Below are 144,179 nucleotides of genomic sequence, written 5' to 3'. Positions count from 1 at the left end.
GGAACCAAAGTTGGCTCGGTCTCTAGAGGCCAAGTCCAACTTATAATGAGAAATGAAGGTATGGGGAGAAGCCCAAGTAGCTGCAGAACAAATCGAATCAATAGGCAGCCTATCTTGGAAAGCTATAGAAGTGGCTAAAGCTCTAGTTGAATGAGCCCTGGGTTTGGATGGCAATTGTTGATGTCTGATCTCATACACAAGGGTAATCAATGAAGTAAGCCATCTAGAGAGAGATACTTTAGAAATTGGAAGGCCCATTCTACCTTCTGCATAAGAAACAAACAGTTGATCAGACTTCCTGAATTGTTTGGTCCTGTCTAAATAGTACCTAAGTTGGCGATGAACATCTAAAAAGTGTAACTTTTGTTCTGACCTACTGGAATAATTAGGGAAGAACACAGGAAGTTCAATGGTTTGATTCAAATTTGCCAGTGAAGCTACCTTGGGCAAAAAGGACGGGTTAGTACGTAAGGGCACCCTATCCTTATGAAACACAAGATAAGGGGGACGACTACACAGAGCATGGAGTTCAGAGACTCTTCTAGCTGAAGTGATAGCTACTAAAAAGAGTGTTTTCCAAGATAGTAACTTTATTGAACATGAAGCCGCAGGTTCAAAGGGGGGGAAGAATTAAGGACGCCAGAGCCAAGTTGAGATCCCATTGAGGAGGAGGATCCCTGATTGGTGGTTTGAGGAGAAAAACTCCCTTTAAAAAGGCTTTGCAGAGTTTGTGAGACATAATGGAGGACTCTGAAACTCCAACATGAAAGTTCGATATTGCTGCCAACTGAACTTTGATGGTAGACGGGGACGAACCTGAGTGGAAAAGTTCGGCTAGAAAGTCTAGAACTGATTGAATGGAAGCAGTGAAAGGATCTATATTCTTTGACTGCGCCCAATAGGAAAAACGTTTCCACTTGCTATGATAAATCTTCAGAGTGGAAGATTTATGAGAGACTATCAAAATATCTCTAACTGAGCGAGATATCAGAGGAAGCCTGGCTAGAGTTGGAATTGGAGGAACCACGCTGCGAGGTTCAGAGAAGGGAGGGAGTGGTGCAACTGACCCGACTGATGGGTCAAGAGGTCTGGAACTGGGTCCAGATGCCAAGGTTGCTCCAACAGATAACGGTGAAGAAACGGGAACCAAACCTGTCGAGGCCAGTAAGGGGCAATAAGGATCATGGATGCTTTCTGAGCGATGGCTTTCTGTATTAGCTGAGATATCAGTGGGAAGGGAGGAAAGGCATACAGAAGTCCCCGGGGCCAATCGTGTACTAGAGCGTCTCTGCTGGGGTGGCCTGGTTGGGGAAAGAGGGTGAAGAAATCGTCGCACTTGCTGTTTTGGGGGGTAGCGAAAAGGTCGCAGCAAGGCCGACCCCACTTTCAAAAAACTTTCTCCAACACTGAATTCTTAAGAAATGTATGGTGGCGTAATAGATCGCTGTACGCCAATGAATCAGGAAGACAAACTGCAACACCGCTGAAAATAAAATGCTGAAAAAACTGTAACCACGGACTCCAGAACCAGTTAATATGACGTTTTAATCCACAAAATGATCAGGGTTAAGCGCTTTCACACACAAATCGTGTGCTTCATCAGATGAAGCACACGATTTGTGTGTGAAAGCGCTTAACCCAGTTTTTTCAGCATTTTATTTTCAGCGGTGTTGCAGTTTGTCTTCCTGATTCATTGGCGTACAGTGATCTATTACGCCACCATACATTTCTTTAGTATTTTCCGCTAACACTGAATTCTTCAGAGACCACTCGTGAGGCATGAGAATAGCTCTGCTCAATTTGTCTGCAATCACATTGGACTTCCCGGGAATGTGCGTTGCTAACAGAAACCGCTGAGAAGAAATCGCCCATTGCCACAGTCTGAGTGCCTCTCGACATAGGGGGTAAGATCTGGTTCTGCCTTGTTTGTTGATGTACCACACTACAGACATATTGTCTGTCTGAATTGCTATAGTTCCCATGGGAAGAGAGTCTTGTAAGGCTTGCAATGCTAGAAGCACTGCTCTCATCTCTAGGACATTTATGTGCAAGTGGCACTCGAAAGGTTGCCACATGCCTTGGACCATCCTGCCCTGGTAATGCCCCCTCCACCCGATCAGGGAGGCATCCGTTGTCACTGTAGCAACCGGAGGGGAAGGGACGAAAGGTCTCCCTAGGTGGAGCTGGGGAGATGTGATCCACCAAGAGAGATGATTCTTGCACGATTGAGTTATCCGAATAGGATGGGACATTGGAAGTCGTTGGAAAGACCATTGTGTGAAGAGCATCCATTGTAAAATTCTCATATGGAAGCGAGCTAATGGTAGAAGAGGGATGGCCGCCGCCATAATCCCTAAAACCTTCAGGATCAATCTGGCTTTGACTTTGTTGCTCTGCAAGACAAGAGAGACCTGTCTGTGTATGTCTGCTATTCTCTGCTCTATGAGTCTGGCTGACATGTTGACTGTGTCTAGATTTGCGCCTATAAAGGTAATAATACGACAAGGCGACAAGACAGACTTTTCGTAATTTATTGAAATGCCTAGTGTCTGACATGTGTGAAAGGTGTAGTCTCTGGCAAGAAGCAAAAGATGCTTGGTGGGGGCTGTAAGGAGCCAGTCGTCTAAATAAGGAAACACCTGGAATCCTTGTCGTCTCAGATGAGAGGCGACCACTGCCATGCATTTGGTAAACACTCGGGGGGCTGTAGTGAGACCAAAGGGCAGGGCTCTGAATTGGAAATGACTGGTTCCCAGCCTGAAGCGGAGGAATCTCCTGGAGCATCGACTCATTCTGATGTGATAGTACGCATCCTGGAGATCTATCGAGCACATCTAGTTGTCCCGCCCCAAAAGGGGTAGAATGGACTGCAGCGTGACCATCCATAACTTTGTTTTCTTGACAAACTTGTTCAAGTTGCTGAGATCCAAAATGGGTCTCCAGTCCCCTGTTTTCTTTGGAACCAAAAATAATTTGGAGTAGATTCCGGATCCTGTTTGGTCTGCTGGAACTGGTTGAATGGCTCTTTTTGCGAGCAGCTTTGAAATTTCTAATGCTGCTTGCTCCCTTTGACTAGGTGGAACGTCTGGAAGGGATTTTTTGGATTGCTTCGGAATGAAAAGGAATGGGATTCTGTAGCCTTCGAAATGATAAACTGTACCCACTTGTCTTGAGTTAGGGATAGCCAGGCTTCTGGGTACAGCGACAATCTTCCCCCGACTGCCTCCGAAAGTGGACAGTCGGGCAACACCTCAGGGATGCTGAAAGGGCTCGTCGGAAAAGGATTCTCGACTGCCCTGATTCTGCGGGCCCCCTCTGCCTCTAGGACGGCGTCTACCATTATTGTTCCCCCCTCTTCCTCTGGAGGGGAATCGACTCTGTGCGTCAGGCAAATCTCCCTGAGATTGTTTGTGGAACCACATCTTTCCCCCTTTCTGGCCTTTGGGATAAGGCCTAGAAGGAGCAGAAAAACGGACTCCGACGACAGAGAGAGTTTTGCCATCAGTCTCGCACCTAGTCAGGGTTTCCTTCACTTGAGGACCAAAAAGGGATGATCCGTCAAAGGGGGAATTAGTGAAGGACGCCTTGAAAGGGTCCGCAAAGTTACATAGCCGCATCCAGGCGTGCCGACGCAAGGCTACACCTGTGCCTGCTGCTCTACTTGCTCCATCCGCCGCATATGAAAGGAGGCGCATGGAGGAGTTAGTTATAGAATTAAGGGTTGCCAGCTGAGAGTTCATCCTATCCTGAAAACCCACAGCTGTTGGGTCCTTTAACATTTCACTCGCTTCCTTGAGTAAATCCCTCTGAAGACGAGTGAAATGACACAGGTAATTCAGCGAGCGCATAGTAAAGGTCGCTGACGAGAACATCCGCTTCCCGTACCTGTCCATCGACCTAGACTCCTTGTTAGGAGGATGAACAGGCACCGAAGGATCAGCTAACTCCTTCTTGGTGGCCGCAGCCACCACCATAGCATCAACAGAGACGCCTTTGGTTAAAAATTCCTTGTCCTTGGGGGCAGTGATAAATTTTGATGGTCTCCTGGGGGTGGGTTCCACTGAGTCAGGAGCCGCCCAGGCCTTCTTTGCCACCACTTGCATAAGGGGGTCAAAGGGAGGGGACACCCAGGAGGTGGAAGGGCGAGAGCCAAACGCCTCAAGATACACCGATTCATCCTCTGAAGGGTTGAGGGCTGGCCAATTCCCCCTCTGTTTTAAGATTTCGAGGATGTCTGCAAAGGAGACATCTTCAGAGGGGGAACGAGGGGAACCTTCAGAATCCTCTAAATCAGTGTCAGAGGTGACAGACTCAGGGGAGTCAATGTGCTTCCTCTTGCACTGCCTCTTCCTAGGGGGCTCTCCTGCCGGGACAGGAGAGGCCTCGGAAGAGGAGGAGATCCCCACTGGGGAAACGTGAGGAGCTGGCTCTCTACGGTCGGGGATGAGAGTGTGAGTAGAAATCACCAAAGGCACCGTGGAGGGAGGGACGGAAGGAGCCGACTGTGGAGTTGAACCTGGTTCTAACACGCTCCTCATGACCTCGAAGGCACCCCTGTCAGGCAGAGCCGGAGGTCTCCACTCTGAAAAGCTGAAGACCTCCCCCGGCACCGACAGTGATGGCTCCGAGGCCGATGTCGGAGCCGAACTCACCAGTGCCGAAGCACCGAGAGGGAGAGCGGGGTCAGACAAGGGTCCAATGCCACTCGCCCCCTCGGAGCCGACGAGGGAAGTCCGGCGCCGAGATTCTTCCAAGGAAGACATCGGAGCAGAAGACGGCACTGAAGACAAGGGTATCGGTTCCAACGCCACCACAGTCTCGGGTCCGAGCCGCCCCGGCTCCAAACTCAGAAGAGTCAGAGGAGGAACATTTTGAGTAATGGGAATAGTTCTCGACTGTTGAGTCGGACTTTGAAGCATCTGGGCCAGTGCCTCTGACTTAAGAAGTCGACTCACTACTCTCTGAAGGTCATGATCCGATAGTCTGGAAGACCTAGAGGAGTGAGATCTATGGCTCCATTCAGACAGCAAAGGTGATGCTGGAGCCGAATGAATGGAGCCGATAGATGGAGATCGGGACCTCTTTCGTGATGTCGGTTCCGACAATTTGATCGGAGCCGACTCAGTTATGTCTTCCTCGGCTCCGGCCGGAGCCGAGGAAATAGTAGGGGCATGCGTTCGAGATTCATCGGCTCCGGCCGGAGCCGATGTTCGAACAGCCTTTGGACCCCCAGAGGACAGCTTGGAGACTGGAGCCGAAGGTCTGGAAGGCTTAGAGGGTTTCCCCGAGGATTGAGTCGAGGGACCCTCAGGCTTCAATAAACCCCTTAAAATGAGTTTATTTTTGCGCTCCTGCAGGACTCTAGGGCTGAAGCCATGGCAAACAGCACATGAGTCCTGCAGGTGCAAAGGCCCCAGGCAGTATACACAAGAAGTGTGACCGTCTGTCAGAGACATCTTCTGACAGCACGAGTCACACTTCTTGAAGCCTGAGACCTTCGATTCTTTGGACATGTCAAAAAACAAAGTCAAAGTGTAACCACAAACACACACACACACACACACACACACACACACACACACACACACACACACACACACACACACACACACACACACACCGATTACACTTGTAATATTTTTAAATTACAAATTAGTAATTAACTTAAAAATTAAAACCCTACAAAACACAAACACTCCAACTACTAAGGTAGGGAGGGAATGGGCCTAAGGCCCAAGGGAATAAATTTAGCAAATTTAGGAAAAAACTGGGGAAACTTGACTATAAAGGGGAGTAAACTACTTAACTTTGGAAACTATGAGGAAAGCTAACTTAAAAAGGGGGTCTATCTAAGATATTACTCAATATTTCAACTAACCTGATGAGCCGGTTGAAAAAGCACCTCGATCGCTGTAGCGGCAAACGAGATCTGAGGAGTTACCGCCTAGCATTGTGGGATATAGGGGAGCCTTGAGCCGGTGGAACTAGCTCTCAAGCTTTTAGAGTGGCCGAGTCTCGGCTCCGAACCCATCCAGCAAGAATGAAGGCGAGATTGACAACTTAACATCCTGTACAATTCAATTGAAAAACAAACAAATCCGTTAGGGGAAAAATATAAAAAATAAAAAATGTACAATATGCTGGTTGCAAAGTGTGCACACCCTTAAACTAATACTTTGTTGTATGTGCACACCTTTAAATTAATACTTTGCTGAAGCATCTTTTGATTTAATTACAGCATTCAGTCTTCTTGGGTACACAACTGCCATCAATTAAAGAGACTCTTATTAACCCCAAATAAAGTTTAGCTGTCCTAGTAGGATTTTCTTGACATTTACCCAGTTGCCTGCTACAGCAAAAGCCATGGTTCACAGAGACCTTACAAAGCATCAAAGGGATCTCATTGTTGAACGGTATCAGTCAGGAGAAGGGTACTAAAAAATGTCCACAGCATTGGATATACCATGGAACACAGTGAAGACAGTCATGAAAATATGGGGCAATAGTGACGTTGCAAAGAATGGATATCCCACCAAAATTTATGAAAAGACAAGATGAAAACTGGTCAGGGAGGCTGCCAAGAGACCTAGGAATTTCTGGCAAGTACTGCTTGTGTAATATATGTGAAAACAATCTTCCATATTCTCCATATGTCTGGACTGTGGGGTAGGGTTGCAAGATGGTGGCCTTTTCTTACACAGAAAAAAATTCCAGGCCCAGCTAAAATTTGCAAAACAATACATCAAGTCTCCTAAACGCATGTGGGAAAATGTGTTATGGTTTGAGGAGACCAAGGCTGAACTTTATGGGCACAATTCCAAAAGGTACGTTTGGTACAAAAATAACACTTTGCATCACCAAAAGAACACCATCCCCATGGCGAAGCATGGTGGTGGCAGTATCAAGCTTTGGGGTTGCTTTTCTTCAGCTGGAATTGGGGCTTTAGTCAAGGTGGAGGCATCTGCTAGAAAGCTGAAGATGAAGAGGAATTTTACCTTTCAACATGACAATGACACCGAGCATACATCCAAATCAACAAAAAAATGGCTTCACGAGAAGAAAATTAAAATTTTAGAATGGCCCAGCCAGAGCCCAGACCTAAATCCAATAGAAAATCTGTGGGGTGATCTGAAGAGGGCTGTACACAAGAGATGCCCTCACAATCTGACAGATTTGGAGTACTTTCGCAAGGAATAGTGGGCAAATATTGCTAAGTCAAGATGTGCCATACTGATAGACTCCTACCCAAGAACACTGAATGCTGCAATTAAATCAAAAGATGCTTCAACAAAGTATTAGTTTAAGGGTGTGCACACTTAACCAGCATATTGTATGTTTTTTTATTTTTTATATTTTTTCCCCTAACAGATTTGTTTGTTTTTCTATAGGTCACATTAAAGGGGAGAAAAGTTTTGAAATGATTTATTGTGGTCTCAGTCTTTCATATCACAAAAACGTGGCATTTTAACAGGGGTGTGTACACTTTTTATATCCACTGTACTTCTGTTTTTTCATTACCACACTACTTATTTTCTTTTTCCATATTCTGCTGTAACTCCAGGGCTGTGGCTGAAATGGGTACACAATGGATCATTCCACTAACATGCATACCAAACATTGCATACAGAAAGAAAGAAAACAAGTCCACTATCACAGTGCTTCATAACAAACCGTAGATATTCTGGCTGATGTTCCAGTCTTGTGAATCCTGAATCCACAGAAACTTTCAGTGTGCACTGCAGAAACCTTACAAGCAGACAAATCTTTGCAAGGGTCATCAACAGGTCAAAAGAAACTGCACTGCAGTACTTAAAAGAATATCATTCTGGTGTTGATTCACATACTTTTTTCTTTTTAACACAAATGTCAACTTTTCTCCATGGTTTGCAACTGTGAAGTTGATATATAAAGTAAGGGGTGGGGGCTTTGAGGCACCACCCTCCATTTAGGGTGCAGAGGTGTTTAACTCTGCAAGAAACAAACACTTTTAAAATATGTCAGCAAGTTGAATGTTCCACCAGTTGTTTTTGTCCACCTGACCCTTTTGGCATTTGTAACTTGACATGATATAGGTGAAGAGTATCTTAATATTGATATGAAGGGGTGCTTACTGAAGTCTCAAGAAACACATGCAGTCTTCCCTGATGAGGAGGGACATGAAGGTGAATAACATGACCACGAAGAACTGTACCTTGGGGATGAACTGGCACAATTATTTAAAATACAACACTGATTTCAGGTACAACCATCTTAGTGACCAAAAAGACCTGGATGAATGACAGGTTTCCCACACATTTTTGGGAACAGAATGGATAGCTCACTTTTTATTAACTTACTTGTATTTGTTTCCTGGGTTAGAGCACCGATCTCCATGGGTCTTTTTCAGATTCAGCCTGTGAGAGTTGTCTAGTTAAATGACTTGCTCAGAGTCACAAAGTTAGGCAAAGGAGGTTGAAGGAATCAAACCTTGCACCACTGGATCACAGGAAACAAACAGCTTCTCAACAGTTCCTTAATCCACTAAGTCAACTGACAAGACAACAGTTTTGGAGGAAGCTGTACACTTCTCACCAGACAGATTCTTTCTGCAAGGGTACAGTGTCTGATAAGGATACATTAGGATGAGAAAGAAAAGGAAAACAGAAAAGACACATCCCTCAGTTATGGCTTCTACTACCAGTACAATGGTGACAATGGCAACCCATTCAATGAGGAGGAAGAAGAGCATCCTCTGACCTCCAACCATTACGGAAGGGAGACGAGTAAAGAATCACAATTTTTGAGGACAGTCCTAAAAACACACATCCGCTCTGTTGGGCACCACAAAGGACCAGATATTAAAACTAATGGCCTTAGCCTTGAGAGTTACTGGCACTTGAGCTGCTGCTTGGTCTATTGTTGCAGCTACAAGTGTGACCAGGATTGCCACCATCTACTGTGAATGTGAAAACGGTCCCTTGAGATGGGTAGATGGAAACCTCCACAGCAGGTAAGAGCTGTCTGTTCTTTCACATAACCTTCAGATGGTCACCGGTTTCAAGCCCAAATAACAATGCTCCCACAAAGGAGGGACATCCACAAAAAATGGCATGAATATTCTCTGCAAACAAGGCAATGATGGACTCTACTTTACCGTTAACTATAATGGCAGTGTTAAATGCAGCTCACACCATTAAACAGCAAATAGTGGAAGCAGTTTTGATGCGTTTCTTCTCACTCTCAAGTATGGGGGGGGGGGGTGTCTCCCTGGTCCTGAGTAGTAAGGTTACACTTCAGTGCTACTGTTACCAAAGCAGGGCAAGGGAGCTATTCCCATATAACATACATCTCTATTCTCCATTTCTCTCATGACACAAAGGATTTTTCTAAGTTTGGGATCCACAGCAGCTTTTATTTCATTACCTTGCATTTTTTATCTTAGTTGTTATTGTTGCATAACCTGAAATAATGATTGGATGTGTGTCAAAGCTTTCAAATAAATGCACATGTTCATGTGAAATATAACTTCTGCCTAGCCCAGCCCAGTTAATGTACCTTTGGGAATAATATGCAATTTCTCTCAGAGTTCCTACTACTGAATTCATGTTTTCCATAACAAATATTTTCATAAATTTCTTCAGAAATCTACCTTCTTTTGTTATATTTTCCCTTCTAGGTCCCCCAGATACATCCTCATTTTTGCAAATCAAGTTCCAGTCCACATGTACAAGTAATGTTGATTATTGCTTCCAAAATGTTCTTAAGCCCCATAACAACAGTTTTAGGTGGAATATAAATACATGCCAATGTAACCCCCCCCCCTTGCCAATACGCATTACTACCAGAAATGTACCATTATCTTTTTTTTCACCTTTTCTACCACTACTGGAGCTCTTCTAGCAATTAATAATAATTACTTCCAGTTTCCTTTGATCCCGATATCCTGCTGAATACCCATCCCAAAATCCTTTCTTTACCAAATTCATATATTAATTTCTTTCCAAATGTGTCTCCTATAGCATTGCTATTTCCACTCTGCAAGGCTTTATTTTTTTTTTTTTGACCATACAGATGTAAAGCTAGCAAACTCTTCTTCACTAAATGGTCATGTTCAATGAAGATCAAATTCTAGAGATATACAAGGAGATATACAGTCTGGTTTTAGAACAGAAATCTAAGATTGCATGCAGAAATGTTCATCTATGAAAATAAAAACATCTGATTTGGCAGTTCTGCGAAAGGACGCTTTTGTCATCTAGGGTTCACAACCATGGAGTAAAAAAGGAAACTTGGTTTATCTGTGCAAACCAAGTCCTCACCTTTTCTTTATGTTTGTAGGACCATGGAGTATTTAAATTTAATTTTGAAAATGAAGGGCAAATTCTCTCTCAGTGCTCAGGGATTGATTTTAATATTAAAGTACTTAGTTTAATTTAATTTCAGCAAATACATTTCACAACATTATAATGTTTTGTTTCTTCAAGTCTAGTCACCCTGTGGTGTGAACACTGGTTCTAGGTGATGGTCACTGCTGATGTGACACCCAAACATAATCTACAAAATGGGAAGAAGGGTGTTGATGCTGATGCAAATTTATTTCCAATCAAATACACACGAAATGGATGGTCTGGTAACAAGCAATACAAACAATGCAAATGTTTATCTACAAATGGGATCTGCACTCCAGAAGAGCACTTTATTTGAAGTCAGGGTGACAGTAAAGGTGAGAAATTAAAAGAAATGCAAAGCTATTGGTAAGTTAATAATAAAAAATAATATATCTTATTTCATATTAAATGCCAGATATGAGGAAAAGAGCAATAAAAAGATGTACTGGAATAAAGTTGTATATTTTCTGCATATATTATTGGAATCAAACAAACTAGATTCTTGCTTTTATGTATATATTCTGTATAGGCTACTGTACTTACTATCTGTAACACTGTTGCTACTTCTGCACCAATTAATGTTTATATTTTTTCTGTTATGTATGTTCTTGTTGGAGCTTTTCTCCCCAGGCCTCCACTGAAAGTGGGCTCTTTTAGGCCCAGTGGACTTTACCGGTAAACAAATGCAATAAATAATAATAAATAAAACAAAAGTTAGAGTGGTTTTACTGTCTGGAGGAAACCCAACTCTTTTGCAACCAGCGCATCTCAACATAAGATCAGATGTGTACTACCAAATCAAATAATATGCAACATAGGCTGAGGCCAGCTGAGATCTCTAACTCAGCACATTTCTGGGACCTTTCTTCTCCAAGCTTAAGGAGATTGTGCTTCTAGCTGATACTCATTCTAATGTGACATGATGGACTGTAAGGATGCACCCAGGTTCTGTACTCCCCACTGCAGCCCTTTGCAAAGAACGAAGAAAAAAAAAAGAAAAACATAAAAGACAAGAATAGAGAAGTATATACATGCCCAACTTAAAGGAAAAAACATCTACAAAAGTTACCCAAACACTAGGTGAACAGGAAAGGGCTAGGTTACAGGGGAGCAACTTTCTTTTCTTTTAATTGTTTACCAGACAATTCCATCTGTGTGCTGTCCACAGTGGAGAGTATAGGCTATTGCAGTTTTCTGGGATAGCCAGATGGCCATTTTACAGAAGTGATAAGGTGAGTATACATCTGTTATACCCATTTCTGAGGCTTTTTGTAATGGACAACTGCCAATATGAATTCCAGGCAGTATCAGTTATACATTCACGGAAGTCAAAGGAAAAAAATGCCAGGGTGCAAAATGCAGAGAGTCAAGGGAGGATCAACTCCAGGAATCACAGTCCAAGTAGCTGGCAAAGGTATACAGTAAGTCAGAAGGCATGCCATAAATATCCAAAACAAAGGTTTTAAGCAAGCACTAGAAGCAACCATATCCCTGGTGAAGGTCCTTAGCAGCAGTATTTCACCTAAGTGGGGGTAGCCACATGATGGCAAAACAAAATGCATTTATCAACTGGAAAAAGCTTGCTTAGCCGTGTCAAGTCCCTCCTTATCCAAAGCAGAGGCAGCAAATAACTGGTGTGTCTTCCTAAACTCGCGCACCTTCTTCAAGTTAAACATGAGCTGATGGCGCAAATTTAAGGTACCAGTGGCTCTTCTTCCCTCAGATTCAACCTCTGGAAAAAAAATAATTTTGATCTTTTTACAATCGACCATTATTAGGAAGTCTGTAGCTTTATTACTGACTGTTCATGGATATTTCTAGTGCCTGTGTACAAAAAGACAGCATCTCCAAAATGGCTAAAGCTATTCCTGTGAAATTTTCTGGGCATGACACAAGAACAAATTCTCAAAACACATCCCCAGGCTGTGTTTCTAGCTGCAGAGGCAAAGAAGTTGCTGCATCTTGAATTTTAATGAAAAACTTTGGCATGATTTTAATAGAATTTTATCCCACATTTAAAATGAAAAGTTCACTTTTGTACTGCAATATGTAGTCTGCCTGAATCACAGCAGCTCTACAAATGTTTTTGATCAAATTTCTCTGTGTTATTCTGAAATCAACTAAAAGCAACACTTTTTAAACTAAATGTTTTGTAAATACTGTAGTCTGTCAAAATGTAGTGCCCATTCTCAGCTTAATATGACACCACATATAATATCTCCAGAATGTTTCACTTGATTTCTTATAAAACAATAAGGACAAATATCATCACTGATGCTGTTCGACTGAAAACTTAGCCTTAAGCAGCACAATGCATGAGCTAAACGCACTAAAGGTAAGGCAACAGAAGCATCTCATATGTGAACATATAAGCCAGACTTGTAAAAACTGCCCCCGAGATTCAGAAAGCCTACCACACTGTGCAATCCCATTCACAGCAGGACTCACAGTCAGACAATCTCAAGCAATTCAGAGGCTGCTGTACCACTACAGTAATACAAAGACCCTATCCTGTAGAGCAGACAGTGGTCTCACCTGCAAATCCAGCAGTCTAGGGGTGTCAGCCAAGTGTCTTCTCCAGAAATATTACTGACATCTGTATGGCTTAAGACAGAGATTCAAAGAATACGTCTATCTCATTATTTGGAGTATGGAGTGGAAAAAATATATAATCTTTTGTCAACGTACATCCAGTCACTTCAATGAAAGGACAACAGTTGGTAGCACCACAGGAGGAAAGTACTGCAAAGCAGTATGTGTGTATCTGAAGGTGAATTCACAATTGTACTGCATAGACTAGCACAGAGGACACTAAAATGGTTAGGTCTAACAGTGCATTGTTCGATTGAGAGACATGATAGTAAGCCACTAATGAGATATTGCTTACTGTCACTTTATCATGTCAACCACAGAATACCTGCTTAAGTGCTATTGAGCACTACGGTATCACTAAAGTAGTACTGTGATAATATTTTCTGAATCCTGACCTGTGTTTTCTGTTATCACACCAAAATGGAGAAATATCACTTTCTTCAAAAAAATATTATTTCTAATACTGACGTTATAAAACACACCAAATACATGACTCTGATTTTAGCGAGTTTGTCAGAAAAAAAGAAACACCTAGATGTCTACTGAGAATTGAATATGAAATAATCATTTGTGCATGCTGAATACTAGCTTGCAATGAAAACGAAGAGCAGCAATTGTGGCAATTAAAGTGTGGTTAATAAAATGAAACAGTATGAGACAGTTGACATGCAGAACTGAAGATATTGTATTCAAAATTTTGTTACTCAATATTTTATAAGTGGCAAAGTAATATACCTTCGCTGTTGAGCAAAACAGGAAAAGATACTTAGGGAAAGAAAAGTTGGGAGATGTTAGGAAGTGATCTTGTATCTGGATTTTTTTTTTCTTCAACAGGCTCCATGATCTATGAAACACAATGACTGTTTGTTTCTTTCGGCTTTTCCCGGTTAGGGGTCGCCACAGCAGAACACCGGTCCGCTAATGATTGGCAGTAGATTTTGATGTGCTGGCTTGCCGGGCCTAACGCACAACCTTCAACGAAGGAACGCCCATTCACGCATGTCGCCACACAGAAGACGCTCTAACTGAGAATCGAACGGGCAATGTCTAACTGTGAGGCGACAACGCTACCGCAGCACTGCCACAATGTGTAATCCCATTCACATCAGGACTCGCAGTGTGTTAGTCTCAAGTGATTCAGAGGCCACTGTACCACTATAGTGATACAAAGACACCAGCCTTTACTGCAGACAGTAGCCACACTTGCAAATGCAGCAGTACAGGGGTGTGGATAATGTTAAATAGCCAAGTGTCTTCCCCAGCGATATCACTGACATCTGATTTTCTGACTAATTTGATGTTAACAGTAAAGCTGTTTGTACAGCTAACTTATTGTAAGTTACTAATTTACCACAAAATTGTCTGAATGTATCTATTTGTGGAAGCACCCATTAAAACAGAAACAAACTAGAAAGATCTTACAGTATTTTGAGTAGATGGCTGCATGTTAGACATCAATAGTTTAGCAAAGCATTGTGAGTTTGCTAAAGGCAGTGAATCTGGAGACAATGGAAGAAGTGATTAGAGAAGAAGTAAGAGAAGACAAAATAGACAATGATTGTGGCTCAGCCTAAAAGTCAAGACAGAGACAAAATTGACTATGAAACTTTGTAAGTGGTTGGGACTGCACTAGAAGTGATAGTAAAACACTTAACTCATTCCCTCCGGTACAACTCTTTTGAGTGTGTGCCTTTAACTCCCAGTGAGTGTGGCTTAAGCCTTTGAAAAATGAAGTTATCACCTTACAGTTCTTGAAAATACTCATTGAGAGAGGTTAAATATCTATATAGTAGTATTTGTCATCACATATGCTTCAAGACAAAATATCCTGGTACTGTGTAAGTAACATGGTTTTGGAATTATTAATGCAAATATGAACAATCAATATTTGATGCCTAGAGGAGCAGTAGGAGTTAACTGCAGAAAACGCCTGGAGGAGCACTCGGCTGTAATGAGTTAAGACATCAATGTTGTTTGCCTGTTATGCAAGCAGAGTGGTTTATTGAAAAAAGTGATACAATTTCATGGTGCCATTAAAAAATTCTGATGAAGTTCAAGATAAGTGGAAATATACAGTCAAAAAGTATGTATGGAACACAACGTGGTTTCACTGGAAGATAAGGAAAGTTGAAAGAATTTGAGACTGAGTGGTATTCTAGAATGTGAGGAGGTTGTAGATTGTCTGAAATTATTTAAACAAAGGTAGCACTTTGGACAAAATTTAGCAAGATGTCCCTGGGTACAATGAAAATGTACAGGTTGCCTCGATCCAACTTTAAGCAGCAACATGGCAAACAAAGGACAATACTAGCTTAGTTTACATCTAGGTATGAAAAAGGGCAACTGTGTAACTAGGAAAGATGATTACAGGAATGTAGAAGGTGAAAAATCAGATATAAACTTTCTTTTCCATCAATTTTAAAGATTTTTCCTGTCAAGTACGGAACTATTTACCACTGCAATATGTGCAACTGATAGATTACAAAAAAAATGCTGAAATTGCAAGATCATGTTTTTGACTACACAGAGGCAATCAATCATAGTCAAATTGAAGAAATTTCAAAATAGGAGAACTCAGAAGATGAATGAGATAAGTCAAATCAAAGTAACGCAAGAAAAGCATTTTGGTGTTCCTTGACTAATGAATGGTGCACAGGTTCATAGGGTCATAGGACATTACTAGGGTAATGGCTTAAGAGCTCTTAAAACCCTAGCCATTATTATCTGAATTTTATGCAATTTTCGATCCCTAAAGGCTAGAGGAAGGCTTATGTTTCTGGCTATGCTTTTGAGTATTTTACAGGCTGCCCCTGTCCATAAGGGACATGGGCGCCACCCCTGGAGTGAATTTATGATTCCCCATCCATTGATCCAAACTGCATTTGAAGAGGGACAGGGACTTCTCTGAAGAAGTCTACGGACGAAAGCAGCAATAAAGAGAGTATTACGCTATTTCCTGGTTTTTCTTATCATTGCCTCCAAGAACAGCTGCATTTGTCTATTTTTGTTTTTTATTCGTTACTGTTTGGTATTTTGGTTTAAGGGCTTTGCTTTACATGAATGCAAAGTCTGTTCCAGAGAAAGGATAATCTCTGAGACACATATCTGTCTCCCCAGCGTGTATGGCTCATGTCACACACCAGCTTTAGATCCCTAATTCGAGTAACCCTCTCACAGTTTGCCTTGCAAATGAGTGACTGTTCTACAAGGCTATATTTGTTAGTGCCTTGTAGGTTAGGCATAAATCACCCCTTAAAAGTCTGTAGGAAACAGACTAAAGTGACAGGGCTTTTAGTCTATCTGCAGAGGACATGTTGTTTACACCTTTTTCTTTTTTGTAACGAACCTCTGAGGCTACTCCAGCTATTTCAAGTGCCTGTCAAGTACATGCCAAAAGGTGGATTGCACTAGTTTATTGTTCTGATGAAGGCAGAGTACAGTGGGACTATAAACTTCCTTGGATCTGGATGCCATGTCTTTACTTATAATTTGTGCCACATAAAAGCACTTCTTTGTCCTCCATGTGTCCACAGTGGTAAAGTTCAAGCTACTACCTATTTGTGTACCTAGATCTCTCACCTTTCAGTTCACTCTTAGAGGTGTGCTATACATTTTGTAATATGCAGGAGTATTGGATTTTCCAAAGGGAATGATTATGCATTTTTTGTGTTTAGTCTTAGATCATAGCTCTGGCACCAATCTCAGTCAGATTCTTCTGAAGGATATCTACATCACTGGAGGAGTCAATGATTACCCCCAGCTTACAGTCCTCTGTAAACTTAGTAAAAAAAAAAAAAAAAAAAAAAAAAAAGGGCCTTCTCCATTAGCTTTAACTTCAGAGAAGTATATTCCAAACAGGAGTTGTCCCAGCACTGAGCTCAGTGGCACTCCACTAGTAACTGCCTTCTTGCTGGATCTGGATTCACCCACTCTAACAACGTGTCCTGTCCATGAGCCATTTGGCTATCCATCTGGTGATGTAGGATTTGTGAGTTTATCTATAATACCCAATTGAAAAATTGGGTCAAATGCTTTAGCCAGGTGAAGGTAGGCAGTATGCACTGTTTTAACCTCATCCATGGCCCTATTCACTTTCTCAAAGAAGTCCACCAGACTGAGCAGGCATGACTTGTCCTTGGCAAAGCCAAACTGGGTTCAGAAAGACTTCATGTATGTAACTGATAGGAATTTGAGGTTTTGTACTGTCTACAATACAGCATGACATGGTTCAGTGCTCAATTTCTCTTAATGCATTAGCTAGGGATACAAAGATGGTCAAAAACAGAAAATAAAATATGTTTTTCCCAATATTTTGGCTAGTCCCTGAGCTAAGTAAAATAGCATGGTTGAAGTAAAACTCACACTAAGACTGTGATTCCGTTCTTAATCTACAAATGCCCAGAATGAAATAGCAACGGGCACGCAGTTTATACTGTGCTATAAATGGCTGTGTGTGTTATAGTGTTCGATTGCTTACACACATTAAACAAGATCATTACAAGAAAATATTCTTGCAAGCTCAATATGCTAAAAAAAGGAGTTATGTTATTTTAAGGAACTGCTTTTACATATCTGAATGGGTAGCTTTGTATACTTCAAGGAACTGCTTTTACATATCTGAATGGGTAGCTTTGTATACTTCAAGGAACTGCTTTTACATATCTGAATGGGTAGCTTTGTATACTTCATTCCAAATAATGCATTAAGAGACTAATAAGGTGCTATGTCTATACCACAAAAAGACTATCAGCCAGATTCAATAAAGCCTACAAGATCCTTTTGCACCATGTGCGCATTGCAGTGGCACACCATTTTGGACTCAATAAGCAGCTCTACACAGTGTATAGAGCCACACACTGCCATGCAAACAAGGTAAACACCACGGCATGCAAACTACAGCATAAACAGCTGAATTGTATGCTAATCAACCATTCCAAGATGGAGGAGCTATTCAACAAGCTATAAAGCAACCGTGTAGTCAGTGCTGGTTTTCCCTGCGAATTCCAACACCTAGTGGAATACAGCCATGGAAAGGAGTCTACACAAAAAATAGTGTTATGAGATGCTGTTGCTTTTTTTCATGTGTATGTGCAACATGCTAAGTCCCTACTGCTGCTGCTCCTAACAGACCAAGGCCACGGAGGAGAATTCTCAGACCCTGGGTAACATATCACAACCTACATGATGCAGAAATTGTAGAGCGCTACAGAGTGGCTAGAGACACACTACTAGAACTCTGCAACCTCTGTCATCCTAAAGTCAGAGGCAGGGCAATCTGAGGGAACCCATCCCAGTGGAGACAAAGGTATGTGCAGCACTTAGAATCTTAGCTACAGGTACCTTTCAGAGACCAAAATGGGGACATGGTGTGGGTATTGCAGGCATCAGCATCCGGACATTATATCAGTTCTTGAATGCTATGCTCCAACATGCCAGTGACCACATATATTTTCCCTGTACTCCTGAGGATAGGGCCAGAAATATGCAGGAGTTGTACTCTGTAGCACACTACCCTGAAGTACTGGGTGTCACAGACTGCTCACATATAGAAATTAAGGCACCACCCGTGGAACAGGGAATACTCTACATAAATAGAAAGGGCTTCCACTATAATTAACCCCAAGTTGTGTGTAATGCCAAGGGAATCATCCTGAACATGTGTGCTGGCAACCCTAGCAGTTACCATGACTCACATATCTGACACACCACCCAAACCACCCAACTGTGTCAGATGTTTGGTAGGGGGGATATCCCCCAGGGTCATTTACTGGGGGATGCAGGTTATGCACTGGAACTGTGGCTGATGACACCCATCAGAAATGCACACACACCTACTGAAGAACACCACAATGAGGCACACGCTCAAACCAGAAATATCATAGTGGGTGTGTTTGTGCTGCTGAAGTCATGGTTCTGGTACACAGACACATCTGGGAGAGCCCTACAGTACAATCCACAGACATGTACTGAAATATTAACAGTATGTGCCACGCTATACAACAGCATCCTGAGAAAACAGCTTCAACAGGCTCAGCAAGGGGAAGGATCACACATCCCACCACCAATGCCAAGGTCACCATAGCCACGTGCAGATGAACAGTCAGCGGGGGGGAACCAGCAGCAGCTGCTGCAGATGTAGGCAGACATACATGTGCTCAATATGCCCCACCTAAGGGCCTAAAACCTTCCTCCTATACACATACATGTAGTGACACTGATGCCAGGCAACTCTCAACTTTTACCTCTCCATGTATTGGCTGTACTGCTTGCATCAGAGTCATCCCTGAACTAAAACTGATGCAACTACTGGATTTACAAGGTAAGTGTAGAACCTGGAGTGCATTGTGTAATAATTTGAATTACTGGCATATCCTTGCATTTTGTTACTTAGTAGTGTAAGCAAGTAAAAGATGGGAGATTTGTATAGAAAACCTTAACATGTGACAGCAGAGACTTACTTGACTTGTCTGTGCCCATTATTAAGTAGTAGGCCTCAGGCATCAAAAATTCACACAGTCATACATCTCAAAAGTAGTGATGGTCACTGCATGCTCTCAGTTTAGCAACCAACACTGTACTGGAAAAGCATTAAACAGAGAAGTTAGAAACTAATGATACACATTTCAGTTTTAGACTTCACAACCCTCAAGATCTTTCACAATAAAGTTGGAAAATTTTGATGCTATCAATTGTCTAACTTTCCAAGACCAATATAAGTCAAAGGACTATTACCAGTTCAACATCACAAATGCAGACATACTGAGCACTAAGCCAGCTACGCACCCTGAGCGTCAGACACAAAGCTTATGGTATCCCTGAATCCAAAAGATGCAAAACAGGGATATGGCACAGTTAGCACTTGCACAAGGTGTTGTGGGGGGGGGGGAGAGCCTAGGCTGACACAAATGGTCGGTGAGTGTTTGTGAGTAAGAAACAGAAGCAGGCAGACATCTGTATAATCCAACAGATGACCAGTAAGACAAAATGAGTTTTAAGCTGCATGACTGAACAATGAAACTGTTGTGTGCGTCTGTAGGGGTCCTCCAGGTGAAATTGGTGTGTGAGTGTCTGCATGAACACAGCCAAGCTCTGTGCTAGCTCTATGTCTTGGTATGTCAGACAGGTGTGTGCCATGTATGGTAGAGGTGGCAGTTCATCACTGTTGTCCTTGACCATGAGAACTGGCTCTGCCAAGAGTTGCACTGGCACATAAACGGCCACGGTCAGATACACTGCTGCTACCTGAACGTGACTGATGTCTGCTGGATGAGCTCTCCTAACAAGGACGCCTAGGACCATGACCTCATGGACTGCCACATCTGGTGTGGACAGCTCACCCACTGATGGAGCAGTGGAGGTACTGCCACTATGGGAGCATGATCGGGCACGGCCACATTGACTAGCAGCAGATGATGTAGCTGACCTATGCCCATGAGGATGCTGCCCCCCCCCCTCCTAGCAGATGTTCCATCACAGACACTGCTCGTTCCAACATCATTCATCCGAGCCACTGAATCCGCAACATGGTGGACATAGACACGCATGTCAGCCTGTGCCACATCAACAACCCTAACCATTTCTCTGGAGCATGTAAGGGAACATGCCTGTGCTTCCATGACAGGCCTAAACATACGCAGAGTGTCATGGGAAGAGAAAGCTGGATCAGGTGGAGGACGGACAGCAGGCCTCCTCCGAGCACCCCTAACAATCCTTCTGCATGGCACCTCGCCCACACTTTGGCTACAGCCAGAGTCAACAGGCACTGAAACCACAGTAACCCACTTCCCTTGATCAATTGCCTCACCCTCCACCTGTCCAATATATGCGGGCTCACTAGAACGGGTAGACATAGGCCTACTGGCTGTGTCTAGTGGAATTACAGGGGATGGCTGTATGTTAACCTCAGTGTCAGATTCAACCTCTGGACCCCACTGATGGTGCTTCTGCTTCACCACAGTCATCATCAGAGCCTACTGATACTCTGACATTAGGTGGTAGAAGTCCCACACTTCCACTGTCAGGATCACCCGTGATAATATATGCTAACAAAATAAAAATGCTGCCATTATTAGTCAGTACAGCAATACATACAACAGTTCTGACATCAACATCACACACTAACATATTTCTTTGCATTGCTCATCAGTACTGACATAAAATTGTTTGGCTTACCATCTGCTGATGAAGGTATCCTCTCTGCATGCCAGACGGTACTGGAAGAAGTTAAGCAAAAAGTAAGGACAACAACATTGCAATTAACAGTAACACAGGGTAATACTTTAACCCCTTTATATGTCTATTAACTATACTTTCAACAAGAACTTGGATGACAACTCCACCCTAAGCCAATCAATCAGAATGCGTTGTTAACTGTAGCAATCTTCACCACCCCCTAACCAATAAAAAAAATTCTTGTGAAACCGAAGTAACGTATTGATTTAAATTGTTTTACTATACAACAGTATTTAACAAATGAGATACAAAAGCCTACCTGGAAGCTCTTCCTGGGACAAGCTTGCTGTCCCTGAAACAGTAGCACCAATGCAAAGGACATGTTTTTTGCACCCCTCCAGTACCCATCTGATCACGGCCCACTTCAGCTGCTCTCCTCTGTGGAGATGAGATCATGCCGCACCTGCTCATATGTCCTGCCATGGCCACCCACAGCATTAACATTGTCGACAATCTAGTGCTAAATCTGCATTCGGTGCGACATATCAACTCCATCCCCTTTCAAGCACAAAGGCACCATGTTGCTTAAAAGCATCAACAATAACCTGATTTTCAGCATTAGTGAAGGGTGGTCTCAGAGGATTGAGATACCTAGGTGGCATAGTCCTAGACCACCTAAAGGACAACAGGAGGATAATACACATAAGTATCACAAAACTACAAAATAACTGCTCCCAGATAAAACAAAAAAGGTAGCATCTCAGTATTACCCACTGCAGAAACATAAAACAGTCCATAGGTTTGACATATGAACAGGCTGGATGCAAACAAGAAGAGTAAAAATAACATATCCTTGTTTGTGCCATAACAGAATGCAACTTTGCCCCTCCAACAAAAACAGGTAAATAAACACATTTTGCTAACAAACCATCTTTGAAATGCTAAAAGTGCTATCAAATGAAATGTATCTGAAACATATCTACAGATTTAGCACAGAACATTCCACTTTAAGGTATTGCCAATCATCTAAAGACATGCATCTGGAGAATTTCTGCCCAGGCCTCCGCTGAAAATGGGCTCTGTTCCAGTCAGACTTTCCTGGTAAAGAAATGTTAAAAATAAATAAATAAATAAATAAAAATAAATAAAAATGTATACCCGTGAAATGCCTTGATAAACATGCCAATGGCATCAGTACACTTCTAACTAATGCATACAGGTACAAGTGTAAAAGCCTTTGCTTCAGATTTTTCTTAATTGCATTCGAGCATATGCAGTATGTAGCTGACAAAATTCAAACATGCCTTCTCAAATTCAGTAATCCTCTGTGCAGATATAACCCAAAGTAATAGCCTCTTTTCTGTGCTCTCCACATAAACAAGTCTCCTCGTCTTGTTTTCCTGGCTACAAGGTTGCCTTTTTATGGTACAGATTCAAGGCTGTTAGCATGCTGAAGACGCAAATCAAGTGTGAACTCATTAGAATTGCTGAATCCCAATGCCTGGCTTCATGTAACAGATGTAAACACAGAGCAGGCCACTTCCTCAGTGTTTGTTTTTAATGGATTACAACTGTGAATGATTACTGGTTGGGAGAAGGAAAACACAACAACAATGCAAGCTGCCCTACATCCAGTGCATGCGTCATGTTAGACTTGTAAAGCTTTAGATGTAAGATTGGAAATATAAATAAGCAGCACACAATTCACAGGTTCTGTTCATTAACATCCAAACTTCCCTTCATTTGTTGGTAACGGCATATATTATTGCCATTTAATATCCTCACTCATTTTAAGGCCAATGCTATAGAATGGCTTACAGACTGCATGTCTCAGATTACTGATCAGATAAGAGAAGCATGACCAACAGAGAGGTAAAGTAGAACTGTATATTTGCAAGCAATAGTCATAACTGGTTGTGTGATCACATAGTGCACCACATCCAAAAATAATAAATGTACAAATAACAGATGTATGGTTTCATATTACTGTAGATGATGTTGCAGTTGGCTGTATGCAGAATGACTTCAGCTTTTTGCTGCAAGGCTGTTTGTGTGGTAAAGAGGGATAAGGCATCCTTCCTGTGTCCTGAAGGTTAACTGGAGTGAGAGTTCAAATCCAGACCTATGTAGAAATATATTATGTGTACCAACATATTCTAGTGTGCATGTCATAGATTGCTTTTCCTCATTTTAATTATTATTATTATTTTTTTGTTTCCTTTCTTTCGTGTTTTTTTTGGGGGGGGGGTGCTGCTTAGTGCAATCACTGGAAATGGAGGAAAATGAATGTCAGGTTTGGCTGTGCTTATCTCGTTTACACAAAGCATGGCAGTGTGCAAACTGGACAACTGGCCCATCCAGGAAGCAGTCAGAACACCTGCAGACAGGACTCGGACAGCCAATAATTGAAACAGGATATATTCAATTAATTCTGCTGGGCACTGTGCAGACCTAAAAAATTATTAGTAAATTAACAAATGTTATATAACTAGTCGTGTGGCAGCAGGTGTATGAGTAGAGCTGGAGTACAGATGGTCCTAGGTTCTAATACAGGGTGTGCAATATTTTTCGTTACTGTTGTGACAGTGCAGTTTATAGCAATGAACTGGAAAATAGACAAGTGTTATTTCAACATTCTTGTGGTGACAGGTGTAAGTATAGGATTTCCATATATTCCATACACTTTTCCTGTTGTTCCACTTCCTATTACATTCACTCTTGCGTAGAACACTTTAGATATTGGAGCTGATACGAGGTATATGTATGCAAGATGAGACACCACTACTGTGTTTTCAAATGTATGATTGAGGGTACACTGTGTACTGCATTTCAGTAAGTATAATTCTGGTATCTGGACTTGCACAGCCTTCATAATTACCTACGACACATACACAATTGGATCTATATCCAATAACCTTGTCAGATCACACACATACATGTGTAACAGCTCAAACTGTCACCTGCATTTATGTATGATTCCTGACTATGTCAACAGCACTTCTTCTATGGCAAAGCAATGTTAGAAAATGTTTTGTCCCTTATGTCTAGGTTTGAATCCCACAGTGTAAAAATCAATTTTTGTCTGTGTATAATGGTAAAAACAAATGTGTCAGGTTATTACATTTATGCCCCCAGTGCATGTTTGCAAACCTAACTCACCTAATAGTTACCTTCCAATTTCCAGGCTACATCAGCAGACACCCCTCAAACTAAGGCCAAGTGTCAGACTGACCTTCAAATTTCAATTATTTAATTCCTCCCTGCTTGGCACTGCTGCTCTCCTCATAAAATCACGCAAATGTGGTTGACATCATTGCTTGGGTTTGCGCACTATCAGTAAACGTGATAACTGGAATTGGTGGGAAAGCATCAGTTTCCATTGCACTAGTTCTGCTGGTAGACATGGCTGGCATTAGAGGGGAAGTTGCCAAGTTTAGGGCACAGAGATGGGGTGTCCAGGAGTTCAAGATATGTACTGGACTCCTGGTAAAGCACCACAACCAAAGGCTTCTGCAGAGAGAGAGAGAGAGAGAGAGAGAGAGAGAGACTATTCTGGCTCCCAGTACAAATCTGAGGCATGTAACAGTTTGGCCCAAGCTGTATCTAGTGTCACTGGTATCCCACACACCTGAGAGCAATGTAGGCATCGTTTTAATGACCTACAGATGAGAAAATAGGATACTCTCAATCGTTAGTTGGAAGAATTGGAGACTGCGAACCTCCCACAGCTGTGTTAGTTTGACATTAAGAGAGTACTTGTAAGACTTAGAAAGCTAAAGATAGTATAGGCAAGGCTTGTATGCACAATGCTCTTCTGTTCTTTTCCCAGCTGCTACTGAGCACGAGTTCAATCGGCAAACTCATGATGTTCTGTTGGAGAGACTGAGGGAAGCAAGTGGTATGAATGCAGCAGAAGAGAAGAACTGTTGTAGTATTAAAAGTTGAAAATACCTTTTTCTGTCTTTTACAGAGTTGTATCAAATTGAGCATGCATATCCCAACTGTAAAAGCAAGTATGCATGCATTTGTCTGTAGCACAAACCAACAGTCCAATATTATACCATAGTCAGAGGTTGTGGGTTGAGATACCACAATTCACAACTACACAATACTGCTATTTTTTTCAATAATATTTACATTAAATTAAAAACTCTCTATCAGTGACACAAATGCCCTGCTGTAAACTATAATCTGTATAACTGGAATACTCATATGTGCAATGTAGTATAGTGAGCATCTTTTAGAACGCATACTTAGATGTAATACTTCAGATAAAAGAGTTATATAATTGTATTAATACATTGTATGTCAGATATGATGGTTTTAATTTGATCACTTTTTTCTGTCACCCCAACCCATATCTCTCTCTTTATTTTCAATTATGTGTCATCAAAATGTCTCCATGTCATCCATGTGTACCATATAACTAAATGCTACACAGCATGGCGAGGAAGGCCCGCTCCAGTGGATAAAGCCTGCCCCCATCATACCAGCTCCAGTGCCAATGCCCATCACGTCTGGGAGCCAACCTTGCAGCACTGCCCCTGCACTATCTATGCCCTCAGGTAGTACTGCCCTGGAAGCTGGTGCAATTGTACCCTCTGGGAGCAGTGGCAGAGGTGGAGATTTCATCATCTGCAGCAAGGTGCCAGGGATGGTGCATAGTGTTGTGCGCCGCAACACTGGTGTACACCTACGCCGGATGGAGAGGCTGCTCTCCCTCATGGTCCATAGGAGGAGGAGATGTCAAGCACTCTAGCCACCAGCGAAGTAAGGGGACAAGTGATGACAATCCAGTGGGCGAGGGCTCAATTCTCACTGTCTCTCCAAGCTTGATGTCCATGAGCCTGAGTTGTCCTGTCCCACACCCTAATCATGGTGTCCCCCAACCTTTTGTTTCCACTGTCCCTGTGTCTTGTCTTGTATGTTTGCATTTGCTTCCTCACCTACTCAACTTACCTGACCCAGACATACCTACATCTCTTACCCAGCAGTCCTCTTACTGAATTAAAAAAAAAAAGGGCTCCTGCCCCCCTTCACACACATCATCTTTACACACTTGACTCGGTCCAATTGGCTATACAACATGACTGCATTGTTGTCATCCCTCTTTGTGATGGTGACAGTACAAATTCAGTTAATGTTCTACACATATTTTCAGTTTACACTGTTAAAGAAATGGATAGCTATGGTTCTTCCCTCCTGCATATTCCTGTACTGTTTTCCCTTTGTTCTTCTCCCTGCTTGCTCCCCATTTCACCACTTTCCTATCTACCCCATTTTAACACCTTTAATCTGATCAAAAAATAGAATCACACACAACAAATATAAGTGGCAGAAGAAGCAATGGAACCCTTCACGTTTTGGGATGTAAAACATCCCAGGCTGCGTTTTACATGAACTTCAGAACGAACTGGCTCCCCACTTAAGCACAATGTTCAATAATAGCCTTGCATCAGGCTTTGTGCCCACTGAATGGCGCACAGCAACAGTTATCCCACTCCACAAAGGGGAAGCCACCACTGATCCCGGGAACTATCAATCTATTAGCCTGACAAGCCTGGTCTGCAAGGCCATGGAATGTATCATCAGGAACTCATAAACAAAGACACTGGTAACCTCCAAACTCTGGATCCCACCCTGTTCGGGTTTGTAATAGGCATATCATGCCTCCTGAACCTGCTCGCCTTCTTTGACCAAAGCCATAGATGAGGGTAAGGTGGTTCACACAGCCTATCTTGACCTCACCAAGGCTTTCAACACCATCCCCCATTTTGGAATTATAGCTAAACTCACTAAACTAGGTATACATCCTTATGTCACAAGATGGGTTGCCAACTGGCTCACTGACAGAACCCACACTGTAAAAGTTGCAGACTCCAAATCTGACCTCAAAGCAGTGACAAGTGGGGTACCACACGTTTCCGTCCTGGGACCTCTCCTGTTTGGTATCTACTTCTCTGAAGTACAGGCTAACACAGAAGACCTCTGGCTAATGAAGTCTGCAGATGACTGCAAACTAGGAGCCATAGTCAAGTCCCCAAATGATGAGGACATCCTACAGAATGGCCTCGCTGAGACAGATGTCTGGTGTCAGAGCCATGGCCTCAAGCTCAATGCCAAAAAGTGCAAAGTCATCCCCTTTGGCAAAAACTCTGTACCCATGAACTACCACATAGGCAGCAATCTAATTAACACTGAATGTGTGATAAGAGACCTTGGGACCCAGGTGGACAGTAGTCTCTCCTTTGATAGTCACATTGCCACAGTAGTCAGAAAGTCCTTCTACGTGGCACACCTCATCATAAAAGGGTTCTCATCCAGGAAAACAGAGGTCGTTGTTCCCCTCTACTCGACACTCATTAGGACCCATTATAGAGTACAACACTTTTGGAATGTATCTCAAGACATCTGCAGCAGCTGGAAAAGCCACAGAAGTACCTCACAAAGAGGATTACTGGCCTCAAACAAATGCCCTACACTGACCGTCTCAAAAAACTCCAACTTTACTCCGTAGCATATCACCTACTCCGAAGTGATCTCTACCTAACATATAAAGCTATGTCAAACCCAGAGGTGTTGGACATGCTACACCTAAAGAAATCCCAATCCCTTAGAGTTACACGCTCTAGGGACCTAAACCTTGTCACCACAATAAACAGGACATGCTGGAGGGATAGATTCCTGTCCCAGAGACTTCCCATACTCTGGAACAGGCTACCCATCTATGTCAAGCGAAGTTCTTAATTAGCACTCTTCAAGAAAAATCTTGATGAGTGGATGGGAAATAGGAAATACACCCCGGGGGTCACTTCTATGTCTCTGCTCGACAGTGGCACAGGAAAATAACTTTCTTGGGTGGCTTAATTTATTTATATATATTAACATTATTTTACCAGGATAAATCCAAATGGAAACAAAAAGTGTCAGTTTTCAGTAGAGTCCTGGGGAGAAAAGCTCCAAGGATGTTAAACAGAGTACATACATGGTTTAGATAACAATAAAAAAAAAACTGGTATACAAGGCAAGAGGAAACAAAGAACAATTTTGTAAAACAATAAGATACTCAAACAATAAGATACTCAGGAGTAGAACCCTTATTTGCAATATTTACAAAAATGTACATATCAGGTGAGTATATCACGTGAGAATATAGTGTATGCAATGGAGGCATACAGCGGGTCACTTACATGGAGTAGTGGGTCTTCAAGGGGGGTCTTTGCAGCTGCAGAGAGGGTTAGCATTTAGGTGTGAATTAAGAAGTTCCTTGAAGGTGCTTGCGTGATTTTTGTAGCCTGATTTCAGGTGGGAGGTTGTTCCATACTTTTGCAACATCATAAGAGAATTTGGCCCTCCCTAGCGCTGTTACTGCATGGGTTGATTTCAATCAGATTTTTGTTACATGAACGCAGTTCCCTTTTGGGGTTGTGAAAGTTTAGTATGTCAGCTAGGGCAGGGCTCTTCCCCGGATGAAAAAGAATTTGATGGGCTATGATCAGTTGGTGGTAGTGTAGGATGTTTGGAAATTCTAACCAGTGCAGTTTAATTAGGGATTGGCAGTGGTGGGAATGTGATCTATTATTGGCAGCGAACTTAGCTATTTTATTGTAGCATGTGGAGAGCTTAAGCTAGGGAATCCTGTTGGCTAGGCTTACGTAGGCCCTTGGGCCGATAGCCTAGTACCTACCTATGTATGTGTGGAGGTGCGCATCGTGCACCAATGCCAAGTGACGATGAATGACAGTACAATGCTGCAGTCACCTCCATGTAATGCCGATTAACCCCGCTATGCCTACACACAGCAACACATGTACTATAAAAAAAATTCATGTCTCTGCATTACCAAAAGTCTTTAAAAGTATCGGATACCTGGATTTGAACCCATTATTGTCTAGGCTCAAAAACAGACGTGTCGATGCATTTACACCTGCTGCCACACAGTCAGTTAAGGTGTGTTCCATAAACTCAATAAACAAACAAAGTTAGAACAGAAGGCACCAAAGCAGTAAATCCACAGTGAGAGGAACCAGTCCATAGGATGAAGCATAAAATAACTTTTAATCGTATCAAACTTTAAAAACAGCACCAGGTCTTCTTTTCACCAGAAATAACTTTGAATTACATCAAAAAACAATTAAAATCAAGCGCTTTCGCTTGGTTCAAATACCAAGCTTTATCAAGATGGATTGCATACTAGAAGGGAGCCATTAATATAGGACTCTCCTCCAACCATGTGACTATAAACCATAATTAAGTCTTAAAGCTATAATTAATTTAAAAATGTTGCAAGATTTTTTGAAATACAGAACCATGAATTGTTATTCATATTTAATCTGCCATACTGGCCTGGCTACACCTATTAATTCATTTTGACATACTCCATAACTATTTACAAAAAATAATAAATAATGGATAATAAATAAAAACTTAAGTTAAAAAATCCTGTACTGAAAAATCATTCTACAGAACGTACATTGCTCTGGTTCTTATTTATATATCCCAACTTCTTGTTAATAAAATTTTACACACAAAAAATATATATGAATGAATGTTTTTTTAAGATGCTGATATAAAATGTATATGAATAAATGTAAATATATTCAAATAAACAATAACATAATTGTAGATCAAAACAAATTTTATAAACAGCTTCTAAATGCAATTCATCTACTATTCATATCTTGTTCACAATCTAGCCATTCTTAATTTCAAGACACTTCTTATATTAATATTGTCGTTCAGGCCAGGACTACTGGCAGCATCTAATTTAAGCTGCCAGAGAAGTTCCTTGTATTCTAATCTTGTCCATAAACTCAATACTAACTCTCAGACTTTTTGCAGTGCGGCTCATGCTTGCACACTGCTTAACTATGTGCAAATATCAAAAGTATTAAAAATATGTATGTTAAAAATGTGTATGTTGGAACTGCGGTGGTGGTGCTGTGGTAGCGTTATCGCCTCATAGCAAGATGTTGTCCCGTTCGATTCTCAGCCAGAGCGTCTTCTGTGTGGAGGCATACGTGAATGGGGCGTGCCTTCGTTGAAGGTTGTGCGTCAGGGCTGGTAACCCAGTACGTAAAAATCCACTACCAATCATTAGCGGACTCGAGTTCCGCTGTGGCGACCCCTAATCGGGAAAAGCCGAAAGACACAAACATTAAAAATGTGTATGTTGCATGTGCAAATATTTTGCCAACTGCTGCACAAACCTACTGCATGCCGCTCTATGGAAAAGTAAACATTATTATGTATTACTGCAGTTTACTGTCCATTTCCAGTCTATGACATGAAATTAACATGTGGAAACATACTGAAGACCCTATCTAACAATATGTCACATATTTACAATACAGCCATGTGTTGGATCTCTCCAAGCACTGCAACCCTGGTGTCCCAGTGCTTTTTCAAGACATATATCACCTGCACTACAGAAATTAATATCAAATGCTGTGTGATATGCAATGCATATCAATCTGGTAACATGCAGAACTAGAACTATTGATCCAAAAGCCTAAAAAGCCTCATCTACACAGCTAGGTAAGGAATCAGCATGGACCTTATGCACAGGGACATAGGTTACCTTCAACACACTTGACCCAACCCATTTTGGTTTTGTCAGGGGTAGATCTTGTTTATTAAACCCAGTGGACTTATTTAATACTGACCCCAAAGTCCTGTAAGGGATAACAGGATATACTGCCTATGAGGAGTTATCCAAGCCCTTTGACACTATCCCCCATTCAGGTATTAAAGAGAAAATTCTCCCATCTGCAAATTAACCCATACATTATTAGATGGATAGCCAACTGGCTCACCGACAGAATACACACTTTCAAAGTTGAAGACTGCACCTCAATCACTAGACCACTTACCAGTGGAATACCACAAGGATCTCTGCTGGGCCCTAAACTGTTTGGAAACTACTTCTTTGAAGTCCGGGCAATGGTAGATGGCCTATGGCTTACCAAGTTTGCAGGTGACTGCCAAGTGGATAGGTTATATAGAGTCCCCCAAAAATGTGAACCTATTACAGAAGTGGCCAACACAGACAAATGATTGGGGCCAAACACATGGACTAAACCTTAAAGCAAAAAAATGCCCCATTGTCCCCTTTGGCAATGCAGTACCCTGCTAATTATGATATACATAGCACCCCTCTAAGCTCAAACACAGTGTTGCGACACTTGGGAACACATGTTGATAGCAATCTGCACCTCAATCACTGTGTGTTCATAGTGGTGAGACACACATTCTACATTATGCACCTCATAAATAAAGCCATCACATCCAAGACCAGAATATCATAGCTCTGCTGTACTCTACCCTTATCAGATCACCAACTGAGTACAATGCTCCCTTCTGTCTGTACATCACCAGACACCTGCAGCAACTGGAGAAAACACAGAGGCTTGTGACCAGGAGAATTCAGGGCCTCTAAAACATGACATGCATGGAAAGACTGAAAGACCTATCACTATACTCAGTATCATACAGCCTGCTGAGAGTTGACCTATGCCTGGCCTACAGAGTGGTCTCAGACCCTGCCCTACTGGAAATCTGCAAATCAAATGGGACAAGAATAACTTGCTCCAGACATCTCAACCTAGCCTGCAACATAAACAGAACATGCTGGGGAGACAGATACATCTCCCAGCAATTGCCATTCCTCTGTAATGGGCTCCCACTGCATGTGAAGCAGTGCTCCTCCAAGACCCTACTGAAGCCCAACCTTGACAACTGGATGGGTGATTGTAAATTCACCCCTGGGGTGGCACCTATGTCCCTCACGGACAGGGCCAGTTGGTGCTGATCACAAAATAACTCTGCTAACAATGAATCTAACTATGCTCAATAAGGGTACTTGTGTTTTTACATAGCTAGGCTTGTAAATGCCCTAGGACCATGAGGCTAATAACCTCCTACGAACCTATGAAGCTATGAACCTATGCAGGCCTCCCAACATCTTCTCTCCAAGATGCCCTGCTGTAAAAGTCAGTCTTAACAATAAGACAACATATGGACATGAGTATAGGGAAAAGCATTCTGTCACTGACTGTAGGACAAAGCTTCAGAAGGTCCAGTGCTGTCAACTGAGAGCCCTAGAACAGTGACAATCTGGCAGGGGTCAGATGGAGGGAATATTGAGGAGGAAGAAAGAAGACAACATAGATCTAGTGTTATGATAAGTACATAACCTTTGTATCCCATGCAGTTTCCTCCGTCCGTCCTCAGCTGACTGAACAGAGTCTCCAGCTGCCAAAAAACCTAGGAGGTCTCATGGAAGGATATTCCTGAGGATGGTGGAGCCAAAAGAAGCCCAAGACCTGGACTGCAAATCCAATTTCTAATGGGATATGAACATGTGTACAATGGACCAAGTGGCTGCAGTACAAATATCTATATGAACTCTAGAAAAGAAAGCTGTAGAAGTTGCAACCACTCCTGTAGAATGAGATTTGGACTGTAAGGCAATAAGAACCCTTTTGCTGTAATAACAAAGGCGATATAATCAGATAATCAGCTGGAAAGGGTGACATTAGAAACACCAATTCCAAACTTGACAAAAGAGAAGGAGATAAAGTGTTGGTCTGTTTTCATAACATTTTAAGTGAGATGTAGGTAGAATCTTAACTGATGAACATCCAAGAAACGCAAGGTATGCTCTCCCTTGCTGGAAAAATTAGGAAAGAATACTGGTAGGTTAATGGACTGATTCAAAATCAAATCTGAGGCCACATTAAAAAGGATTAGTCCGAAGAGACACCCTAACATGGTGAAATATTAAATAAGGAGGATTGCAAAAAAGAGTCTGGAGCTCTGAAATCCTTCTGGCAGAGGTGACTGCTACACAGAAAAAGCATTTTCCAAGAAAGAAATTTCAGCTCTGCTGTAGCAGGTTTTGGTCAATGCCTGGAGTAAGAAAGTGATATCCAAAAGTGGAGCAAAGTCTCACAGAGGACAACAAAGGAGAAACGTACCCCTCAAAAAGGCTTTTGATAACTTCGGCAACTCAATAGGACTATGGCACTTTCCCACATGAAGATTAGAGATGGAAGCCATTTAAACTTTGATGGTAGAATAACTAGTACCTTCCGGAAACAGACTAGCTAGAAAATCCAAAACAGAAGGGAGTGGGGCTAAAAAAGGATTCATGCCCTGCAGGAAGCCCAAACAGAAAACCTCTTCCACTTACTCCTGTAAACCTTTCTAGTATAAGGCTTCCCAGAGGATATGAAGAACATTCTGGTCATCACTGGAATTGGAGAAACTATGTGGTTAGTTTCAGGGTTTCTATTTCTGTGGAGGCATGGCAGGATGGATGAGAGATGAGGTCTGAAAGATGTTCCAGTATCCATACAAAAAGTGCATTATGTAAGGCCAGAAAGAGGGCACCATACTTGAAGAAATCAAAAGTGGGCAATGAGGGTCATGGTCACCTTGCACCACATGGCTTTCTGAAGAAGCTTTGGTATGGAAGAAGTGGAAGAAAAAGTATATAGGAGACCTGGAGTCCAGGTGTGGACCAGAGTGTTCCCTGGTGACTCTCCTTCCTCAGGAATCAGGGCAAAGCAGCTGCTGCATTTGGTGCTAGACGGGGTTGCAAACAGACTGCAGCATGACTGACCTCTGTAAAGATCTGGGCACCCACCTCTCAACTAAGTGACCACTTGTGAGGCAGTAGAATGGACCTGCTAAGCCTAAGACATTGTTTTTCCCTGGAAAGTGCATTGCAACCAGAAAGCACTGGGTAGACATCGTCCACTGACAAACCCTCATGACTTCTAGACATAATTGGTAAAAACATGTTCCCCCTTTCTTGCTAATGTACCAGACCACTGACATGTCTGTCTGAATCAAAATAACACCCCTGAGGAAGGAGTCCTGAAAAACTGCAAAGCAAGAATGACAGTGATCGTGTCCAGGACAATGATGTGTAGACCGACCTCTAAGGAAGTCCATGTGCCTTGGACCGTCTTTCCCTCAAAATACACCCTCCCAAAATCACACACACACACACACACACACACACACACACAGACACACAGACACACAGACACACAGACACACAGACACACAGACACACAGACACACACACACACACACACACACACACACACACACACACACACACACAAGAAAGGAATTGTGCCCAGCTGGGGCAGAAGGATAAAGGGGCAACCTAGAGAGATTAGAGGACAGTCCAACCACCACTGAACACATTGCAAGTTATATATCTTTGTGAGACTGACAGGAAGATACAAGGGTTTGAACAACAAAGTCTATTTAAATGTGACAATCCACTGTAACACTCTCATGTAATACCTGGCAGAGTGACAAGAGTTACAGAGGCTGCCATGGACCTTATTAGATGGAGAATGTATCTGGCTGAGGTTTCCAATGGGAAAGAACTACTTACTTTTGTTGCTGCAGAGTAATGATTCATGACTCAAGAAGTCTTGGCATTGTAAGGTCGTATTCAGATGACATCCTACGAATTCAACTGTCTGAACAGACTTTAGTTTGGACTTTCCCATGCTGATCAAGATCCCTAGTTGGTTGCACAGCTGGATCAAGGTGCCCCTGGCCTGAACTACCAGATCCCTGGTGGCAGCAGTTATGAGCTAGTTGCCTAAATATCAGAATGACCGCCAAGTCTTGCAGTCTGAGATGAGATGCAACCACTGTCATGCAATTGGTGAACACCTGGGTTGCTGTGGTGAAACCAAAGGGTAGTGCCCTGAACTGAAAATTGATCCCAGCAGAAAGCTGAACAACAATGTGGACCACCTGGCTATTTTTATGCGATAGTAGGTCTCCTGAAGGTCCAATAAGCACATTCATTCAGTCATCCTTCCACAGAAGAAGCAAGATGGACTTAACTGTGACCATCTGGAATTTTATCTGTTTCATAAGCTGGTTCAAGTGGCTGAGGCCCCCCCCCCCCTTTTTTTTTTGAACAAAAAGACTCTTGAATAGACTCCTGATTACTGATGTTCTGCTGGAAACTCCTGTATCACTCACTTGTACAGCTACTTTATGATTTCTTGGGCTGCGGCCTATCTCTGTGGGGGTGGAATGTAGTGAAGTCTGTCTGTGTTCGGGGGTAGGGAAAGAAAAGGAATGATACAACCTCTGGTTATTATTTCTGCATCCACATAACTTTGATGATGGCTGTCAAGACTATAGGGTGTACAGAGTAGTACCTCCCCCCCACACCCTGACTGCCTTTAGAGTGCAGCAGTCAGGCAACCCTTCAGGAGCACTGGGACAGTTTTTTGGTACAGGGGTCTTGATTGGTACAGGGTTGGTTCTGTAGACCACCTCTGTCATGAGGACGATATTCACTGTTATTTCTCGCCTCTGCCTCAGAACTGTAGTGTATAAAACAATGTGATTTATGTAACCAAAGCCTTCTAACACTTTTGTTCCAAGAAAAAGTCATCTGGGGGATGCCAAATAGGGTCTGAGCACCTTTGAAAAACGCTTCTTTCACCTTGGGTCCAAACAGAATGGACGCATCATAAGGGGACATCTTAAAGTGCTCCACAAAATCACAGACACATATCCAGGCATGGTGGCAAACCGAAATGCTGGTGCCCATTACTCTAGAAGAACACTAAAAAGCCTAAACTGGTTAGAACTATCCCATCAACTAACATATACAAAGCTTCTCACCATCTATAAAATTATTCAGCATCTATCTGTTTGTCCAGCACCGGATACCATTCGATAAAATTATGCTCTCACTCAGTCTTTATGATCCTATGACCAAAACCTCCTCTATGTCCACAAACCTATCAAATCTGCTGGCCACAGTCTGTACTCGTATGTTTGCTAAGGCTTGGAACTCCTTACCTGCATCCATCAGGTCAATACAAGCCTTCCAGTCCTTTAAAGCCATTCTGAAAGATTTCCTAGCCAAAGTCTGGCTCTGTTCTTGCTCAACCCCAAGATAAGCTATATCCCTAAATATAAGTACCTATTCTTACCTTACACCTCCTTACTCCCTTTCCTCACTCACTCACTTCAATTACTCTCCTCTGACTCCCTATCTAAATATGTCATAACCTTGTTTTTGTTTCTCCCACTTCATATTGTAATTCCCATTTGTATTATACCAATTTACCTTTAATTTCTCTAAATTGACTAAAATTTCTCTAAATATTAAATCATTGTCATATGGCTTGTAGCTATTCTTAACAAATGTTTCACATTCTGACTAATTTGCTTTAATTGTTTAAACTACATATTTTCTTACTGTTTTTATTGCATTACTTTGGAAAACTGCAAAATTATTGTTCTTAAAATGTTTTTGTAATACTTTGTAGCTTTTCTCTCTGGGCTTCCACTGTTTTTCCCAGCAATCAAATGTCAATAAATACACCGCTTTTACACAATTTGAGCTTTTTTAGCCCCTTTCTTTTGTTTGTTCATTCTCTGTCTTTGGGATTTTTAGTCACAAGTTTTGTACTAAAGCTCAAAGAAGTTGAGCCAGAGGGCGAATTTGAGGTGAAAACCCAATTGGAAGCAGTCACAAAATTTTCTATACACTATAATAATATCGGCTTTAGTTATTCTTTTTGTAAACAGAGAAAGATTCAGAGATCTCAAAATCCTTCTTAAGGTGTTTTACTTCCAAGCGCAGAAACAAAAAAACAAAGCAAAACACACACAAAAACACGAAAATGTAGGTCTTGGAAGTGGAATTTTGTGTTAAAACTTCACTTTTTGAAAAGCTCTGCCCTCCATAAATAACAACAAACAAAGTTAGAACTCCATATACTGCATGAGCAGAGAACAAAACCAACGCCAAGTGTAATTAGTGACAGCATAAAAATGCAAACTAACTAATCACAAGAAAAACTGACAGAAAATGCATTTTTTAAGTAGTCGGGGGGGAGGGGGGGGGCAAGGGTTTATTCGAACCACTAAGTAAGCAAATATAAAGTAGAACTCTTAGTGAAGTATGATGGCAAGACACCCAAGATCGTAAAGGGGGAAATTAAGTCAGACAGCCTTGACAATACACAAAAATGATATGTACAGACCTGAAAGCCAATAAAAATACAAAAAAAGATCAAAGACTAAACCAATGCCAAATGGAAGGGAGGAAACTGAAAGCGTTAGCAGACCGCATTTAATTAGTGGCTTGTTTTATTTTGTTAAAATTGTTGCGGCCCTGCTGCATTTAATATTGTGACTTCACGTTTCATAGTTGAAACATTCCTTGCGTGCTCAAGAAATAAGTACTGTGATAAACTCAAACTTGAAGATGAAATTAAGGTTGCAGACTCATAGTCAGCAGTCGAGTGTAGCACACTCTGACCACACAAAATGTAATTAAATGTGCATCTAGATGAGTAGTTGTACAATGAAGGCAAGTTTTCTGCTGAAGTGGCATGCTAAAAAAAAAAAAAAAAAAAAAAAAAAAAAATTAATAATGATAAAAAACAGATGTGTCCAGACGGGTCTACTTCTAATGACCGAAACGCCGATTCGCCGACAGTGAAATCACCGACACGAAACGACCGACAACGCAGTTGACCGACACGCTCGAATCCCGACAGACGGAAGACCGACAAGGGGAATGTGTAAGCGCGACCTGGTAAGTATGCGATGGTGAGGGATTTAGGAGTAGGGAGCGGACAGGTAAGTGTGCAATACTCAGGGATGTAGGGTTAGGGTGTGTGATAGGTGAGTGTGCGGTAGTGTCGGAGCTTGGGGTTCGGGGTGTGTAAGTGAGTTAGGGTTAGTGTGCAGGTAGGGAGAGTGTACGGTAGTGTCGGAGCTTGGGGTTCGGGGTGTGTAAGTGAGTTAGGGTTAGGGTGCAGGTAGGGAGAGTGTGCGGTAGTGTCGGAGCTTGGGGTTCGGGGTGTGTAAGTGAGTTAGGGTTAGGGTGCAGTTAGGGAGAGTGTGCGGTAGTGTCGGAGCTTGGGGTTCGGGGTGTGTAAGTGAGTTAGGGTTAGGGTGCAGGTAGGGAGAGTGTGCGGTAGTGTCGGACCTTAGGGTTAGGGTTTGGGTTAGGGCTAGTGGATATGTGTTGTAGTGTACTGTGTTGTTTACGTGTAGTGTGTTGGTGTTATGGTGTTCGGTGTTTCGCGTTGTCGGGTTTGTGTGTTGTCGGTTTTCTGGCGTCGGTGATTTCACTGTCGGCGAATCTGCGTTTCGGTCATTAGAAGTAGACCCGTCCAGACTACCGTCAGCATTGCATTTAACTTGAAAGTCTACAAAAGCATTGTGGTACAAACATTTTTTATAAGACATAAAAAAGAAGTGCTATTAGCAATTAATTCAATAACTATATCTAATAGTTCAGTATTCACCACAGAATAAAAACGCCATCCAGAAAACAGTTAGAAAACAATACAGATGCTTGAAAAAAATTGTATGGCCCACAAACATACTGAGTTTCCCATTTAGATAAAATAATAAAGCAATGACTGATGATGTGGTGTGGTATATTGAAGATTTACCCACGGCTGGTGTGGTTTAATCACGAGGGCGAAGCCCGAGTGATTAAATACAGCCAGCTGTGCGTAAATTTCAATATACCACAACCACAGAGTCTGTTATTGCTAATATACAATGACATTATTTAAGAAAAAAAATCCTTTCTTTTCTTAAATAATGTTATTGCTAATATACAATGACATTATTTAAGAAAAAAATACTTTCTTTTCTTAAATAATGACTTTGTATAACGGCGCATTACTGTTCTTCCGCTGGTTGTGGTACACTGCTTCCTTGTTTTGATGTACTAAGCATGTGTATGGGACTTGTGTCCCACACATACCCAGTACATCAATGGTTACAAACGGAAGCAACAGAGAAAAGAAAGTCTCCGTTGCTCCGTTTTTTCTTTCTTTCTTTGTTTTTTTTTTTTTAATTTGTTTAAAAATATATTTTGAGGACTTTATACCCATGGAAAAAATTCCTGGTGACCAGACCTTTTTTCCATTGGTATACTGTGGGATTTACAACGGGCACGCTGGCCAATCAGCATGCACGTTTTGGAATATTAATGGGGGGGGGGGTCACTGTATAATACGGCATATGTATTAGCAGTTGAGATTCTCCTAGCAACACCAGCAAATTGTTTTGTAAATCACAATATGAAACACAAACATATTAACACAAACACCATCAATGTACAGGTTAAAAAATACTAGAAATCAAGCTGTGAAAATGTTAACATACTCAATAGCTTTCATTCAGAATCATTAGGAACAGCAAGTGTAACTAGAGTGACAAGCAGTTCTACAACATCATTACTGTTTATTATTAAAACTAACAGCTTTTCAAAAAAGAAAAATTGTAATAAACTTTCAAGACAGCAGAACATAGGCTCACTAGCCCATCCCCTCCTCAAAACTGTAGGTTGCACATGTGGATTATAAAGGTCTTTAAGTATCATACCAATAAAAGCTTTTCTGAAGGATGATACAAGGCATACGAATAACCACAACTTATTTCTAGTATTTAATTTGGTATTGTGTGTACATTACTCGAGCTTGTGGTCGAAAAGTGTTCTTACGTCTGACTATGGGATTTACAAACAAGTTCCTGGAACTGTTATCAGCACTTCTGTTGCTAATACATGCAAACATTTTATAAGAATGGGAAGATCAGTGCAAAATCTTTCAATCATATGTGTTGTCTAATAAATGTTTTGTGAATGAAATTTTTACTTTGTGGTTTGAGAACTTGTAAACAGTCAGATACATTTACTGAATTTACTGCTAATAGTAGCTCTGTTTCAGACCGTGAAATGGATGTTTTTACTATTACTATGGTGGAGTAGAGGGATAAAGCCCTGACTATGGTCCAGCCGACCCAGGTTCAATTAGTGGCTAAGACAACGGATAGAGAGGCAGGGAGGGTTGGGAGTGCCTTTCCTGGATGGGAAGGCATTCATTGATGATGTTTCATAAGAGGAGGCATGTTCCATAGAGGAGAACTGCTCTCCGATATAGTCACCAAGTGAGGGGTGGGGATGAGGTAAGAAGTGGGTAGGGCGTATAAAGAAAAAAAAAAACATGGATAATATGGTAGAATCCCCAGGATGTCCACTGGATCCACAACTGGCTCCAGCAATACCGAAACAAGTCCAAAGGGGTAAATGTCTAGCTAGTAGATCGGATGTGGAACACTGGGGAGCTGTGCCAGCAGAATGATGTACACGGTGACTAAAAAAAAGAGAAGAATGTTTTTACTAACAGTATTGCTTTTGACTGACCCTGTGCAACAATGGGATAAAGCCCTTATTGTGCCCTCATGACTTTTGTTTGATCAGCGGCATGGCTGCAGGAGGGGCCAAAGGGAAGGATGGAAGTGAGAAAATGACAGTGGCTCACCTATCCTGGGGAGAGGGAGGCAGTCAAAAAACTCACTGTAATATATAGCATATGGGCCTGCCAGCTCAACTCAACTTAGCCAAGAGGTTGCTTATGAGTGGAAGCACGCTTGGACCTCCTGAGGACAGAGATCACAGAGTTACAATGGCTGTCCTGAGGGAATGGGAGTAAGACAAACTCCCAGGTATGCACCATAATGCTGCATCAGCATCCTTGCTTTCCTCACCAGTCCTGAACTATGGTCAGATTAAGCCAGGGAGGGGGGAACTAAGGTGGGTTTGGAAGACTCTAGTGAAAAAGAGAAGCTAGCTAGTGGCAGCACATGATTAGCTACTTGGAAGGAAAAAAGTGAGATTGCTTTCTTAAAGCAATCAAGTGAAATGGAATGGGACAGTTTGGACACCTCTATTTTTAGGAAGCCAGTTAAGCAAACCACTTGCTACATAATCTTTGCAATGTAGCAAGACTACACATTTAATAAAAAAATATACAGGGGAAGTATCATGTTACTCAAACAGCTTGGTTCTCAAACCTCTTCAGTCTATATCTTGAAGTTAACTTTTTGTGTTGTTTTTTTTTTTTTTGTGCGATTATACAAAATTACCTGAAAATAATTAGTAAAATTATTAAATGTAAAGGTCTTTTCACTTAAATGCTTGAGGAAAAAAATGGAAACTTTAGATAAGTAATTCACTGCAGAAAAAGAACTGTGCAATGACAAAAATCGAGAAGAGTAGCTTCCACAGCAAATGCCCCACAGACGATACAAAAACATTGACTTGACTGAATATTACAAGAACTAACATTTATAATAGATAAAATTACATTTCTGACACTTATCAGGACTGTTGGATGGATATAATGAAACTACAAATAGTCAATGTTGATAATCTCCAATTTTTACAAGCTCATCGGGTCAACATGATGCCCAAGCAAAAGGTAGCTGAAATATGAAATAGAACATAAGAATTAGGTGGCCACGCAGAAAAACTGGAAAAACAATGGTCTGCAATACAGGATAAAGTCCATAGAAATAACTGAAGCTGACTGAAGAACTAGAAGCAGAGGAAGGAGTGGATCTGTCATACACTGTGAAAACGAAAATGGTTCAATGGGCAGGCTTTACAAAATCATCACTGGTGATAAGTCCACCAGTTACCACTGAATGCGTAAGGAAAAATGGGAAACCTAGTGTTATTTCGGTACGGTTTGTGACAATATACAAAAAACAGCACATTGTGTGCCAATTATGGCAGCCCAGAAAAAAATTTACTGCAGACAGTCAGGAAATGTGAGTGGATTCATGAACATTCTGATAAAATTTTTCAAGAAAGAATGAAGACTGAGGAAGCTATAAAGGAATGTGATGTAAACTGAAACATAAGTTGACTTTTCTACCAGTGTTGTGTTTTTTTTTTTTTTTTTTTTTTACAAATGGAATATTGACTTTTACTAATGTAGAGGAATTGATAGACAAGTTAAAGGAGCCACCATACAGCTCTTCGGAAGCAACTGAGAAAAAGGGTAGCAATTCTGTGAGACTAGCAGAAGTGGAATTAAAATGGAAGGAGCTTCAGAAGTCAAACAGAAAAATGACACTTTCCGTGTGTAACATAGAAGGGGAAAGATGGAATTAAAAGATTAATATATATATGTTTGACTGTACAGTATTATGAACATAAATATATGTTTAATCTTGACTTTTACAGTACAATTTAGAGCATCTGTCATAGGTTCATAGGTATGTACTAGGCTAATGGCCCTGGGGCCTTTACAAGTCTAGCCATAGAACTACCCTGGCATAGTACCACCCGACCTTAGTTCCCAGTGCCTCTGTCGAGTAGAGCCACCGGAGTTATCCCCAGGGTGAATTTTCTGTTTCCCATCCACTCATCAAGATTTCTCTTGAACAGGGTCAGCGAGGTGCACTGCCTGACATGTATGGGAAGTCTGTTCCATAGCACGGGCAGTCTCTGGGTTATGAACCTGTCCCTCCAGCATGTTCTGTTAATTGTGTTAATAAGGTAGAGGTCTCTGGAGCATGTGATGCGGAGGAATTGGGATTTCTTTAGATGTAGCATTTCTAACAGAGTTGGGTCAGCCATGGCTTTGTAAGTCAGGCAGAGACCGCCTCTAAGTAGGTGATATGAGACACAGAATAGTTGAAGTTTTTTTGAGTCTATCCATATAGGACAAATGTTTAAGGCCTAGGATCCTCTTTGTGAGGTACTTTTGCGGCCTCTCCAGTTGTTGCAGGTGTCTAGTGAGGTACATGCCAAATGAGGCATTGTACTTGATGATTGGCCTAATGAGGGAAGAGTAGAGGGAGACAATGACCTCTTTCTTCCTGGATGCAAAACCCTTAGTAATGAGATGTGCCACACAGAAAAAACTTTCTGACCACAGTGGCAATGTGGTGATCAAAAGACAGGTTGCTGTCAACATGTGTTCCCAGATTTCTTATAATGCCTTCTATGTTCAGTGGACTACCATCAAGGTGGTAATCCATGGGAACCAGTGTTTTCCCAAAGGGGATGACGACACATTTTTTAGCATTGAGCTTAAGGCCATGGTTCTGACACCAGTCATTGGTCACAGTGAAGCCATTCTGTAGGATGTCAGCATCACTTGGGGAGTTAATAATAGCTCCCAACTTGCAATCGTCTGCTAACTTTGTCAGCCAGAGTCCCTTCATGTTGGCCTGGACTTCAGAGAAGTAGATACCAAACAGGAGAGGACCCAGGACCGAACCCTGTGGGACTCCACTTGTGACTAATCGGCAGTCTGACCTGGAGTCAGCTACTTTCACACTGTGGCTTCTATCTGTGAGCCAGTTTGCAACCCACCTAGTGATATAGGGGTTGAGGCCAAGCTTAGTTAGTTTTTCTATGATTCCTGAGTGGGAAATGGTATCAAAAGCCTTGGCCAGATCAAGGCAGGCTGTATGAACTACCTTGCCTTCATCCATAGCTCTGCTGACTGCCTCAAAGAAGTTGACCAAGTTGAACAGGCATAATCTACCCTTCACAAAAGCAAACTGTGTGGGATCCAGAGTTTGGAGATTCCCTATATCCTTGTTTATTAGGTCCATGATGATGCGTTCCATAGCTTTGCACATCAGACTCATCAGGCTAATGGGGCGATAGTCACTCCTCCTTTGTGGAGAGGGATGACTGCAGCAGTGCACCATTCGGCAGGGACAAAGCCTGAGGTGAGGCTGTGATTGAACAGGGCACACAGGTGAGGTGCCAGTTCACTTTGCAGTTCATGTAGAACACAACCAGGGATATTGTCAGGTCCCATAGAAGCAGTATTCTTGGCCTTGGACAGTGCTGTTTTAACCTGTGCAGCAGTAATACTGGGTGCCTGGCAACCTACTGGTATTGTGACTGGTCCTTTGGGGGGTAGTAAAGTTGGCACTGAATCTGTCAGCCAGTATACTGGCAATATCTGTTGGCTCGGTATAGGCGGTACCATTGTGCAGTATCTCAGACCAAATCTGGGTATTGCCGTGGAGATTCTTTACATAACTAAAGAAGGCCTTTTGGTTGTCTTTACTATCTGCTGCAATTCTGTTTTCATACCTAGCTTTACAGGATTTGATGAGGGATCTCAACTTTTTGTTGAGGCAAATAAAGGAGTTTTTCCAGTCTTGGGACTTCACCTTATTCCGCATCAGTTTCCTCCTTCTGTTGTAGAGTTTGTTTATAGTAGGGGACCACCAGATTGGCTTCCTTTTTTTTTTTTTTTTTTTTTTTTTTATATATAGAGGAGAGCACCTTGGTTCAATCGGGTATGGCGAGATCCATGCATTTGTGTACGTGCTTGTACAGTGCACTGGTGTATGATTTTGCAGTCATGCAAGTATTATCCATTTGCATGGGTGCCGTGAAGTTAGCCACCTCTGTTTTTAGGATCCCAAAGTTAGTTTTGGAGAAGTTTTTCATGGTGGTTACCTTTGCTGGGGTGGGGTGGGAGGGATGTGGATTTCCACGCTGATTAGTTTGTGGTCAGATCTAACCAGGGAGGAGTTGACTATTGGTGTAGAGCAATGGTCGCCCATGTTAGCAATGACCAGGTCAAGGATGTTGCTACCTCTAGTGGAGGTAAGAATGAGCTGGTCCAGGGCAATGGAATTAATGAACTCCAAGAAATGCTGGGCAAGTGTATTGGTACACGAGTAGTTTACCCAGTTAATGGAGGGGTAGTTGAAGTTGCCTAGTAAGAGAGTGTTCAGTTGGACCCTAATATTCTCCAGGGTGCTTAGGAACATGGAGTGCGAGTCTTGGGATATGGCCTACAGCAGGCTACAACCCGAGTCGCTGTCTTACCCAGTGTTAGCTGCGCCTGAAGTATCTCTGATACTTTATGTTGGGCTACCAGTCTGGTGGTGTGCGCATCCTTTATGAATATGGAAACACCACTGCATTTGGAGATTCGCTCCAAGTTCTGAGGCCGAAAGGTGTGTGGAATAAGTTATAGCCTGGTAGTGCAGGGGTACCTTCTGCTGCCTTGAATCTGGTCTCTGTTACAGCACAAATGTTGATGTTCTCCATTTTAAGAAGGAAAGGTTAGTTTGCTTTTATTTTTTGTATTTTGTATATTTTAAATACTGTAGTTTGTTTTCTTTACCTTGTGTTTTACCTGCATTCTGCTTTAACAGCATATTAAAACTTCAAAAGAGACCACAGCTCTCTCTCTCTTCTGAGTCAGGCAGAACTCCCCCCCCCCCCCCACAGTCATAGTTGTCCTGTTAAATACCACTGTCTTTCTAGTTGCCTGCCTCTTATGTTAATCTGATCATATATCTCATTTCCTCTCTACTTTCAGTGGCTTGTGTGAGTAATCACTAAATCAAAACCCCCTCCCCTTCAACTATTTAAATTTATTGGCCATCCTACTGTATTCCATAGTACCAGAATACAAAAGTGACCACCCCTTTCAACCCATCTTGCTGTTTTAAAAATAGTAACTCTCCACTAAACCTTAACTTTTTAAACAGGTAAAACTTAAGTTACCTACTTTCACGTCTACCTTCTCTAGTGCACACTGCAGTGTGCATTTTTTTATCTTACTTTTAAGCATCCCTTTGACTAGCACTTTCTCTAATACCTGCTGGAAAGCACTAGGAAGCCTTAAACTGATACAAGCACTCAACTCTCCTTGTTAATAAGGAGAAATTAATAGTAGGCACTAAACAGCCTATAATTGCAAAGTACCTTGCTAAGGTAAGGGAAAACAGCTCCTGTACTTTACAAAAAAAAAAAAAAAAAGGCATTAAACCAGGCATGTCCAAGGGTCAGCTTCTGGTGATTTCTCCTGTCCACCTGGTGAATCTGGGCATACTGGGGCAATGCAGCAATTGCCTCATGTACACAGACAACCCTCTCCTCCTACCACCCAACACTACAACCTGTGAGAGATGCACTTACATAGCCAAAATGGAAGCAAAGCTCTCTCCACCCAAGATTGTGCTAGACAGTCAAGAGGAGAAGGTTAACACCCACACTACACCTCAAGCAACACATAGCCCTTCTAAACCCACACCACCAACACCCACATATAGCAACACTAAATCCACATATGCAGAGGCCCTTAACTGTAACCTGCCCAAGCAACAAGGACCTCTGAAGCTGAAACACAAACAAACACCAATCACAACCAAAGTGTCACATAGTTCAAAACACCTGTGTGCCACCCAGCAACAGCCCCTAAGGCAAGACAATGTACCTAACACTTTAGTCATAGGTGACTCTATAGTCCGGCACACTGATGTCCCTCTCACCAGGTTGAACAAGGAGAAAATTACAGTCAGCTGCCTGTCGGGTGCCAGGATCCGCCACATAACGCATGCACTGAAGTCACTCCACAACAAGTACAAATATGACTCTGTCATTGTCCATGTTGGAGTGAATGACTTGAGGCGTACCTCCCTGGACTACATGAAAAGAGACATGGAAGAACTCTCGGATCATGTGGCCCAGGCAGGTATGACCCTAGCCCTGAGTAGCATCCTGCCTTCGCCCAGAATGATACCACAATACAAGGACAAAATGATTGACTTCGACAATTGGCTAAGCTTCTGGTGTCATTCAAAGGGGATCCAGTATCTGTCTGCCTAGGACGACATGACTGACAGACCACAATGCTTTGCCAGAGATGGTCTGCACCTGTCGCCTCTGGGATTCATGTTACTGGCTAAGGCTCTTGCCACCCATATAGTGCCTTTTTAGGCAAAGTTCAAAGAACAAAACCACCACCATAACAGGTACAAGCATGCAAAATCTGAAGGTAATGCTACTCAATGCTAGAAGTCTAAACCTCAAAATGCACTCTCTCGGGGCACTCCTAAAAATGGAGAACATCGATATCTGTGCAGTAACTGAGACCTGGTTCAAGGCTCCAGAGAGCACCCCTGCAATACCAGGCTACAACTCTTACCACACTTTTCGGCCACCAAAGCAGGACCGAAACACTAAAGGTGGAGGAGTGTCAATATTCACCAAGGATATTCACACCACCAGGCTAGTTGCCCAACACAATGCGTCTGAAATTCTCCAAGTGCAACTAACACTAGGTAAGACTGCAATCCAAATTGTAGCTCGCTACAGATCCCCCACCATACCCCAAGATTCTCACTACACCTTTCTAAACATACTGGAAAATATTAAGATAGAACCAAACACCCTAATACCGGGTGATTTTAACTACCCTGCCATTAACTGGGAAAGCTACTCATGTACCAACACCTTTGCCCAACGGTTCTTGGAGTTCATAAATTCCAACGCCCTGGATCAACTAATCCATAGTCCCACCAGGGGCTCCAATATCCTAGACCTGGTCATTACCAACATGGGAAATCGATGCTCCACACCTATGGTCACCCCCTCGTTAGTCACGTCTGACCATAAGCTAATCACCCTTAACATCCACATCCCACCCCACCCCCAGTAAGGAAACCTCCATAAAAAACTTCTCCAAAGCCAACTTCATGCTACTCAAGTCAGAAGTGACAAACTTCATGACACCCATGCAGACGGGAGCTGAAAGTTCAACTGCTGAATCCTACACTAAGGCACTGTACGAGCACATCCACTCATGCATAAATCGTGCCATCCCAAATAGAACCAAGATGCTCTCATCCAAAAAAAAGAAGCCAATCTGGTGGTCCCCTGCCATAAACAAACTTTACAACAAAAGGAGGAAACTGTTGCAGAAAAGAGGAAAATCCCAGGATGCAAAAAACTTCCTTACCAGCCTCAGTAAGAAACTGAGATCCCTCATAAAATCCTCCAAAGCTAGTTACGAAAATAAAATTGCCAGATTCCAAAGACAACAACAAGGCATTCTATAACTATGTCAAGAATCTAAATGGCAATGCTCAGATCTGCTCGGAGCTAAAACAGAATGGCATTAAATATACTGATTCGAAGGATATTGCCAATATCCTGGCAGATCGATTCAGTGCCAACTTCACCCTCCTCTCACCCCCTAAATGGCCCATCTCAATACCGGAAGATTGCCAAATTCCGGTAATAACGGCCACACAGGTAAAAAAACGCACTCTCCAAAGCTAAGAATACAGCATCCATGGGACCAGATGACATCCCGGGCTGTGTACTACATGAACTACAATATGAACTGGCACCTCACCTAAGTGTCATGTTTAATCATAGCCTCACCTCAGGTTTCGTGCCCACTGAGTGGCGCACAGCTACAGTTATCCCACTCCACAAGAGGGGATCCACTTTGGATCCCGGAAACTACCGTCCCATCAGTCTGACAAGCCTTATCTGCAAGGCCATGGAGCGTATTATCATGGAACTTATAAACAAAGACATTGGCAACCTTCAAACACTAGACCCCACCCAGTTTGGGTTCGTGAAGGGCCGATCTTGTCTCCAGAACTTGATTGACTTCTTCGAATCTGTCTCCAGAGCCATGGACAAGGATAAGGTGGTCCACACAGCCTATTTAGACCTTGCCAAGGCCTTTGACACCATCCCCCACTCTGGAATCATAGATAAACTTACTAAGCTGGGCATTAATCCCTACATCACCCAATGGGTTGCTAACTGGCTTACTGATAGAACTCACACTGTAAAAGTAGCCGACTCCAAATCCAGCTCCAGACAAGTGACAAGTGGAGTACCTCAGGGTTCAGTCCTGGGACCGCTCTTGTTTGGCATCTACTTCTCTGAAGTACAGGCCAACACTAAGGGACTCTGGATAACAAAGTTTGCAGATGACTGCAAACTGGGAGCCATTACTGAATCCCCAAATGATGTGGATACTCTACAAAAGGGCCTTACAGAAACAGATGCTTGGTGCCAGAGCCATGGGCTCAAGCTCAATGCCAAGAAATGTATAGTTATCCCCTTTGGGAAAAAACATGTATCCGTGAATTACCATATAGGTGGCAGTACACTAAACACCGAAACTTTGATAAGAGACGTAGGGACACAGGTGGACAGTGGTCTCACCTTCGATAACCACATCGCCACAACAGTCAGGAAATCCTTCTATGTGGCACACCTCATCACGAAGGGCTTTTCATCCAGAAAAAAGGAGGTCATTGTCCCACTGTACTCATCCCTCATTAGACCCATTATAGAATACAATGCCCCGTTTGGTATGTACCTCTCAAGACATCTGTAACAACTGAAAAGGCCACAGAAATACCTCACTAAAAGAATCACAGGCCTAAAGCAGATGCCCTACGCTGACCGCCTTAAAAAACTCCAGCTATACTCTGTTGCATATCGCCTACTCAGAGGCGATCTTTGCTTAACATACAAGGCCATGTCAAACCCAGAGCTGTTGGACATGCTACACTTAAAGAAATCCCAATCCCTCAGAGCCACACGCTCCAGGGATCTAAACCTTGTCATCACAATAAACAAAACATGCTGGAGGGATAGGTTCCTGACCCAGAGACTCCCCAGACTCTAATAAGAATAGATTGCCCATACATGTCAAGCAGAGTGCCTCTTTGGTCCTCTTCAAAAGGAACCTTGACGATTGGATTGGAGAAAGGAAATCCACCCCGGGGATCACATCAGTCGCCCTGCTAGACAGGGGTCCAGGGAAGTAAATAGTGTGGGAAGAAATAGCCAGGGAATTGTTATGGCTAGGCTTGTATAGGCCCTAGGGCTGATAGCCTAGTACCAACCTATGAACCTATAAGGAGTGATTCAAGTGAGTGCATTTTGAGATTTAGACTTCTAGCATTTAGCAACATAACCCTCAGATTGCATTTGTTTATAGTTGTTACGGTGGTAATTTGGTCTCTGGAACACTTCTTAAAAAAGGCACTATAGGGGTGGCAAGAGCCTTGGCCAGTATCCGGAAGCCCAGGGAAGACAGATGCAGGCCATGTCTGGCAAAGCATCGAGGTCTGTCAATCTTATCATCCCAGGCAGACAGATACTGGATCCCCTTAGTGCGACACCAGAAACTTAGCCAATTGTTGAAATTAATCAATTTCTGCTTGCACTGTGGTATCATTCTGGGTGATGGTAGGATGCTGCTCAGGGCTAGTGTCATACCCGCCTGGGCTACATAATCAACGTGCTCCTCCATGTCCATCTTCATGTAGTCCAGGGAGGTACTTCTCAGGTCATTCACACCCACATGTACAATGGCAGAGTCATATTTGTACCTGCTGAGCGACCTGAGTGCGTGCATTGTGTCGGATCCTGGCACCTGACAGGCAGCTGACTGTTACTTTCTCCTATTCAACCTAGTGAGTGGGACATCAGTGTGGCTCACTATCAAGTCACCTATGACTAGTGTGTTGGGCATGCTGTTTTGCCATAGGGGCTTTGGTTCAATGGCACACTGTTTAGGAGAGTTATGTGTCTCGTGATTTGTGTTGTGTTGGTCGAGTGCGTTTCTGACTTGGAGGTCTCTGCTGCTTGGGTATATTTTTAGAGAGCCTCCATGAAGGTGGGTGTGTGGTTTGTGTTTTTATGCGAAGGCAGTGCTGGTGTGTGTTCTGGAGGGCTATGTGTTCCATGTGGTGTGGCGCAAGTGTTGACCTTTTCCATTCTGGTCTTGGCTGGATAGTGCGTGGCTTCCAATTTGGATATAAAAGTGCATCTCTCACAAGTCTGAATGTTGGAAGGTAAGAGGAGAGGGTTGCCGGTGTACAAGAAGCAGTTGCTACATTGCTTCAGGATGCCCAAGTTCATCAGGTTAATAGGAGAAAGCACAGGGAACTGACCTTTAGACATGCCTAGAGGGGTGGGCATTGATAAGAAGTACTAGATCTGTTTCCTTGTAGAACGTTTAGTGCTACAATAATTGCTACACGAAGTCTTGTAAAGTGCTAGACTAATAAGCTAATATAAGTGCAGGAGAGAACAAGTAGATCTAAGGGAAAAATTGAAGAGCATACTCTGGCACCGCTCAGAAGTTTTCAAACAGTCCTGGATACAGCAAGTCTGTATCTGGACTAGATTAGTTACAGGAAAGGCAGGAAACTAGAGTGAACGTGGGCTTTTAAACCGGAAAGTTGAGAGAGATGGAAAAACTGTCCAAATGGCCAATAAACAACAATTTCAGGGCCAGGAACCACTCCTCTTGTGGTAGATAGGCTACCTAGTGCTTACCACTCCCACTGACAAGCTAGAAGGCTTCCCTCCAACACAGAAAGGCTTGGGGTGGGGCCTCAGGAGCTTACAAACAGTCCTGGATACAGCAAATCTGTATCTGGACTAGACTAGCTACAGGAAAGGGGGGATACAAGTGCAAATGCGGGCTTTTAAATCAGAAAGTTGAGAGAGATGGAAATATACCATCTGTGGCAAGATGTAATATAAATATTCAAAATATTGAAACAAGGAACTGGGTTGTCTATGAGAGTTGCTGTGTTTGTAGCAAAGAGCAATAGAAATGGGTCATAGTTCACATTTTCATGCTTTTGACATTCAGCAAATACTTGGGCAGCCCACAAATCAAAATATATTAACCAAAGCATAAATGACAGAGGCTGCAAATGGAGACGTCCCATTTGGTTTTGAGTTGGAACTACTGAAAGAACCATGAAGAATACAAAAGGATGTATATCCAAGCAAATAGTAAATACTCATAACACATACCATACCACACTCCTGGTTGTTTTACCAGACTTAGATGGTCTCAGCTCCTCTACTGGAGGTTTAAGAGCAAGAAACTAGGACTATTTGCCTGTAGGTACAAGTGGTTTACATACAGACAATTATCAAGACGTGGCAGGTTCTGCTGCACAGGAAGGAAAAAAAGCCAAAACTCTGGTGGGAATCTATGGATCAAAGACAAAGGTCTGACATCAAAAAGTCTGTGATGGTGTGATGATCTTGTTGCCACTGACATCATCTTATGTAATGCAAGACCTCATCCTGAATTACAAGAGCAGAAATATGAACAATGGGAACACAATAAGGCCCAAAGGGTATAGGAATGTTTACTAAACACACTGTACAGGAAGGAATGGCTACAGACGGTCCAACACTGTTCCAGTAAAGGAAATCTTCTAAACTTGTATCAAAGAGGGCTTTTTCCTACTCAAGTAGACCACAAGGGCCTGCAAAAATGAAAGGGTTTAAGAAAGCAATACTAGTAAGGAGTCCCTCAACTAGGACATTGGAAGCAGTCATCTAGGTAAGGGAACACAGCAGACTCCTCCTCTTGCAAAGACTATCAACAATGGCTAGTATGCTAGCAATCATTCTAAGGACAAAGGAGGCAAAAAATGACAAAACCTTGAACTGAAAGTGAAGCTTTCAAAGTGCAAACAAAAATAACTGTATGCCAAACAGCATCCATTATGTAGGTTGCACTTTGGAAGCGGTATAAAAAAAGATGAAAACCACATCCCTAGTTCCATCCATAGCTCTGCTCGCTCCATCTTTTACCATCCCTTTCCTTGCCCACTCTGCCATGCCCATGCACAGTCTGCAATATAAATGGGCTTGACTGGTGGAATGCCATGCTTACATTTACCTTATTTTCTCCTGGATATAAATGCATCACAATAAAGTGATACCTGTACAAAAACATATCTCTAGAGGTGGAGAATCCACAAACCCTGGCGTGATAAGAAGGAGACTGGAAAAATACAGAATACTGAAATTTATAAAGTGAAGTCTGGTCTACTGGAACAAATTTCAGTTTCCTGGATGCCCAAAAAAAATTAAAAATTGGTACGTGGCAACCCTATGTTCAACAAAACCACAGAAGTGCCCTACTGCAGCACATACATTACCCCAAGATGATTACCATCCAAGGTCTGACATATTGGATGTGCTTGTTGAAGTCAATAAGGTCAGGGAGGGTAGGAAATCTCCCTCTCTTCTATAAAGTAGAGACAAGGTCTACAGCACTTTTACATAGTACAGTCAGGAAGAGGTAGATGCTGGTCTGACTTTGATAAACTGCTTTAACATGGCGGTCTTAAGAACCAGACAAGGCCCAACAGAGATGGAACATGCCATTTTGTTTATACTTCCCCAAGAGTCAGTCCTGCTGAATATGGTATTGGGAAGAGAAAGGTTTTGGGTCTTCAGGGAAAAAAATTGGAAGGTCTGTTTTTGCTGAATCTTCAGAGCCTCTCTTCCATTCATTCATTTATTTACTAATTATATTTGTGATGCTCAAACATAAGCCAGTAAGTACAAAGGGTGTGCAACTAATGTGCATCTTATTAATGACTTGTTATACTTAGAAGGTAAATGGGTTGTTCCTACGCCATTTTCCAGACAGAGTTGAATCCCAATAAAGACAGCATATTGAACTCCACAGAGGAGCAACTTCATCCCCCAACACGTGAAGTAATCAGACAAACAGAGGAAAGGAGAGAGTACCTCAACATTCTCCAGAACTCAAATACACTGTATCAGTCAGTAGCTTTAGGAGGCAAAGGTCTTGGTCAGTGTCCAGCAGCAAAGCACTAAAAATCATGCCTCATTCAAGACTTAAACATAGATTTCAGGATCATCATTTTGAATATTCTACCATTAAGTTAGTAAAGCAGCTGAGACATTTGTTGTCTGGGAATATCCATCTAGGAAAATTCCTATCAGCAATGGAATCCAGGGGAAAAAAAAATCAAAACATACATACAAGACACATGAAACATGTCTTCATTGTACAAAATTATTTAAAATATTATTAACATGTTCTATTAAACAGTAACTTAAATACTAATAAAATATGACAATAGATAAGACATATCCACATCACAAATACAAATCAGACCTGTATAAGTAATAATTTCAACAATGTACAAAACAAAAGAACCATGTATATAAGACATATCCACATCACAAATACAAAACAGACCTGTATAAATAATTTCAAAAATGTACAAAACAAAAGAACCAGTATATATGGAACTTTTGAAATAACAAGCAATATTTGGACAACTACTAAGCAAAATAAACAACTGCTTAGTCTGTAGTTATCCCACATCACAGACAAGTCCACTGCAGAAAAAAATGCTCATTTACTGTAAATCTGAATGCAGGTTTGTCTGTGCTGCACCATAAAAGAAAAAATAGTTTATTCTGGAACTTGTACGCAGTTACAGTAGTATGCATTTATCCATTCTAAAGGGATGCACCTGTGCCCACTATAAAGAAAACAGCTACGCACACAAAGGAAGTTACTTCAAGGCCACTGCTGCAATATTGATGCTGTGCACAGTCTTCATGCTGCAGTCGCTTTTCCTTCTTCAATGCACATTGTAATGTTCTTGCTGCTTTTACATCAAACACTGTATTGTGAATATTGTGTTAGTTTTAACAGGTGTGATGTTCTTGAATATTTTTGCACTGACAACTGCAAAACACAAAGCATTTACCACTACAAACTGTAAACCCTCTACTGAAATTCTATACATTCATGCATTCAAAAGTGGGTTTGTAAATCTGTAGTTATCTTTATCTGCAATGCAAATGTTTAGCTATTCCAAATATTTGTCACAAACCTGCATTTTCCATTTTTCCCCCATCTACACTGCAAATAGGTTGCTTTTCTAACTAGTATGATATCTCTGAATATTTATATTTCATGTACTAAACTGTTGCCGTTATGGGCCCAGGTTGTAGCTGGAAAGGTCCTGGTGGCAAAACCCACCTACCTGGTTATCAAGCGTCAATAAATCAAAGAATAAATCACCACACAAGTTGATTCAGAATATGGATTAAGAAAATATTTGAAGATATAAGCTGATGCTGAGGTCTGTGGCAAGAAAATATGACCACTAACAAAACTGGATGTCCCCTATTATGAAATTAGGACCCTTAATGAGAGAAATGCTTTATTTAAACATACTTTGGTTTGTTCTGTGTGGCGACATGCGCGAACGGGCGTTCCTTCGTTGAAGGGTGTGCATTAGGCCCGGCAAGCCAGCACGTAAAACTCTACTGCCAATCATTAGCGGACCGGAGTTCCGCTGTGGCGACCCCTAACCGGGAAAAGCCGAAAGACACAAACAAACTTTGGTTTGTAAGGGTGCAAGGTTTTTGTTCTTTGCGGTAGAACATGTACCAGTTGACATTAGGGGGGCCCCTGGGAGACAAGACTAGAATACAGGGAACTCTTTTGGCAGGTGACCCTGGATTCTTGGAGACCCCCAGGGCTTGATGAGAACATCAGTACTGCCCCCCTGTTAAAACTTAGGGCAGCTAAGTTGTAAACTGCAGTATTCAAATAACCCCCTTTTAGTACTGTTGCTAAAATTAAATAAATGGTAGTGTTGACATTTTATGTGGTAGTGTTTTATCAGAACTTTGAGTTCTTGGGCAATAGTCACCTAACAAAAAATTCTTTTTCAGTTAGGACCTGTTTTTATGACTTTGTCCCCTAGATGTCACTATTTACTATTAAATTTAAATACTATTTCCATACTATGTCGATTTAAGATTTTAACCTATTTATATGTTAAATATATAATAGTATAAACTATTTTATATTTGTTTTGGTACATAGTTCGTTCACAATGCTGCTACTATCACCAGTAGGTTTCAATTATTATTTTTTGGATTGTAGGACTATGAGCTTTTACTCACATGTATTTAATTTTTTATGTTTGTTTAATTGATTGACCTAGGTTCCTATTGGTCAAGTGTTTTTTAAAATGGGTATCTACATCAAGGGTTTTTTATGTGGTTGTATCTGATCAAGTCTATACTTTACAGGACGAAAACGCATTTTTTACACTTGTAGTGTTCATATTTTTTGGCGTGAAATAAAACTGTTGCTGGGTTGCATCATGACATATTCAGTGAGTGTGTTTGAGTTTCAGAGTGTATAGAAGTAAAGCTATGTTGTAACTTAGTGTTGACCAAAATTACAAAACTTTCAGCAATGAGAACAGCAGCACCATTGCATTTGGTACCAACTGACTGCCTCTGCAGTGTCATATCCCGGCCCTCTTGTGGGGTACTGTGCACTAACAAGGCAGCATCATTTCAAATAGATAGTTAAATAGCTCATTAAAAAAGAATAGTGTCCTAATGAAGCAAAGCTGATTGATGTATCTAAGGATTTACAATGTCAAGCGTCTTGGACATAAACAGGGGAAGTGACCTACTACCCTGCCTAAGCTCAGCTGACAATGTATGGACTCAACACCAAACAGTGCAGTATCTATTTCAGGTGTTAATGCATTCCCTAAAGCTTTACTTTAACAATGTCAAAGCCTCCTTTGCAAAGCACATACCTTTTAATGTTGTGGGTTAGACAAAGACAGAGTATGAATCTACAGAAGATATCTGCCACAAGGGCATTTATTAAAAGAAGCAGATGCCCTACAGTGGTTGCAATGGTGCAAAGCAATGAAGCCCATAAACGATTAAGCATTACCAACATGGGGACTCTATGCTCCACACCAGAAGTATATCCCTCATTGGTAAGATCAGACCATAAATTAATCTCACTGGATGTCCACATCCCGACCCCACCCCAGCCCAGAAAACCACAGTGAAAAACTTCTCAAAAGCGAACTTCTCACTTCTCAAAACTGAAGTGGAATCCTTCAAGGCCCCAGGGCCAGTGGAAACTACGGCCCAAACTGCAGAATCCTATATAAACACATTCTACGGACATCTCCAGGACTGCATGGATCATGCTATCCCAAACAAAATCAAGACCCAATCATCCAAAGGCAGGCGTCCAGTCTGGTGGACCCCTGCCATAAATAAACTGTACAACAGAAGGAGGAAGCTACTACATGATAGAGCAAAATCCACAATAGGGAAGGCATCTCTGATCAGTACTAGCAAAAAATTACGATCCCTCATAAAATCCTCCAAGGCCAGCTTCGAGAGAAAAATTGCACAGGACACCAAAGACAATCATAAGGCTTTTTTCAGTTATGTTAGAAACCTGGGATGCAACTCCCAGACTTGTTCTGAGTTGATTCTAAACGACAAAAAATACACTGAACCCACAGACATCGCCAATATCCTGGCAGACAGGTTCAGTGCAAACTCCCACCCCGCCAAAAAAGAGCAAGTATCTATCCCAGCAGAGGGCTGCCTCCCAAACATCTCTGATGCTCAGGTGAAGGCTGCCCTCTCCAAAGCAAAAAACACTGCTTCCATGGGACCAGATGGTGTCCCAGGTTGCGTCCTACATGAACTCCAAGAGGAACTAATCCCTCAAATAAAACAGCTATACAATCTCAGCCTCACTACAGGATATGTGCCTACAGAATGGCGTACAGCAACAGTGGTCCCACTCCACAAAGGTAGAGCCTCTACGGACCCTGGAAACTATCGCGCCATAAGCCTGACTAGCTTAGTCTGCAAGGCTATGGAGAGGATCATCATGGAGCTCATAAACAAAGACATTGGGGACCTACAGACACTAGATCCTACCCAGTTCGGCTTTGTCAAGGGCAGATCCTGCCTTTTGAACCTGGTTGACTTCTTCGAAACAGTCACCAAAGCCATAGATGAAGGGAAGGTAGTCCACACAGCCTATCTGGATCTTGCAAAGGCATTTGACACAATACCCCACTCGGGCATCATAGATAAGCTATCCAGCTTAAATATAAACCTCTATGTCACAAGATGGGTCGCAAACTGGCTCAAAGGCAGAACCCACAGAATGAGAGTTGCTGGAGCCATGTCAGACTCAAAACCAGTCACAAGTGGCGTCCCACAGGGTTCTATCCTGGGACCACTCTTGTTCGGTATATACTTTTCCCGAGGTACAGGCAAACGTGGGAGGACTATGGCTCACCAAGTTCGCAGACGACTGCAAACTGGGCGCCATAATCAACTCTCCAGCTGACACAAACATCCTTCAAAAAGGTCTCACAGAGACAGATAACTGGTGCCAGCGCCATGGTCTAAAGCTAAATGCCAAAAAATGTATAGTCATACCCTTTGGCAAAAACAATGTGCCCACAAATTACCACATAGGCGGAAACCCATTAAGTACAGAGAAAGTTATTAGGGACCTGGGGACCCAAGTTGATAGCAATCTCTCCTTTGAAAACCACATTGCCAAAGTGGTTAGAAAGACCTTCTACATAGCCTACCTCATCACGAAGGGTTTCACATCTAGATCAAGAGAGGTAATCGTGCCCTTTATTCATCCCTCATCAGGCCCATCATAGAATACAATGCCCCTTTTGGGATGTACCTTACCCGACACCTGCAGCAATTAGAAAGACCCCAAAAGTATCTCACCAAGAGGATCAAGGGTCTCAAACAGATGCCATATGCTGCTCGGTTAAAAACTCCAGCTCTACTCAGTTGCATACCGCCTACTTGAGGCGATCTATGCCTGACATACAAAACTATGTCAAATCCAGAATTAATGGACATGCTCCACCTCAGTAAATCTAAATCCCTTAGAGCCACACGCTCGAGGGACTTGAACCTCAGCACAGAAATAAATAGAACTTGCTGGAGGGACAGGTTCATAACCCAGAGGCTCCCTTCGCTCTGGAATAGAATTCCAGTTCATGTGAGGCAGAGCACCTCACTGAATCTCTTCAAGAAGAATCTCGATAGGTGGATGGGGGGATCATAGGTTTGTCCCAGGGATTACTCCTGTGTCACTATTAGACAGAGGCACAGTAAACCTTAAAGGACACAGTATACTCAAATCAAGGGGTGGCGTAAGCCATACAGAATCGGGCTAGGCTTATAATTGCCTCAGGGCAGATAGCCTAGTATGAACCTATGAACAATAACCCAAGCTCCCACAGAATGCTGAATAAATATGCCAAGACGCATTATACTGCGAGAAACAAAGAAAATGTCTAGCTAGCCAAAAAGATGACACAAAAATATAAAGAAAAGTAGTAGTAACAGCTGGGATCACTTTGCACAGAGAAGATTTTTATGTAGTGGGAAGGAACTGAATGTTTCTGGATAAGCTAAGCATTTTTTTAGCCCCCCCCCCACTGCATGCTGCCTCTTAAACCCTGCCTTCCCTGTCACTCTACTCACTTGTTCATTCCCCTGGGTGAATGTCATTCAGTATTCAGCACAGTCATTTCCTGGAGTGGCAGCTGAGTGAACTGGGAGTGAGAGCAGTCATTTATAAGCTGGAAGAGTTGGGGTTCTCATTCAGCCCTACAATCACCCGCAAATATCCATACAGCTGATGTGCAACATGCCTTTGAGATGTGTGTCACAATTCCACTATATAACCAAGTGCCCACGCCCCTTATACAAACTACCCTCTGTGTGATCTACAGTCTCCATCAGGGATTCAATCAAGAACAACGAGTATTTACAAACATTCCCTATTCATCCTCCTGAAGACTGACTAGCAAGCTAAGCTCAGTCATTCCTCTCTTCCCTTGAGTCAGTTTCAATAGGTGCCCATTTACCTGTGTTGTAATTAGGGCTTTAGTCATCTATGCCAAACAGGTAAGAGCTAAGTACTACATGAGCCAAAGGAAATAATGAAGGCACAGTTTACAGCTTGGGAAAATTCAGGGTGCTTAGCAGTACTAATGCCAAAGAGTTGGTCCTATTTTTCTGCAATCATAGTCTTCAATATGAGGTCAAAATATCTCTGAACAGAGTCCTCTTCTGTGATGGACCTTTATTAACCATTACAAATGCACAGCTTAGAGCTGCTCTCTTATTAAATGAGAATGCTCCTGTGCATAGTTCTGAAAAAAAAAAGGAAAGAGATAGATTCCAGTCTCAGAAAAGCTATCTTTCTTAGCAGGAGCTCAAAAACAACAGTCAAATGCTTGCCCCAAGTCCTTAATGGCCAATTGTGTCCACAGCCCAGTGAAAAGGCTTATCCAGTTTATGCCATACTTATATATGAGGTTGCATGCAGGTTATGTTTATGCATATAAACGCATGCATGTGTCATGATTTCTGTGATACAGATGCGAATGCCTGAGTCAGATGATATCACTGCTTCCAGCTATTTGTTACTTTATATAGCTTTTCTAGTACAAGCTCAAGTAAGGTTTCTTGACTTAAGACATTAAATACCAAACACCTTGACATGGGAAATGCACAAATGGTCTTAAAACTCACACACTTACCATTATCCTCAAGTAGTCGTACAACTGCATGTGTATCAAAGTAAAACTTCTTACTTTCATATGAAGACAAACATGCTTTTTTGATGCTGAATGGTAGCGCAGCTGTTGATGTGCAAAAATCTGAAAAGGAAATGGTACCATGAAAACGTAAGACAAACAGCAATCTAACACTACCTTTCAGGTATAATACAGCAACTAGGCTTACAATGAAAGCAGAAAACAAAAAAGTTACACACTTACTACAGTGATACAGCTGTAAGAAGACTGTCCATTTTTAGTAACCATGCTGCAGGCTTCAGAGTCATTTAACCAGTAACATTTCCAAAGCTGCCAATTACTCACACAATACACTGTACTCCCCCTCTCTCCAGTTCTGCAGTCATAGGAAAAGCTAAGGAAAAAAAGAAGGAAGAAGAGAATAAAAAGGAAAACAACCCCAAATTCTGGCATGGAGGGTGGGGATGTTACCAAATAGAGACCCTTACAGTCCTACCACTATGGTAAGTAAATAACTTTCATATCTAGTAAAACGTCTGCCTTCAGTCACTAGGATAAAATCACTCGCCAACACATCTCCAGTGCACCCATTCTCATGGGAACATACCCCAGATGACAATGGCCCTTACGGAAGCTAGACCAATAAATTATGTCCAGCTTGTAGTACCTCAGTAGAATGTTCAGACAAGACTAAGTTGCTGCAACTCAAGGATTAACCAATATAGAATTACAAAAAAGTCTGTAGAAGTAGGCACCGTTCTAGTTATTTATACATTTGGAGGAAAAGGTAAGGCTCCATTATGCTTCCCATCACCAAAGACAATACAAATTATTAAACATTTGGAAATCTGAGCTTGCTAAAAATTCTTGCCAATTTAAATTCTGCAAAGCAGTAAAAATGTCACTCTTTTCTGAACGATCCGATTCTCACCACATAAAACATGAGGTGTCTGTGGGCATTTATACAAAGGAAATAACTCCCTTAATTACCACAGTCTGTAGCAAAACAAAGATTAAAAACGCTTAGATTAGACTGTATCACTACTTTTGGCATGAAAAATGAATTATTCTTCAGTAGCACTCCTTCTTTGTAGAAAACTTAGTAAGAAGGCTTAAAATAGTGTGCCTGGAGCACTGACATTCCTCTTCGCACAACTAATAAGCAGCAGAAAAAAGTCAGTATTCAAAGAGACAGTATCAAATCAGATGACAAGTAAGCTCCAATAGAAGTGTTAGCTTTTCAAAGAGGAAATACATCTCTGACGAGACAAAAGCAGTGAAAGATTCTTCAGTAAAAGGTTATACAGGCCTCAACAGTAAGAGTCAAAATTCAAACCTAATCAAACCTAAATGGAAGTGGGAAATGGTCAGCAAGTAGACCTTGATGGCAGGATAGCTTAAAACATACTTAAAGAGATTTACCAAATAAGTGAGAACTTTAGAAACTGTGAAAGGGTCAAGATTAATCTTTGCTTTCCACGTGGAAAGAAAGGACTATTTGTACCAGTAGATCTTCAGAGTAAGAAGTCTTTGGGCCAAAGTAAATATGGAATCTAGCCTGTAGGAAAAGCCAAGATCCTTGGTTATCAATGGAAATGGGCTGGTCAGTACTGAAAACAGGTTGCCAGAGACAGGACCTTGGAAGAAGGAAGAGAAACCAACAATGGAATGGTTTGGATTCTGCACCCCAGAAAACCATGGTACTGAAAAAAAGAGAGTCAGACTTGATTTTATGAGATTGATGGTAAATCATATGCTGCACAGAAGGATCATGGTGAAGTGCTGATACTATAGAAGCCTGGCCCGAGACAGAGCCTGAAGAAGAAGGTTGTTCACATAGCGGAATATCTGGATACCCTGAAGCCTGCAAAAAACGATGACATGGCCAGATATTTAGTGAACATCCACGGGGCCAAAGACAGACCAAAGGGTAAAGCAGAGAACTGAAAATGAGAGAAAGAAACAGAGAAATGCAAAAACTTCCTGAAAAGATGGTGAATGAGAATATGAAGATATGTGTCCTTTAGGCCTACTGAGACCAGAAAGGCCTGTGGAAGTATTACGAGAAAGAAAGAGCATCCTGAAAGAAGGAATCTTTAGAAAAGTATTTAGGAAAGAAAGATCCAGGACTTGTCTTCAAGAGCCTTCTTTTCTGGGAACAGAAACATTCTGGAATAAAACCATGTTCCTCTTTGGGAGTCTAAAACTGAATGAGTGGTGCCCTGGTCCAGTAGATCCTGCAAAACCCTAAAAAAATGAGGAAGTTGGTCTGGAGGAGGTAGAGGGAGTCCTGAAAAGGAAGGAAAGGATTTCTATGCCATAAAATAAGATTGACAGATAATGGATAGAATCCAAGAGTCTGAAGTTATCTGGTTCCAGACACAGAGTGAGAGACAGGGGAAAGCCTAAGAGACACGAGAACCTGGCTGAGGGGAAGGGCAGAAAATATGTTAGATGGAGGCAGGTTTGTCCTGAAAAAGGGGGCTTTTGAGTTTTTGAAGTCTGAGTGGGATTAAAAGCGAAAATACATTTAAGAAGCCTCTTCACCTTTGAAGGATGATGAGGTTGCCTATGCACAAAAGCAGACTTAGAACAGTTTCTCTGAAAAGTGTGTATAGGAGAAACAGATATTTAAGATCCTGAATCACTTTACCTTTGTCTTGTAGGGTCTTAAATAAGTCAGCAGCAGCTACACCAAAGAGATTTTGATTCTCCAAAGGACCATTTAAAAGCTCGGCATTATTATCATCAGGTAAAGTCTGGAGGTGAAGCAGCAGCAGCTCTAGAGGATGCATCAGCAGCATCACAACTACATTTTATGGAGTGACAGGCAACTTGGGAAGTGGATCTTAATAAAGAAAGAGAGGGCAACAGACTTTCCTTCAGTGTCAGGAAGTTATAATGCCTCTCTTGAATATCAGAGACTTGTGAGCAATTCCACTTAAAATACTCCCATCTTGCAAACTACTATGTCCTCAAAGTACAATTCCTCAAAGAAAGAGTCAGAACTCAAGGAATCTTCTTCACAGCCATAATCTAAAGGACAGGTAATTTGTGAGGAGCAGGGCAATGACTCATCCCCAAAAATCAAACTTCCTAGTCCTTTTAGCTGGATTAGAGGAACAAGGAGGCAATGATTATTGGCAGGAAATCCTGTCTGTTTTACTTATTGCAGACAATAATAAATGCAACTCTAAATATATCAAAAATGTTCTTGCTAAACCTAACAAGGAACTCTGGTCTCTGACCAAATCAACCTGAAAGGGGGAAGGATAAGGGGTCATAACCCCTGCAGAATGGTCCTAGTGAAGTCTGCTTTTGATTTAGAAAAGGCAACCAGCTTACAGTACTTCATAAAGGCATAGACAGAGGACCAAATTGCTGCCTTGAGAATACTTAACTCCATTCCAATACACCAATGAAGAGAAAAAGGCACTGGTGGAAAAAAGAAGTTATGTCTTACCATAACGTTCCATCTGCGTTGTAGATCTTTCTTCATTCATTACAAATAGGACCTCGGTTCCGTCCTTGGAACCAATACGGCCATTTCCAAGCTCACGCCAGCCAAAAACTCTCAGCCAGGACCTACCCATAATGCCCCTGTCCTAGTTACTCCAGATTGAGTTTGCCCGCCCTTAGATAATAGATGTAGTAATAGAAAAAATAGTAGGAGGCTCTGTCTGAGCAAATACCCTAACCAGGAGTTCCTAAAGTCCACCAGGAGTCCAGGCAGGGGGAAGAAGGGCGGGAAGTAATGAATGAACAAAGATCCACAACACAGATGGAACTGTTATGGTAAGACATAACTTCTTTATCTGATGTTGTAAATCTTTGTTCATTCATTAAAAATAGGACCGAGTCCCCAGCTACTTGAGTCCTGGGTGGCCCTAAGGAAGGATATTCCTGAGCACCATAGAACCAAAAGATGCTCGTCCCCTGGAGGCCAAATCCAATTTGTAATGAGATATAAAAGTATGAGGTCTTGCCCAAGTGGCTGCTGCACAGATATCATCCATAGAGGCTCTGGAATGAAATGCTATAGAAGTAGTCATAGATCTGGTAGAATGAACCTTTATTCTGGAAGGTAAGGATAGCTTATTCTGTTGGTAGATAAAAATAATGGTGTTTCTAAGCCAGGAAGATAAAGTCACTTTGGAAACAGGTTTTACCCAATCTGGGTCCTGCAAAGGCCACAAACAATTGATCTGTTTTCCTGAAAGATTTAGTCCTGTCCAAATAACAACGAAGCTGCCGATGCACATCAAGGGTGTGCAAAAGGCACTCCCCTCTGTTAGAATGCTGAGGGAAGAAAAACGGCAGGTCAATAGATTGGTTAGTGGAAAAGCCAGAAATGACCTTGGGCACGAAAGAAGGGTCAGTATGAAGGGACATCCTATCCGTGTGGAAGATCAAGTAAAGACTCTCTGATACTCAAAGCCTGCAGCTCAGATGTTCTTCCCGCTGAGGTAAGTGCTAGTAGAAGTCAGGTTTTCCATGACAAAAATTCAAATCACATGAATCAAAAGGCTTGAAAGGAGAACCTGTGAGAGACTTTTAGTACCAAAGTCAAGTCCCAGCGTTTTAAGGGAGGCTTAACATGTAATACTCCTTTCAAAAAGGTCTTGCATAGGCAGTGTGGCATAATTGAAGAATTATCAAGACCATTATGAAAACTGGCAATAGCTTCTAAATGTACAGTGATCATCGAAGCTTGGGCTCCTGCATGCAAAAGAGTAGTCAGGTATTGTAAGCTCTTTTGAATAGGCATAGAGAAAGTGTCTAAGTTCTGATCTTTGGCCCAAATAGAGAACTTAGAATAAACTTTCCTAGTGGAAGGTTTGTGTGAAGCCAGAAGAATTTCACTAACAGGAGATGGGATGTCAGGCAGCCTGGCAATCACTGGAAGTGAAGGAACCAAGCTGTGAGCTTGAGACTGTGCAAGTTCTGATGAATCAGTCCCCGAGGATGAGATAACAGGTCTTGGAAATTATCCAGGATCCACGGACTGTGAATCAGATGAGGCCACAGAAATGGGAACCAGACTTGATGGGGCCAGTAAGGGGCAATGAGGATCACTTTGCTTCTCAACCTCTGAGCTTTCTGGAGATGTTCTAAAATGAGGGGAAACGAGGGGAAAGGCATACAGAAGACCCGGTGGCCAATCATGTGTTAGGGGGAACCACCGAGGGATGCTCTGTGGGGGGATCAGGGCAAAGTAGCTTCTGCATTTGTAGTTTAGGGGAGGAAGCAAACAAGCAGCAAGGATTGCCCCAGCATTGGAAGATCCGATCCGCTGTTACAGGGTTTTGGGACCACAAGTGAGGCATCAGGATGTTCCTGCTCAGATTGTCCGCAATAAGGTTGGAACTCCTGGGAATGTGTGTTGCTTTAAGAAAGCAGTTGGAAGCTATTGCCCAGTGCCAAATCCTCATGAATTCCCGACACAGGGGGAAAGACCAGGTTCCACCTTGCTTGTTGATACTGACATGTTGTCTGACTGAATTGCAATGGTCCCAGAGGGTAGGGATGCATGGAACGCTTGCAATGCTAAGAGAACTGCCCTCAGTTCCAGAACATTTATGTGCAAATTGGCCTCCGTGGGGGACCAGGTGCCTTGGACAGTCTTTCCCTGGAAATGGCCCCCCCCACCCTAACAGGGAAGCGCCTGTGGTCACCGTGGCGCTGGGGAAGACAGAATGGTTGACACCAAAGATTCGTTTGTGGGTTCATCCACCATAACATTTCTTCCTTGCAATGGTTTGAAAGACTTATGTGGTTGAGTGGATAAATTAGCAATCACCATTGTGCGGAAAGGAGCCACTGTAGGAGTCTCATGTGCAGTCTCGCCAGTGGTACCAATGTAATGGCAGCCGCCATGGAGCCTAAGAGTTGCAGTACAAGACTTGCTGGTACATAGGTCTGAGCAAGAAGGTCTTGGATTTGGTGTGTTACTTTCAAAAGCCTGTGAGGGGGGAGAGAAGCTTGACAGGATGTTGTGTCAAAGACCGCTCCAATAAATTCCAGTGTCTTTGTTGGGGACATTTGAGATTTGTCCTGGTTGATTGTAATCCCCAAACAGAGAGCGAGACCTTGAGTGTAAGAAAATTCCTGGTCGGAGTGGTAAGGAGCCAACCGTCTAGACAGGGAAACACCTGAAATCCTTGCAGTCGAAGATGAGCTACCACAACTACCATACATTTGGTGAACACTCGAGGGGCTGTCGAGAGACCGAATGGCAGTGCCCTAAACTGGTAGTGATTGGCTCCCAGCCGAATGCGGCGAAACCTCCAGGAGCGATGATCCATCTTTATGTGGCAGCACGTGTCCTGGAGGTCTATAGTGCACATCCAGTTATCCCTCCCTAGGAAGGGAAGAATGGACTGTAATCGTGACCATCCGGATTTTTGAGGTTTGATAAATTTGTTCAATAGGCTGAGATCCAGGATTGGTCTCTAGTCCCCTGTCTTTTTTGGCACTAAAAAGAACCTCAAGTAAAACTCGGATCCTGTCTGGTCCGGTGGAACTGGTTGGATGACTCTTTTTCCTTAGCAGCTTTTCTATTTGTAAGGCTGCTAATTCCCTCTGATTGGGTGGTACATCAGGGATTCGTTTGGCGGGTCTGAGAGTTAAATCGAATGGTATTTGGTAGCCCCTGGATATTATTCTCTGCACTCAAACTTCGGTAGTAATAAGATGCCAGGCTGGTAGATGCACAGAAAAATTACCCCCGACTACTTCCAGAGGACAGCAATCGGGCCACTGCTCAGGAGCGCTGGTAGGGTCTGCCGGAGAAAGAATCTCTAGCGCCCTGGTTACATGGACCCCCTCTACCCCGAAAGGGACGTGTTCCATACGAGTTGCCCCCTCTGCCCTGGGGGGATTGTTCACCACAAGTGTCACAAAAAGGTCTTTGGGATTTCTTGAACCATATTTTTACTCCCTTTTGGTTCCTGGAGTAAGACCTCTGGGGGTTGGAAAGGCGTATGCCGACAACAGACAAGGTCTTTCCGTCTTTCTCACTACGTGTAAGTGTGTCTCGTACTTTGGGTCCAAACAGTGCAAATTTGTCGACAGGTGCATTGATGAAGGAAGATTTAAAGGGGTCTGCAAAGTCACACAACTGCATCCAAGCATTACGTCTCATGACAACGCCTGATGCGGCAGCTCAAGCTGCCCCCTCGGTGGAGTGAGATATCAAATGCATCAAGGATATCGCGATGGATTCAAGGGTAGCTAGCTGCGAGGCGACAGTATCGCACCTCATCAGGCAGTACCCCACCAAGTGAAAGACATTTTGGAAATTATTTCTCTTTGGAGGTGAGTAAAGTGTGTCAGACAGTTCAGTGACCAAATGGCGAATGCGGCTGAAGCATAGGTCCGTTTCCCTAGTCTGTCCATGGTCCACGACTCTCTGCATGGAGGATGGATGGTGAAACTATCTTCTGCTAGTTCCCTCTTGGTAGCCGTCGCCATGACCACAGAATCAACGGTCAACTGCTAGGACCAGTGGGGCTGGTCTTCGGGTGTAGATAAAATTTTTGTCTGGCCTCCAAGGGAGAGGTTCTACATTGTCCTGGCCCTTCCAGGCACACTGCACAAGGAGTTTAACAAGGTCATCTGTCAGTGAAAGCACCCAGGAAGTAGATGGCTGGGCACGGAAGGCCTGCAGGAACACCGATTCCTCAGAAGAAGGGTTATAGGACTTCCGGTCTCCCCGCTGCTTGAGGATTTTGAGAATACCTCCGAATGAGATATCGCCTGGGGGAGACCGTGGGGACGCTTCCCCCTCATCACAATCAGTTTCTTCAGTGACAGATTCCTCTGGTGAATCAAGGTGCTTCCTCTTTCAATGTTTCTTCTGGGGTGGCTCCCCAGTGGGATCTTCTGAGGAGAACTCCAAAGAAAGGGTTCCCTTCAAAGAGGGTTCTTGTGACTCCCATGCCCGGGGTCCCAAAATAGAGGGTTGGGAGAGGTGCATGCTAAGGGAGGGTTCTGACACTGATGTCATTGGTGCTGAAAGCGAGTCCACTACCTGTACAGCAGGCTCACCTGAGGAGGGATGGGAGTCTGGATCCGAGAGGGACAACCTTGGAACCGGGGTCACCTTCGCCGTGAGGAGCCCACCTCCAGGTGAGGAACTCAGAGAACTGGAAGTCGGAGCCGTGGACATAGACGGCGCCAGCGAGAAAATAGGCACCAGGCTAGGTACCAAGGTATGGACGGTCCAAGCACTGCTTCGGGAGACCATTGGTTCCACCGGAGCTGATGCAGCAAGGGTGGATGGTGCTGACAAGGAAAACACTGCTGTCAGAACCGAGGCAGTAGGCACCGGAGTGGAAATATCTTGCCCTTGGCAGGTATTCGAGTTTTGGAGCTGATGGAGTCGAAGAAACTGTCGACACAGTGGCAGGAGATGGTGACGAAGCAGGTACAGTCATCGGAGCCGATGTCAGATCCAAGAACGGCACCAAAGTCAGTGGTGTCGAGGTCGGAGCCGAAATGGGGTGAATATCATGGACAGCACTGAGGAAGAAGACACAGAGCCTAGTGTCGAAGAGGTCTGTGCCGAAGGGCGCCCGACTCAGTTCCGTAACTGGTGGAGATGCAGGAACCGAGCGACTCCATTTGTCCTTATGTTTTTTGGTCTTTGGAGGGGGAAGAGACCTCCATCCCAGATAGAGCCTCCGAAAAAGGTGTCTTGAGTAATCCGTTTTTCCTTATGTTTCTTGGTCTTTGGAGGGGGTGAGACCACCGACCCAGACAGAGCCTCCGAAAAAGGTGTCTTGAGTAAACCTTGTAAGATAAGTTTATTTTTACGTTCTGCTAGTGTACAATTACTAAAACTAGCACAAATTTTACAGTCAGCTCTAATATGATCCACGCCCAAACAGTAGACACAACGAGCATGTGTATCTGAGTTAGGAATCTTCCGTCCACACTTGTCACACTGTTTAAACCCAAACTTAGCTCTGTCTGACATAACAAGGCAAGAAGGCTATCCTATAGAAAAAAACAAAATAAGGGAGAGAATACCAGAGATGGTATTTAAAAAATACCACAAGTGGTAAGGAAAGGCCTGTCAAAGGCAGAATACTTCCAAAGGTTCAGCTTGAACCACAGCTGGGAGAGTAAGGCTGAGACCTTCTCTAGAGATTCCAAACACTTGGATACAGACTCTGCACAGATCAGAAATTCACCCATGCAAGAAAAAATGTGAACGTCAAGAGTTCATAGGATCATAAGAACTTACCAAGCTAATAGCCCTGAGGCCCTTACAAGCCTAGCCAAGAATTTAGCCCATGTTCGACAAGTTAGCACCCGATGCCCCTGTCCAGCAGGGACACAGGTGGAATCCCAGTAGTGTATTTTCTGTTCCCCATCCAGTTATCCAGGTAATACTTAAAAGGATTAATGAGGTATTCTGCCTGATGTGGAGAGGGAGTCTAGTCCATAGAAGGAGTCGTCTCTGGAACACAGATCTGTCCTGTCAACAAGTCCTATTGATGTCACAGACAAGACTGAGGTTATGCATGTGGGTTACTTGAGTGGAGCTTGACTTGCGCATATACAGCAATTCCATCAAGGCGCAGTTTAAGATTGCTTTGTATGCCAGACAGAGGTCACCCCTCTGAGGAGTCTGTATGAGACTGAGTAGAGGAGCCTATCTGTGTAGGGTAGATGTTTGAGGCCCTGGATTCTCCTGGTGAAGAACCTCTGTGGTCTCTCTGGCTGTTGCATGTGCTTTGAGAGGTACATGCCGAAATGAGCACTGTACTCAACAATGGGTCTTCTAAGGAAATACAGGGATGTTATGACCTCCTTGTTTCAGGATGAGATACCCTTACTAATGAGGTAGGCCATGTAGAAAGCTTTCTATGCAATGAAGACAATATGGGGGCCTAAAGTTAGTTTGCTATCAACCTGGGTACCCAAGTCCCTCATGACTGACTGTGTGCTTAGGACCTTGCTATTAATGTGGTAATTTCTGGGAACATCTCTCTCCCCAAAGGGGATGACACATTTTTTTTTGGCATTCAGTTTGAGGCCATGTCTCTGGTGCCAGTCATTTGTTTGAATGAGACCCTCTTGGAAGATGTCCACATCACTAGGAGAATTGATGACAGCATCCAGCTTGCAGTCACCTGCAAACCTGGTCAGCCACAGCCCATTGGTTTTGCACCTCAGAAAAAAGTATATCCTAAACAATATAGGATGCAGCCTGGGATGTTATCGGTCCCATGGAGGCTGTATTGTTTGCCTATGAGAGAGGGAAGTGATGACTTGCTCCCTAGAGATAAGGGGGGGCAGATGCTGGAGATGTCCCGATTTACTGATGGGGGAAAAGAGGTGTGAAGTATTAACTGAACCTGTATGCCAGCAGGTTAGCTATATCTACGGCTTTTGTGTATGTGATGTCCTTGACCACCAGTTCTGAGCAGATCTGAGTGCTTCCTTTAAGACTGCAGACATATGTAAAGAAAGCCTTATGACTGTCTTTAGTAGATGTGGTCAGTTCGGACTCAAAGATGGCTTTGCAGGATTTCACTAGGGCTTTCATTTGCTTGTTCAGGCTAAGCAGAGATAGCTTCCAAATAGGCACCTGCTCCTACTTGGTCATGGACAGATTTTTTTTCCCTTTTATTACAGATTTTATTTATTGCAGATGTCCACCAGACACGTTTAGTTTTTCTTGAGAAGGATGATTTTGTCCTATTGAGTATTCCTGATTCCATGCAGCTATATAAATGCTTGTATAGTATTTGATGTAGGTTTGGACATATGTGCCAGCTCCTATGGAGGGAGAGGGGGCCGTGAAACTGTTTATACCTTACTTCAGGAGGTTGTAATCAACTCTGGAGAAGTTTTTTGTTTGACCTTAGCTGGGGTGGGATCAGGGGAGATGGTGACTTCAAAAATGACCGCTTTGTGGTCAGATCCTACCATGGAGGATGACACCGTTGGATCCTACCAAGGAGGATGATGCTGTTGGTTAATACAAAGTCCAAGATATTATCACCTCTTGTGGGGGTGTTGGCCATTTGGTCCAAGGCATTTGCATTAACAAAATCAAGGGCTCTCTGGTCATTTGTGTTCTGGCATGAGCAGTCCTTCCAATCTATGGTTGGATAGTTAAAGTTGCCCAGGATCAGGGTAAAGGGTTGAATCTTGATAGATTCGAAGAGGTCCAGATAGGTGGTGTGGGCATCTTGAGTCAAAGCTGGGGGCCTGTAGCTAACTATGATTTGAATTGGGGTTTTGTCAATGGTTAACTGCATCTGGCATGTCTTCTGTGTAGCTTACTGTCTGACCAGCCTGGAGGTGTGTACGTCTTCAATATATATTGCAACTCCACCTCCTTTTGCTTTGGTGCCCATGGTTTGGGGACTGCATGTATGATAGGGTGAGTAACCTGGTATGGCTGGAGTGCACTCCGCAGCTTTGAACCAGGTTTCTGTGACTGCACAAATGTCAGCATCTTCCACGGTTAAGAAAGCTTGCAATGAGTGCAGTTTTATGTTTAGACTCCTAGCGTTTAGCAGCATGACCTTTAATTTGCATTTTGATGAAATTTTCATGTTGGTAGTTTTGATCTCATAGCATTGCCTAAACAAGACACTATGGAGGAGGCAAGAGCTTTTGCCAGAAGCCTGTAACCCAAGGGAGACAGATGCAGGCCATCTCTGGCAAAGCACTGTGGTCATGTCTTCTCAGGATGTCAAGTACTGGATCCCCCTGGAATGACACCAGAAACTAAGCCAATTGTTAAAGTCAATCATTTTCTGTTTGTAAGCTGTATTGGTGCAGCGGTAGCGTAGTTGCCTCACAGCAAGAGTTTCTCCCATTCGATTCTCGGCTGGAGCACCTTCTGTGTGAAGTCTGCATGTCCTCCCCTCGGTCGAGTGGCATTAGAAAGACATGCATAGAATGGGCATGCCTTCGCTGAAGGTTGGGCGTCGAGCTGGCACCATAAAAATCTACTCCCAATGATTACCAGACCAGAGTTCTGCTGTGGCGACCCCTAACCGGGAAAAGCCAAAAGAACAATAACAGCAACATTGAGGCATCATTCTGGGTGATGGTAGAATGCTGCTTAAGGCTAGAAACATACCTGCCTGGGACACATATTCAGCGAGCTCGATCATTTCTCTTTTCAGATAGTCCAGGGAGACATGTCTTAAGTCATTCACACCAACATACTCTTATGACAGAGTCATAACAGTACCTGTTGCTGACAGACTTGAGTGCATGGGTGATAAGGCGGAGTCTGGCACCTGACAAACAACTAACTGTGACTTTCTCCTTATCCAGCCTGGTGAGGGGCACATCTATGTGTCTCACAATGAGTCTCCTATGACTAATATGTTGGGTTTATGCTTAGACCTTAGTGGCTGTGAGACACAGGTGTGTGGACTATGTGTGGTGTGGTGGGCAGTGGATTTTGCGTGTTTTTGCCTCAAAGGTCTCTTTAGTTTGAGTATGTTTTTGTTGAGGACCTCTGCATATGTGCGTGTGTGTTGTGTAGGTGTGGGTGGTGTTTGAGGTGTGGTGTTTGTGCTGACAACTATCTCAGTGCCAGATATACTAGCTTCGGAGGGAGAAAGCATAGACTCTAGGTTCCTTAATGTAATTGCATCTCTCTCAAATTGTGTTCCTGGGTGGTAGTATTAGAGGGTTGCCCGTGTACATAGGGCAGTTGCTACACTGTCTCGGGATGCCCATATCAACCAGACTGGCAGGAGAAACAGTATGGAATTGTCCATCCATATTTGTCAGAATCTGAGGGAGAGAGGCCAGGGTAAAGGGTGGAAGGTGAAGAGGAGTACTACTAGGTGATCACACAAGTGCTTCTAAGGGAAAATTTGTACTTGGAATACCTCGCAATGGGCTAAAAAACAGTGCCGTTCTGTTGCGTGATTTACAAAAAAAGCCCAAACCAGCTCAAACTCGGGGTTTAAATACCACAAAAAATAGAATATTCTAGTAACACAGAAATCTACCCTCTTTCCCCGGAAAAGTGCTAAAGATGAGGAACTACACAGTTGGGATACAGCTGTACCTAAAGGAAAAATTGTAGAAATTATCTGTTTGGCTGTGGCCACAATCCATAGTGCTGGGTGATGAGCAAACAAGCAGAAACTCACTCAAGAGTTGGGAATTAAATATCAGAAGGTTAAAACCAAAAACAACTTTAAAAATAAGCTCAAACCCCCCCCCCCAAAAACAATGAGGTGCTTACACCAAGCCCTAGACCACCCAACCTTTACCAGCCAGGGACCAATCATCACAGTCCTCTCACCAGAGTGCAGAAGAGCCCTTTCTAATCGAAGATGGCCTGGAAAATGTGTTCAGAACAAACAGCTGCTACAAACAACCAACCAGGCCCAGAAATAGCAACCCCGAGTCTGGACTATGCTACAGCTACTAGATACACTATTTTAGGCAGGAAACACTACAGAAAATGTTTACCACAGCAGAAAAACAGCAGTAAGACACAAAATAAAAATTAAAAAAAGAAGAAGAAGACGACGACTCTAAAGAGTGCTTTATGATACACTTCTTGGCAGGAAAATCAGAACAAACAAACAGATGCTTTCAGACAGTCAATACCTTTCAGACAGTGAAAATGGCTAAAAAGCTTTATAAACAGTGAAAACAGTAACTAAAATGATTTAACAGGCCCAATAAGGCAGACAGTTGCAGTACAACAGTGCAGTTTGTTTATAGTTCAGCATTAAGCCACCATTGGAGCAAGGCATTTGATCAACATTCCAGATGAAGTGGATAGCCTACTACAGAGAACCGATATCTGAGATTTGCTGTGCCTAGTTTGCACCATCTCCTGAAGCGATGAACAATGGGGATATGATGACACGCATCTTTCAAGTCCAAAGTCACCATGAACCAGTGGTCCCAGTCTACAGGTTGAGCATCTTGAAACTGAGGACCCTGACAAAGCAAGGCATTTTATAAACACTCAAGATGCAGTGGATAGCCCAAAGGGCACTACAGAGAACTGATATCAGAGATTTGTTATGCTGGTTCACACCATCTCCTGAAGCGATGAGCAATGGGGATATGATGATATGCATCTTTCTCTTTTTTGGGAAAAAGGAAAACTCTCGAGTAGAAATTTTTCATTCTCTCTAAAGGAGGGAGCGGTTCTAAGACCCCTGAGTTAAACCTTTGCGAAAGTATAAGAAGAAATAAAGTGTGTTCCGGCAAATCAGGGTGGAATGCCCTGGAATGGAGGTGGATGTTCCTTCTACTGTCACCTGTAACCTCTGCAAAGAATGCTAGCACCCATTTGTTGGGAACCAGTGATGGCCAGGTCACCTTTTTGAGAGCTAACTTTGAGACTTGAAAAAGAAAGATGCCACACATTGTCATGGTTATAGGTTGGAAGAGGTTATCTTTTTTGAGAAAGGAACCCCTTTTGTTAGCTTTGGCAGTGTTTTTGTCCTGCCAATTCCTTTTTGTGCCTTTTTTTTTTTTTTTTATTCAGCTGCAACTTCTGTTTGTTGAGCCGCCAAAAATTATCCTCCCCCTACATCAGTTTACCTCTGTCATCCCAGTGTTTAAGGATCTGATTAGCTGCTATATTAAATGCACACAATCAGAATCAAGCGCAGCATTCATAATCTCATTTTTTAACTCATCAGAAAAGTTTTGACTGTGTAACCAAACGTACCGCAAGTATCACCACCGATATTGCTGCATTTCTATAACCAGTATCAGCCCCTCCAAGGCACTCTTTAAAGCATGTTTAGCAGTTGAGAAAAATTAGAAACAATATCTTTGACAATGACTTCTTACTCAGGTGGTACAGATGCAGCATCTAAACTATACATATACCTCAACACAAACCTCCACAGAAAATGCTAGAAGCTAAACACTTTAAAAGCTACAGTGCTGGACTGCACTATCTTCTTTCTCTGGGATTCTAGACACTTGACTAGCTTATCTGAAGGGACTGGGGGTTTGATGAAGATAGTCTTTTTACTGGAAGAGCTTGCTGGGGACACAATAGCAGGGTCTGCAGACAAGGGGGCTTGGAGGTCAGGCATGGCAAAGCTCACACTAAATTTCTTAAAACACTTTTTTAAACAGAGACTCATTCAGCCGAGAACTGCAAGGGTTCTTAAAACATCCTCCAACTCTGGGATCAATGATGGGGGGGGGGGGGATCACTATGTCCGGGACCTCATCCTCTAAAAGATCACATACCCTTAAATCTAGCCAGCATTTGGCAAAAATAAATCATCTGTTTGGGTTTCTGAACCTCTTCACCCACAGAGGAAACTGACTGATCAGAACCTGGCACTTCCGAAAACCTCAGATTTTGGATCTCTTCGAAATCAGGATCCGTGGGTGGTTGAATAGGGTGGGAGTGCCAGACTTACTCATAACCTGGGTTTGCACCCCATAATCAACTGCCTGAATAACGGATCAAGGCATGGTCACCAACTCATGTGTAAACACAGAGAGTGCTGCGCTGCAGCATGTTTGGTTTTCTGTCTCTTTTTTTTTGCATGTAGTACACTAAAGAGAGAATCCCCCTGGGGAGAAAGTATCAACAATGGCATCAAATTCTGCACCCCTTATTTCCACTTCACCTAAAGAGTTTGGTTCTCCTGTACCTGAACCAGGCAATGATACAGCCCTGGAGAACATCTGACTCTCATGGTACTAATACCACAATAGGGAACCTTGTGGCAAAAGAAGGCAGGTGGTCCAACAGCCTGCCCAAGACTACTGTGAAGTCACAAGCAGAGGTATATTTCTTGATTTATTTCTACATTTTATAGGTGCACAAGGGGTAAAGGGGTAGATGGGGGGCACCATCCATTAGAACAGGGGACAAAAAAATGTAGCCAGATCAATACCAAACCTCACTATTCTTCCACTAAATAGAAATATGAAGTATATCACTGCAAAAATACTATTCTGAACACTGCACTGAGTAAACTGACAGCAATTTCAGTAATACAGTTCAAAGCACAAAATATGTTCAAGTCTCCCAATATTAATAAACATAGGCTAGTTTCAGTCCCAAATGATTAGAAACAGCATAAAACAGGCTTAGACATTTTTTTATTTATTTTATTTTATTTAACATTTGTTGACCGGGAATGTCCGACTAGGTTCCACAGAGCCTGTTTTCAGCGGAGGCCCGGGGAGAAATGCTCCAGAAGAGCATTTCCACAAGAAATAAAGTATAAATTTATGAATAATTCCCATCAGGAATCTTTACATACAAAATTACAATTTAAATGAAAAAAAAAAAGATTAAAATGCTGCAAATCTACTTAGTCATCTCAAATAAACATAACACCAAAATAAAAAAACCCTACAAAACAGCAAATAAATACTTTTAGTTAACAGAAATAACACACGATTAACTCATGGTTCTAGAAGCCCAAGGCAGAAAGGCAGGTAAACATTCACCAATGGCCATAAAACACATTAGAGTTAAAAACCCCACATAAACCAAGAATTAGCTTACAATAAACAATATAAATCGTATATGCAGATAAAGTAAAACCATAAGCACGTACAATTTCCCAATCAGAAAAAAAAAAAACAAGCAAAGCAGCAAAATACACTATTCAAACACCATCATCATCAGGCCCCTTTTTCTAGATGGGGTCAGGGTACCATGTTAACTGTCACCACCTCTCTTGATTCAATGCCACACTCCTGCCTTCTTCAGCACTCATGCCTGACTGCCATAGATCTTCTTTCACACAATCCATCCACCTCTTTGCTTTACGTCCTCGCTTCCTCTTACCTTCTTCCTGTCTGTCCCAAATCTTCCTCAGCAGATTGTCTTCTGCTTTTCTACACGTGCCCAAACCACCGTAATCTGTTCTCTTTGATCTTTTCTGCAATTGGAGCTACCTTGGGCTTATGCTATTATGTCCTCATTTCTTTATCTGTCCCACAGTATGCATCCTATCACCTTTCTCAGACACTTTTCCATCACCTCTAGCTTCTTCAACTGTTCCTGCCTTTACTGCCCAGGTTTCTGTACCATACAGTAGTATTGGTCACACCACTGTCTTGTACACCTTACTTTTCAGCTTCTTTGGCATTCTTCTCTCATAGACAACAGCAGCCCCACTGATTCTGGCTTTGACCTCTTCATTCAGACTACCCTTCTCAACTACTTCTCCCAGATACTTGAAGCTGTTAACCTGTTCCACTATCTTCCCCTTTATCACTATTCTCAGCTTCTTCTGATTTCCCCATTTGCGGCCATTACCACCGTCTTATCTGTGCTTAGTTTCATCCCATGTGCCTTCAGATTTGCATTCCTTTCTCCTATCCTTTGCTGAAGTTCTAGCTCAGAGTCTGCCTGTACTGCCACATCATTTGCATACAGCAGCTTTGTTTATCCGTTCCCTGCAACCTGTTTGCTAATGTAGTCCATCACCAATATGAATAGCAGTGGGCTCTGAGCTGAACCCAGATGCACACCCACTGGGAACCCCTCTGCGAGGCCGAACACTGTTCATACTTGAGTCATTAGGTCCTTCTACATAGCCTGCACTAATTCTACCAATGTTTCTGGGACTTCAAACCACCGCAGTACTGCCCAGATCAGCTTTCTTGGGACCTTGGCATATGCTTTCTCCAAGTCTAGGAATGCCCAGTTGGACTCTCTCCTCATTTCTAGTTAATTCTCAAGTATCTGTCTCAATGCAAACATCGGGTCAATTGTGCTGCATCCTAATCTGAATCCAAACTGCTCATCTCCCATCTTACATTCTACTATTCTGCGTATCTGTTTATCAATCACCCTCTCCAGAACTTTCATGCAATGTGATAGGAGTTGATGCCTCTGTACTGCCCACAGTTGTGGATGTCCCCTTTGTTCTTGTACACTGGCAAAAGTATGCTTATTCTCCAGTCATCTGGGATATGCTTTTCTCTCCACACTGCTATTAGTACCCTCAGGAGCCATTTCTCCCCTATCTCACCCGGCATCTTTATCATATCTGCTGTGACCTCATCTGAGCCTGCTACTTTCCCTGACTTCATCTTCCTTAGTGCTGTTCTTACTTCTTCTATTCTCTTCTTCTCTCATCGTAGGCAGTTTCTGAGGTAGTATAGCTTCTGTGGGTTTTTTTTCATTCAGAAGCTGCTGGAAATACTCCTTCCATTTGCCTTTGATGTCCTCTGGGCTGGTGAACAGGTTGTTGCTGGCATCCCTTTTGAAGGGTGTCTGACTATCTTCTTATCTTTCTGTCTTTGCCTTGCAACCTGATATACTGTCTTTGTGCCCCTTACTGAGTCACTTTCCAGACGTTGGTAAAGTGCCTCCGATGAACTATTCTTTGCTACTGCAACTTCTTTCTTAGATTCTTTGTTAGCCAACCAGTTGTTCTCCCTAGCCTGGTCAGTCTTTTCTGCTGCCCACTTCTTCCTGCACTCCTTTTTTCTTGTGATGACTTCCTGGACTTCTGCATTCCGCCACCAACTTTCCTTATGCACCTTATTTCCACATCAAACACTGATAAAAATGAACAGGGAAGAAATAAAGCCCAAAAGGGATTTCTTAACTGATATCAATATATGAAGACATCTGGAGTATGGAGCACTCTTCCAAGGAATCCTTCTCTTACTTTGACACCAGAAAACTGAAAGGATCCTGTCTGTGTGTCTGAAAGGTAGCTCCTGTACTGTCAGGTGATTGGTACATCATACCCACAGACAGACACTGGGAGGGATTTTGAGCTTTGGTAGACTGCTACAGGAAGGAAAGGAGGGCACTACTACCTTAATGCATTCCACAATACTTCTGAATATCCTTCCATGAGACCGCCCAGGGCTGTCTGACAGCTGAGTAATTTGCCCCTTCTGTTGAGCTGGATGGAAAAGACATTGGATACAAAAATTATGCACTTAACATAACTCTAGATCCGTGTTGTATTGCTTCCAGTTGGCCCAACATCCCCTTTCCTAAACTTTCATTTTATGGCCCTTGGCTGACAGATTGGACCTGACCAGGGCCTTGTCTTGTTGTCAGCCTGGAGTGTTTTTTCCTCAACCAGGTCCTATTTTATTTGTAAGCAAGCAAGGGTCATGTCCATCAGGTGAAGTACTAGGTGCATGCAGTCAAACTTGATCTGAGATATTCTTGCAACTGGAGGGAATTATGGGTAGGGGAGGAGCAGCCCTGGATCCAAGCAAAGTCAGATCCAATAACCCATCTTTTGAGCCAGATGGAACAACAGGTGGGAGATTGGCATAATGGTTAAGTTGTTTACCTTACAGTTACAAGGTACTGGGTTTGATTATCACATGGGGTAATTGGCTAGGCTTAAAATGGCCCAGAAGGGCTGTTAGCCTAGTACTAATCTATGAACCTATGAACATGGACCTAGTATTATAGCAAGTACATACCTTTCCGAATTTTCATGCTTCTATGTATCTCAACCCTATATGCACATGACTTTTACAAAAATAAATAAATAAACACCAAGTAAAGCATATGCTGTGCTACTGATTTAAATCATACTGGTTCTATTTTAACTTGTGCAGCAAGTGCTGTGCATTTTCATTGTGTTTGCACTTTATTATTTACAGGCTCTGAGGTAAATACTAGGCTAGCTGCTCTTGTTGGCCAATTTAAGCTTAATCCGTTTCTCTTTTGGAGCTTGAATTAACCTATCCCATTTAGTTCTAGACTGTCCTTAGCCATCCCAGTGATAACAACTGGGATTACATCATAGATAATTCGAGGATAACCATCCATACCACCATGTGCTTTCACAACTTTATTTTAATTGTATTCTTCACAAGTTATATATACTTGATCATCATCTGCTAATTCAACAAGTACTGGCAGGACAAATGGACAAAGACCCAACCACTATTAGACAGGAGTATGCTGAAAGCAAGGGCGCCTGCAGGCAGGTGCAAGGGGGTGCACTTGCACCCCCCCTGGAATCGGCTGGCCGGGAGAGTAATTTTTTTTTTTTATTAGAAGTAAATTAAGGGCATTCTTCTCTAAGAACTCCCTTTGCATCCGGTCGTACAAATGGAGGTGCTTGCGACCTGTTTTCATCTTTTCCATACGTGTGGATGGTTTACGTCTTTATCTTCCACATTCGCGTGTGAAATTTGAATTCTAGATGGGCGCCAGCAGAGATGCCGTGTTGTGTCCACGAAGAGGGTATTGCCATTAAAATCGGAGCAAGCAAGCTGTTTCAGGAGCAGAGAGGGATTCCAGAAAGGTAGGAAGGTTGCAGAAATAAGTGAGTTGTTTGGTTAACAATTACCAGGGAACATACTCCTTATTAATAGACATTAAACAAATGGGGTGCACAAACCAAAATAGACATCAAAGATTCAGCTTTCATCACTTTTGACATCTGGTCTGCCTGCTCTAACCTCCACATTTTTACATCTGCTTTGCACATGCTACATATAAAAGGACCAATTACAATTTCACAAAGACAGATTAAAAGATTGTCTTGATAAATGGTGAAAAAGATTTATTTTCAGTTTCAACCACTGCCACTGAGAGATGTGCAAAAACAGATTGAGATTTCTCCCGAGAGAGTCACTTTAAGTGTATGACAGTATAAGCCATTAAACATTCTGGTAAGCTGAGCATCTGTCTGTTGTTAAAATGTCTCAGTTTTGACCTTTTTATCACTAGGTCAAGGGTTAAAAAGCCACCCTGGATACTGAAACCTTTGGCAGTGCTGACACGGTAAAGTGGAGGTGGTAGCAGAAAGACACTGTAGAATAGTTTTCTTTCTACTAGGACATTAATCTACATGATAAATGTTTGCCATTCCTGGCAAATTTCATTTTCTAACTTCTTTAGGGACAGCCATTCCTGAGTGGAATTCAGTGTCCTGTGCAGCATTCAGTTGTTTAGACAAACAGATACTATTGTGCCAACAAGCCTGGCTTGTTTGTCAGTTATTACCAACCCTGGCAAAGTAAAACTCCTTCACATTTAGGGTACTATACAACAGCCTTAAGGAGTGTTTAGCAAAAGTGATGAACTGCATCGGGCCATTCCATTTTCTTAGTTATTCTTTAAGACTTGACTTATCTATGAGCACTACAAAACCTACCATAAACTGTGAGCAGTTCATACAGGAATACACAAGTAACTATAAAAATCTGATACAATATAATGCAGATATATACATGTATTCAATACAGGTAGATATTGGCAATACCAACAATTACAGGTGGAAAGTGTTAAGCCTACCTGGCTGGAAAATAGATGGTATCACCCATATGTTCTGCCATTAGGAATATTAAACAGGACTGCAGTAAAATTTTATTTTAACAAAAAGATTGTGGTTAAATCATCATTTCCAGTAAATAAAACAGTATTTACATCTTGGCAGAGACCTACAACATATTAATAACTTTAGAAGTTATAGGCATGTATGGGCTGACCAAGTAAATAAGAAAAAAAGGTTGTGGGAAGTGAGAAATGGAGGAGAGAAGGTAGTGCTCAGGTTATGTCAGTTTCTAGCAGGTAGAGTGAGCACAGTTTATGTTCCATGAGACTATATACACTGTCAGCAGTTGCACCTTCCAAACATCAGTTTCTAGCAGGTAGAGTGAGCACAGTTTATGTTCCATGAGACTATATACACTGTCAGCAGTTGCACCTTCCAAAGAAGGGTGGGAGCTGGGAGATAACAAAATGGGAATTAAAATGATGCTTTCCAAAAAGAAACACAGTACTGCGGATGCTGGAATATCGAACACAATCAAATTTATTTTAGTCTACAATCAACTGGTTAAGCTCTTTCATCCATTAATATGGATTTCTTCAGAACCAGATATGACTACATCAAACAATCATTAAATAATACCCATGTGCAAAAACACTGTGGTGTGTTTTTACCCAGTCCTTATAACATGTGTAATCAAAAAGATTCTTCCTTAAAAAAACAGTTACTGTCTCATGAACTTATTTCATCTTCCCCTGAGTGACATGACATCATTTGTACAGTAGTTACACATAATAAACCACGGCAAAGCTGTGAAATGTTATAGTACAGAATTTATATGCCATTGTTTGTGTATGTCTTCACTTGGTGACAGTTAATACTTTGCGATAACAACCTAGATGATTTTTTATTAAAAATCTACCAACTAATGGTGGCATGATTAATGACAAAATAGTAAAAACCAAGGTGACAAATGATAAAAACAATCTGACATTCCTCTTGAAAACAGATAATGTGATTAATGTTCCACATATACAGATTTTAATTTTAATTTAATATTTAGATAAATGAACTGGCCTTTACAGACACAAAGATAAATATGTACGCAGACAACTTAGCATCATCATTTGACTAGTACATTTTTTGAGAAATGGGAGAAAACTGGAGTCACCCTTTGCAGATACAGGGAGATTATGCAGATGTCCATTGATACAGTAACCAGAGGTCAGGTATGAACCCCAGAATCTGCATCCTTAAAAGAAAGTTCTTATCACTTAACCAAAAGGTGATAAAGTATTGCTGAAATCCATTTCATCTGTGTGCTTCAGATTACTAGCATCATCAGTAATAACCTATTCATACACCTCAGTCAAGCTGGACAGTTGAGTCCTTTACAGAATTCAGTTCTGCTGCTGCATGTTTGTAGAAAATAAGAACTTGGTCTGTCCTGCAGACTGTTTATAAACATTTTCTCTTGCATGACCCCTGACACACACACACACACACACACACACACACACACACACACACACACACACACACACACACACACACACACACACACAAATTGCTCATGCAGACCTCTTCCACCATTTTGTACTCTACAGTGCATTTCTGGTTTCCAAGAAGAGACTACAGTTTTAATAGTGATACACAACGCATTATAGTTATAGGTTCCTAAATTGTTACTAGCCTAATGACCACTAGGGCCCTTACATGCCTAGCTGCACACCTCAATTAATTTGTATTGCAAGTATCATCATTGTATATGAGAGGGGCATTAGTAGCAAGGTAAATAAGGAATTTTTGGGGGGGGGGGTGTTAGGATAATACTTTGCTTTTTGATGGCTTTTGTCCATAAGGACATGGGGCCAGACTGGGGACAAATTTACAATTTCCTATCCAGTTGTTAAGGTATTCTTTGAATGGGGTCAGGGATGAACTCTGTTTTATACGGATGGGGAGCCTATTCCATATTGCAAGGATCCTTTGGAACACACAACTGTCTCCAGTACATCCTGTTTATATCAAAACAAAGTTCAGATGCTTGGATATAGTGTTTTAGTGTTTCTCCTGTTTGTTTTGCGCATGTTATACAGAACCATCAGGGCTGGGTCTAAGGAAGTCCTGTAAGCCAGGCAAAGATCCTTTGTCAGCAGCCTGTAGGAGACTGAATACACAGATATGGCCTTCAGGTAATCAGTGCTGGACAGGGGTATTTATGCCCTGGATTCTCCTGTTGAGGAACCTCTGTGTGGTCTCTCCAGCTGCTGCACGTGCTTTGTAAAGTACATGCCGAAGGGGGCATTGTACTCGGTAATTGGCTTTATAAGAAAATAATACAGGGATGTTATGACCTCCTTGTCCCTGGATGAGATAACCTTACTTATGAGGTGGGCCATGTAGAAAGCTTTCCATACAACGGAAGCAACATGGTGGTCAAAAGTCAGGTTGCTATCAACCTGGCTGCCCAAATCCCTCACAACTGACTGCATGCTTAGGACGTTATTAATGTGATAATATGTGATGATGTCACTTCCCCAAAGGAGATGATGATGCATTTTTTGGCATTCAGCCTGAGGCCATGTTTCTGGCACCACCAGTCATTTGTTTGGGTGAGACCCTCTTTGAGGACGTCCACATCACTTGGGGAATTGATAACTGCTCCCAGCTTGCAGTCATCAGCAAACTTGGTCAACCACAGCCCACTGGTTTTGGCCTGCATCTCAGAGAAGTATATCCCAAATAGCAGAGGCCCCAAGACCAATCCCCTGGAGTATGCTGCTCATTTCGGGTCTACTGCTTGAGGTGGCTTCCCCTATTTTGATTAGGTGGGTTCTATCAGTGAGCCAGTTTACTACCCATCTGGTAACATTTGGAATGATACCTAGTTGAGAGAGTTTATCTATTATGCTCGAGTAGGGAATAGTGTCAAAGGCTTTGGCCAGGTCAAGGTAGGTGGTGTGCACCATCTTGTCCAATGCTTTGGTGACTGTCTCAAAGTCAACCAGATTTAACAGACATGACCTCCCCTTGACAATGCCAAACTGTGTGGGGTCGAGTGTTTGGAGGTTGGCAACGTCCCTGTTAATGAGGTCCATGATAATCCATTCCATGGTCTTGCAGATCAGGCTAGTTAGGCTGTTGGGGCTATAATTTCCTAGATCGGTGGACACTCCACCTTTGTGTAAAGGGATGACAGTGGCAGTCCTCCACTCGGCTGGGACAAAGCCGGTACTCAGGCATTGGTTGAATAGGGTGCCTAATGGTGCTGCAAGTTCATGCCCGAGTTCATGTGGGATGCAGCCGGGAATGTTTTCAGGTCCCATGGAGGCTGTATTTTTTGCCTTTGAGAGGGCAGTGAGGACATGTTCCCCTAGAGAAAAGGGGAGGGGGCAGGTGCTGAGGATGTCCTGATTTACTGATGGGGGGACAGAGGGGTGACGTTTATGCTGAATCTGTCAGCCAGTAGGTTGGCTATATCTACAGCATTTTTGTATGTGGTGCCCTTGACCACCAGGTGCTTCCTTTGAGATTGCGGACATATGTGAAGAAGGCCTTATGATTGTCTCTAGTAGATGTGGCCAATTTGGAGTCTAAGTTGGCTTTACAGGATTTCACTAGTGCTCTTATTTGCTTTTTCAGGCTAAGGAGAGATTGCTTCCAATTGGGCACCTGCTCCTTCTTGGTCCTAGACTGCATTTTTTTCCTTTTGTTATATACTTTATTGCAGATGTTCACCAGACAGGTTTACTCTTCCTTGCTGTGGATGATTTTGTCCTGTTGGGTATTCCTGATTCCATGCGTCTATATAAATGCTCGTATAGTACTTTGGTATAGATTTGGATATTGGTGCCAGTTCCTACAGAGGAGAAAGAAGCTGTGAAACTGTTTACACATTCCTCAGGAGATTGTAATCAGCTTTGGAGAAGTTTTTTTGTTTGACCCTAGCTAGAGGGTGTCAGGGGAGATGGTGACTTCGAAAGTGACTGCTTTATGGTTGGATCTTGCCAGGGAGGATGATACTGTACGGGGTGATGCAGTGGTTACTCATGCTGGTTTATACCAAGTCCAAGATAGTATCACCTCTTGTTGGGGTATTGACTAGCTGTTCCAAAGCATTTGCATTGATAAAATCGAGGAATCTCTGGGCATTTGAGTTCTGGCATGAGTAATTTTTCCAATCTATGGTTGGGTAGTTAAAGTCATCCAAAATCAGGGTAAAAGGTTGAATCATGACAGATTTGAAGAGGTGTAGATAGGTGGAGTGGGCATCTTGAGTCAAATTTGGGGGCTTGTAGCTAGCTATGATTTGAATAGGGGTCTTGTCAATGGTTAACTGCACTTGGAGTGTCTCCTGTGATTATATATATATATATATATATATATATATATATATATATATATATATATATATATATATATTGAAACTCCACTTCCTTTGGCTTTGCTGCCCACAGTTTGGGGTCTGAATGTATGATAGGTTGAGAAACCAGGTAAGGCTGGGTTGCTCTTCGCAGCTTTGAATCAGGTTTCTGTGACTTTGTTAGATGTCAGCATCTTCCAGCATTAAGAATGCTTGCAATAAGTGCAGTTTCATGTTTAGACTCCTAGCGTTTAGCAGCATGACCTTTAATTTGCATTTTGTTGAAATGTTGGTAGCATCAACCTCATGACTTTTCCCTAAAAAAGACACTATTGGGGAGACAAGGGCCTTTGCCAGAAGCCTGAAGCCCAAGTGGGACAGATGCAGGTCATCTCTAGCAAAGCATTGTGGTCTGTCAATCATATATTCCCAGGCTGACAGGTGCCAGATCCCCCTGGAATGACACCAGAAACTAAGCCAATTGTTAAAATCAATCATTTTCTGTTTGTATCGAGGCATTATTCTGGGCGACGGTAGAATGCTGCTTAAGGCTAGGGTCATACCTGCCTGGGACACATATTCAGCGAGCTCAATCATGTCTCTCTTCAAATAGTCTAGGATGGTACATCTCAAGTCGCTCACGCCAACATGGACTATGATAGTCATAACAGTACTTGTTGTTGAGAGACATGAGTGCATGTGTGATATGGCAGATTCTGACACCTGACAAACAACTAACCGTGACTTTCTCCTTATCCAGCCTGGTGAGAGGCACATCTTTCTGTCTCACAATGGAGTCTCATATGACTAATATGTTGGGTTTATGGTTAGGCCTTAGTGGTTGCGAGACACAGGTGTGTGGAATATGCATGGTATTTGGAGTGGAGCTAAGAACTAGCTGTATTCAACTGGACGTATAAGAGAATTTAAGTACCTTTATCTGCACTTTTTTTTTCAGAAAATACAGTATTTAAATTGATTTTAACTGTGTTTCAGGAATATTAACTGAACTGAAAGTTTTGACTCTGCTCTTCAGTTAGTCCCACCTACCCTCCCTGTTTTTGTTTTGGTGTTAATCTTAGTGGCCTTGAAACTGCCCGCCCCTCTTGTAAATTTGTGTTTGGATACTCCTTCTGGGCCCATCTCATTTGCTCACTCAAATGAGTGCAGTGAGATCATATTCTGATTTCAGGCACTCCTACTGTGTACAAAGAGAGCATATGGGAAACAGAAAAAAAAATTTAAGCTTGTTTCCTGCCTTCCTGTTAAGTGGTATAGACTATTTGTAGGCTTCTGAGCACCCAAGCCCTTCTGTGTTGGAGGGAAGCCTTCTAGCTTAGTTTTTTTTTCTTATAACCAGCCAGTTTTCTAGTTTCAACACTCAAATCTGTTTCTTTGATCTCAGCACTTGTTCAGAAAAAAAAAAAATTCATCTGCTTTTACTGTACTTGTGTTTCTACCTACTTTATTTTACTTTTGCATCATTTTAAAAGTACTCAATTGTATTTATTACTGCTTGGTGTAACTCATTCTAAGCCTTTTGGTTTAAACACTTGGGATTCGGACCAGTTGTTTTGCACTGAGAGGGTCTGTGGTCTGCACTGTAGTGGCAGAACAGGTAGCTTACATCCTTCTAGGTTGGGAACTGCTGATTGAGGGCTCAGTGTCTGTTATTCTAAAAGTGTATTAATTCTGGTTTAAGCACTTGGGCTTTCAGGCCAGTTATTTTACATTAAGAGGGTTCGTGGTCTGCACTCTTGTGGGAGGAGAGGCTGGACTCTGCCCTTCTGAGCTGGGAATTTCTGGTTAAAGGCTTATAGTGCATGCATATCTGAACTGCTTCTTACTGAAGTTGGTGCGCCTTGTTTGCTGTGGCATAGACTGGATTCGGGCCTGCTGGATCTAGCTTTGTTTGTGTAACTTGAGCACTAATCCAGGCATTCTCTAAAGTATTCAATTGTATTTATTACTGCTTGGTAGTAACTTGATTAAAGTGTAGCTATCATTCTAAATCTTTTGGATTAAGCACTTGGGCTTCAGACCAGTTGTTTTACATTAGGAAGGTTTGTGGCATGCACTGTGGTGGCAGGACAGGTAGCTTTCATCCTTCTAAGTTGGGAACTGCTGATTCAGAGCCCGGTGTCTGTTATTCTTAAAGTGTATTAGTTCTGGTTTAAGCACTTGGGCTTCAGGCCAGTTATTTTACATTAAGAAGGTTCGTGGTCTGCACTCTTGTGGGAGAAGAGGCTGGACTCTGCCCTTCTGAGCTGGGAATTTCTGGTTAAAGGTTTATAGTGCCTGAATATTTGAACTGTATCTTACTGAAATTGGTACACCTTGTTTGCTGTAGCATAGACTAGATCCAGGCCTGCTGAATCTAGCTTTGTTTATATGCTTGTTGTTTGTTTGCTTGTTATTTCCCTGGAATGCTAATTCCACCTAATACGCGGCTTCTCAGCGCTTCTGTGGATCACTAGTGATATCTGCATTGCTTACTGTACTTATTTCCTTGTTTCACTTAAGAGAAAGTTACTGTTTGTCGTTTTTGCATTTAAGTTACCTGTAACACATTACACTTAAGTTACCTGGCACTTGCTCACTAAAGCAATTATATAAGCCAGCACTAAAAATTAAAAGCACTACACCCTCACTCCCCACTGGCCCTTGTTTTCAATTATAAAGGAATTCCCAATATTATTCTAGCATGCCCAAAGGTTAGTTGTCAATCTCCTCTCTGGTCCAGCTGGTGAATCTGGGAATCTTGAGGCAATGTTACAACTGCCTCATGTACACAGACAACCTTCTCCTCCTCCCAACAAATTCCAACACATGTGAGAGATGCAACCATATAGCCAAACTGGAGGCTAAGCTCTCTCAACTCAGTACTGGCATAACCAGTCAGGAGGAGAAGGAAACCACACTCACTACAATTCCAGTCTCACATAGACCTACCACGACAGCAAACCAAACACATAATCACACAAAAACATACTCGGAGGCTCTAAATAAAGATCTGCCTAAGCAGCAGAGACCCCCAAAGCAGACACCCAAGCAACCGCTACCCCAAAACAAAACACGTGCAACACATATCTCACAAAGCCAGTGTGCCAAACAGTCACAGCCCTTAAGACTAAACAACACACCTGATACACTTGTAATAGGTGACTCTATAGTCAGGCATACTGACGTCCCGCTCACCAGGCTGAACAAGGAGAGGGCCACGGTGAGCAGCCTGTCGGGCGCTAGGATCCGCCACATAACACAAGCACTCAGGTCACTCAAGGCAAGTACAAATATGACTCAGTCATTGTCCATGCTGGTGTGAATGACCCGAGACGTACCTCCCTGGACTACATGAAAAGAGACATAGAGGAGCTCTCTGAGCATGTAGCCCAGGCCGGTATGACCTTGACCTTGAGTAGCATCTTACCCTCACCAAGAATGATGCCACAATATGAAGACAAGATGATCAATTTCAACAACTGGCTTAAGTACTGGTGTCACTCAAAGGGGATCCAATGCCTGTCAGCTTGGGATGATATACTCGACAAGCCACGATGCTTCGCTAGGGATGGCTTGCACCTGTCACCCCTGGGCTTTCGGATATTGGCAAAGGCTATTGCTACCCCCATAGTGCCTTTTTTAGGCAAGGCTCAAAAGACAAACCCACCTCCATAGGTATCACAAGGGATAAGAAACTAAGAGTAATGCTACTCAATGCCAGAAGTCTAAACCTCAAGATGCACGCACTCGAAACTCTCCTTAGCATGGAGAACATCGATATCTGTGCAGTAGCAGAAACCTGGTTCAGGGCTCCCGAGAGCACCCCAGCACTACCAGGTTATACCTCATACCATGCTTTTCGGCCCCAAAACTTGGAACGAACCACAAAAGGAGGGGGAGTATCGATATTCAAAGATACCCACACCTCCAGGTTGGTGGCAAAGCACGAAGCATCAGAGACTATCCATGTGCAACTAACAGTGGGTAAAACTGCCTTCCAGTTTATAGCCTGCTACAGACCACTCTCCCAAACCCAGGAACCCCACTCGGCCTTCCTGAGAACACTGGAAAATATGAAGGTCTCTCCAAACACCATTATATTGGGCAACTTCAACTACCCAAACATAGACTGGGAGCATTACTCTAGCTCCAACACCCTAGCCCAAAGGTTCCTAGAATTTATAAACTCAAATGCTATGGAACAACTTGTTACTACTCCCACAAGAGGGGAAAACATACTGGACCTGATCATCACCAACATGGGGACTCTATGCTCCAGACCAGAAGTGTATCCCTCACTGGTAAGATCAGACCATAAACTAATCTCACTGGATATTCACATCCCGACCCCACCCCTGCCCAGAAAACCACAGTGAAAAACTTCTCTAAAGCAAATTTCACACTCCTCAAAACCGAGGTGGAATCCTTCAAAGCCCCCGGGCCTGTGGAAAATACGGCCCAGACCGCAGAATCCTTTATAAACTCATTCTATGAACACCTTCAGGAATGCATGGATCATGCAATACCAAATAAAACCAAGACCCAATCCTCCAAAGGCAGACATCCTGTCTGGTGGACCCCAGCCATAAACAAACTATAAAATAGAAGGAGGAAGCTACTAAATGATAGAGCAAAATCCCAAAAAGGGAAGGCATCACTGATCAGTATTAGCAAAAAACTACGGGCACTCATAAAATTGTCTAAGGCCAGCTTTGAGAGAAAAATTGCACAGGACACTCAGGATAATCACAAGGCTTTCTTTAGTTATGTTAGGAACCTGGGTGGTAATTCCCAGATATGCTCAGAATTAGTCCAAAATGACAAAAAATACACCGAACCCACAGACATTGCCAACATCCTAGCTGACAGGTTCAGCGCAAACTTCTCCCCCCCATCCCCACCAAAAGAGCAAATATCTATCCCAGCAGAGTGCTGCCCCCCTGACATCTCAGATGCTCAGGTAAGAGCTGCCCTCTCCAAAGCAAAAAACACAGCATCAATGGGACCAGATGGTGGCCCGGGCTGCGTCCTACATGAACTCCAAGAAGAGCTAAACCCAAACATAAAACTACTGTTCATTCTCAGCCTTACTACAGGATATGTGCCCAAAGAGTGGCGTACAGCAACAGTGGTCCCTCTCCATAAAGGTGGTGCCTCAACGGATCCTGGAAACTATCGCCCCATAAGCCTGACTAGCTTGGTCTACAAAGCTATGGAAAGGATAATCATGGACCTCATAAATAAAGACATTGGGGACCTACAGACACTGGATCCTACCCAGTTTGGCTTTGTTAAGGGCAGATCCTGACTCTTAAACCTGGTTGATTTCTTTGAAACAGTCACCAAGGCCATTGACGAGGGGAAGGTGGTCCACATAGCCTACCTGGACCTCGCAAAAGCCTTCGATACAATACCCCACTCGGGCATTATATATAAGCTCACCAGCTTAAATATAAACCCCTATGTCACTAGATGGATTGCAAACTGGCTCAAGGACAGAACCCACATGGTTAGAATTGCTGGAGCCATGTCAGACACCAAACCAGTTACAAGTGGTGTCCCACAAGGCTCAGTCCTGGGACCTCTCTTGTTCGGTATATATTTCTCAGAGGTACAGGCCAACACGGAAGGACTGTGGCTGACCAAGTTCGCAGATGACTGCAAACTGGGCGCCATAATCGACTCTCCAGCCGACACAAGCATCCTCCAAAAGGGCCTCATAGAAACAGACAACTGGTGCCAGAGTCATGGCCTCAAGCTAAATGCCAAAAAGTGTATACTCATCCCCTTTGGCAAAGTGCCCACAAATTACCACATAGGTGGTAATCCATTAAGTACAGAAGAAGTAATTAGGGACCTGGGGACCCAAGTTGATGGCATTCTCTCATTTGACAACCACGTGGCCAAAGTGGTTAGAAAAACATTTTATATAGCCCACCTAATCATGAAGGGATTCACATCTAGATCAGGGGAGGTCATCGTGCCTCTTTACTAAGCCCTCATTAGGCCCATAATTGAGTACAATGCCCCTTTTGGGATGTACCTTACCAGACACCTGCAGCAACTGGAAAGACCCCAAAAGTACCTCACCAAGAGGATCAAAGGGCTCAAACAGATGCCATATGCTGCCCGGTTAAAGAAACTCCAGCTCTACTCAGTGGCATACTGCCTGTTCAGAGGCGATCTGTGCCTGACGTATAAAGCCATGTCCAACCCGGAATTAATGGACATGCTGCACCTCAGAAAATCCAAATCCCATCGAGCTCTGGCTCGAGAGACTTGAACCTCAGCACTGAAATAAATAGGACATGCTGGAGGGACAGATTCATAACCCAGAGGCTCCCTTCACTCTGGAATAAAATCCCAGTCCAGGTTAGGCAGAGTCCCTCATTGACTCTCTTCAAGAGGAATCTTGATGAGTGGATGGGAGATCGTAGGTTTACCCCGGGTATCACTTCTGTGTCACTGTTAGACAGAGGCACAGTATACTAACCTCGAAAAAGGGCATAGCAAAATAAATTTAAAATGGGTGGTGAAAGCCAAACACATTCTGGCTAGGCTTATAAATGCCCTAGGGCAGATAGCCTAGTATGAACCTATGAACCTATGAGGGTTGTGGAGTTGGTGTGTTTTTGCCTTCAATGTCTCCTTTGTTTGGGTTTGTTTATGTTGAGAACCTTTGCATATGTTGGCATGTGTTGTTCATAGGTTCATAGGTTCATACTAGGCTATCTGCCCTAGGGCATTTATAAGCCTAGCCAGAGTGTGCGTGGCTTTCACCACCCCTTAGGATGAGAATACTATACCCATTAGTTTGCTGTGCCTCTGTCCAGCAGTGACACAGAGATGATTCCCGGGGTAAACCTACGATCTCCCATCCACTCGTCAAGATTTCTCTTGAACAGAGTCAGTGAGGGGCTCTGCCTCACATGGACTGGGATTCTGTTCCATAGTGTAGGGAGTCTCTGGGTGATGAATCTGTCCCTTCAGCACGTCCTATTTATATCCGTGTTGAGGTTTAAGTCTCTTGCTCGTGGCTCTGGTGGATATGGATTTATTGAGGGGGAGCATGTCCATTAATTCCGGGTTGGACATGGCCTTGTATGTCAGGCACAAATCACCTCTGAGCAGACGGTATGCGACTGAATAGAGCTGGAGTTTCTTCAGTCGGGCAGTGTATGACATATGTTTGAGCCCCTTTATCCTTTTGGTGAGGAACTTTTGGGGTCTTTCCAACTGCTGCAGGTGTCGGGTAAGGTACATTCCGAATGGGGCATTGTACTCAATCATTGGTCTGATAAGTGAAGAGTACAGGGGTACAATGACCTCTCCTGATCTGGATGTGAATCCCTTCATGATCAGGTGGGCAATGTAGAAGGTCTTCCTAACCACTTTGGCAATGTGAGTGTCAAAAGAGAGGTTACTGTCAACTTAGGTCCCCAGGTCCCTGATAACTTCTTCCGTGTTTAATGGATTACCACCTATGTGGTAATTAGGGGTTACCTTGTTTTTCCCAAAGGGTATGAGTATACATTTTTTGGCATTTAGCTTAAGGCCATGGCTCTGGCACCAGTTATCCATTTCTATGAGACCTCTATGGAGGATGTCTGTGTCTGATGGAGTGTCAATTATGGTACCCAGTTTGCAGTCATCTGCAAATTTTGTCAGCCACAATCCCCCTATGTTTGCCTGCACTTCATAAAAGTAAATGCAGAACAAGAGGGGGCCCAGGACTGAGCCCTGTGGGACACCGCTCGTGACCGGCTTAGAGTCTGACATGGCACCAGCAACTCTAACCCTGTGGGTTCTGTCCTTGAGCCAGTTTGCAACCCATCTAGTGACATATGGGTTTACATCTAAGCTGGTGAGCTTTTCTATGATGCCCGAATGGGGTATTGTGTCGAACGCTTTTGCTAGGTCAAGGTAGGCTGTGTGAACTACCTTACCCTCATCAATGGCCTTAGTGACTGTTTCGAAAAAGTCGACCAAGTTCAAGAGGCAGGATCTGCCCTTGACAAAGCCAAATTGGGTAGGATCCAGTGTCTGTAGGTCCCCAATGTCTTTATTACGAGTTCCATTATGACCCTCTCCATAGCTTTGCAGACAAGGCTCGTCAAGCTTATGGCGCGGTAATTTCCAGGGTCCGTAGAAGCACCGCCTTTGTGGAGTGGGACCACAGTTGCCGTACGCCATTCTTTGGGTACGTATCCTGTAGTAAGGCTAAGATTAAACAGCAGCTTTATGTGTGGGTTTAGTTCCTCATTGAGTTAGTGTAGCACACAGCCGGGGACACCGTCCGGTCCCATTGATGCTGTGTTTTTTGCTTTAGAGAGAGAGCAGCTCTCACCTGGGCATCTGAGATGTTTGGGAGGCTAGACTGTGGTGGGATAGATATTTATCCTTTTGGGGGGGGAGGGAGAGGAGAAATTTGCACTGAACCTGTCTGCCAGTATTATAGGTTTATAGATAGGTTTATAGATTAGTACTAAGCTAACTGCCATTGCGAGCTATTTTAAGCCTAGCCAATTATCCCTTGTGAGACTCAAACCCTGCACCTTGTGTTTGTAAGGCAAACACTTTAAATATTAGGCCACCCTCCCACCCCCAAATAAACCGTCTCTGCAAGGCTCAAACCCAGGACCCTGTACACTATAGTCACAGTAGTTAACCACTAAGCCATCGCAGGAATTATAGATTAGTACTAAGCTAACTGCCATTGCGAGCTATTTTAAGCCTAGCCAATTATCCCTTGTGAGACTCAAACCCTGCACCTTGTGTTTGTAAGGCAAACACTTTAAATATTAGGCCACCCTCCCACCCCCAAATAAACTGTCTCTGCAAGGCTCAAACCCAGGACCCTGTACACTATAGTCACAGTAGTTAGTATGTTGGCAATGTCTGTGGGTTCACTGATTTTTGTATCATTTTGGACTAATTCTGAGCATATCTGGGAGTTTCCACCCAGGTTTCTAACATAGCTAAAGAAGGCCTTATGATTGTCTTTTGTGTCTTTAGCGATTTTTCTCTCAAAGTTGGCCTTGGATTATTTTATGAGTGATCGTAGTTTTTTGCTAGTATTGATTAGAGATGCCTTCCCTTTTAGGGATTTTGCTCTGTCATGTAGTAGCTTTCTCCTCTTGTTGTAGAGTTTGTTTATGGCTGGGGTCCACCAGACCGGGCGCCTGCCTTTGGTGGAAAAGGTCTTGATTTTATTAGGGATTGCTTGATCCATACATTCCTGGAGGTGCTCGTAGAAGGCATTTGTAATGGTTTCAGCAGCGTGGGTTGTGGTTTCCACTGGTTCGGGGGCCTTGAAGGATACCACTCCAGTCTTAAGAAGTGTGAAGTTTGCTTTTGAGAAGTTCTTCACTGTGGTCTTTTGCTGGGGTTGGGGCGGGATGTGGATCTCCAGTGAGATTAATTTATGGTCTGATCTCACCAATGAGGGATATACTTCCGGTGTGGAGCATTTTGTCCCCATGTTTGTGATGATCAGGTCTAGTATATTTTCTCCTCTTGTGGGAATGGTGACTAGTTGTTCCATAGCATTTGAGTTTATGAACTCCAGGAACCTTTGGGCTAGGGTGTTGGGGCTTGAGTAATGTTCCCAGTCTATGTTTGGGTAGTTGAAGTCACCCAATATGATGGTGTTTGGAGAGACATTCATACTCTCCAGTGTCTTCAGGAAGGCTGTGTGGGTTTCCTGAGTTTGAGAGGGTGGTCTGTAGCATGCTACAAACTGTAGGGCAGTTTTACCTATTGTTAATTGCACCTGGATGGTCTCCAATGCTTCGTGCGTTGCCACTAACCTGGAGGTGTGGGTATCCTTTATGAATATGGATACTCCCCCTCCTTTTGTGGTTCGGTCCGGATTTTGGGGCCGGAACGCATGATATGAGGTATAACCTGATAGTGCTGGGGTGCTCTCAGGAGCCTTGAACCAGGTTTCAGTCACAGCACAGACATCGATGTTCTCCATACTGAGGAGGGTTTCGAGAGCGTGCATCTTGAGGTTTAGACTTCTGGCATTGAGCAGTATTACCCTTAGTTTTTTTCCATTTTTGTTTTCTAGGGCGGTAGGTTTATCATTTGAGCCTTGCCTAAAAAAGGCACTATGGGTGTGGCAAGAGCCTTTGCCAATATCCGGAAGCCCAGGGGTGACAGGTGCAAGCCGTCCCTTGCAAAGCAGCGTGGCTTGTCAAGTATGTCATCCCAGGCAGACAGACATTGGATCCCCTTAGAATGACACCAGTAATTAAGCCAATTATTAAAGCTGATCATTTTGTCTCTGTATTGTGGCATCATTCTTGGTGAGGGTAGGATACTGCTCAGGGTCAGGGTCATACCGGCCTGGGCTACATAATCTGAGAGCTCCTCTATGTCTCTTTTCATGTAGTCCAGGGAGGTACGTCTCAGGTCGTTCACACCGGCATGGACAATGACTGAGTCATACTTGTACTTGCTGTGGAGTGACCTGAGTGCTTGTGTTATGTGGCGGATTCTAGCGCCCGACAGGCAGCTTACTGTGATCTTTTCCTTGTTCAGTCTGGTGAGTGGGACGTCAGTGTGTCTGACTATGGAGTCACCTATAACAAGTGTGTCTGGCATTGTGTTTGGCCTTAAGGGCTGTGACTGTTTATCACACTGACTTTGAGAACTATGTGTTGCATGTCTTATGTCTTGAGGTGGCAGCTGCTTGGGTGTCTGCTTTGGAGGCCTCTGTAGTTTTGGTAGATTTTTGATCAGTGCCTCCAAGTATGTCTTCGTGTGTTTATGTGTTTGTTTTGCAGTTGTGATAGTTCTATGTGAAACTGGGTTTGTGGTGTGCGTGGTTTCCTTCTCCTCCTGTCTGGTCTTGCCAGTCCTGAGTTGAGAGAGCTCAGCCTCCAGTTTGGCTATATAGTTGCATCTCTCACATGTATTTGTGTTTTGTGGGAGAAGGAGTGGGTTGTCTGTGTACATGAGGCAATTGTAACATTGCCTCAAGATGCCCAGATTCACCAGCTGAACAGGAGAGGACGCTAGCAACTGACCCTTCGACATGCTAGAAAAAGTGAAAAAGTTTGCTGTGTAACTGAGTCAGAAGGGACCTATAGGGAAATGGGTGCTCAAGGGGATTCTAGGCTAATGTAGTACTTTGTTTAGTATACAAGTACTTTACCTATATAAAAATGCTTTAGGAGCAAGTGCTGAGCTTTTGAGATAGAGAATAGACTGTTTAGATTGCAAGTAGAGAAGTTCTAAGGGAAAAATTGAAGAGCAGACTTTACGGGGCCAGAAATAGTTTAACCTTGTTTAACCGGCACTGCCCGATGGTGCTCTATGGGCAACTCCGCGCTAAATCACGCTAAAGCGGGCTTTATAGCAGGGGGGTTGAAAAGAGCTAGGAATTGACCAAAAATGGCCAATAGACTACAAGTTTCTGGCTGGAACCACTGCTCTAGGGACAAATAGGCTGCTCAGTGCTCCTCACTCCCACTGGTGAACAAAGAAGCTTCCCTTTATCCAAACAAGGATACGGAATAGCACAGGAACCAAGCCAAAGCCCAGAGATCAGCAAACTCTGAAGACTGGACTATTCTAGTTCAGTAAGGTGGGAAAACAAGATATTTTTTTTTTTTTTTTTTTGCAGAAAACAGAGGAAAAACAGACAGTAAATGCTATAAATGCTTTTAAACGGCTAGCACACTTGAGTGTGTTAGCCTACAGGTAAAATTAAGCAACAAATAACTTTTTTAAAAGTGCAAAACAGTTAATCAACACAAAAACAGTTTAAATAGAATGCAGAGCTGTATAAACAGGCAAAAATGCAGTCGCTAAGCAGTAAATAATCAAAAAGCCAGAAAAAAAATACTTAAAATCAGGAAAAAGTCACTCTTTTGCTCTCTGCTGCTTGTAGAACTCTGCAGGACACCACGAGGAGCGGTGCTGAGTTGAATACAAGCGAAAAAGCGTGCTAAAGCGGGCTTTATTACAGGGGGCTGAAAAGAGCTAGGAATTGACCCAAAATGGCCAATAGACTACAAGTTTCTGGCTGGAACCACTCCTCTAGGGACAAATAGGCTGCTCAGTGCTCCCCACTCCCACTAGTGAACAAAGACGCTTCTTTTTATCCAAATAAGGATATGGAATAGCACAGGAACCAAGACAAAGCCCAGAGATCAGCAAACTCTGAAGACTGGACTATTCTAGTTCAGTAAGGCGGGAAAACAAGATTTTTTTTTTTTTTTCTTTTTTGCAGAAAACAGAGGAAAAACAGACAGTAAATGCTATAAATGCTTTTAAACGGCTAGCGCACTTGAGTGTGTTAATCAAGATACTTATATTTTTAGCTCAGTTGCGGTCAACAACTTCTCCAGTCTACACTGTGTGTAAAGACAGAAATTGTAGTTGTGGGTGGTGTTTGAGGTGTGCTGATTGTACTGACAACCTTCTCAGTGCCAGATATACTGGCATGTGAGGGCGAGAACATACACTCTAGGTTTTTAATGTAATTACATCTCTCATAAAGTGTGTCCTTGGGTGGTAGCAGTAGATGGTTGTCCATATACATGAGGCAGTTGCTACACTGTCTCAGGATGCCCATACCAACCAGGCTAGCAGGAGAAACCATAAGAAATTGTCCATCCATATTTGTCAGAATCTGAGGGAGAAAGGCCAGGGAGACCTAAGGGGTAGGCCTAAAGCCCAAGTGCTTAAACCAAAACTAAGAGGCTTAGAATAACACTTACAATTTCAACAGGCTATAAATGCGCAGTAATAAATGCAACAGAAAAGTTGTAATTGAACACTTTAGAGAACATGTAGCAGCAAGTAGCAGAAAAAAAAGATGAAGTAATAGAGTAGGAGTGTATAAGCAGCTGAATAAAGTGTTTTTTTTTTTTTTTTTTGCATTATATTTTTGGTCTGTTCCTCATAAAAATTCTGTTTTTGACAAATCACTGGGATGAGCCAAGGATTAAAGTTATTAAATAAATGACATGCATTTGAGTTTCAGACTTGATATCCTGCAGAAAATATATTCTAACACAAATCCTGTTATTCTAGCAACTTTCTAAGTGTGTGTGTGTGTGTATGTGTCAGAGAGAGAGAGAGAGAGAGAGAAATGCCCTAGTTAGATCTAGCAGGTGGAATTTATTGTCAAGTGCATTTTCAAGGAATTGTGAGCTTCAAGGGAAGAAAAGATTACTGCTGCTCATGCTTAGTCTGCTTAAAATGTACAACTGTTTTGTTTAGCAAATGATATCATTATCGTGGTATAGAATTTTAAAGCAGTGTTAACACAGCAGGTAGCATACTTGCATCTTGATGCAAAGGGCTATAGGTTCCAGTCCTACAGCATGTACATTTGTATTTTAAGGGGATATAGTACTGCAGCGTCCTTAGTATGTGCTCCTTTGGATGAGACACCTAATAACTATGAACCTGTTTTTCAGCTTGCCACTTATTCCCTGTTGCAATATTCTAGCTTACCATTTCTTTTAATATAACCTAGGCAATTTATTCTTCAAGGGCAACAGACACTGAATTTGTAAATGAAACACTGAAATATAAAGTTGTTTTCTAGCAACAACCTCTTCATTGGTTTCAGATCTCTTTAATGTGGAATTATTCAGATGACTTTTACTTCTGCAGAGATTCTGCATACTGATTGATATTGGTGGATTGTATGAACCTGTTTTTCAGCTTGCCACTCATTCCCTATTGCAATATACCAGCTTACCATTTCTTTTTATGTAACAAAGGCTATTTATTCTTCAAGGGCAACAGGCACAGAATTTGTAAATGAAACACTGAAATTTAAAGTTTTTTCTAGCAACAACCTCTTCGCTGGTTTCAGATCTCTTTAATGTGGAATTATTCAGATGACTTTTACTTCTGCAGAGATTCTGCATATTGATTGATATTGGTGGATTGTATGACAGAAGTTTGAGTGGCCCTTTATGGTTGAAATGTTCTGAATTGGGCAGGTTGTCATTATTGGTTCATATGATTTGTTTCATTGCTTAAAGGAAAAATGCTCAGAACTATAAATTTAAAACACACTCTAACAAGTGGTACTGTATTATACAAGGGATATAATTCAATTATTATGTAGCATAATTAATACAGTCAGGAAGGTGAATCAAAGAACTTTTGCATGGTTCTAAAATTGTGTGCAAGGAGCCTATGATTTGGAAACAGGCCAAAGGTAAACCTACCCTGCCACTGGCCAGATGCATGTTCATTGAATCTGGGTTTCGATGCTGTTTCAGTAAATGTAGAGTTTTAATGCTAAGTCTGTTTTCATTGTAAGACTATTGCTTTGTTTAGGTTTAGTAAATATCTATCAGTGTTTGTGCTATAAAATTTGAAATAAAAGTTGTAAGTGAAATCCAGATATCTGTAATCATTGTAGAAGTAAAGCATAAAACAGTATGCACACAAAGATTTGAACAGTTATGACAAATGGGGAGAAATAGCCAAGTAATGGGACACTGGAATGGTTGTGTGGGCGGGGGCAGCACAGGGGGTGGGACTGGATGGGCGGGGCTGGGGCTTGGGTTTGCACTCTCCCCCCTTGCAAAAAATCCTGCGGGCTCCCTTGGCTGAAAGGATACCAAGTTGTAAACATCACAGATCCTTTCATGCGAAAAAAGCAGAGGTGGAGAAAGGTCATGCTCAAAGTCAGTCATGGTGGATCGGCCGAACTAAGAAATATAAATTTGCAAACTTGGACTTAAGTATCTCCCTAAAGCATGGCATCGTAATATCTAGTTATCTGGACTTTATGGGCAGTTATGCAACACTTTTATGTGTACATAATGCAAGCCCATCCGTTCTATTTTGTAAATAAACTGAAAGGGAAACGCACCTCTTGAAAATCCACAAAGCCATAGGTTCGAAATGGCACATCCTGAAAGGTATTTACATCTCCTCGGTCTATTTGGTTTCCAATCGGCCGTTATCAATCGGTTTGATCCGTCCCATTTACTATCAAATTGCTTACGTTCTGGGATTGAAGACCACACTGTTTCAGGGATAGCGAACCAACCAAGCCTCAGTCTCGTGCAACAAAAGTGACAACGAGTGACATAAACATTATTGGATGACAAAAAGTTGGAACTCCTCAAAGCCCACAGCGCACCGCTTAGTCGATTCTGCAGCAAACACTTTTCTACAGTGCCAGTAGCAATCAGGCTGTAGATCCTCCGCATTTTGTTCTGTACCCATAGGGATAGCTTACTGCCTACTGTAATTGCTGCCATAGCTTACCCAAGGAATGTCTGTCTCCTTCAACAGTCTTTAAACCAACCATCACCCAAGAACATCAATAAACTGGCATTTTCTGATAGCCACTTCAAAGTTCGCAACTCGGTAGCGCATGACGTCATCGCGCAAGTTCTTCCTGGAAGGACTGGATGTATTAGTTAGTCACATAAAGATTTTAGATTGTTTAAAGTGGGGAATCATACCTAGTCGACCTCTTCGCCCAAGAAATCTGGACAAAGCCATACATAATGGGGACAAAGGTCCAAAAGTAGGGACTCGTTTTAAATATTTTACTTAGAAAGTTGCTTGAATAACAGACTTTGTGTTTGCATGCATTTTCTGAAGGATACGAAGTTGCTCTGTCGGCTTTTCCCGGTTAGGGGTCGCCACAGCGGAACTCCGGTCCGCTAATGATTGGCAGTTGATTTTTACGGTGCCGAGATGCCAGCCCAACGCCCAACCTTCAATGAAGGCACGCACATTCACGCATGTCTTTCGAACGCCGCTTGACCTCGAGGAGATCACGAAATCTGAAACTCAAATGCATGTAGGGTTACCACCTGTCCCACTTTTCAAGGGACACCTCTTTGGACAGTTCTGTCCTACAAAAAAAGTGAAAAAATGGCAAATGTCCTGAGATTTTAGGACAAAGATATTAGTTCTTTAGTGGTGGGTTAAACTAATGGCAGGCATTGTATTTGTAGACGTCTTTTACTTAAGAAAATGAATGGTAATCCTCTTAATTCACCCCAGGGATCACGTCAGTCTAGTCAGGGTTCCAGGGAAGTAAATAGTGTGGGAAGAAATAGCCAGGGAATAGTTGCATAAAACAGTTATTTTGTATCTGAAACACCCAAATGTTATGAGAAACAGAATAAGCAACTAAAATGCTGCAAGAATAAGCTTTTATTTTGGCAAAAAAAGTGAAATTCTGTCCTTTGTACTGGCCATGGGTATGTTTTGCCCTGCAAAATCTGACATTTCTACATAGAATGTCCCACTTTGGGCATTTGAAAGGGTAGCAACCCTAAATGCATGTCATTATTTAGTGACTTTAATCCTTACATCGTAACAATGATTTGTCAAAAAAAACACAATTTTTATGAGGAACAGACCAAAAATATTAAAAAATCTGGATATTATGCGAAAATCTGTACATTTGAGAGACATGGGGATAATGTAATAGCAAAGCTTAATAATAAGAAGTAAGTATGATATTAAATTATTTTGATGCTATTATCGTAAGTAGCACATACACATGCCTTACAAATGTTTCTGATTTTGGCTCAGTAGCCTCGGGTGATCCGCTGTGGCGACCCCTAACTGGGAAAAGCTGAAAGAAGAAGAAGAAACCTCACAGCAAGAGTTTCTTAGGTTCGATTCTCGGCCGGGACCAGAGTTCCTTCAGTGTGGAGTCTGCATGTCATCCTTGCTGTTCTGTAAATGATAAAGACATGCAGGTAGGTGCGTGTGCCTTCCATGAAGGTTGGGTGTCGGGCTGGCAACTAGGCACCATAAAAATCCACTGCCAATCATTAGCAGACCGGAGTTCCACTGTGGCGACCCCTCACTGGGAAAAGCCGAAAATACAAAGTTTGCGCTATCCCTCTCAAATTTGTCTATTTTTTAGAAAAGAAGTCGTGGGTTAAACTAATGGCAGTCATTGTATTTGTAGACGTCTTTTACTTAAGAAAATGAATGGTAATCCTCTTAATTCACCCCAGTGATCACGTCAGTCATCCTGCTAGACAGGGGTCCAGGGAAGTAAATAGTGTGGGAAGAAATAGCCAGGGAATTGTTATGGCTAGGCTAATATTCTGTTTACTATTCATGTCAGTAGTATTGGTATTTAAAACTGTCCCCTTAAAAGCCTATTTCCTGATAAATGAACCACAACCACTGTGTAACGTAAACGCGCCCATTTTCATGGTTAGCCCCACTCAGACGCACCAGTTTTAAATACCAGCCTTAGGTGACACGGAACCCTCACCCTATTGTACAATGTGACACCCCGCACACCTCCAGTGCCCCCAGCTTTTTTCTCACTTTGGTTTAACCTCACTGTACAGATTACATTTTTCTTGCTTTCTTACTCTTCAGTTTCTTTTCCTGCATACTTTCAACACATCCTAACTGTCCAGGAAAAGGATTTGGTTTCTGTAGGTGTTCTGAGGTGCATTTTAAATAATTATTCAGACCTTTTGATCCATTGTTGGCATGAACAAACATCATAAAAGGGAAACCTGTCTTGTTTTTTCAAGGAAGAAGTAGGTTGTGCTCAAGGGTTTATGTTCAAACCTGGCTGCTGTCCCACATCTAAGCAGCATGACTCCTCACCTCTACCACAGAAGAGAGACATCTTCATAACTTTCAACTTCTGAGTGCAAGAATTCTGGACAAAGCTAAAAATAACATGGCCAAAAGACCAAAATCAGGGACAAATTTTAAATGTTGCTCTTACAGACCTAGGAATGTGCTAGCATAAGTGTTTTCATTAGCATGCATTTTTTGAAGGATATGAAATATGAAACTCAAATGTCTGTCTTCATTCAGTGACTACAATCTTCAAGGATTTGCTAAAAAATGCAAATTTTATGAGGAACATAGCAAAAATATAATACAAATACCTAACAATGCTGAGAAATTCCAGACATTTGAGAGGTATGGACTCCTTCTGTGTTAACTCTCTGCTGTCAGGCTTGGATGAAAGTGAAGGAACAAACAGAATACAAAGACACATTTTATCTTGTTGTCAGAGGAATATAAACAGCATGCCTTCTTACCCCTAAAACCAAAAGATAGCTCTTGTATATACATATGCTGTTTAAAAATGAAGAAAGTGAAGAATGACCCCAGTAATATATTCCAACTTGCTTCTCCTAGACACTACAGTGCTATTATAGTAACTTTGTGTACATAATTCTGAGGTTTGATTATAAGGAAAGTTAAAGAAATAATTACCACAATGGCCTCACCCCTTAGACAAGTAATTGTGACTTTCTGTACATATCTCTGAAGCCTGACTGTGAAGAAAATTAAACAATGACTAGACTATCCCCAGTCCCCACACAAGCTATAGTGACCTTTAGGACCCATCTCTAAGTGGAGTCAATTTAAGTCTGTGTCTAAATCCATGGATTTGAGGACAGCTAGGCCACAAGCAGTTCTGAGGTTCTAGATGTTTCATGCTGCACTTTTGGCAACATTTTTTGAAAGATAATGACCTGCTGTTTTTTCTCTGATACTCAAAAGATGTTTGCATGTGCCTGTCAATATTGAGTGAGTGTGTGTGTGTGTGTGTGTGTGTGTGTGTGTGTGTGTGTGTGTGTGTGTCCATCAAAGTATCAGTGATATTATTTTTTGTACATTAACACTCACACACACTTGCACACATATACTTACACTCACTGACATTGCCCTTAACATGCCAGCTTATCACAAGATGTACAAACCCACAGACCATACACACTTACCTACAAGCAAAATTAGAGGAAGGAATGTCATTTCATCTATGGCATGCCTTTGGGGTATTGGAAGAAACCATAGCACCTAGATAAAATCCAAAGGGAGAGAGAGGGAGGACATGCAGGGTTCACACAGAAGTAGTCACAGCCTAGAACTCAACCTGAAGGGCAAAACTCTGAGACAACAACATTACTCTCTGGACCACTGTGCGAAAGATTAGTTGCTTTCACACATTCTGACCAGATCATCAAAGATAGATAATTATTGTGCATAATGCTATTGTCTGTGATGGAAAATGAAACAAATTATGGACAACTTGTTGCTGTTAAATACAAAGCAACACTCAAATGTCTATCTCTCCCCGCACTCTCTCTGTCTCTCACACACACATACACAGACACACACACACACACACACACACGTACACACACTCACACAAGCATAAGCTGTATCATTAATTGTTTTCACACTTTGTTGTGTCTTTCGGCTTTTCCCGGTTAGGGGTCGCCACAGTGGAACTCCGGTTCGCTAATGATAGGCAGTAGATTTTTACATACCGAGTTGCCAGCCCTGACGCACAACCTTCAACGAAGGTACGCTCATTCACGCATGACTTCACACAGAAGACGCTTTAGCTGAGAATCGAACAGGACGTCTTACTGTGAGGCGACGACGCTACCACAGCACCACCACCGCAGTTCCAGCAAATGCAATACGCTGTGTGACACTGCTCCTGACACATCAAATCAGTGACTGTTTAACAGTAATTCATGGGCATCATCCATATCCAGCAAGTATAGCTACTTTATTGACTGTGTGAACCTCAGATGTCTGATTGTAATAAAAAATAGCTACAGTAAAGTATTCTAGATTTCTTTACATAAATACACACTAATACTGTAAAGCCATTCTAATGACTACTTAACTTGATTATGACAACAGGGTCAGTAATTTTTATTCAAAGACAGTGTCTTTACCTAACAATAATGTGCACATTATTGACTGTGTACATCTCAGATATCAGGTGGGGTAAATAATGGCCAAAATAATGTATTTCACATTTTTGTTTACACAAGCATTTAGTAGCCACAGTAAAGTATTCCATCTTTCTTCATACAAATACACACCCATCCTGCAAAGCCAAATCAATGACTTTTAACCTGAGCATAATTATCACCGAAAGACACATTTTGTTGACCATGTACAGCTCATAGATCTGTTTGTGATAAAAATACATACAGTAATGTGTTTCATCTCTGCTTCACACAAACACATATCAGCCCTGACAAGCTTAGCATCACCTAATAATGGTCACCATAATGTACTTTAGTACTGATGTAGAACATCAGATCTCACCAGTACATTTGCTTAGTTCTCAGACTGTTACTACAGTGTTGTACTTTGTTAGTCATTGTTGTCATAACATTATAACAGATTCTGGCAGGTGTTTTGGTTAATTCCATTTGTAAATGGGGATATTGCGTCTTAATACAACACATTCTCCTTTTTTGAGATGTGGTACTAGTGAAATAATTGCTGTATCTCTGATGACAGTAAAGTAACAGGAACAGCCTTCCCATTTGTAGAAAACAAAGCTCATCCCTGTCCATATTCATACACAACTTACATCTATGGATGGGAAACAGAAGATGTACCCCAGGACTGTCCCCTGTACTGCTAATTACCAGAGGCACCTACTGAATGATTTATCTCGTTCATGATTCCCCTCAAATTATCTGTAGTATGATCCCAGTTATTCTCATTAGGGGTAATATATAATTATCGACAATGGGATGGGTAAGGTCAATTTAACTCCAAGTGGACTAGGTTAATTTGAGCATCAAAAAGGAAACTGGCTAGGCTTAAAATAACCCAAAAGGCCAGCTAGTCTAGTATTTACCTATGAACTGGAAATTACAGGGAACAATGTCACTTGGTATCCTGGGACCATAGTTATGCAAGGTCCAATGTTTTAAATAATTAATGGTATTTCAACTTTGTTTCACACAAGTAGTAGCCAGAGTGCTCCAACATGCTTTAAACAAATCATGTTAGTCTGGAAAACACAAAATAGTGAGCAAATGCTCAGTAGGCCAGTCATTCTCATCGCAGAAAGTCCCCATACCCTGATGTGTCTGTGTACCTTACAAATTTCCAACTATAATAACATTAAAATATATAAAAAACAAGAAATTAAGAGTGACAATAACTAAATTCCACTCCATTTCACACAAGAACCTAGTTGCTAGCCCAGTCCTGCCTACAAACCCATCCTAGTGCCTAAACATACCTTTCAATCTCTTACTTAAAGAATTAGAAACAAAGTAAAAAATTAATTGGATACAAAGGCCCAAAATCATGAGTAGATTTTAAATAGTGCTCTAATTTACTTAGAAAGTCACTAGAATAACAGGTTTTGCATTTGCAACCATTTTTTGAAGACTATGAAGCCCAAAACGCAAATGTCTGTCATTATTAGAGTGATTGCAGTCCCAAACAGTTTGCTAAAATACTACACATTTCACAAGGAGCAAGGCAAAAATGAGAGGCAAATTTAGGAACATTCTCCAAAATAATAATAAAAAAAAAAAAAAAACAGTTGAAAGCATTGTGTTCAAATTTGGTTGTCTGTCTGGCAGTGTTAAAAAAATGAAATCTTCATCTTTCCAACAAGTAGCCAATGTGGAACAATAGTACCTCCCAATCAAAAGCACAACTAACCAGAAATCTTTTAATGCAAAAATAAAATATACACACTGAGCTAATAGCTAATTGATACTCCATTGTGTTACACTGAGTGTTCTCCTTTGTATATGTGTATGTTAGATAACTGCTCCATTTAGCTGTTAGAAGTGTTTTTTAGTGATGTTCCACTGTTTTTCATACTTTTGCAACGTTTTTACATTAAATTATATTTTTCAGATGGTTTTCTGGTCTAAGCATACATTTTCTGAGGGCAATAGTAGTTATTCAGTGGCAGGGAGTAATTTGCTACTGTCTAAGGAGTAGAAATTACTGACTGAGCTACATTCTTATTGGTTCTTTCACTTTTACCACGCTTTAAACAGTGGGTAGCAACACTCTGTGCAGCACTGCACAACCCTGTATGAAATATAACATTTATTTAAACATGATTTTAAGGCCTAAAAAAGCTTCATTATCAAATACCTTTTTTCAATCTGTACTAAAGTGTTGATGTAAATAGCCCATATCATGCACAGTACAGTGTTAATATTAATCTGCAATATAAGGTAATGCATGCTACTTCATAAACAGGAAGATTGTGAAAAATTATGCAAGAGGGGGATTTTGGAATTTGCCCTTACTCCACTGTTATGTGATCTCAGAGCTGGTATATATAATATAGGGGGTGTGGGAGGTGCAGGGTGGCTTGCACTCTTGCAAACAATATTGTTTTTACTCCTTTTCCCTGGTTCAGTCTTTTTAAATTCAATCTAAAAAGACTGAAGTTTATCTTTTCTCTGTTCTGACAGTTCAGTAAATGATGAAACACTCAAATATATATACACATATACATATTCATAGGCATATATGAATATACATATTATGTCAACTACTTTGATCACTGATATGCATCCCAGCATGTAAAGTTAATCAAGCACATCATCCATTAACCATATAAGAAGGAGCACATTGGCTAAAACAACTAAAAATAAAATTATACAGCCCAGAAAACTAAAACTTTAGCATCTCTGGAATTGTGTGGATCAATATGCAAGCTCTAATGGAATTTTGCTTGGAAATCTTTACATAGATATTTTTATACCCCAAGTAGACTCCAGAGAATTATTCCTCAGGTCGACAGCAAATGTTGGAGGTGTGATGGGGTAGAAAGTGATACTTGGGAACATATTTTCTGGGAGTGAGGTGGGCTGGCGGACTTTAAGGATTCCTTGTGGGGTGCACTGTTGGAGATGCTTGCTGGGCAGCTTGGTGTGATGAGGGAGATGATTTATCTGAGCTATGACACAGAATCAGAATTGCCTAGACATGGTAAGGCCTTGCTGTGTCTAATTATGGTGGCTGCCAAAAAAGCAATTACTAGAAAAAGGAAATCTAAATCTAAACCAACTATATTAGAAGTAGTGAATAAAGTAACAGAGATAAAACAACTGGAACTGAAATCTTTAGAAAAGTGTAGGAGCAAACTACATAGGAAAAATGGGAACTGTGGGAACTATACATACAGGGGAGGAATGAAGTTTAAAAGAAGTTAGGACTTAAATGAGCTATGTAATGTTTGACTGAAAATGATTGGGTAGATTATAAGTGATGTATAGTGTTTGCAAATGGGAGTGTGTCAGTATGGTTTGTGATGTAAAATGCTTGCAACTAGGATTGTATCGGTTTGGTTAGTTTTCATTTATATAAATGTATGATTGCTTATGTTGTAAGTGATGGTTTAATAAAGAGAAAAAGCGACCGCAACCAACAGAGCAAACGCTTCCAGACTTAAAGGTTCTTTGTGTTATTAATCCTTTTGGTCATAGTCAGGAAGCAACCATGTAACCACAGTCTCTTTAGTTCCAAAAAGTTAACTAACAAAGAAAACGTACTCTAATAATATTTATAAAATCCAATGGTTTATTGCATATGCTCAGGTAAGCGCTTTCACAATAGCTTCTTCAGGCCATCAAAATTTAAAAAGATTTCATGACATTTGTCTACTAGTCACATGCTTAGAAAACAATTAACCAATATAGTTTCTTAAAGCTAAATCATCCTCTTACATCACGGAATATTTCCGCAGATATTCTCTTGGCTTTAACGTTTTACTAGCATGTGCTTTAATTTATTTATGTTCTCTCAACTTTAGCAATTTACTAAATTCATTTTCCAAACATTTGCCCCCTGTGTTTCCATAAAATACTTCTACATATTTATTAAAAATGCTGACAGGTTATTTATTTGTTTTGTTCAAATTAATATTCCTTCCTTTGTTATGCTTTAAAAATTTATAAAAACACTTGTACAACACTTTGTATTTGCTTGTCTGGCCTTACCCTATGCAGCTGGTGAGTATAATAGGACATATCTTGTACTAATTCATTAGTATCATATATAATATGGCATATTATTCTTGAGGCCTTTTACTTGGCTATTAGGCGCCTCAATCTCAATATTGGTTTTAATGAGGCTCTCTCATTTAAGCCTCTCCCTCTATCTGCTTTCATTTTCATAATCCAATTTATTTATTTTCTCTCCGTGTTGTTCCTTATATCACCTTCCCTCACTATAGGAATTATATTGTCTATAACCCTAAAACTAAATACATGTTCTTCCCCTCTAGTCATGACATGTTTGGCTAGTGCGTTCGTGTTATGTCCTATTCTAATTGTATACAGATGCTCCCTAATTCCTGTCCGGAAAGTCCTATTGGTTTTTCCGACATAGAATGAGTAGCATCTCTGACATACCGCTAGGTATACAATATGTGCACTCCCACAGTCTGCATTCACATTAAACATGTAGGTCTGGCCTGTATCTGGATGTGTGAATTCATTGCCTTCTTCTATATATATGCAGAAGTTACACTTTCCACATCTGCTTGTACCTGAATATTTGTTCTCACCTGTATTGGTAACTGTATGACATAATAATCTCTTAAGGCTAAATTTATTCTTATATTGATATCACGGTGTATCCCCCACTATTTCTCTTAATTGTGGGTCCACCGTTAAAATACGCCAGTGGTTTTCAATCAACCTCCTAATATTTGTATTGTCACTTGCATATTACATTGGTATTTTTGTATAGGATTTAATGTCCTTACTTTGTGCTGGAATATGTTGCTGTGCTGAATAAAAAGGGATGCCTGCACTCTGCCTTATCAATTGCATATTTTCCATCCCCTCTTTCACTTTTGATTCTCTATATCCACGTTTAAGTAATCTGCTTCTGAATGCTTCCATTTCTTGCTGATAACCCTCTTCTGAGACATTAAGTCGAGATATTCGTATACTCTGATCTTTTATAATGTTGTTAAATATATATGGTGGGTGCATAATTTTTCGGTGTAGTAAAGTATTCTTATAGCATTTTTTTCTGTATACCCCTGTATATATAAACATCTAGGAACTCTATCCTGGTGTCTGAAAAATCAGATGTTGTCATTGTGTTAATGTGTTCCAAATATCTCTGTAGATCCATTGAGTCACCCTCCCAAATGAAAAAAAAAAAATATCGTCGACAAAACGCCGATAGAAAGGAATATTCCTTTGGTGCCCGATGATAAGGAACAGAACCTCTTCTTCCCACATGGCCAAATACATGTTGGCGTAGCTGTTGGCACAAAACGTGCCCATAGCTACGCCCTCATGCTGAACATAGAAATCTTCACCATGCACAAAGACATTGTTTTCCAATAAGATTTCCAAGAACATACACACTAAATCTGTCTTCTCTTCTGTGTACTCGCTATGTTTAGATAGATATTTCTTGATGGATTCTATACCCATAGCATTGGGAATTATGGTAAACTGAGACTGCACATCTAGGGTTACCAAAATCATATTAGATTTCATTTCTCTGACTTGAAAAAAATCCATATAGATCTAACAGAAATTGTTTAGTGTCTTTGAGTATTTTCTTGTTTTTATCTATAATTGGTCTAAGATGTCTTTCTACATATAACGAGAAGGGCTCCATACACCATCCTCTACCAGAGACTATAGGTCTCATGGGAGGATTTATTCCATCTTTGTGGATCTTGGGTATCCCTTGTATAGCTGGTATCATTGGATATTCCACTTCTAGAAAACTTGTTAATTCTTTACTCATAATATTGCTATTTACTAGATCTGTTATTGTATTAGTAATATTTATTTTAATTCTTTCTACTTCTTTTCTATTAATAGTTGTATATATTGTACCATCACTCAACATTCTTTTCATTGTCTCCTGATATTTTATTTTATCCATTATTACCAGGGGCCCTCCCTTATCTGCTGGTCTAAATACCACTGTGCTATCCTGTTTTAACCTCTGTAATGCTTTTCTTTCTCTAATGTTCAAATTGCCTCTGTTCTTCCTATAGGTGTTTTTAATATTCAAATCTCCATACAGCCTATACACATCTTCCTCCACTAAGTTATAAAACGCGTCTACTAGTGGATGATTAGGTGGCATAAATTCACTTGGTTTCTTGAAGATTTGCTTATATTCATTTTTACCATTTCCAAACTGATACCTTAACTTTTACATTCCTATTAAATACTTTAATATCAGTTAATACATCTGTAAGTTGACCACTTGTTGTGGGAACAAAATTCAAGCCTTTATTTAGTACATTCAGTTCATCTTCATCTAGTGTCCTCTCTGAAATATTCCATACTATACAGTCTTCGTTTGATTCCCCTTTTTAATGTTTGATTGGACTCTCTCTCCCTGGAGAGTTTGCGCTTTTGTCGAACTCGACTCATAGAGCATTCTCTCCTGACCCCCTTCTCTTTGGCTATGGGGAAGGGGGAATTGTTGAAAAACCATGACATTATTTTGTTCATCGTTGGCTCTATTTATCACCCCTGTGGAGCCAGTCTTAGGTCGCACCACTGGTAAACTTAAAATATTTTGTGAGGTGCTGGTGGAATAATCCTCCTGCGCTTTCTCATTTAGTAGTATCTTTTCTTTTCCTTTTTGTATACTATTGACATCTATTATATGAGGTTTGCTCACATTAAATTCTATTTCTGTTGCTGAATTGTTGCTAATATTGTTTTCTTCAGCATTTTTTCTGTTACTGTTTCTACTATCGCTATTTATAAGTATATCTTTATTAGACGGCATTTGAGTTTCTGTTGCTCTTCTCACACCAGCTGGCGTTTGACCCAATGACTGACTTGGCCTCGGCCAAGTGAAGACATGTCCTAGGCGGAAATCATGTGTGTCCCTGTCTATCTTGTTGCGTTTTTGTTGCAATAAATGTATTTCATATGCTAAGATGCCATCTAGCATATTAGACAGAGCTTTATCAATAAGTTCGCTGAGGTATTGTGTATACAGTATCTCTTGCTGTTCAGTTACTGCTCTAATCAGTTCTTCTTCTATCGGTTTAATAAAGATGTTTCTTGTTTAAAAAAGAAGGGGGCAGGAATTGAATAATTTATATAATGTTGCTTAGGGTATTTGATATATAACAATATATGTGAAGTATAATGTTTGTTAATTATATACAATTTGATTACTTTTGTATAAATGTAAATTTGCCTATGTCACAAGTGATAACTGAATAAAGGTGTTAAAAAAATACAAACTCTAGCAAAGCAATATTTAAACAAAGAAGAATTCATTATAAACATGATGTCTGAAAAGCTCTACCTATGTTGGACAACTAAACAAATCACTAAAAAATTACCGTTAACTATTAATATGAGGAACTTCACCACCACAGTCCTGTTACGTATATACTGACCTACTATCACACAGTTCCAACCAAAATGAATTCAACACTAAAGATTTCCAGCTGGCAAAATACACATTGACTAAATCAGCATTCCATAAATTGTAACATTTGCCATCTGACAAATGTGTTAACGACCTGCGCAGTTAACAGTCTGAATGTATAAATGGCAATGGTATATGTGTGCACATACATATACATACTTATATCCATATACAAATATATATATATATATATATATATATATATATATAAATGTATATACTGTGTGTGTGTGTGTGTGTGTGTGTTTGTATATGGAATGAATGCATGTGATCAGTTGTGTGTTTAGTGGAAAGTATGTTTATGGTATGTTTATTGTGAAAATATTTGTTTAATTGAATGCTAGAGTGTGTGTGTATGTCCCTATGTGTGTATGTGTTGGTTAAGGAGGGATGTGGACATGTTGTCCTCTGCATATATACCAGAGAGTGTTTGGTTTTGTATAACTGTGTGGAGGTTTTTCTTGAAAATAGATTTTTAGCCATTAAGTGGCCATTTCAGTCAAATGTCATTTGACATTTTATTTTTGGCATTTCACAGTTCAGTCATTTGTGCTTTTGAGCAAACATAACAGACCCATATATTTTATACATATTGTCTGTGTTTGTATATGCAAATACAAACACACATACACACACACACACACACACACACACATATATATATATATATATATATATATATATATATATATACATACATATATATACATATATATACACACAGAAACACTTTATAATCTTGAAATCCTGAAATGTTAAATTTCAATATCTCGGGACTATAAAGTCGAAGTTTTGAAATAGCAAAAGTGCATAATAGCGAATTAGAATATCTCATATTTGCAGTTATTGATTTATGCTACGTAATGTCCTGGGTTGTATGTGGATGGTGTGCGGTGCCGTGTGTGGATTTGAATGCATGTGAGTGTGCTGACATGTGTGATGTGTGTGTGTGTGAGGGACTGTAGAATGTGTGTGTGTGAATTTGGTTTGGTTTTCTGTTTGTGCGATCTTGGAGTTAGTATATATAAGTAGGAGGGGTGTGGGGGACTTGCCACATGGGGGGTGCAGGGGGGCTTGCCCTTATTTGTGATGCATGTTTGTGGATGTGTGTTATTTTGTGGTGTGTGTGTTTTGGTATATATGTGGTCTGGTGTGTGCTGTGTGTTCGGTGTTTTAAATTTAGTGGTTTTGGGCTTTCGGTGTATTGTGGATCCGATTTCATATATATATATATATATATATATATATATATATATATATATATATATATATACATATATATATATACAGTAAACCTGGGTTGAATGATCATTGTTAAATTAGATATTTTTAATATATTTTTGATATTTACCATCTGTTGAGGATTTAGGTTTGAAGTTGTTAGTCAGTCATAGGTGATGTAAGTTATCTGAAGTCTGTAATTGGGTTTAGACTACAGCTATATTATAAATATATTTGTGTGATAAATTTTAAAAGAATATTTTGGAAATAGTTCTGTTTAAATGGACATATTTGCTTCCGGTGTGGGCTATTCAGTAGGTTCTGTGATCGTTTCTTTTTTCATTTATTTTGCACTGTATCTTTTATTGCATGCTATAAAAGGAAACACTGTTATCATTTCCTGTTTTACACTCATAATGCCATGTGGTGAAACCTGTCTGTTTGATTTCAATGCTGTTGCAGTAATGTTTTATATATATATATATATATATATATATATATATATACATATACACACACACACACACACACACACACACACACACACACACACACACACACACACACATATATGTATGGAGGAACTGGATATCATCAAATCCCCCTTTGGGTGATATCTCTTTAGTCTATAAAATTTAATCAATTACACTGATGTTCAACAGGTGTGCAAAAATCACACAATTTTTGGGGCTGGGAAATATGTCCTTTCCCAGACATTGTGCGATCTTTGAGTTAGTATATATAATTAGCAGGGGGTGTAGGGGAGCTTGTGCCCTGCAAAAAAACCTTCCCCCAGATTCTGTATGCCTTGCACAGCATGCAGGATCAGTGCAGGGGCTTTAGCAGGCAATATGTCTGCCATGCGATCCAGGAATAGCCTGCAGGGGCATGCACAAGCGCTCCTGCACTAGTCCTGCATGGACTAAACCCCTGTATTTAAATCACCCCATTTGCAGGAGAAATCCATGCAAATGACGTGAATTTGCGATCCATGAAGCTTGAAACCAGCCGAGCAGGACTAGTACAATCTCCAGAAATGTACTTGGTTAGTAACCAAATACATTTCTGCAAAATCCAAAACAGAGCTGTGACAGCTCCAAATAAAGGTTGCATATCACTCAGGAAGCATGCCAATGGCCAGGCATAAGGCCACTTGCATTGCAAACAGCTTAAAAAATAAAAAAATCAACTTTTTATTTTTTTAGCTGATCTCGGATGTTTAAGCGTAGGGCAGCGGTGTACAAACGGGATCAGGGGAAAATAAAAAATAAACCTAAAATAAGCATTCTAACTAAAATCACTATTTTGCCATGAAAGTCAACGGCAGCCAGAAGACAACATGGCCAGTGAGTAGTTGTTTCTAAGGGAGGAGGCTCAGTGTGAGACATGTAACTATACATTAGCAGGCATTCCTATGCAAATGAGGGTAATGATAGTGAATCCCAGTTTTCCCCAGCATGCTAGTCAGGTCCCAACAGTGTAAGAGTAGGAATAGCTTGGTGCAAGCCTAGGAGTTAGCTAACATCATGGGGAGGCTGTGTGTGTCAGGCATACTGTACGGATTGGAGCCCTGTGGCCCGGGTTTGCTCCTAGCTTAGCAGAGCTAAGCAAGGAGGCATGTCTGAGGCTGCCTAGCACTCTTTACTTTGCCTAAGTGTGTGTGCGTGCCGCGCACCAGGTTTTAAAGGAAAAAAAAGTAAACCAGGAAATAGCAGCTCTGTGCACATTTGAGCACTCTTTTTGCACGGTGTGCCCCCAGGCTTACACAGGAAGGCATTGGGAAGGGAAACCAGCAGTAGGAAGGTAATCTAGGAGATCTAGCATAGCTGGCAGGTGAAATGTATCAGAATCAGCTAATTACACAGGCAGCAGACCAGCCCAACCCAGAACACTACTATAAACGGGTCTATATTAGAACATCGAAGTATTACTACTTCCAATGTTCTAATATTGAACCATTTGCATCGAATGCTGAAAATAGCGAAGTTGCAGAATATCGAATACTTTCCTAGGGAAAGTATTTGGTGGGCCATTTCTGCAGCTTCACTATTTCCTCATCTGTGGAGCGAAGGTTATGGACCGGGTTAAGGTAAGTGTGCGAACGAAGGTGAGTGTGCGATAGGGACCTTAGGGTTAGGGAGCGGGAAAGGTGAGTGTGCGATAGGGACATTAGGGAGCGGGTAACATGAGTGTGTGATAGGGACTTTAGGGTTAGGGAGCGGGTAAGGTGAGTGTGTGATAGGGACTTTAGGGTTAGGGAGCGTGTAAGGTCAGTGTGCGGTAGTTACAGACCTTAGGGTTAGGGTTGGGTTAAGGTAAGTGGATAGCTAGTAGTGTATGTATGGTTTAGTGTAGGGTTTTGTGAAGTATATGTGTGTGGATTATGTATTTTGGTGTACTTTTGTTGTGTGTATGTTTGTTGGAACAGCAAATTGTTTCCCTGGGAAAAAATTTGCTGTTTTGAGTGTTCAATGTTATGGTGTTTCAAGTGAAATGGTTTGATTTTAGAACATTCGATGTAGTAATACTTCGATGTTCTAATATAGACCCCTATAAACCATTCAAACACCTTTCCCTCTGGTTCTTCCCATACTCTACACCACCAGTGTATACAAGCGGGGAACTTTTAACAAACAAAACAACAAAATGATAGGGGCTGCAATAGCTGTCATACAACAACTTGTGGAAGAAGCTGAGGGTAGTGAGGATGTGAATGCTGTCAACCAACCCACAGTGGGGAGACGGAGGAGAGTGTACAGACAAAGGGGAACCTACCAGGGGCTACATGAGCTGGAGATAGTGGAGTGCTATAGGGTGAATACGGACCTCCTACAGCAAATTGTTGAGCTGAGCCGGCCACACCTCACACACAGAACTAACAGAGGGGAATCCATCCCAGTGGATACCAAGGTATGTGCAGGCCTAAGAATACTCGCTACAGGTACCTTCCAAAGGCCAACTGCGGATATGATGGGGATCTCACAGGCATCAGCATCCAGGGTACTCCACCAGTTCCTGGATGCCATGTCAGCACATGTGGGTGAGCACATATATTTCCCTAACACCCGTGAGGTGTTGGCCAGAAATATGCAACTGTTTCACCAAATAGTAGAATACCCTGAGGTAGTGGGTGCTACAGACTACACGCACATATGCATTAAACACCACCTGGTGAGCGGGGTAGGGTCTACATCAACTGCAAGGGCTTCCCCTCCATCAACTGCCAGGTAATGTGTGATGCCCGGGGCATAATAATGAATGGGCATGCTGGCTGCCTTGGAAGCTATCACGATTCCCATATCTGGCATCTGACGCAGCTGTACCACAGATTTGCCAATCCGGACATCCCTCACAGTCACCTAGTGGGGATGCTGGATACGCACTGGAGCTGTGGTTGATGACACCCATCAGAAATGCACACACATCTGAACAAGAACTCCATAATGAGCCACACGCACAGACCAGAATCATAATAGAGTATGTGTTTGGGATGCTCAAGTCACGGTTCCGGTGCCTGGACACATCCGGTGGAGCCTTGCAGTACTCACTAGCTACATGTACCCAAATTGTCATCGTATGTGCCATGCTACACAATATGATCCTGTGGAAACAGCTGCAGCAGAAACAGCACGGGGAAGGCCCACACAGCCCTGCACCAATGCCACGGCCTGCACAGGCACAGAGTGACTCAGAGGAGGAACAACCTGAGCCTGCCCCAGTAGGCAGAAGGAGGCATGCCCAGTATGCCCTGGCCTTGGTAAAGATGCAACGCATAGCACATACAGTGACACAGGAGGGACCCATGGAATAACACCTCACTCTGACTCTCACATACAGTAAAAGGGATGCCAAACATGACACTGCCTGTGCTAAACCATGTATAGGGAGTGTACTATGTGCATCCGACATAGGCAGCCCTGCAGCACCATCCTCAATACTGGAACACCCACAAGGTAAGTCAATCAGCCACCAATTGTCATATGCAGTAGAATGTGTTGTTACCTGTATCTATGGTATGGATGTGAGCATGCAAGGGAATTTGGTGGCTGAATGGTATACCAGCAGATAGTAGACACCCATAGTGGCACCATGACATCTGTAACAAATACTCGGGTCACCATAGTAGCCAGTACTACACAGGGTGACAAAACCCACTGCAGAAAATGTGCTGGGCCACATGTGTGTCCATATGACTCACACATGCCAGTCTGGGAAGTTCATATACCCAATAATAGTCTCAGCCAGCAAGGCAGGTGTAGACAAACACAAGCAGAGGCTATGCTATGGCTTCTGAATGATGCCTAGGGGTAACCACCCCTCCAGGCCTACACAGATAGACTACAGCAGGTCAGGCAGTGGGATGTTAGTTCAGAAGGGTAGAAAGTCTGACACTAATATGTAGGTCAACCAAAGCTAAGACCTGTAGTACATTGATATGCCTCTAGTCAGCATGATAGGTTAGAATACAGAATGAAATGGAGTACCTGATATACTAGTACAGTCATAGAAAATGTGTCCAAGTGCCATGTGTGCCCCCCCCCATCCTATGTAGACATGTATAAACAGTCAGGTGTGCCTCTCCCAGTCATGTGTAGAAATGTAGAAACAGTCAGGTGTCCCCCCCCCAATCCTGTGTAGAAATGTAACAGCCAGGTGTGCCCCCCCCAATCCTGTGTAGAAATGTAGAAACAGTCAGGTGTGTCCACCCACAATCATATGTAGAAATGTAGTAACAGTCAGATGTGCCCCCCCCCACTCCTATGTAGACACGTAGAAACAGTCAGGTGTGCCCCCTACCCCATTCCAGCATAGAAATGTAGTAACAGTCAACTGTGCCCCCTCAATCTGTGTAGAAATATAGTAACAGTCAAGTGTGCCTTCCCAATCCTGTGTAGAAATGTAGAAAGTCAGGTGTGTCCCCCACAATCATATGTAGAAATGTAGTAATAGGTGTGCCCCCCAACTCCTATGTAGACATGTAGAAACAGTCAGATGTGCCCCCTCCCCCAATCCAGCAGAGAAATGTAGTAACAGTCAGGTGTGCCCCCCCCCACTCCTGCGTAGAAATGTAGTAACAGGTGCCCCCCCCAATCCTGTGTAGAAATGTAGAAACAGTCAGGTGTGTCCCCCAATCCTGTGTAGAAATGTAGTAACAGTCAGGTGTGTCCCCCCCACTCCTATGTAGACATGTAGAAACAGTCAGGTGTGCCCCTCCCCCAACCCAGCATAGTAATGTAGTAACAGTCAGGTGTGCCCCCCCCCAGTCCTGTGTAGACATGTAGCAACAGTCAGGTGTGTCCCCCTCCCACAATCCTGTGCAGGAATGTAGCTGAGGGTGGTGAGGATGTGAATGCTGTCGACCAACCCACAGTGAGGAGACGGAGGAGAGTGTACAGACCCAGGGTAACATACCAGGGGCTACATGAGCTGGAGATAGTGGAGTGCTATAGGGTGAACACGGACCTCCTACAGCAAATTGTTGAGCTGTGCCAGCCACGCCTCACACACAGAACTAACAGAGGTGAATCCATCCCAGTGGATACCAAGGTATGTGTAGGCCTAAGAATACTAGCTACAGGTACCTTCCAAAGGCCAACTGCAGATATGATGGAGATCTCACAGGTATCAGCATTCAGGGTACTCCACTAGTTCCTGGATGCCATGTCAGCACATGCCGGTGAGCACGTATATTTCCCCAACACCTGTGAGGCGTTGGCCAGCAATATGCAACTGTTCCACCAAATAGCAGAATACCCTGAGGTAGTGGGTGCTATAGACTGCACGCACATATGCATCAAAGCACCATCTGGTGAGCGGGGTAGGGTCTACATCAACTGCAAGGGATTTTTCTCCATCAACTGCCAGGTAATGTGTGATGCCCAGGGCATAATAATGAATGTGTGTGCTGGCTGCCCTGGAAGCCATCACGATTCCCACATCTGGCATCTGATGCAGCTGTACCACTGATTTGTCAATCCGGACATCCCTCACGGTCACCTAGTGGGGATGCTGGATATGCACTGGAGCTGTGGCTGATGACACCCATCAGAAATGCACACACATCTGAACAAGAACTCCATAATGAGCCACAAGCACAGACCAGAATCATAATAGGGCATGTGTTTGGGATGCTCAAGTTACAGTTACAGTGCCTGGACACATCCGGTGGAGCCTTGCAGTACTCACCAGCTACATGTACCCAAATTGTCATCGTATGTGCCATGCTACACAATATGATCCTGTGGAAACAGCTGCAGCAGGAACAGCACAGCCCTGCTCCAATGCCATGACCTGCACAGGCACGCAGTGACTTGGAGGAGGAGCAACCTGAGCCTGCCCCAGTAAGCAGAAGGAGGTGTGCCCAGTATGCCCTGGCCTTGGCAAAGAGGCAACGCATAGCACATACACTGACACAGGAGGGACCCATGGAATAACACCTCACTCTGACTCTCACATACAGTAATCGGGATGCCAAACATGACACTGCCCGTGCTAAACCATGTATAGGAAGTGTACTATGCGCATCCAACATAGGCTGATGTACCTGCACATGCAAGCATAACTGGAATGCCAAATGCATATCTGTGTGTCAGATGCAAGTAGTGTCCATAGCACACATGCACTCAGCACATGCAAACACCACCCACAGATACCTCTCTGGTTGTACCCCTGCTGTGGGGAATGGGTACAATATGACCCCACCTGTATATGGCAATAGCGATAGAATGCAGCATGCAGTGCAGGTGTCCCATGCAGGTGTGTCACTAGCTGTAGGCAGCACCCTGTCAGCATCCACACCACCTGATCAAGACTGATAGAAGGTATTGGCATGAATACCTAGCACACCTACCCTGTCACCCCAGGGGGAGTATACTGTATGGTGGCCTGAGACTGGTTGACTGACAGAATTCAATGGCCTGCCACATCTGGCCTCTACTAAGGGCCTGTGTTTCACACATACCACCAATTCATGTTATGGCATGGACACCCAAATAACAACACAGCACACTCCACATAAGCCACATGCAAGGCCATGTGGATAAACTACAGTAACATGTCCACCATGTCCCACTGCAGGAACTGTGGGCCAACACCAACACACAGCTGTGATGGGGTGATAAGCATAGGGAAAGTATCAGAGAATGTATGCATAATGTAAGGAAGAGGATAGAATAACAGAGAGGGGTGGGAGTGTGGGCAGCATGGAATGTGCAAGGTCCGAGACAAAGCTGTGTGCACACACTATCCCTGGTTGTAAACACATAAATGGGTGGCTACATACCTGCCCGAACACCACAATAGGGGCAATGTCCTGACTCATGGTCCCTGCCTCTGGGTAACCTGTGCGAATCTGTACAGCTGTGAGGTATTGCCATAGCAATATAAGGCCATACTGACATGTTAATGGATGTACAAGTATAGAATCCTCTCCCAGGATTGTACCAAGGTGCTGAACTGGATACACAGACCCAGCTGCAAGTGTCTGCAGCTCCCCCACCAGGATGCATTAACCTACCATGAATATGTAGGCGTCTGCCCACAATACCGCATACAGCTGCAGTCACCCTTGTCCCCGAAGACATCACTGTGAGCAGGAATGCATGATAAGAGACCTTGGGACCCAGGTGGACAGTAGTCTCTTCTTTGATAGTCACATCGCCACAGTAGTCAGGAAGTCCTTCTATGTGGCACACCTCATCAAAAAAGGGTTCTCATCCAGGAAAAAAGAGGTCATTCTTCCCCTCTTCTCATCACTCATTAGACCCATTATGGAGTACAACACCTCTTTTGGAATGTACCTCACAAGACATCTGCAGCAGCTGAAAAGGCCACAGAAGTACCTCACAAAGAGGATTACTGGCCTCAAACAAATGCCCTACACTGACCGCCTCAAAAAACTCCAGCTTTACTCCGTAGCATATCACGTACTCCGAGGTGATCTCTGCCTAACATATAAAACTGTCAAACCCAGAGCTGTTGGACATGCTACATCTAAAGAAATCCCAATCCCTCCAAGCTACACGCTTAGGGACCTAAACCTTGTCACTACAATAAACAGGACATGCTGGAGGGATAGATTCCTGTCCCAGAGACTTCCTATATTCTGGAACAAGCTACCCATCTATGTCAAGCAAAGTTCTTCATTAATTAACCACACAATGAAGAAATAAATGCAGGATCCAAACTACTAATTTCACAACAGCAACTCAACCTCAGTGTAGGCAAGGAAGGCACCAGCACCAAAACACGAAGGTTCAATAATTTTATTCCATTCAACGAAAAAGACTGAGCGCTTTCACCAGTCAACCTGGTATCATCAGAGTCATAATACCACTTTCAAAAACAATCACCTTTATGTACACACCCTTTCATCCTACAGCTTAACTAATTAACTAATTATTCAATTAATAAATCCTAATTTTGTTTTAAATACAATAAAATACATTTATATATAAAATTGGTTAACTTTCCATACATAAATAAATTATTTCTTTTGTTAAAATAAAACACATTTATATATAAATCTGGATATGAATATATTAAACTGTGAATACTTATTATGAATTCATAAAGTATTCTACTTCTTATTATATCTCACTTGCTCTATATTTTAGCTGGGGTTTTAAAGAAATATACTCCTTTAATCCTGGAAACTTTGTGGCATTTAGCCTTATCTGCCATTCCATTTCCAGTAACGCTACCTTGTTGCTAGTGTCACCATTTGCAAAGGGCATTACTCTATCAATAATAAAAAATAAAAATCTAATATAATTGCTACAAGCTTTACTGTGTACATATAAAGCATTGTGCTCATCTCTTCTTTTTATACATCTGTTGTGCTCACCAATTCTATCCCTTAATCTCCGAGTAGTCATTCCTATGTAATATGCATCGCATGTCATACAGGTTGCAATGTGCACACAGTTCTTCGTATTACAATTACATAAACCTGGGCATGCTATTGTACGTCTATAACCAGACACACAGACATATGTTCCCTCAGCTATAAATCTGCAACTAGTGCATTTACCACATTTACTCATACGGGACCTCGTGTGTCTTGTATTTTCTTTTTCTAATATATTTTTCATATTACTGCCCCGACTAAAAACTATATTTGGACTTTCACCTATTATTTCTCTAGTCTGCACACTAATACATTGATCCCATATATTTCTTAAACTATTACATAGTTCTGTAGCTTTGTCATTGAATTTCAATATGAAATTTAATTCACTCTTCTGTGTGCTGATGTTTTTATCACTGCCAATTAATGATGTCATATTGTTACTACCTCTTAATATCGGTATATATATATATAGTTTTTCTTTTCTTATATATTTCTTTTTTAACTTTTAGCAGTAAAGCTAGAGGGTATCCTCTCTCCAGGAATAACCCTATCATTGTATATATTTATTTCTTAAATATTTTGTCATTACTAACTAATCTAGATAAACGAACCATTTGTCCTTCTATCACCCTTTTCCTTTGATGGAAGGGGTGACAACTCTTGAAGTGCAACATGGAATTCGAGTAACTAGGTTTTCTGTATATATTACTAATTAATCTCCCATCCATTTTTGATATAGAAATATCCAAATAGTTAATAGACATCTTATTCCATGAATGAGTAAACCTAAGGAACTCAGTAGTATTGTTAATGTATGACATAAATTCTGTTACACTTTCCTCAGTACCCTTCCATAGAATTAATACATCGTCCAGAAACCTATTGTACATTAGAATTTGGTCCATGAAACTAGATGAAAAAATATAATACTTTTCCCATGCCAACAGAACCAAGTTAGCATATACAGGGGCACACCTAGCCCCCATTGCCACCCCTTTGGTCTGTTGGTATGTTTCACCTTCAAATGAAAGGTAATTACTTGTTAGAATAAGTTCCATGAGTTCATGACAAATATTTACTCTTTCCTTATTGAAACTCGGACTACTCAATAAGCTATTATAAAACAATTCCAGGCCTTCTTTATGCGGAAATGTCAGAAAAAGATTCACAACATCAATAGTTAAGAAACTAAATGTACTAATATCCATGTCATATATTTCCCTCAGCCTCTCTAAGCAATGCCAAGAGTCTTTTAGGATATGTGGGGCATCAATCAAAGCCTTCTTACATAAATGGTCCACAAAGACTGCCATAGGCTCAGTCTTTGAACCTTTTGCTGATACTATAGGCCTGAATTGTAGATGGTCAGTTCTTTTGTGGACCTTAGGTATCCCAAATAATTTGGGCATTTTTGGAAATTTTACAGATAAATAATCAAATTCTCCTTTATTTATTGCCCCTTGATATAGTGCGTCCAAAAGATATATATCGATCTTACTATATGTCCTATTAACTTCATGTATTGACGCCAGGTTGTAAGTACTCTCATCTCCTAACATCTTCATAATATGTCCACTGTAATCCATTTTATTCATGATAACCATGCCCCCTCCTTTATCCGGGCGCATACATCTATATTCATTTGTTATAGTTAAATCATATAAAACTTTTCTTTCACTTTCCAATAAATTATCCTGTGTTTGGGTTCGTTGTGAACATATTCTCCTGTAATCTCTTTCAACCATTTGTTCAAATAAGCTTATTTCCATATTGGATGGTGGCATAAATGTACTCTTTCTTTTTAGTACAGCTGTATCAGAGTCAGTACATAAAACCCCTGTCTTGGGTCCTAAAGCCGAAAAATATAACCGGAGATTAAGTTTTCTCGTGTATAGTTTTAAATTGATGAGCACTTGTGTTATATCTAGTTTAAAATTAGGAATAAAACTAATCCCTTTACTAAATAACTCAAAATGAGTCTGACTAATGTCCAAGTCAGTATAATTATATATTGTATATCCCCCATTTCTGAGGATTTCATGTTTCAGGGCAGGCTCTATGTCTACTGCCCCATGAGAAGACATTCCTGTCCCCTCACCATAACTTTTCAAATTTTCATCCACTGTAATACCATTAACAATAGCATATATATTCATTCTGTCTACATTTTGGCTTGCATCAATCAAATTGTTTTCCCCAGTTAATATAGTGTGAGATAAAACCATTTGATGCACATTGTCATGTGTATTGTACTCATTGTTTAATAATGCAGAAGTGTATTTAATATTAAATTCCCAGTCATTTCTTTCTTGCATGTTACTAATATTTTCACCTTGAAATTCATCTATTATTGTACTCACATTCTCACTAATCTCATTCATATTATCATTCACACCATTTAATACATCAAAACCTAAATCAAAACAGATGTTGAAATTACTATTAAAGTCATTATTATTCATAATCAATAACGTTGCATCCCCCTCCTCACGGGGCGAAACTGTGGGACATCTCTCCCTTGTGGCCTCTTGTTTAGAAGCCTCTCTGACCTGTGTGGATATATATATATATGTATATATATATATATATATATATATATATATATATGCGATGCATATTACATAGGAATGACTACTCGGAGATTAAGGGATAGAATTGGTGAGCACAACAGATGTATAAAAAGAAGAGATGAGCACAATGCTTTATATGTACACAGTAAAGCTTGTAGCAATTATATTAGATTTTTATTTTTTATTATTGATAGAGTAATGCCCTTTACAAATGGTGACACTAGCAACAAGGTAGCGTTACTGGAAATGGAATGGCAGATAAGGCTAAATGCCACAAAGTTTCCAGGATTAAATGAGTATATTTCTTTAAAACCCCAGCTAAAATATAGAGCAAGTGAGATATAATAAGAAGTAGAATACTTTATGAATTCATAATAAATATTCACAGTTTAATATATTCATATCCAGATTTATATATAAATGTGTTTTATTTTAACAAAAGAAATAATTTATTTATTATGTATGGAAAGTTAACCAATTTTATATATAAATGTATTTTATTGCATTTAAAACAAAATTAGGATTTATTAATTGAATAATTAGTTAATTAGTTAAGCTGTAGGATGAAAGGGTGTGTACATAAAGGTGATTGTTTTTGAAAGTGGTATTATGACTCTGATGATACCAGGTTGACTGGTGAAAGCGCTCAGTCTTTTTCGTTGAATGGAATAAAATTATTGAACCTTTGTGTTTTGGTGCTGGTGCCTTCCTTGCCTACACTGTGGTTGAGTTGCTGTTGTGAAAAAAGTTCTTCATTAGCACTCTTCAAGAAAAATCTTAATGAGAGGATGGGAAATAGGAAATACACCCTGGGTATCACTTCTGTGTCCCTGCTGGACAGTGGCACAGAAAAATAACTTTCTTGGGTGACGTAAGCTATGGAACCTTGCTGGCTAGGCTTACGTAGGCCCTTGGGCTGATAGTCTAGTACCTACCTAAGAACGTATGAATCTATGAATGTCCACCTGACAGTACATGAGGACAGAAAACATCACAGTGTATAACAGTACACATGTCTGAATATCTCTGCTAACAGCAGTACCATGTAGCTGAAGCAGCACAGACACAATTACCTACAGTACACACTATCCCCTGCACACTTTGTCCCCATATTGCCAAATGATCGACGGATACCCTGCAGAAACAATTTGCTACCTATAGGTGTACAATACAAAGGTCTGCACTGGAGTACAAACTACCTGGAACCAATCCACACATGCAATACAGAAGGCCATATTAGGCATTCTCACACACTTAGAGAAATAAAGACAATGTCAGACACCAGCATACTGAAAGGTCATACTGGGCATGCTCACACCCTTAAACAAATTATGCCCATGTCTGCAAACAACAGTGGACCAGACATATCTGCCAGTTGCAGATGTTAGAGCAGACACTCCTCATTATGCACCACTCGTGCTTTGCACATACAGTGAATAGGAATACAGACATATATCCAAGTTCAACACACTATAATACGCCAAAAGTAGATGCACATAGATGTGTGGAAGAGAGTGACTGTGACAAGGGGCCATCCATTTTGAGGCCTGTTCCACCCAGCACACAGTCAAATGGCTACAATCACATGAGATTCAGATATCACTCACTGTATATACTAGCCACCGGTATCTGTCAGCATTACAGACTATGGGGTGCAAGTGCTAGCTGTGCAATATGACTGTACAAGGAAGTAGTCATCTCACAGCTGTATACACGTACCTGTGGAATATAACCCTGTGTGTGCCCACATGTGGTGTGTCAAACTCTAGATGAATGGGTTATGGCTCACACACTCACACTCGCCTCCCCATAGCCCTACTATGACAAGCCTGCTGAGGTCATCCACTTTGAAATACACCTTTGGGAATGTTGTAACCCAGTAATCTCTGTGGCATGTCCTGTAACTGTGTACTGCTGTAGTGTGATAACTAGTTAGGTCGGAGTTCTAATCTCAGACAGGGCAAGTGTGTGTGTGTGTGTGTGTGTGTGTGTGTGTGTGTGTGTGTGTGTGTGTGTGTGTGTGTGTGTGTGTGTGTGTGTGTGTGTGTGTGTGTGTGTGTGTGTGTGTGTGTGTGTGTGTGTGTGTGTCCATCTGTGTAGAGAGCAATGCTTTTTAGGCTACTCACACTCACTACAATTCAAATGGCCTACTTTGGCAAGGCTGCTGATGTCATCCACCTTGGAATACACCTTTGAGAAAGAGTGTAGCCCAGTAATCTCCATGGTGCGTCCTATAACTGTGTACAGCTGTAGTGTGATAAACTAGTTAGGTAGGAGTTCTAATCTCAGACATGGCAACTGTGTGTGTGTGTGTGTGTGTGTGTGTGTGTGTGTGTGTGTGTGTGTGTGTGTGTGTGTGTACAACAATTCGACTCAATGTGGAACAGGTTTTGCAAACTTCTTATATGGTGGCCCTAGTATATATCACAATGTCCACTGTACAGGGATAACAGATGTGAAATTGCCGAGAGGCTGAGGTGCAAATCCATACCCCTACATGTGACATCAATGCCAGCTGAACTACATTAGCAATCCTTGTATTACCCAGGGAACACTCTCAACCCATAGCTCATACACACACACAAACTTGTCTAGGCAACACCCACTATGTCGGTAGTACCCTGCATATTGCCCACTGATAGTTACCATGGTGTGATTGTAGTGGGCTACAGAGGGCATAGTTACCATGGTGTGATTGTAGTGGGCTACAGAGGGCATAGAATAGATCCCACAGCCTTCTGCAACAAAGGTGAAAGTGCTACCTGTTGTGCCCCTGACACTGTCATGATACTAGTGTAATAATTCCAACATTACATAGATTGTTCATAGCAAAGAAGGGACCAGATTCAATAAAGCCTACAATAAGTGTACACTAACCCATGGATTCAGCAAGTTGTGCACAGCATGCAGGAATAATGCAGGAGCTGCTGCAGGCAATATGGCAGCCGTGCGATCCAGGAATAAGCTCCAGGGACATGCATGAGCGCTCCTGCACTATTCATGCATGGACACAGCTCCTGTATGCAAATTACCCATTTGCAGCTGAAAACCATGTAAATGAGTTGAATTTGTGATCCAGGAAGCTGGCAGCCAGCCATGCAGGACTAGTGTAGTCTGTGTCAAAGGAAAATTTACTTTAAAAATGATCAAAACACGGTAGGTTCAGGTTAAGGCACTTTAATCTTGCAGCAAGGAGACAAAAACGTGCTAATACAGAGTTTGTCTAACCAGAAACAGGAAATGCATTCATTTTTATAAGTTATCAAATTAATTCTCTCCTACCATGCTGACGTAACAAATTACCACCTTTTGGTCATCATCTGCTGACCATCTTTCCCATGCTTTTCTGCTGATTTAAACAATTTTTATGTGAAACATCCTGAGGAAAGCAACATGGCCTTGGTTACTTTCAGTTAGATACTTGTTATGTTACATTCAAGATACTATAGCTAAATCGAACACAATACTAGCAGTTCATTTCTCTAAAAAGCCTTTGTCTAACTTATCTCTAACTACTGCAGCTGCAGAAGTTCCCATCCTCTGAACAAAGCTGTCTGTCTGAAATCATTACATTTATTCAATAGTATATTGTCTATTCATATGCTTCTGACCTAGCAGATTAACACCTGTTTTTCAAGTACATTCCCACAAGGCATAAACAAGAATATTGCTGTGCTAGCAGTTACTAGGTCAGAGGGCAACTTGCAAGTTTCAGTAAGCATGCTGCAGTTTCAATAAGGATTATTTTCGGCCTCATATGAAACTCAATTTATAAAAATCACAGTGCATAAGAAATAGAATGAAAAGCATATTAAAAACACTTGATTATTAATTTGTTATTAAGCAAACACATATTAATACATATTTTTCTAACATCTCCCTCCTCTTAATACTTTTTATTCTATTTTCAAAAAAGGATAAACAGTTTGCTTCTTTTCCTAACCTCTTCCATTTAGGATTTGCAGTTAAGAAAGTCATTTAGTTTAAACTTTTATGAAAGCGTCTCACATTCTAGCAGCTTTTCAAATTCAGTACTTTGATACATAGTTTCAGATACGTATATATCTATGAATTCCTTAATTAACCTCACCCCCCAAAGGCATTCTGAAAAAACTCTGTCAGAGGTTTGGGCCTGGTTTGGTCATGGCCGACACTTGCTGAATCACCTCGAGATGATCGTTGATCTCATGCTGATGGTCAGGAATAAACGCACAGCATTCGTCGTTGATTAAAGTGCAAGTCCCACCTCTCGCCGCTAGGGTGAAGTCAAGAGCCATTCGGTTTTGACGCACTACAGTTCTCATGGCATTCAGTTCATCAGTTATCAGTTCAAGGGCAGAAAAAGTTGCATTACTCATTATTTCGAGAAGTTTAGACAGTTTTCGCAGTTCCCATATTGATTTAACTCCGCCATACATGGGTGATATACCTGCCCAGGATATAACAGCATCGCTCAAGTCCATGTGCACAAGTTTGGTTCCCACATTACGATTGTTTTTCCACCCTGCTTCGATTCGCCCTACTAGTTTCTCCAGTTTCTTAACAGTCTGTTTGGTTACATCTTGAGTATTTCGAATACTCCCTTGAGGCAAGGCTGCAGTGTGTCGGATGGCCGGAACCAGGTATCCCAAAAAACAACTGCCAGACCAATTCTCAGGTAACCATTTATATGCCTTTTTCCCACATACAAAATAACAGTCCTCTACCTTTGTCATTACTTTGTTACGAAAAGACTGCCCTGCATGAAACATTTTCTTATCTATCACTGATAACTGTTTGAAAAGTACAGGATTGTGCTGTACCTGATCAAGAGTTTTATGCATAGATTTTAAAAATGAGTCATAATCTGTACTACAAGATCCACTCAAATCATTTGGTTTTCTATAACATTTGTACTGTATAGTAACATTACATTTACTCCACCCAACTTGGATGCAGTCGTTTTTATAAAAACATACAATTCCTTTTTGTGTCACAGGCAAATACAATGCTACTTTATCTTGTGCTTTAATAGCAACTGTATCAAAAACCAGATTTTCCCAGGTCTCATTGACCCCTAGGGGGATAGCAGTCATTAACAAACCCCCGTATGCTGTTGGTATGGCCGTACAGACCCAGCAGTTCGAAACATTGAAAGTCTCTGCATATACACGTGTAATTGCCTGATAAGTGTTAAAGTTCGGATGCCAGTCTATGTTTGGTTCATTACGTCTAATCAGTTCAACCTTTGTGGCAGGAAAAAAGTATGGCCACAGCAAAAAGAACAGTGTGATCAATATTGCAACAAAAACAATCATACAATTTTTCTGAAATTGTTCAGTGTCTCTACTCACTCTGTATCTGGCCATTTTGTTCTTGTTGTGCAACAGTAACAAGGTTTTGTCCAGTTCAAAGTTTTTAACCAGTTTACAGTGTGTCAAATGGATCCAAAAAGCTCGTTCCGTGATTTTGACTGCAGTGGGTGTCGACAGCAGTACCTGGTATGGACCTTCCCACTTCGGAGAGCTCCAGTTCTTCCGTTTCATAATCTTCACCCAGACCCAAGTGCCTGGGGCTACTGGTGCTTCCGATTTCAGTTGCTCTTTATCTGAAACAGAATTTAACTGCAAAAGTTTGTTATTCAAAAATCTCCTTATATATCCTGCAAGTGAACTGTCAGCCTCCTGCTTTGTAGACATGAGAGGTTTCCACTGAGGTGTGTAATATGCCCTCCCAAACAAAGTTTCAAAAGGAGTTAATCCCTTTACATTTGGAACAGTTCTCATACTCAACAGTGCTAAAGGAAAACAGTGCACCCAATTTTTCTGTGTTTCTTCTATCAATTTCCTAAGCCTATTCTTCAGTACCCCATTGTGCCGCTCTACTAGTCCTGCAGATTGGGGGTGATACGCACAGTGATTCTTTAATGATATTTCGAAGTAACGACTAAGTTGCTGAATTGTTTGGTTCACAAAATATGTCCCGTTATCACTATAAATCTTTTCCGGTATCCCAAATCTGGGTATAATTTCTTTAACAAGTACCTTTGCAACCATAGCTGCATCTGGGTTTTTAGTTGGAAATGCTTCTACCCATTTGGAAAACATGTCTATAATAACTAAGCAGTATTTCTTATTCTCACATTTATTCAATTCTATGAAGTCCATACAAATGGTATGGAACGGATATGGTGGTGTTGGAAAATTCCCTCACTTAGGCTTCAATGCCCCTTGTGCATGATACTTGTTACAAACATGGCATACTGCACAAATTTTTTTTGTATAGTTTGTAAACCCATAAGTTGTAAACACTCAATTCACTAACTGTACCATCCCCCCTGTTGAGACATGGCTCTGCCCATGGCTCAACAATGCTGCATATCTAAATAAATTAGATGGCAAAATTGGTTTCTTTTCCTTGGAGATGTATAGTCCCTTTTTGAGGATTGCTCCTCGTTTTATCCACTTTTGTTTCTCAAGATTTGTAGTAAGTGTCTGCATTGTTTTTAACATTTCCAAATCTAAAGTTTCTGAGGGTTGTAATTCCTCGCTCAAAAGAAAAGTTTCTGTGACTGAAGCTGCCTGTTTTGCAGCTGTATCAGCCCGTGCATTACTTTTTGAAATTCTGTCCTGTTGTTTTGTATGAGCTACGCATTTGCAAATAGCTACTTTTTTAGGTAACTGAATTGAGTCTAACAAGTCTAAAATAAGTTGCGCATGATTAATCGGTTTATCAGTAGATGTTATCATTCCTCTATTTTTCCACTGTTGCGCAAAAACATGTACAGTAGAAAAACCATACTGACTGTCAGTATGAATGTTTACTTTCTTACCTTTTGCTAAGGTACATGCCCTTGTTAGGGCAATCAATTCTGCTGCTTGTGCAGATAAGTTGTGTGGCAAAGATTTTGCTTCTAAAGTTTCAGTATCAGAAACGACTGCATACCCCACGAGTTTCTGTCCTGTAGGACCCCTCCTGCACGAGCCATTTACATAGCATGTCACTTCGGCATCATTCAAGGGAACATCCGTAAGGTCTTGTCTAGGTAGTGTCTTTTGCTCAATTTCCTGCAGGCAGCAGTGCGGTTTGCCATCTACAGGGGTTGGAAGCAAAGTTGACGCATTCAAAGTTGTACATCGTTCAATTGTCATATGAGGTTGGTCCAACAGAATGGTCATACAGGAAAGATGTCTAGCAGGAGAAAGATATGCTACTTTTTCTTGCAGTAAAATGATTGCGACTGCATGAGGCACTCTCAATGTGAGAGGGTGGAACAGTACTACTGAGGCTGAAGCTTGCACTGCCATTGCCGCTGCAACTACTGCTTGTACACAGTGGGGCAAAGACCACGCCACTGGATCTAACTGTGATGAATAATAAGCTATGGGGCGTTGTTTGTCCCCATGTTGCTGTGTCAACACTGATGTCATATAACCTTGCTTACAATCTACAGTTTGAATAAACTGCTTGTTATAGTTTGGTAATCCTAAAACTAAGGATGATGCTATCAATTGTTTTAACTTACAGAAAGCTGCTTCTGCTTCAGGTGTCCATTGTAATAAATCCTGTGCAGCCATCGTTTTTTTAAATATTAAATCGGCCAGTGGAGCATATTCCAAAGCATAGTTTGGTATCCAACTCCGACAAAAATTAGTAGTTCCCAGGAAGGACATTATTTCCTTCTTGGTAGTTGGTCTAGGTGCTTGTAAAATCGCTGTTTTTCTGTCTTCATTTAATATTCTACCTTCTTTGGATATTACATATCCTAAGTATTTAGCTTGTTTTCTCCAAAGCTGTAACTTGTCTTTGTTTATTTTGTGACCTTGAGTAGCTAAAAATTGTAACAAAGCTATTGTGTCTTCTTTGCATTCTTGCTGGGTGGGGGCTGCCAGCAGAATGTCGTCTACATAAAGTAGAATCTGACTACCTTTCGGTGGGATAAATCCCGCCAGGTTGCTTGCCATTTTTTGTGCAAATATCGTTGGACTTTTACAATACCCCTGTGGTAATCTGGTATATGTATACCGCTTTCCCTGAAATGTGAATGCAAACCAATATTGGCTGTCAGGGTGTATCGGTATTGAGAAAAATGCATTACTTATGTCTACCACTGAAAACTATTTCTGTTCTGGCTTTAAATCATTCAGTAAGGTATGTGGATTTGGCACCGTTGGTGCTCTAGGTATAACTGCATTGTTCACTGCTTGTAAGTCTTGGACCATACGCCATTCCCCGTTTGCTTTCTTGACAGGAAATAAGGGTGTGTTACATGGTGAATCAGGGGATTCTATTAAGACTCCTTCCTTAAGTAAGGCTGCTATGATAGGTTTGGTTTCTACCTCTGCATCCTTTCTTAAGGGATACTGTCTTTTCTGGGGTCTAAAAGCTGACTTTGGCGTTATGGTAACTGGTCCTGCTGTTCGTATTAATTCTACATCTGATTTTCCTGCTGACCAGAGAATGTCTGGTATGTCCCGCAAGGCTTTTTCCTCTTCTTCTAATAATAGTAATACTCAGCTATTCTCACTAGCCTGTGAGTGTACAGCGGGGTGTGTCTGTGTGATTCAATTCAATTTCTGTTTCTGTACTTCTTGTTCTGAGAGTTCTAGTTCTGTCTGTTTTTCCCACCTCGTGACTTTCTCACCTAAGTCTGCCCATTTTAGAGTTTTATTCTTAGTCAAACTAACATGGGGCAGTCGATTAGATTTGTAGAGTGTCAAAAATATTTGGGGCAATGAACAGCTTGCTACACTGTTCCCTTCTGTATCCCAGTACAAATTTTGCAGTAGCAGCCTATTTGCATGGTTTTGAAACAATTCTAGTTCATAATCTTTATTAGGACCTGGTCTATTACAGTAATATAGAGTACAATGCAACAAATGCTGTTTGTCAATGTCGAGGGAGGGGAACTTGCTGATAGCTACATTCATTAGTTCTTCGGTTACTGCCCCTGGACCAGTCATAACCAAGTCCTGGCTGTACCAATAATGCATTTCACCCTCCGGTCGCACTACAAAAGTGTCCATTTGTCGCTGTGCTTCCATACCCTGCATGGTTGGAATTACTGCTATGCCAAATATCTGCATTAAATCTCTACCCAAAAGGTTCACTGGGCATTTCGCAGAAACTACAATTTTACTTTTCTGAGTCATCCCTGAAACAGGGTCTATTATTGTAATGTCACGGGAGAGTGGCTCCCGATATAGCTGTCTGTTAGCTGCTTTCACTAGTATATAGTCTAGTGATTCTGTATCTTCTGGTAGTTTGGAAGGGTGTATCAGGGTCCGTGAAGCCCCTGAGTCACACAAAAATTTAACTTCCCTCCCCTCCACCAGAAGCGTCACTTCCGGTTTTGTATCTGCTAAGTAAAGGTCTAAGCTCAAAAGAGCTAGGTCCAAAATTTCATTTTCTTCTATGTCTGTGTATTCATATACATCCTTTACCCCTTGTGTCACATCCTCTTCACCTGCTATCACATTTACACTTGTCTTTTCCTGCTCACTTTCACTCAATGATTCCTGACTATCATATAGTAATTCCTCATCCTCCTTATTTTCTGTAGTTGCCTTTTATTTAGCCTGCAATCCCTTGCTAAATGTCCTTTTTTCCCGCACTTAAAACACCCTTTTTCTTTCTTTCTTCAAAATCTTCTGATTGTTTGTCAGATTGTTTATTTCCCTGGGCATTTTTCTTACCCTTTTTTCCAGTTTGTACTACAAATACTTCTGTCCCATCTTCTGCTGAAAATATTTCGGTTTTCTTTTTCTTTTTACTATTAAAATGTCTTTCTGCATGTCTAGCATATTCAAGTAAGGCTTGTAACCTACTTGTTCAATGATCTATTATATGCTTCGTAATGAAGCTACTAATAGGTGCAATGCACCCTTTCAAAAATGCATTTTTCAATTGTTGTTCATACGGGGAATCATTTGCTTGATTTTCAGGAACTGTCATGCCACTATGATTGTTAAAGCATTCTAATAACCTGGCATAGTACCCATTTACTGTTTCTTTTTCCTGCTGTATACATTGATTAATACAAGTCCAATCAGCCCTAGGCTTCCACTTTTCAGAGATTCGGTCTGTCAGACCTTTCACTCTGCCATCTAGTTCTGCATCAGTATGTGCGAGTGGTCTAAGTTGTGCGTCAAGAGGATTCCAGCTGCCACAAAATTTGTGCCAGTCTGGGCCTACAATTTGTCTAACTACTTTTTTTACTTCCTCTCCATTCAAATGGTAACTCAATCTCATACCTTGTAAATCTTCTAAAAACTTCCTAAAATTCACTTTTGGGTGGGGAATACCTTCTGTGGCTTTTCGGATATCTTCCGGTGTCCACGGTCTATAAACTAAAAGAGTCGGATCTTGTCCTGCCTGAGGATTTGGTACTTCTATGAGCGGACATATTTCTTTTTCACTCATAGCTTGTGATGCTCTATTTAACTCATTTAATTTAATTTTCCTCCTCAAGTCGCATGTTCGAGACCTGGTCTCGATGGGATCCCTGACAAACGGTTGTGCTTTTACAATGGCAGCTGGGTATAGTTGAGGTGGATCAGCACGTCCACTCGCTTCATATTTTGGTAACGGAAGTGGAGGGGGCGAAGGAGGGGCCGTCGCTATTACTAAATTATTATCTTCTTTGTCTAAAAACATCGTTTTTTAATTTTTAATTCTTTGTTCCCTACGATTTGCTTCCTCAAGCCACCTGTACGCCTGAGGGACTCCTAATTGTCACTGCTTTTTTAATTTGCCTTTCGCGTCTATTTTTAACTGTTTTACAAGTTTCATAAGTGCGAGTTAATCTAAATTACCCTCGAATTTGTACTTATCGACCCATTTGGTATAATATTTAACATTATCGGAACGCTGTAATTGCATATACTTCGTGTCTTCGGTTAGGGGTGTGTCCCGGGAGCTTTTTGTGCACTGATTTCCCATTGGTGTCTTAGCTAAGCTGTAAATTGTTATGTAACCCTTTCTATCACGTGGTACCACAAGTCTACACCTTTTTTACAGTTTATCTAGAATAACTGTCTACCTATTATGTTTCCCTGATCTATGACAAAAACAGTAATACCTTTTTCTGTCTCTAATTTGCATAAGCAATTTACCTGACAAAAAAAAGAATAATTCTGTAACTAGTCCCTGATCTTGAAACAAAAATAAGGTAATTCCTCCTTACCTGACCCTCCGTGAGTTGATCCACCGGATCGTTGACTCTTCCTCCAATCCCAGATCAGAAACAGTGGCTGGCCTCTTTCGAACGACAATTCAGTTGGAGGTCTTTCAAAGCAGAAGAGCCGATTTGGCCTCTTCTCCATACGGATGCATGCCACCGGGCCCATTTCTGACCTAGGTCCAGAGCGAGAGATACGTAATCCGGCTCGAAGGACCAATCTGTCAAAGGAAAATTTACTTTAAAAATGATCAAAACACGGTAGGTTCAGGTTAAGGCACTTTAATCTTGCAGCAAGGAGACAAAAACGTGCTAATACAGAGTTTGTCTAACCAGAAACAGGAAATGCATTCATTTTTATAGGTTATCAAATTAATTCTGTCCTACCATGCTGACGTAACAAATTACCACCTTTTGGTCATCATCTGCTGACCATCTTTCCCATGCTTTTCTGCTGATTTAAACAATTTTTATGTGAAACATCCTGAGGAAAACAACATGGCCTTGGTTACTTTCAGTTAGATACTTGTTATGTTACATTCAAGATACTATAGCTAAATCGAACACAATGCTAACAGTTCATTTCTCTAAAAAGCCTTTGTCTAACTTATCTCTAACTACTGCAGCTGCAGAGGTTCCCATCCTCTGAACAAAGCTGTCTGTCTGAAATCATTACATTTATTCAATAGTATATTGTCTATTCATATGCTTCTGATCTAGCAGATTAACACCTGTTTTTCAAGTACATTTCCACAAGGCATAAACAAGAATATTGCTGTGCTAGCAGTTACTAGGTCAGAGGGCAACTTGCAAGTTTCAGTAAGCATGCTGCAGTTTCAATAAGGATTATTTTCGGCCTCATATGAAACTCAAGTTATAAAAATCACAGTGCATAAGAAATAGAATGAAAAGCATACTAAAAACACTTGATTATTAATTTGTTATTAAGCAAACACATATTAATACATATTTTTCTAACATCTGCAGAAATGAAGCCATGACAGCTCCAAATAAAGGGTGTATATTATGTTGAAAGCATGCCAATGGCCAAATATATGGCCATTAGCATGGAAAACAATGGTCAAAATAAAAAAAAAAAACTTTTATTTTTTAGCCGATTTTGGCTGTTTAAGCGTAGGGCAGCGGTGCGCAAACTGGATCGGGCTGAAAATAAAAAAAAAAAACTGAAATAAGCATTGTATCCAAAATCATTATTTTGTCATTATACTCAATGGCAGGCAGAAAACAACATGGCCAGTAAATAGTGGTTGCTAAGGGGGAAGGCTCAGTGTGGGACTTGTAACTATGCATTAGCAGGCAATCCTATGCAAATTAGGGGAATCATACTGAATCCCAGATTCCCCCTCATGGCTAGCCTGCACCCAACCATGTCGGTGTAGGAAGTGCATGGTGCAAGCCTAAGAGCTAGCTGACATCAAAGAGGGATGTGTCAGGCATACTGTAAGCCTATTGGAGCCCTGTGGTTTGGGTTTGCCCTTAGCTTAGCAGAGCTGAGCAAGGGGGTGTGTCTGAGGCTGCCTAACACTCTTTACATTGCCTAAGTGGGTGTGCACGCCGCGCACCTGGTTTTAACGGAAAAAAAATGTAAACCAGGATATAGCAGCTCTGTGCACATCTGAGCACTGTGTTTGTGCAGTACAAATCTGGGCTTAAACAGGAAGGCAATGGGAAGGGAAAACAGCAGTAGGAAGATAATCAAGGAGAACTAGCATAGTTGGCAGGTGAAATGTATCAGAATCAGTCAGTTACACAGGCAGCAGCCCAGCCCAGCCCAGCACACCACTATAAACTAAGCAAACACCTTTCCCCTCTGTTTTTTCCCACATACTCTACACCATCGGTGTACACAAGTGGGAGAATTTTACCAAACAAAAGCAACAAAATGATAGGGGCTGCAGCAGCTATCATAAATCAACATGTGGAAGAGGCTGAGGGTGATGAGGATGAGAATGCTGTCGACCAACCCACAGTGAGGAGAAGGAGAAGAGTGTACAGACCCAGGGTAACCTACCAGGGGCTACATGAGCTGGAGATAGTGGAGCACTATAGGGTGGACAGGGACCTTCTACAGCAAATTGTTGAGCTGTGCCGGCCACACCTCACACACAGATGCAACAGAGGGGAACCCATCTCAGTTGATACCAAGGTATGTGTAGGCCTAAGAATACTAGCCAAAGGCCAACTGGGGATATCATGGGGATCTCACAGGCATCAGCATCTAGGGTACTCCACCAGTTCCTGGATGCCATGTCAGCACATGCTGGTGAGCATGTATATTTCCTCAGAACCCGTGAGGCGTTGGCCAGCAATATGCATCTTTTCCACCAAATAGCAGAATATCCTGAGGTAGTGGGTGCTATAGACTGCACGCACATATGCATCAAAGCACAACCCGGTGAGTGGGGTAGGGTCTACATCAACTGCAAGGGCTTCCTCTCCATCAACTGCCAGGTCATGTGCGATGCCCAGGGCATAATAATGAATGTGTGTGCTGGCTGCCCTGGAAGCTATCACGACTTCCATATCTGGCATCTGATGCAGCTATGCCAGAGATTTGCCAGTGGGGATATCCCTTATGGTCACCTAGTAGGGGATGCTGGTTACGCACTGGAGCCATGGCTGATGACACCCATCAGAAATGCACACACACCTGAACAAGAATTCCATAATGAGGCACCCACACAGACCAGAATCATAATAGAGCATGTATTTGGGATGCTCAAGTCATGGTTCCGGTGCCTGGACACATCAGGTGGAGCCTTGCAGTACTCACCAGCTACATGTACCCAAATTGCCATTGTATGTGCCATACTACACAATATTATCCTGTGGAAACAGCTGCAGCAGGAACAGCATGGGGGAGAGCCACACAGCACCCCCCCCCCCACCGTTGCAAAGGCCTGCACAGGCACAGAGTGACTTAGAGGAGAAACAATCTGAGCCTGCCTCAGTAGGCAGAAGGAGGCATGCCTAGTATGCCCAAGCCTTGGCAAGGAGGCAAAGCATAGCGCATACACTGACACGGTCGGGACCCAGGGAATGACACCTCTCTCTGACTCACACATACAGTAAAAGAGATGCCAGACATGACACTACCTGTGCTTAACCATGTATAGGCAGTGTACTATGTGCATCCGACATAGTCAGCCCTCCAGCACCATCCCCAATATTGGCGCAACCACAAGGTAAGTCACTCTTTCTACCAATTGCTGAATGGAGTAGTATGTGTTGTTACATGTATCTATGGTATGGATGTGAGCATGCAAGGGAATTGGGTGGCTGAATGGGATGCCAGCAGATAGTAGACACCTATAGTGGCAGCATGAGATCTCTAACAATTACTGGCATCACCACAGTAGCCAGTACTAGACAAGGTGACAAAACACACTGCAGAAAATGTGCTGGGTCACATGTGTGTCCATAGGACACACACATGCCAGTCAGGGAGGCTCACATACCCAACAACAGTCTCAGCCAGCAGGATAGGCGTAGACAAACACAAACAAAGGCTGTGCTAAGGCCTCTGATTGATGGCGATGGAAAACATCCCCCCAGACATACACAGACAGACCACGACAGGTCAGGCAGTGGGATATTAGTTCTGAAGGGTAAGACGTCAGAAACTGAAATGTAGGTCAATAAAACCTAAGACCCATAGTACACTGATATGCCTCTAGTCAGCATGATAGGTTAGAATACAGAATGAAATGGGATACCTGAAATAACAGTACAGTCATAGCAAATGTGTACAAGTGTCAGGTGTGCTCCCCCCACAATCCTATGCAGAAATGTAGTAACAGTCAGGTGTGACCCCCTAATCCTATGTAGAAATGTAGTAACAGTCAGGTGTGCCCCCCCCAATCCTATGTAGATATGTAGTAACAGTCAGATGTGCCCTCCCCGATCCCATGTAGAAATGTAGTAACAGTCAGGTGTGCGCCCCCACCCAAGCCTATGTAGAAATGTAGTAACATGTATGTGTAGGTATAATAACAGTGGAGCACAGATTACTTGAGCTGGCCAAGGTAGCAGGATAGATTGTAGCATGTGTACAATATGCAGGTCTGTGTGTGTTGGTGTGTGTCATATATTGTGTGAGAGTGGTCAATATGTATGCATGGTGAGGTTTGTCCTGGTGGCCATTGCCCAGTACTGCCGATGACAGGGCCAAGTTCTCACAACTGCAGTGCCAAACACAATGCTTCCCAACAAAACACATTCCAGCAGTAAGCCTTAGTAAATTTTTGGAAGTAGTATGTGTCACCATCTGAAAGATGGACATGGCATGAATGTCGGCCCAGACATACAAGCAGTACATAGGGGGAAGTACCCCAGACAGACAGTGTATAATATGTAACTATCAAATGGACACGCCCTTGGAATTGTGCATACAGGTTTGCAGCACATTATTTGGGATTGTAGTAGGGAATACCGATGCTGTCTGGCCAAACACTGGCAGACTACAAAGGTCATAGGAATGAAGTATTGAGAAACAGCTGATGTCCCTGCACAAGCCAGCATAAGTGGAATGCCCATGCATATCTGTGAGTCATATGCAAGTAGTGTCCATAGTACACATGTACCCAGCTCACCCCACCACCACCCACAGGTACCTCTCCAGTCTTATCCCTGCTGTTGGGAATGGGTACAATATGACCCCCACCTCTGTATGGCAATAGCGAAAGAATGCAGTATGCAGAACACGTGTCCCATGCAGGTGTGTCCCTAGCTGTAAGCAGCAACCTGCCAGCATCCACACCACTGGATCAATAATGACAGAAAGTATTGGCATGAACACCTTGCATACCTACCCTGTCACCCCAGGGGGAATATAGTATATCGCAGTCTGGGTCTGTAGGAGTGACAGAATGCAACAGCCTTCTACAGCTGGCCTGCATCACTACCAAATGGCCTACAGTCCTCTACCAAAGGCCTGTGTCTCACCCATACTGCCGTTTTTAATTTCTCCAAGTCTTTTGAGTTTCTAATACCATGATGGGAATGGACCCCATTCCTAAGTCAAAGTGCAATTAAAGTTCATGAAATTAGTATTGTTTCCCTCTTTGATGTTAGCCAAAAGTGCTCTTCGCAGCACCTGCAATGTGCCCAGTAATGACTCCTTCTGCAATTTGTACAGTGTTACATGAATTGGTAACATATCTAAATATGATTGTAAATTATTTTTTACAAGACCAGTTGCTCCTACTACTATTATAACTGTTTGGGTATCTTTCCTCCACATGGCTCTTGTTTCTGCCTGCAGATCGAGGTATTTTATAACTTTGTGTCTGTCTGTACGGAAGACACTGTAGTCACTAGGTGTGGCAATTTCAATGATCAATGCTACTTTTGTCTTCTTTTCTTGGACCGCTACATCCGGTTTTCTAGCATCTATCTTTTGGACTGTTGGTATTGGGTGATGCCATGTGATATAAACTTCATAATTTTCTATGATTCTCTGTGGCTCATTTTTCCAGTGTTTTTCAGCCACTTTGATACCATAGTGTTTGCCCAATCTCCAGTGTAACAGTCTTGCTACGTTATTATGCCTTTCAGTATACAGTCCCTCTGCCATTAGAGAGTCGCAACCAGCAATATGGTGTGTGACTGTTTCCAATTTGGTTCTACAAAACCTACATATATCTGTTTCTCCCACATGTTCAATGGACTTAGTAAACCAGCATGTACATAGTCCACTATCTTGGGCTGCCAGTATTAACCTTTCATTTCTTGATGTAAATTCACCTCTCCTTAACCATTCCTGCATTCGTTCTTGTTCAACATGAGGCTCTTCCAGAAGTTTTCTATACTTGCTACTATATTTATGTTTTTTCCACATTTCTTTCCTTCTCACCTGGTCATTCACCTTGTATTTTTTCTTTTGTTTTTTAGCACATTCAGTTGCTGCCTATTTTTTATCCACTTCTGGTTTTATTTCCATTCCTGCTTGACGTCGATATGCTTCTGCTAAATTAAGCAGAGATATCTTAGATTTAGTCTCCTCATGTTTCAAATCTTTCACTACATTTGGATCCTGTGAGGTCAGTAGATAAGTGTGGAGTCCCACAATTGCAGATCTATACATGTAATCAATTTCAAGGAGGCCCACCACTCCTTCAGAACGGGGAATATATAATCTTGGTATACACTTCTTTACTTCTTCTTCTTTCGGCTTTTTCCCGGTTAGGGGTCGCCACAGCGGATCACCTTGTCCGCACATTGAATGGCAGTGGAGTTTTACGGTGTCGAGTTGCCAGCCCGGCGCCCAACCTTCCACAGAAGGCACACTCACACGCACACCTAGGGCCAATTTAGAGTGTCCAATCCACCTGCAGCATGTCTTTGGGATGTGGGAGGAAACCGGAGCACCCGGAGGAAACCCACGCGACCACAGGGAGGACATGCAGACTCCACACAGAAGGCACCCCAGCCGAGGATCGAACCGGAGAACCTCTTGCTGTGAGGCAGCAATGCTAACCACTGCACCACCGTGGCCGCCCTATAATCTTGGTATACACTGATTTTTATAAATCATTTAGTGAGCATGAAGCATCTTTTCTTGTTTTAATATTCAATCTATCCAACACTTATTGGGGCCAGTCAATCACTCAAAAACTGTAAGTTAGGACAGGAAGAGCAAACTGATTTATAGCTTGGATCTTGTTCCTAGGTGTCAATGCAGGTTTCAGGATTAATTTAAGTCTTCTAAAGTACTCCTTACTAAGCTTTATTTGCATTTGTTCATGTTTTATTGCTGATCCTTCATCAGTTCCCAAGTATTTATGCACCCCCTCTTGTTCAAGTTCTTTTATATTACATTCTTGTCCCAAACTGATGTTTTCCTGGTGCTGAAATTTTCCTTTTTTAAAGGTTGCTTTTACACATTTATCAAGACCAAATGACATTCCAATATCATCTGAAAAAGTTTTGACAACCTGCAGCTGTGCTTTCAGTTCCTCATCTGATGAGTTATACAGTTTTAAATCATTAACAAAGAGAAGATGAGAAGTCATTAGACTTTGTTGTTTTCTAGAAGCCACATTATAGCCATGGCCTAATCTGTTAAGTAAACAGCTTAATGGATTAATGGCAAGGAAGAATAGCAAGGGTGACAGAGAGTCACCCTAGAATATCCCCCTTTGAATTTTTATCCCTGGGATAATAATCTGTCCTTTATCATGGCTTAATTGCAAAGTGGTCTGCCACTGTTTCATGGTTACAGTAATGTAGTCAATCAGTGTAGGGTGTATCTTATACATTTTTAAGCACTCTTTTATCCATGAATGTGGGATACTATCAAATGCTTTTTTGTAGTCAATCCATGCCATTCTTAGGTCCTTCCCCTTTTTACAATTCTCCACTATAACTTTGTTTAACAACAAATGGTCCTGTGTTCGACAAAACTTTCTTTTATTGCCCTTTTGTTCTACTGCCATAATTGAGTTTTCTTCTAAATGACTATAAACTCTGTCAGCGTCAGTTCCCATGTATATTTTGTATGTCGTCGGAAGACAAGTTATTGGTCTATAATTTTTAGGGTAGCTTGCAGGTTCACTCTTAAGTAAGAGCATTGTTTTTCCTCTTGTTAACCAGTGTGG

At 41.9% G+C, this 144,179-nt stretch overlaps 1 protein-coding gene across 1 annotated transcript; it reads right to left on the bottom strand.

Annotated features, from left to right (window-relative positions):
- Nucleotides 1-37,294: 37,294 nt before the first annotated feature.
- LOC122796944 lies at nt 37,295-101,136 on the bottom strand. Its single transcript, XM_044065717.1, has 4 exons — nt 100,435-101,136; nt 60,003-60,122; nt 54,136-54,242; nt 37,295-37,534 (listed from the first exon to the last, which is right to left on the bottom strand). Exons 1-4 carry the CDS (start codon nt 100,826-100,828, stop codon nt 37,295-37,297), a joined length of 861 nt encoding a protein of 286 aa, XP_043921652.1. The 5' UTR covers nt 100,829-101,136.
- Nucleotides 101,137-144,179: the final 43,043 nt, after the last annotated feature.

The sequence above is a fragment of the Protopterus annectens genome, chromosome 3.part0 (genome assembly GCF_019279795.1).
Source record: "Protopterus annectens isolate FY-2018-M chromosome 3.part0, PAN1.0, whole genome shotgun sequence".
Classification (NCBI taxonomy): Eukaryota; Metazoa; Chordata; order Ceratodontiformes; family Protopteridae; genus Protopterus; species Protopterus annectens.
Note: the sequence above shows the minus strand (reverse complement) of the source record. Positions and strands in the feature narration are given on the sequence as shown.

Coding starts and splice junctions, on each gene's coding strand:
- LOC122796944 (XM_044065717.1), bottom strand. CDS start 100,828: ATGGCAGCAATTACAGTAGGCAGTAAGCTATCCCTATGGGTACAGAAC. Junction 60,123..100,434: donor GCTTTGTGGATTTTCAAGAG/GTGCGTTTCCCT, acceptor TTTCCTTTTCAG/ATTTTTGCACATCAACAGCT. Junction 54,243..60,002: donor ACGACTACTTGAGGATAATG/GTAAGTGTGTGA, acceptor TTCACAATACAG/TGTTTGATGTAAAAGCAGCA.